Genomic DNA, 137,317 nt, shown 5'->3' with positions numbered 1-137,317 from the left:
ACCCTAACCCTAACCCTAACCCTAACCCTAACCCTAACCCTAACCCTAACCCTAACCCTAACCCTAACCCTAACCCTAACCCTAACCCTAACCCTAACCCTAACCCTAACCCTAACCCTAACCCTAACCCTAACCCTAACCCTAACCCTAACCCTAACCCTAACCCTAACCCTAACCCTAACCCTAACCCCTAACCCTAACCCTAACCCTAACCCTAACCCTAACCCTAACCCTAACCCTAACCCTAACCCTAACCCTAACCCTAACCCTAACCCTAACCCTAACCCTAACCCTAACCCTAACCCTAACCCTAACCCTAACCCTAACCCTAACCCTAACCCTAACCCTAACCCTAACCCTAACCCTAACCCTAACCCTAACCCTAACCCTAACCCTAACCCTAACCCTAACCCTAACCCTAACCCTAACCCTAACCCTAACCCTAACCCTAACCCTAACCCTAACCCTAACCCTAACCCTAACCCTAACCCTAACCCTAACCCTAACCCTAACCCTAACCCTAACCCTAACCCTAACCCTAACCCTAACCCTAACCCTAACCCTAACCCTAACCCTAACCCTAACCCTAACCCTAACCCTAACCCTAACCCTAACCCTAACCCTAACCCTAACCCTAACCCTAACCCTAACCCTAACCCTAACCCTAACCCTAACCCTAACCCTAACCCTAACCCTAACCCTAACCCTAACCCTAACCCTAACCCTAACCCTAACCCTAACCCTAACCCTAACCCTAACCCTAACCCTAACCCTAACCCTAACCCTAACCCTAACCCTAACCCTAACCCTAACCCTAACCCTAACCCTAACCCTAACCCTAACCCTAACCCTAACCCTAACCCTAACCCTAACCCTAACCCTAACCCTAACCCTAACCCTAACCCTAACCCTAACCCTAACCCTAACCCTAACCCTAACCCTAACCCTAACCCTAACCCTAACCCTAACCCTAACCCTAACCCTAACCCTAACCCTAACCCTAACCCTAACCCTAACCCTAACCCTAACCCTAACCCTAACCCTAACCCTAACCCTAACCCTAACCCTAACCCTAACCCTAACCCTAACCCTAACCCTAACCCTAACCCTAACCCTAACCCTAACCCTAACCCTAACCCTAACCCTAACCCTAACCCTAACCCTAACCCTAACCCTAACCCTAACCCTAACCCTAACCCTAACCCTAACCCTAACCCTAACCCTAACCCTAACCCTAACCCTAACCCTAACCCTAACCCTAACCCTAACCCTAACCCTAACCCTAACCCTAACCCTAACCCTAACCCTAACCCTAACCCTAACCCTAACCCTAACCCTAACCCTAACCCTAACCCTAACCCTAACCCTAACCCTAACCCTAACCCTAACCCTAACCCTAACCCTAACCCTAACCCTAACCCTAACCCTAACCCTAACCCTAACCCTAACCCTAACCCTAACCCTAACCCTAACCCTAACCCTAACCCTAACCCTAACCCTAACCCTAACCCTAACCCTAACCCTAACCCTAACCCTAACCCTAACCCTAACCCTAACCCTAACCCTAACCCTAACCCTAACCCTAACCCTAACCCTAACCCTAACCCTAACCCTAACCCTAACCCTAACCCTAACCCTAACCCTAACCCTAACCCTAACCCTAACCCTAACCCTAACCCTAACCCTAACCCTAACCCTAACCCTAACCCTAACCCTAACCCTAACCCTAACCCTAACCCTAACCCTAACCCTAACCCTAACCCTAACCCTAACCCTAACCCTAACCCTAACCCTAACCCTAACCCTAACCCTAACCCTAACCCTAACCCTAACCCTAACCCTAACCCTAACCCTAACCCTAACCCTAACCCTAACCCTAACCCTAACCCTAACCCTAACCCTAACCCTAACCCTAACCCTAACCCTAACCCTAACCCTAACCCTAACCCTAACCCTAACCCTAACCCTAACCCTAACCCTAACCCTAACCCTAACCCTAACCCTAACCCTAACCCTAACCCTAACCCTAACCCTAACCCTAACCCTAACCCTAACCCTAACCCTAACCCTAACCCTAACCCTAACCCTAACCCTAACCCTAACCCTAACCCTAACCCTAACCCTAACCCTAACCCTAACCCTAACCCTAACCCTAACCCTAACCCTAACCCTAACCCTAACCCTAACCCTAACCCTAACCCTAACCCTAACCCTAACCCTAACCCTAACCCTAACCCTAACCCTAACCCTAACCCTAACCCTAACCCTAACCCTAACCCTAACCCTAACCCTAACCCTAACCCTAACCCTAACCCTAACCCTAACCCTAACCCTAACCCTAACCCTAACCCTAACCCTAACCCTAACCCTAACCCTAACCCTAACCCTAACCCTAACCCTAACCCTAACCCTAACCCTAACCCTAACCCTAACCCTAACCCTAACCCTAACCCTAACCCTAACCCTAACCCTAACCCTAACCCTAACCCTAACCCTAACCCTAACCCTAACCCTAACCCTAACCCTAACCCTAACCCTAACCCTAACCCTAACCCTAACCCTAACCCTAACCCTAACCCTAACCCTAACCCTAACCCTAACCCTAACCCTAACCCTAACCCTAACCCTAACCCTAACCCTAACCCTAACCCTAACCCTAACCCTAACCCTAACCCTAACCCTAACCCTAACCCTAACCCTAACCCTAACCCTAACCCTAACCCTAACCCTAACCCTAACCCTAACCCTAACCCTAACCCTAACCCTAACCCTAACCCTAACCCTAACCCTAACCCTAACCCTAACCCTAACCCTAACCCTAACCCTAACCCTAACCCTAACCCTAACCCTAACCCTAACCCTAACCCTAACCCTAACCCTAACCCTAACCCTAACCCTAACCCTAACCCTAACCCTAACCCTAACCCTAACCCTAACCCTAACCCTAACCCTAACCCTAACCCTAACCCTAACCCTAACCCTAACCCTAACCCTAACCCTAACCCTAACCCTAACCCTAACCCTAACCCTAACCCTAACCCTAACCCTAACCCTAACCCTAACCCTAACCCTAACCCTAACCCTAACCCTAACCCTAACCCTAACCCTAACCCTAACCCTAACCCTAACCCTAACCCTAACCCTAACCCTAACCCTAACCCTAACCCTAACCCTAACCCTAACCCTAACCCTAACCCTAACCCTAACCCTAACCCTAACCCTAACCCTAACCCTAACCCTAACCCTAACCCTAACCCTAACCCTAACCCTAACCCTAACCCTAACCCTAACCCTAACCCTAACCCTAACCCTAACCCTAACCCTAACCCTAACCCTAACCCTAACCCTAACCCTAACCCTAACCCTAACCCTAACCCTAACCCTAACCCTAACCCTAACCCTAACCCTAACCCTAACCCTAACCCTAACCCTAACCCTAACCCTAACCCTAACCCTAACCCTAACCCTAACCCTAACCCTAACCCTAACCCTAACCCTAACCCTAACCCTAACCCTAACCCTAACCCTAACCCTAACCCTAACCCTAACCCTAACCCTAACCCTAACCCTAACCCTAACCCTAACCCTAACCCTAACCCTAACCCTAACCCTAACCCTAACCCTAACCCTAACCCTAACCCTAACCCTAACCCTAACCCTAACCCTAACCCTAACCCTAACCCTAACCCTAACCCTAACCCTAACCCTAACCCTAACCCTAACCCTAACCCTAACCCTAACCCTAACCCTAACCCTAACCCTAACCCTAACCCTAACCCTAACCCTAACCCTAACCCTAACCCTAACCCTAACCCTAACCCTAACCCTAACCCTAACCCTAACCCTAACCCTAACCCTAACCCTAACCCTAACCCTAACCCTAACCCTAACCCTAACCCTAACCCTAACCCTAACCCTAACCCTAACCCTAACCCTAACCCTAACCCTAACCCTAACCCTAACCCTAACCCTAACCCTAACCCTAACCCTAACCCTAACCCTAACCCTAACCCTAACCCTAACCCTAACCCTAACCCTAACCCTAACCCTAACCCTAACCCTAACCCTAACCCTAACCCTAACCCTAACCCTAACCCTAACCCTAACCCTAACCCTAACCCTAACCCTAACCCTAACCCTAACCCTAACCCTAACCCTAACCCTAACCCTAACCCTAACCCTAACCCTAACCCTAACCCTAACCCTAACCCTAACCCTAACCCTAACCCTAACCCTAACCCTAACCCTAACCCTAACCCTAACCCTAACCCTAACCCTAACCCTAACCCTAACCCTAACCCTAACCCTAACCCTAACCCTAACCCTAACCCTAACCCTAACCCTAACCCTAACCCTAACCCTAACCCTAACCCTAACCCTAACCCTAACCCTAACCCTAACCCTAACCCTAACCCTAACCCTAACCCTAACCCTAACCCTAACCCTAACCCTAACCCTAACCCTAACCCTAACCCTAACCCTAACCCTAACCCTAACCCTAACCCTAACCCTAACCCTAACCCTAACCCTAACCCTAACCCTAACCCTAACCCTAACCCTAACCCTAACCCTAACCCTAACCCTAACCCTAACCCTAACCCTAACCCTAACCCTAACCCTAACCCTAACCCTAACCCTAACCCTAACCCTAACCCTAACCCTAACCCTAACCCTAACCCTAACCCTAACCCTAACCCTAACCCTAACCCTAACCCTAACCCTAACCCTAACCCTAACCCTAACCCTAACCCTTTAACTAATACCAAAAAATTAACATTAATTGCTGATGCTGAACATATTAGTAAAATAGCAGGTATTAATTTACATGATGATGTATATATAGATAGGTATTTAAAAATAAGCAATTGTAGCTTAGAAAATGAAGAAATATCTATAAAAAATTTGCTATTAAATACTTATATTGAGAATACACGTGATGTTATTATGTCCAGAGATAATATAAATATTTTTAATAAATCATATACATTTTTAATGACTAATATGACAGTTTCGCAGCATTCTGGTGTGAACATTAGAAGGTTAAATACTTCTAACAGTATAGATAGATTTAGAATGTTTGATAATAGTACTACAACCAAATTTGGTGAATTTTATGATCTTCGTAGATCTGTTCTGTTAAATACTTATAATTCCACATATGGTGAAAATAATATTCCAATCAAATCTGGCATTGATTTTAAATCTTACACTGATAATAAATTTAAAAATGCAACATGTGGTTATTTCTTTGAATTTAATAGAATTTTATCTGATGTAATTAAGTCAGCATCAAGAAATGACGCCGCCTATATGACGGTATTTAGCGGAATTTTAAATAAATTAAAGAATACTTTTGTTGATAATGTTAGATATAATCAGCTATTTCCTGATTTTGTCACGCCAATATTTCATCTGAACAAAGAAATACCTAATAATACTTTACCTGATTCATTAAATGATTATATAAATAAATTTACAAATACTAATAATAATGATGATAAAATTTATAATAAAATAATAGCTTTACGTTTAAGAAAAAACAATGCTGTTGAAGTATTAGAAAAACAAAAATATAAAATCTTTGTACGATATAGTAGAGATAATAATAAAATGATAAAAGATAATTATGTTAAAGTATTCTCTGTTATTTTAAAATATTATAACAATAAAATAGATAGAGCTTTAAAATACTTAAATATTCAAGATTTTATAAATAATGCAAATAACGAAGCACAACTTTTTGCTGATCCTGACGAAAATCAAAAAATGTGCCAATTAATAAAAGATAATATATTATTAATAAATGATATATCTAAGTATATAGAAGATGAAAATGTTAAACTTACTGATATAAATTTCAAAATACAGTTAAATACTATTAATAAATATATGAATAATGAAATATTAGATTTAAATATGGATAATAAAATTCAATATACTAGTTATTTTATGAATATTGTTAAAACCATGTATTATAAATTAGTATATGATTATATAATTACTTCGCAAAATAATAATGAAGTTTTACCTCCTGGTCAGGTTTTTACTAATGTTTTAAGACTAATACGCGAAAATGACAGTTATGTATCTATTAGAAATGCAGCAGGAAATTTAAATAATAATGATTTAGCACCATTAAATCAATATATTTTTGAACAATCAACTAATTATAATAATACTTTTAAATATTATAAAACAGATGTAGCTACTAATTTAATAGACGCCAGTCATAACAGACAAACAAATAAAATATTTTCTGATGATTTAATTAATTATGTGACTACTAAAACAGATATAAATAAGGAAAATTTTAAAATAATAATTAATAGTTCTTCTCTTGGTGATGATTTATATAATAGATTATATCCATCTTATGTACATTATCATGCTTATCCTAATAATAATGTAAATTCAGCAGTTGAATTTACAGATGAAATATCAACTATTAGTGAATTCATTTATATGGTTTATATATTAAATAAACTATCACAAGAATATTTAAAATTAGATGATGGTCAGGACGCCGATAAAATAAAAAAATTAGAAGAATTAAATCTTAATGTTAAAATTATAGATGAAGAAATAGATCAAATAACAAAAGAATTAGATAAAAACATTAATATACTGTTCAGTAATAGCACAGTAAAAAGAGATATGGCTAGATATGCTCTTAATAATATAAATGAAGATGAAATGAAAATAGGAAGAATAATAAATATTAATAGCGCGGAATTAGATCAAAATACCATAAAGATGTTAAACTATATATATGATAATTCACAAAATAGCAAATATAGATTAACAAGTAATAGAGAAAATATGGTAAAAATACATAACTATTTTGATAATATACTACATATAGCGCCATCAAAAATAGATAGTGTAGGTATTAATTTATATCTGTTAGATGGAATGTGTTTCTCTACTGAAAACCTTAGATCTAGAGTTAATTCAAGTATATTTGAAACCATGTTAAGAAATAAAAGATTATTTAATATGCCTTTCATTAGTGTTAATACATTTAAGGAATATAATAACTTACCTAAAGCAGAGCATAATGCTATCTTTGATGTAATTTATCCATCAGAATATGTTGACTTATATGAAGAAAATAATAACAGAAATAATAATATAACACATACTATTAGAACTACAACTCATTCGCTAAAATTTGGATTGGTTAATGAAGAAACTAGTATCTTGGAAAGTTTATATTATCTAATAGGTAATATGTGTAGCGCCGCTACAAATCCTATGATAAAAAATGAAGTATCAATGAATAATCTGAATGAAAAATGGCTAAATGAGATGTTATCTAGCTTTATTATATCACATCAAAAATTACAAACAATAGATAAAAAATTGCAACTATTTAATATTATGTTCAATTCTCAAAATGAAAAAATAAACTTTGAATTTGATCCAACAACAACAAGTTCTTTAAATGAAACAGCTTATATACTTAGGACAAATTTATATATCGGCGAAGAAAATAATCAGCAAAAATTATCTTATGCTAAGTTAAATAGTAATCAAGGACGTAAATATATCGAGAATATCTCAAATAATTTACAATTAAATATAAATAAATTAGATGATATACTGATAAGCTTTATAGAAGATAAATCAAATGAAGAATTTATAAATAAAGGATTTGAATATAACATCGAAAATAAAAATAAAATAATATCTATTGGTTTACCAACAGTTTTAGATAATACTTTTCCGCAGCCAAAATATAACAAAGAATATTGTAATCCATTTAACAACGAAATTGAAATGGACGTTATTGATACCAAATGCTTTAATAATTATTACCTGGCTTTAACTGCTCCGATTTTAACAAGAAAAATTATAAACGCTGAAGAAATAGAGAAAAACTTTAAAAGCTTTTGCGCACCATCAATAGAAACAAAAAACTTTATAATAAATTATAACGAAATGTTAAAATATAAAGAATATTCTGATATAACAAATACATCATCATCTAGTGATCTAGAGCTCCTATGGAAAAAAAATGTATTGGTGCCTTTAATATTATATTTCACTCAAGAGAAAAAAATAAATCTGTTTAATAAAACAGAGTTTATTAATAAATTAACTGATTCATTTAAAAAATATATAAGAAATGCAGATTACATAGATAAAGATTCTATTAAATCTTTTGTGTATAATATACTAAGGAGTTATAACATTTCATACAGAGTGAAATTAAATGAATTATATAGTAATTCTATATACGGAACAGGTATAGTGCCGCTAACAAGACTAAATTACATAGATAACAGCTTAAATTATATATTAGATGAAAATAAAGAAAACAGAAGTATATACTTAAATGATGATATATTTAATAATTTCAGAAAAATATCTTCTAATTATATGAATTTAAATGATTATTCTCCTGTTTCTATGATATCTACTTTAAATATAAACTACTTATCTCCTATGTTCCCCGCCGAATTTGATAATATAAATAAGCTGATGTCCTCAATTAACATCAAAAATAAAAACAAAACTAATTTTGTGAATTCTTCTCTGATAAGTAAAATATACACAAATAAAAAGAAAACAGATGTACTAAATTCAGACAATAAAAAGAATCTATTATCAGATAATATAGTTGCTGTAGTAGTGCAAAATTCTCTATACCCGCCAATTAAACCAGAAACAGGATTAATGCTTAGCGTGCCTCTAATACATACTCTTAATAGATCTAATACAATGTATAATATAATAACTAGTATGTTATATAAGTTTTCTAAAAATTTGTCAAAAAATTATCCCACTATAGAATCAAATAATAGTTTTGATCAGCTAAAAAATAAAGAAGATATAGATAAAAATGATAAAATACAAAAAGTGTTCAAAGAAAAATATGGAGTAATAAGTAAAATATTAAAAGATCCATTATGTCATGTTAACTATAGTGAATTTTTATATGATTTCCAAAAAACAATAAATGGGTTCTATAACTCAGAAATGGAAAATAAATTTCTGATAACTATTTTTAATAAAATATATCCCAGAATTTGGAAACATATTACTAGTAAAGGTAACCAAAAAGAAGAAATATCAGATTTTACACTAATATTAGAAAAGGATTTATTCAACGATGATGGTTCTTATTTGCCTGATAAGTATGACACTTTAGAACTGTTAAAAAAATTTGATAACAAAAACAATATTAGAGATAGTATGAATCGCATGGGAATAAATGCAAAAAATGGTTTACATAATTATGTAAAAAATAAATACAAAATAGTAAAATATTATAATGATACTTTTCAATATGTTGGTTTAGGAAATAAAAAGAAAAGAATAAAATTTTCAGAAACATTTTTCCATGAAGCTGCTACTAGACAATATTCTATGTTTAATTCACCATATTTTAGATTTTTAATAATAATATCTTATTTAACAATATTCATTAAATCTCTGATATTAAACGTATTTAAAATAGAAAAAAATATATCTATCAACCCAAATAAAAACAAAAAAGACAGTTTCTTAACTTATGCAAAGGAATTTGAAAACTTCATATAATTAGTTTAGTTATATATTAATTATAAATATAATATTTTTTTTTGTTAAATTTAATTTGCGCCAAATTTAAATTAGCATAGAAAAAAATAAATTAAATTAAGTTACTTTATATAGAGTGCATTAAATAAAATATTTTTTTTCTGTTAAATTTAATTTGCGCCAAATTTAAATTAGCATAGAAAAAAATAAATTAAATTAAGTTACTTTATATAGAGTGCATTAAATAAAATATTTTTTCTGTTAAATTTAATTTGCGCCAAATTTAAATTAGCATAAATATATAATATTATTTTGTTATTATGTATGTGCATTAATTTGAAATTAAAAAATACTAAAAAACTAACAGTTTTATATATTTGTATCAGTTTAACTGAAATAAAATATAAACAAAATGAGCAAATACAATGAAAGCAATTCTTATAAAAAAATAATTAAAGAGATTAAAAAAGAAGAAATAAATTGTGTAATAAATTCTTACACACAATATTATAACATAAAAAATTATAATTCGTGTAATACAGATGGATTTAATATTGATTATATTAAAAAATTATTAGTTGATAAAAAGGTAGAATCAGAAAAAGTCTTTTACTATTGTTTTGAAATATATGGAAATTCATTTTCAATTTTCAATCAGATTTTTATTTGCGAGGATGAAGAAATGTCAGGAAAAGTAAAAAATATAATAAGTGAATTAAATGATGTATTTATAAGTAAAAATAATTTCTCTGAATCACCATTCTATTTATGTGAGCAAAAACTTACATTTAAAGAAATAAAAAATCAGATTATTGAAACCATGTTTAGTCAATATATAAATATATTAAAAGATAAAGTGTTTGTTTATACCAGAATATTTTACTTTCTGCATAATAATTTAGACGATCCAGTTGAAGATTATGATATATTTCAAAACTTTGACCATATAGCTAATATAAATTCTAATAAAATTAAATCTTTGTTGTCTTATATAGCAAGTAATAATGAATACGGATCTATATTTAATAGACTGTTTTATATTAATTTACCAAGCAAATTAAATAAAACATGCCAAATTCATTTTGAAATAGATGATACTGATAAAAAAATAAATCTTTGGCAGAAATTTTGCAGAATTAACTGTATTATAGAATATATAAAAACCCTATTTAACGAAAAATTAAAAAAATATAAAAACTGTATTTATGACTTAAATGCGATTATTTATATGCCTACAAGTTTATATGATAATTCATGGACATTACATAAAACCATATGTACATTATTAGTTGAATTTGTTAACCCTTTAGATGACAAAGAAATATTAAATAACATAAGTGATGAAATAATATCATCTGTTATTTATAATAATGAAGAAAATGAAATTGACAAATTAGCTAAAAATCTAATTAAGTTCATTAAAAGCACTGATAAAAATCATCAATATAATCTTATATTTAATAGCAATTATTTATTATTTATGTGTATATTAAAAAAAATAAAATATATCAAAAATGCAATTAATCCAAATAGCAAGGAAATTCCTAAGGATATTCTTTTAACGTATTCGCTTGTTAACACAAAAGAATATAAAATAAATGAAATTAAAAATATTTTTGAGGAAAATAAAATAATAACAAACAAACATGAAATAAAAAATTTAGAAGAATTTATTAGAACAGATGTAGATGAAATTTCCTTTAAGGCTGATATATTTGATGTAATAGTTAATAATAACAAAAAAGAAAGTAATATGTGGCCTATACGCGGCAAAATAAATCATGTATATACCGGATTATATTCTAAAAATATAATAGACAAAGAAGATGGTTATTCTATACTTATTCTAGAATATTTGTTTTTATCTGGTAAATCACAAAATAGTGTAGCTGATAAAAATAATATAATATCAACTGTCTTTAGTGAAATAAACAAAGAAAATAAAACTGGATTTCAATGTGATTTTATTAATGTGCTACATAATAACCTTAATCAAACTGCTATAATAATAATATTAATAAATGATAAATATATAAATCTAGTAGAAAAAAAAATAGATTATTATATTAACAGCCATGAAAATAAATTTAACGTGATAAAAAGAATATGTATTAAAACAAGTTCTGATAAAACAGATAAAATTAACACACAAATGGTCGCTACATATCTTAACAATATGTCTAATTATTTTACCTATGGTGACAAAATTAAGTATAATATCAGCAACAATGATATTTTTATTGAAGAAGTCTATCCTGTTCATCGTAAATCAGATAAAATTTCTATATTTGATTTAATGCTAAGAGTACATTATGCAAAAGGTTTGTTGAATAATGCTCTTATACCATCACTGTGTATATGTGCTATAAATCGTATAGAATACTTAACAGGTCCGAAATGTAAAAACTTTGATTTTATTACGAATGATAGTAACATCGTTATATCGAGTGTAGTGATACCAGGGTATAAAACAAAAAATATAATTAATTATACTAAAAATATATGGAAGCCTATTATATTGTATAAAGAAACAGATGAAGACCATAGAAAATTCTGGACAATATTTTTAGAGTCTATACTTAAATATAACCAAGAATATTCAAATCTTATGCCGTCTAATCAAGAAATGCTATATGGATCTCCAGTTCTTAGCGTTGAATTCAGATCTTACTCACCAAAAGTAAATCCAAGTTATGAGTCAACAGAAGAAACAACACCTTTATGCTTATTAGAAATGTTAATTATAATAGATAATAACATGGTTGAACTAAAAGGTAATAAATTAGAAAACGAGAAATTTATAGAAAATACTGTAAAAATATACATGGAAAGTCTAAAAAGAACAATTATAACACTGTCAAACCAAGAAAAAAAACACGATCAAAATAAAACAGATATAAATAATCTTCTGGTATATAAATACATAAAAATACCAAGACTATTAAGAAATAATTATAATATAATGAGATATAATTACAACAATCCTGGATATATTTGTTACTATAATATGATTAGTTTCATAACAAGAATGATATTCTTTAAATTGAAAAACGAAAGTATGGAGTACATAATATCAAACTATGGAGAAATAATAGGCAAAAATATAATAAAAACCTATTTAACCAAAAATGTAAATCAATTGAATAATAATATATTAAATCATATATCAATAAAAATAAATGAAATGTTATCTTATAAAAAAGATAATTAAACAGTAAATATAATAAATATATTAAACAAAAAAAAATATTAACATTTAAATACTAATATTTTTTTTATATTAAGTTAACTTAATTTGCGCCAAATTTAAATTAGCATAGAAAAAAATAAATTAAATTAAGTTACTTTATATAGAGTGCATTAAATAAAATATTTTTTTTCTGTTAAATTTAATTTGCGCCAAATTTAAATTAGCATAGAAAAAAATAAATTAAATTAAGTTACTTTATATAGAGTGCATTAAATAAAATATTTTTTTTCTGTTAAATTTAATTTGCGCCAAATTTAAATTAGCATAGAAAAAAATAAATTAAATTAAGTTACTTTATATAGAGTGCATTAAATAAAATATTTTTTTTCTGTTAAATTTAATTTGGCTCTATTTAGAATATAATTTTTTTGAAATTATTATATGTTAAAAAATATAAGACTATATTGTTAGTGCTAATTTAAAAATTTAGCTTAAAATAATGTCTGATATTATATCCTTTTCACATATTACTATACATAAATGTAATTGGTGTAACAATAGTCATAATGATAATAAATGTGAATTTACTGATATTATCAGTTATAAAAATGAAAATAAAAAAAATTGTTGTACTATTCATAAAAATAGGATAAAAAAAATTAGCGAAAATTTTAATATAGATATGTCTTTTATTAAAGGTATTGTTAAAATTGAAGCCCTTTACAATAAAGCTTGCTTTTATATAATAACAAATAAAAATACTGTGATAAAAAAAAAATATTGTATGGAATCCAGATATAATTGTAATGCAGGTAAATATATTAATAAAGAATTCTATTATAAAATATCAATTTATGATAATAACATTATAGAAAAAAATATAAATGATTCAAATAAACATTATATATTATATGATAAATCTAGTAAAGATATATTATGTATTGACTATAACGCAAAAATCGATAAATACGATCCGTATATTAAAGAATATAAAGATAATATGAATTATAAATTATTTTCAATAGAAGATACTTTAATGAAGATATTAAAAATAGAAAGATATTATAAAGAAAAATATATTAAAGGAAGTAATGGTTTAGAAAATAATCATATAATAAAAGATATATTCTTATGCGAAATTAAAGAAATACTTGAAAGAAAAAATGTTATAGATAGTTATATTAATATACTATTTAAGAATCTGACAAAAGTTTATTGTTAATATCGTAAATAAATATTATATTATTTTGATTATTTTTTTCTGGTTTTTTATTTATTTGATGTTTATCAATTTGAATAATGATATTTTAAAATTAATTAAGTTTAGTCTTTACGCTTAAACTTTGCTGTTAAATTTCTTAACAAGATTATCAATAAATATTATTGATTATTAAAAATGTTTCCTACAAACAAGTTAAACAAAATTGAACTTGTAAGAAAGGCACCTGGTGAATTTAATAGTTCATCAGGAAGTAGTTTAATTAGAACAGTACCTACTAAGTTTAATAGCTCATCAGGAAGTGCATTAATTAGAACAGTACCTGGCGATTTTCATAATTCATCGCAACAAGAATTAATAAAAAAGGATCCCTTTGAATCATCGAAGGAATTAGATAAATTTAATTCTGATAAGAAAAGTGTAAAAATGCCCCCAGTTTCGCATGGAAAAATAAATATAGGACCACGTTATAAAATGGGAGTTCAACCCTTAAGTAAAAATCCGATACCAACCGGAAACGAAGGAGAGTATTATAATTTTATGACGATAACTGGAACGGGAACAAATTTGTTATCTGATTACTCTATTTCAGTAAAAAAAGAATTGTATTGCGCAAAAGAATACGCTGAAAGAGTGGAAAATCAAATTAAGTCTATAAATAATACTATAGATTGTATATTTAACTTTTTAAGATCGTATTATTTGGAATCGGAAAATAAAGAAAATGGTACATTTGAAAAATTAAAAGTACCATTGATGCCATTTATTGATCTCAATTCTTTTGAATCAAAGGATTTCGAACATAAGACAAGAGCAATAGCAATAAATCTGAGAAGAGAACAAGATAATAAGAATGATAACTATTTAAATTCTGTAAATAAAAATATGTACTCAATAAACATAAAACTTAATCACATATTAAATTCTAGTATAGAAGCTAGTGTAAAAGATAAAAAATCATTTGAGTTAGGTGTATATAAGGTTTTTATGGAAAATCTACTTTATTTATTAGAAAAAGAACTGGATGATTTCAATGAATATAACTTAGCAGACATATGCGAAAGAAATAATAATATCAGAGAATATAAAATATTTCTAATGAAATTCATTAGATTAGTAAAAGAAAAGAAAGAACATTATACCATAGTAAAAAAAGATGGATCCAAAATGATATTATCTTTGTCTGGCTTTGGTCTATTTTTAAATTTAGGTCTTGAAATGCGTTCGGAAAGTATAATTTCTAATATAAGTAGATCTATAATGTTCAAAGTAACAGATGATCTTATGAGAGAAAATAACATATTACCTATTGATGCAGGAGTATATGAATCTCCAGGGTTTTTAGTTATGGGGTATTACACTAAAAAAGAAGAAAGGCTGTAAATATTATTCTAATCTTTATGTTAATCAGTATTTAGTAAAAACAAACAAAAATAAACAAAATATAATCTGTATATATTTAGTATTATGTAACAATTGTAAATTTGTATATATTAAATATATATAAGTTTATTTATATTATTAAAATTTATATTTAATTATATATTTTTAGTAATATAAATAAACTTATATATATTTTTTCATATAATTATGTTATTTCGTATTCTAATTTGCACCAAATTTAAATTAGCATAGAAAAAAATAAATTAAATTAAGTTACTTTTTTAGGCGGCGCTATTAAAATATTTTTTCTGTTAAATTATGCATCAAAAGAAAAATATATAATATTATATTATAAATAAAAATGCTGAGCAGTACTAAAACATATATTTTGTATATAAATATCACAAATATCTTTTATAAATTTTTTTAGTTTATCGTTTTTGCTTCTATCTAAACATAAAATAGATAGAAGTATATTATATAATGTTATTTTATAATTATCATTAAGATAATAATTGATATTTTTCAAAAAACCAATAAAAACAATAATTTTATAATAATAATAGGACAAGTACTATCGCTTTTTTTGTTTTTCGCATTTTTTTTTTTTCTCAACTCCGATTTTAAATAAAAAAAACAAGATTAAAAAAACAACGTTTATTTGCTTTAGCATTGGTTTTATTTTCAAAAAAAATAAGTGTGTGTATGTGTTTGTACATGAATATTTTTTTTATATTACAATTTGAAATTATATTACAATTTGTTGTTTACTACTATACTTTTTATTACTACAATTATTCTATGGATAAACAGAAATCGGAAACGATATAAACGTATTCTTCAGTTCCGTACTCATTGAATTCGAAATGTTCCTCCAAAAAATTTTCTTCTATATCCTTTAGCTTATTATCATCATCGGGCTTAGAAATATAAACATCCTGTTTTTTTGTCAAAGTTATAAACTTCAAACTTTTTTCGTCGGGGTCTTCGCGATACTCTTCGATAATTGCGCCTGGTGAAAATGAAACCACGTGACTAGAATATAACCTAATATTGATTAAATCTTTATCCGTCGAAAGATTATCTATATCAAGAAACGTAGGTTTGCAATGAATTCGATTTTCTGGAAAATATAAAACACGAACCATTTTTTTTTTTTACTGAATCTATATGACATAAGGAAAACAATTTATAATGAAATTTGAACCTTTTGATAATACGATCTAGACGTCATGCACTTGGAATTTAAAATGAAGAGATAAACATTTTTTACGTAAACACACCAAACTGTTGCAATTTGTACAGAGAATTTTCACATGACCGTTATTCCTATGGTGACACATTTTGCAAAAAACATCATAATACGTTTTAACTTTTTTTTCGTCATCCTCAACACACGGAATTCGCATTACTTTCAAGAAACAAAATTTGCAATATTCTCTAATCAATTGCCGTTCTAAAAATGTTTTTTGGCATTCGCTACACCTTGTCCATTCCTCCATATTTCCAATCTTATAAAAGATTTTGATCCCAGATGCAACGCTAATAGAAATTTGAAATCCGATCCTTTTCATCGTACGATCTATTCAACATGCTCCAAAACCACTGCACTAGTGTGCCATTTTTTCGCTTTTATTTTTTCACCGCACTTTTATCACTCGCACTTTTACGACACTAACTTATACACAAATATGAAAACTATTTCCTCTCTATACGGTATACTGCGCTTTTCTTGTTTTTTATCACACTAAATTTTGCCGTTTTTTACTTTTTTTCATACACCCCTTTGGAACCGTATTACTTTAATACACCGGTTGGGACAGCGAGACCGTCGACATAAACACTAATATCGATTTTATTTTTACTTATTCCCTACCGCCTTAGTATACTACACCTCACAAAAACCGCATTCCAATGCACTAACATGGACTTTTTATTAGGTCATAGAATTTCTACGATTTCGGTATATTGAACCTATCATCAACCATTGAACAATCTTTGGATATAGTAGAAGTTGTTCCCAATCATAAACATTGTGAACTAAAAGAACATTTTAAAATTTTTATTTATACAACAACCCTTGTATTTGTTTTATATTGTATTATTACTGTCATTATTTTTTATACAAAAAAATGAAATAAATTATTACAATGTTATTATTTTTTACAAATCCATTATTGAATAGCTTGACGTTTTTGTTCTAAATAATTACATCCTTGATTAAGTAAATTTCCAGCCATATCTGACTTTAAGGCTGTTTTAGCCATATTACCCAAAGAACTAAATATTCCTTTTCCGCGTTTACGATGTTTCTTTGAATGTTTTCGTTTTCCACTACCTCTATTTTTAAAAACATGTTTTTTATGTTTTTTTGGATGTTTTCTTTGATGTGCTTTTACACTCACCATTTTTAATCTTTAACTATAATGTAATTTTTATTTGTTAATTAATTAAAATATATTTATATAATTAAATGTTTTTATAAAATGATATTATTTAACTCATTTTTGAATTACATTTTTAACATAACCCATCTTTATTTTATATCCATATTGTTTTATCATTTTTTAGCGTATTAATAATAAAATGGTACGTATTCTTCATTTGTCAAAGAGCGAGTTGCGAAAACCAAGACTTGTCAACGTCAGAAAAATACCGTCTATGGAAGAATACCTTGTTATATCTCCGCATCATGTTGTATTATTCGATGTTAATCAGTTTCCTTATCCAAGAAATGCACACGTTAAAAATTATCCGCTTTTGAAAAATATCCGAGGAGATGTATATATTATTCAAAACGATGACGAAGGAAATACCGTCCATATAGATAAAGATATTATTCAACGTCTGCCGGATATATTACAAAAAGACGAACAACAACGTAAAGCAATGGATCGTAATATCTTAAACGACGTATTAGACGTATTACACAACAAATAAAAAACGTACACTCCTTGGTGGGGAATCGAACCCCAGTCTCTCGATAGACAGTCGAGTATACTAACCCCTATACTACCAAGGACCTAATATTTTTAGAGTTTAATTTTATGTAATAAAAAATGTCAAAGTACATAATAAAGTCATTTTTTATTCTAAAATAAAAATTACAAAAAATAATAATTATCTTCCATTTCTGTTGAATCTCATAACCGGATTCAACACTATTTGGAGCTCTCGAACACCTGGCACGTAATCCGGATCGCGCAAGTCTCCATCCGATTCGGATTCTTCTGATTCAGATTCTTCTGATTCTGATTCTTCTGATTCTTCTGATTCTTGGTCTTCTTCTTCTTCTTCTACTTCCATTATAAAATCTAATTCGTCATCGGTGTTGACCTCGATGACGTCGTCAATGTTGATAGGGGAACTGATACTATTCACCTAAAAAATATATCTCATTACACACAAATAATAACAATACAAGTCTACAGAACTAACGATATATTATACCTGGATTGGTAAATGTACTGGAATTGACCTCAACCGAGACAGTAATTCATTTACACAAGCGCGATGTTCTACGGGAACTTCCACCTCTCCATCTTGCAATTTTAGAGTTGTTGTTGTTGAAGAAACACTCATGGCTTGATTAAAAATGATTAAAAATTTGAGCAGGGGTTCTGGATGTCGTGTAGCGTCGAACGCTGTACTGACCAGAATGAACCGAAACACAACTTATATACCAACGATAATCCTTTTCAGGGGGAAAATAATTCTACCAATCACAAGCCTTCTTTCCTTTTCAATCAACCAATCACAAGTCTCCTTTCCATTTCAATCAATCACAATTATAATCTCTCACGTCAATCAAGTCTTTACGTCATCATTTACCTTAAGTATGTATTTATGATTAGATTAAAGTGGTCATATACTTATCATCATACGACGTATTAATAAACAATAAATAAAAAATTTCAAAAAATATTCTCTTTGGTGGGGATTCGAACCCCAGTCTCCCGATAGACAGTCGGGAATATTAACCACTATACCACCAAAGATATATTATTATTAGTTTAATTAAGTATTTTAATTATGTGAACAAAAAAATTTTGAAATTTTGTAAATTTATTTTTTTTAATAAACAATGATACAATATAAAAAATCATCTTCTGTGTCTATTCAACCTCATTACAGGGTTCAAAACAATCTGAAAATCGTTCACATGAGGTACGTAATCCGGATCATGATTATCATGATCACTCTCCGATTCCGATTCTTCTGAGTTCGAGTCTTCCGTTTCTATTAAAAAATCGGACTCTTCCGAATCAGTATTCACTAAAATGACATCTTCCTCTTGGAAGGTGGAATTAATCAATGGCACCTAAAAAGCATATTTCTTTATCTATTTATACACCATATATATTTATTTCTTATATATATTTAATATAGGATATATAGTAGATAATTATACCTGCACAGGCAAATAAACCGGTGCCGAACGCAACCGGTTGAGCAACTCGGTTATACTAACCGAGGGTCGTTCTTCCATTGGCATCTCAACTTCGCCATCTTCGATTTTTACAGTTGTGGTTGTAGAACTAACAGCCATGTTAAAAAAAATTTGAGTAGGGGTTCCGGATCTCGTGTGGCGTAGATCGCTGTACTGACCAGAATGAACTGAAACACAACTTATATACTACGCGTAATCCCGATCAGGGGAAAATAAAATCAACCAATCATGTTGCGACTTTCGTTTTACACCAACCAATCATAACGTCTAATATCAATCAGGGGAACCAATCCTGTTGTCTAATTCAACCAATCCGGTTGCGACTTTTGGATTACGATTACGGATTACGGATTACGGTTTATATAAAAAATTACTTAATTATTTGGTAATGGTTCATATATTTATCATCAAATGTTCATATTTCAAACTGTTGATTTTTTTTCTAATACTTTAAGTTAACCCCCCGTGAAAAATTATTTTTATTGTAACTGTCATATAAAAAGGAATGTTTCAGTACTAACTGTCTAGTAAGTTTATTTATCTTAATATCATGGCCCTTCGAAGACCAACAATAAACGAATTTGACTCTCTTTCCTTAACAGAAATAGGAGCAAAATTCAAATACAACATTGAAGCTACAATCCACTGGTGCAGAACTTATGGTTTACTCGCCGAAAGTATGCGTTGTAGTGTATGTAACGTGGCCTGCACACAGCAAGTGAAGAATGGATCAATCGATCAGTTCATTTGGAGATGTCAAGTTAAGCGGTGCAAAAGAACCTTCAGCATAAGAAAAGGCAGCTTTTTTGAGAAATCCCACCTACAACTTTGGCAAATATTAGGATTAACTTACGTTTGGGGTAGAAGTGCAGGTAAGAGTCGGGGATTATCAATTAGCGATATAAGGCAAGAGCTTAACATAGGAAGCGATGACACCATTGTTGATTGGAATCAATTTTGCAGAGATATTTGTTTCTCATATTTTATCAATAACCCTGATCCAATAGGTGGTCCAGGGTGCATTGTTGAAATAGATGAATCTGTTTTCTGTCGAAGGAAGTATCACGTTGGTAAAGTAATCCCACAGCAGTGGATATTTGGCGGATATGAACCTGCTACTAAAAAAGGCTTTTTAATTCCCGTCCAAAATCGCGACTCTGCAACATTGATTCCAATCATAAATCAATGGATACTTCCTGGCTCTATTGTCTGGAGTGATATGTGGGCAGCTTATAATGATTTGCAAGCTCCTGCATATTTACATGGCACTGTCAACCACACTCGAAACTTTGTAGAACCTCTGACTGGCGTGACAACAAATCATGTAGAAGCTATGTGGTGTCGAGCGAAAGCAAAAATCAAATCAATGATGAGACCAACTAACCGTGAAATGATAGCTAACTATTTGTCTGAATTTATGTGGATGCAGAGATTCCCCGAACATCGGTTTTTTCATTTTTGGGATCAGGTTGTGGCAGCGTATCCTGTTTGACTTCCTCGAAAGCTTACTGTGTGCATTAAACGTTACTAGCATTATAATTCATGCCGAGGACTGGGTAAATCAAAAAAACGGCTATTTTCATAGCCACTTACATTCACTAAAAACATTTTTGCAAAGAACATAAGGAATTCTATTTTTATTATTCGAAGGAAGTTTGTCTTTTCAATTACTCTTTCTTTATTATTAAAGATTTAATATTATCTGAGAATTGTCATAAAATCTCTTATAAATTTAAAATTCATAAAAAGGAATCATGTTTCGCAAGAGTAACACGCTTTATAGCTAGTTTTTCTGTCCGATTACACATAAGAAACGAAGCAAATGAGCTTGTACTAGAAAGTTTCTTATTTTAAGAGTACATTTTTTCAACTCTAATACTAAAAAGTAGTAAAAGTTGCTTAATTATCGAAAGTGAGAAAAAGTACATAAAATGAACTTTGAAAACATGTTATCACGTTTTATTGTCAGCTAAAATAGCTTGAATTCCATCACTGTCATATAATCCTAAGGTTTGTCCCTGAACAGAACACAAATTAGGAGATGTTCCTCGAACCTTAATAAAATAAGTTTCTTATCGAAAAGTAACTAAATACTAATAGTTTCTTAAGATTTAAGTACTACTTTCTTATTTAAAAAAAAAAAAAAAGTGTATACTCGAGGGAACTTAGCCGTTCATATTAAACCTAAAAAAATTTTTTTTTGTTGTAAAAACCGGGCTGGCATTTTTTGCTTTTGAAAATAAAACCAACCGTAGAATTAGTTTTTTCAAGATGGCGAATATTAGAGATTTGTCGTATATTTTTGTACTTTCAACTTCAGATTAGAGCACTTTCCATTGATTTTGAGACCCATGTTTTTATACGATTCTTAATCAGCATAAAATTCTTTATCAGAATAAATCATAAAAATAGGGGGGGGGGGGGAGAAAGTCGAGTAGCGCCACTTTTTTGTTGCTGTTTATTGCTGTTTATTTCACATTTTTAAAAAACCGCTTTTTTTTTTAATTTTTTTTTTTTAATTTATTTTTTTTATAATTAATTTTAATAATAAAAGATGAAAATTTAATTTGTATTTCTCTTTTTTCAATTAATACTTTATTTGATTTTCACCAATTAAACATAAATATAATTAAATTGATTTATTACCCAATCATCGAAAAAGTTTTTTGTTATCATTTCCTTAATAATATAACAAAATATTGTTAAAAATAGATAATTGCTAGATTAATTTATTGAATCATCTTATGAAATTTTCTATAAGCGAAGACTATGTAAAGCTATATAGCTGCTATTAAATAATATTTCAATTTGATTATAACTAAAGTTTACAAAAATCCAACATGAAATAGTGTCATAAAACAACTGCGACAAGCTGCATCATGACAGTAGTTCAAGTATGAAAAGTTATCGAAAAGCAGGTAAATTGTTTGTCAGTTTGCTTTCTTTCTTTCTTTCTTCTGTCTACTTATCTGTTACAATTTTTTTTTTAGGTTTATCATATGACGCATTAATGCAATATAAAAGATGATAGATTACATTTTTTAAAATTTGTTAAACACATGTTTAATTGTAAATTAACTTTTTGATTGAAACGAATTTGTACTAAATTCCTTAGTTATTTATAATAAATTTATTAAATTAAATGCTTTTATTATTTTTGAGACAATATTCTTATTTAAAGAAACATGTAACAAGTGGATACCAAATAATTAACAACTCATGTATAATTTTCGTTCGCTTTACATTAATTCGATTAAATAGAATTTATGTTAAAAAAATATAGTACAATTTCCTCTTTACTTTTTCGTCAATTTACAGCATGTTGACGCGTTTTTATTTTGTGTCAGTAACTAAAAACGCAATATGTTGAACTAATTAATGTAGAGACAAATGGCTGTGTATTACCCAGATATGACTTATGTTAAGTGTAAATTACTAAAATAATGTTAAATAATTGTAACTTATTTAACCTCCTCTTTCCTTTTTATTTTATTCTAACATATGGTCTTTTTTTTTTTAATTTGAAGGGGTTTTTCTAAAAAGTTATTAGTTAAGGTTTCGCAACTTTAAGTTAAGGAAGACAGCCACTATAAATAATAGATCGACCATAACCCGTATTACGGGTTGCTTATTGCTAGTATTTAGTATTAGTACCTATATTGGTTTCCAATGAATCATATTCTGAATTTTAACGTCCACCACAGGAATCTCTACCTCTCCGTCTCTCAAAAATACCGTAGTGGAGGTCGAACTCACAGCCATAACTCAAAAAAAATTCCAACAGGGATTCAGGAACTGGTGCGGCGTCGATCGCTATACTGACTCGAATGCGCTCAAACACATCTCTTATACTAGCGATAATCCGAAACGGGGGTATATGATGACAACCAATCATATTACGACTTTCACTTCAACATCAACCAATCAGAATTTGTGTCATAATCCTATTTACGGGGGAAGTCATAATATCTTATGTCATAATCTCTTATGTCATAATCTCTTATGTCATAATACCTTACCATAATCCTATTTCATACTTTTTTTATAACTTCTTTTTTTTAAGTGTCCTATTCCTTATCATCAGATATGCATGTTTAATGCTACAAGAGCCTCCAATCTTATCAACATGATGTGCAGTGACGTTGAGTCCATGGTACAGGATGAAACATACCCTGACGCATGGTGCTTCAAGTCAGATCGATACAAAACATCTCTTCTCAACGGAACAAAAGTGATCATTGTTGATGAACCTTTAATGCACGAGTTGGTAAAAATTCGTGATGGACTTTGTGCCAGTTATCTGTCCTTTCTCTGATTCTACCAAGCAACCACTCTTCGGAACAGTAAGGAAAGTCTAAGATTTCACATTCCGCATTTTCAAACGGAATGTCGAAATTTTTCTCGAAGGCAGAAGTGTATACTGCGGCAAGCGACTTTAAACGGATCTGTCCCACACGTATCAGAGTCTCAATTGCAATAGAGATGTGTGGGATTGGAGAGGAAAACTTGACAGAGTTTGCAACAGTAAGCGAGTTTTCCGTAGTTCTCTTACACACTGTTGCTTATGTCTATAAACTAGTTTATAATTGAATTTTTTTTTATCATTACGACATTCATGAAGAACAAACCATCCACAACTGAGAAGTTTTATGTTGCTCACTTTGCCAATCGAGCTGCTGCTTCGATCAGTTTGAGAGTGGGTGAGAAGTTCAACATCTACAGAAAAACCGAGAACCACACAACAAAAGATCTGAGAGCTTGGATTACACAAACTTCCAAGCACATTGAAGAGGAGTTCTCGGTTAAGTATGAGGATGATGAACTTGCTTGGTTAAGTATGAGGATGATGAACTTGCTTAGTATCTTGAGGCAAACGTTAATGCCCAATTCAAGTTCCTGAAGAAGTGGAAGGTATAGTTCATAACTATTCTTTAACTGAACACCATTTAAACGTCAATTTAAAAACGTTAGTATGTTTTAGAAACAGATTTGGTGATGAAGAGAAATGCCATCGTTGAAGAAACTGTTCCAGAGGCTGACCCAACAGGCAACACATTATTTAAAGTTTTAATTCAGATGTACTAACTTTTTTATTTAATTAACATTGAGACATTTACCTTCAGCTTAATCTGCTTTTATTTCAGATATTGACTTTTTAATAAGTGGAAGTCGAAGTATTAATAAGTCAGAATAGTAAGAAGAGTACGCAGGTAAAGCATTTAAAATCCTAATTTTTTGTTTACATTCGCTTTTCATTTATTAAATTTTCTATTTTTCTCTCGCCCAACTATGTTTATCTAAAACTTATTTCAGTTTTAACAAATAAGTCTGATACTAATTTAGTAATAAGTAAGCTTCACAAGCAAGTCAACAGGTAATGTATATAAGTAAAAAAACGTTTGGAATTTGAATGCAATTTTAAGTAATGCATATTATTAACTGTTTCTTTCTGGCTAATAGTTTTTTCAGAAGTGAAACCCCAAGCGAAGCAAGTCAGTGTGAGCAGAGAAGTGTCAACAGTCGGTAAGTTAAAGTGTGGTATGTTTAGAATGGAAAAACAATATTTATTAGGTTAGAAGCTTCTTAAACTAAACATGTTTTTATTACTTAGATGAGTTAATTATACCAAATGAAACTGATTGGTATAAACCAAGGGGTTAAAAATACAAAAGAACTACGTTCCTGGCCATTGCTCTTACCGCCCATAGCATGATCATTTCTGAATCCATTATCAAAAGAGAATGGAAAACAGCAAAAGCTGAAACAGGTCTCCACAAATTTTATGCCAATGTTCCTTGGCAAGAACTACGTTGCATACTGCGTGATATGGCAGCCAAATACTAAAACGAAGTCTGCCACGATAGTCTAAGAGAATATATGGCCTACGCGCAAACATTATGGAACATTTGCAACAGTGCTTGAAGAAATAAATTACCAAAGTTAAATAATAGCGTTTTTAATCCATTTGTGATTCCTAATATCTAAAACATTTGAAATCCCTATTTGCAATCCCTAATACATTTGAAATTTAAACACATATACGAAAAGGTAATAAAAATCCACCTTATTAACCTAAATAAGACTCAAAACTTCCAATAAAATTTAAAATAACAACAGACCCGACTTAACCCCATGACCCTAAGGGTTAGGTTTAGGGTAAGGGTTAACCCAAACCCCATCGTTTGATTCAAAATCCCTAATAAACAATCATTACACCACAATAACACTTTTATAATCCTTATTTTACTATTTTATGTTGATAAATGAAGAAACAGAATAATTATTCAGAAATATTCGTTTTAGAATAAAAATACATAACAAAATTAAAAATTTGCGGGGGGTTAACTTGAGGTATTAGATATAAAAATAAAGTTTTAAATCCATACATTTTGCTAATAAACAATCTTAACTATTTTAAAAGTTACGTTATTAAAAAGTCACTGACAGATATTTTCAACTTATTTAATAAAAAAAAAAACCTTATAAGATATTCTAGACAACTAATTTCGAGTCCTTTCGACGTTATAAATAAAATGCAAATGAATACTCATGTTCTTTTATTCAAAGTCTTCATTCTAACAAAATGAAAACCAGGCCGTGAATTCTTTGAAATGATTACTTTTATACAAAAAATCATTTATTAAAATTCTAACTCTAGCGTTTAAAAAATAAATGCACATGTATTAACTATTGTTGGTCCTTTTCCCACATTACAACTTATCCTTTATATTGTGCCTCATCACGTAACACCCCAGATATCAAAGTAACCTGTAGGAAAATCAAATTACTGATATCTAGCAATTTTAATTGATATTGATAATATAAGTCCGTCCGGAATATCGAACATATCGGTTGTTCATAATGGTGTTAACGATGTGTCCCACAGTGTTAACATTGTAAGACTTAACATGCTACTGTTAGGGTTAGGGTAAGTGTCTCAATTGCAAATCGCGTACATTTCTTATAGACTTTCGGGCATTTTTTTTTCCGAACTTTTATTCGAGCTTATATTTTCGGGTTATTTGTATTCGGCTTTATTTGCTCGGGTCTTTTCTCAGTAAATTTTCATTTTACATAATTTCAGGTTTAAAATTTTTCCTAAATATTTTCATTACTTTACTGACAAAATTTGAACTATAGAAAATGCGAGAAAAAGCAACGTCAGCGAAGTATAAAAGAACGATCAACTAGATTTTGAAATGTTAAAAAAGAAACTTATAGAACGAAAAATCATCATCAACAGAATGAAGATCTAATAAAGATTTTATATTATCATCTAGAAATGAAGATATAGCGGCACTACTACGTTCCCCCCCCCCGCCCCCATTTTTTTTTAATCATTGATTATGATAGAAATATTATACTGATTCAGAAAAATGTAAAAATATAGACCTGAAAATCAACGGAAAGTGCTCTAATTCGAAGTCAAAGTTGTAAAAAATCTCACTAAAAACCCTTATATTCGTCATTTTGAAAATAATAAGTTAATGATCTTTTTGCTGAGAAAAGCAATACATTAGTAGCATGGTTTTTATGTTAAAAAAGTCGTAAAAGTATGTTTATCTATTTTTTGAGGCAATGAAAATAGCCGTTTATTAATATATTAGAGAATAAACTTTATTGCAAGTAATGTACTTTTGTAATAAATTTTAAAAAAGAGTTCAACAGTTTTTTCTTCCTAAAAGAAGAACTTTTGAAACTTATTTCATTGTTGTTTTCTCACATGTAAAATTTAGAAAATGTAACCTTCAAACTGTTCTTTTTAATAAAAAAAAACCAGCGTACGATACAATGATAATTATTCATCAATTTGTCTAAATTCTCAAATTCCATTTTCAACCTTTGTTTGAAATTTTTCATTAATTTTATTTCGTTATAACACTTTCGTTATAATACTTTAAAATAATAGTGAAAAGGCTGATGGAAACCATGTCTGTTCATTGCGCAATGTAACGCTAATTAATTTTCGTTAAAAATGAAAGCGTTTTGAAAAAAAATGGCGAATATTAGGGTTTTTAGTGAAATTTTTTTAAACTTTGATTTCGAATTAGAGCACTTTCCGTTCCAAAAACCGTTCCAAAAATGGTCCCAACCTCAATTTTGAAGACCGAAAAAACGACCGATGGGGCATTAATCTGCAATGTCTCAGATATCACAAGATGAAAAAATTAAAATCTAATTTCTATAGCCAAAGGAGTAAAACACATTTAAAGTTTATAGCAATTTGCGCAACTCATCGCACTTGGAGCCCCGTCGTAAATCTATTTTGTTTTTTTTTTTCACCTTAGGGTTATGGAGTTTTTAAAAAATATCAAAAACTCTTCAAAAATATGTGTTGGCTATAACCTAACTAAAAATCAGCTCTTTAACACTTGTGGTTTGTGTACAGGGACCTAAAGTATAGGGTATGGCACTAAAAGCCTCTTTAAAAAGAGACAACGGATGCTTAACGTTTTTATTCTAACCTTATTATCGACTATGGAAGTTTCAAAATTTAATAGAATGAAGCCTTGGCATTTATCTTTCAGGCAAAAGAAATAAAAGCAAGATATCTTTTATCTGTGCAAATATATAGCTATTAAAGTAGGAATCTCGCCTTTGAAAAAACAGCCAAAATATAGCAGCTTTTTGTGGTTTTTATGCTTTTTAAAGATTCAAAGTTACATCAAATAACTAATTTAGTAACAACATCATGTCACTAGTGGATATGGGATTCTATGGTTCTTAGACTTCACATTTGTGTGTGCTTTGTCTGCAAAAAGAGTGCTATTTTTGTCCAAGTTTGCATAAAATATGGGGAAGAAAAGACAGTTAGAGGCATTTTTTCTAATTATTCTGAATTTAAAACACATAAAAACCTCTTTATATTTTAGTTGTTAAACCCACAGGTTTGCTTAGTTGTTTTTGTTTAAAATGAGTGAACAAATATTTGATATAATAAAAACTTTTTTTCATATTGTTAAAATTACTTCACAATCGTTAATTCAAAATTAATTGGAATTTATAAAATAGTTTCAAAGTTAATTCTAGAATCAAGTTTTTTTTTATTTAAATCAAATATGTCTAATCTTGTTGTGGTTTTTTTCTTGTATTGAAGTATCTCCTAAAATCTTTCATTGCTTTGGCCAAGTTTTTTTCGACTATTTAAAAATGTGTAAACAAATGTTTCTTATATCTGGAAAAAGCATCAAAGTAATTACATTTAAGCAGTCAACAGTCTAAACAACTAAAAAGATTTTTTATCAACACAAGCTTGTACTGAATTTTTTTTTCAAAGATCAATTTTTTAAGCACTGAAAAGCTATATAAAAGAAAAACTCATCAAGATTGTCGGCAATCTGTATGCTTCTTTTGTTTTTCAAAATGTGACAGGCGTTTTTCTGATTTCAACAAAAAAAGAATACTAGGTATTTTTTCTGGAAACTCCATTGATTTTAAGGATGATAGAGTTCCATTGGGGATATGCAATTCCTGCAGAGCAATGGTACAAAAACATGGCAAAGGAGATAGAAACTTGCCTCTTCCCAAGCTTCATGACTTTAACAAGTGATTATTAGACCACAGACCAGAGGGTTTGATTCTTGTAATTGTTTAATTTGCCAGGTTGGCCTACTAAAAGGACATTCTACAAAGCTCACTTTTTCAACCGATCAAGATTTGAAAGAATCATCAAGTAGCTTTGATAAACTATGCTCAAACTGTCTCAGTGCAGTCAAAAGAGGAATAACACATAATTGTTCACAAGCCACCATGTTTGAAAATTTAAAAAAAACGGTAGCAACTGAATCCAGAACTTCTGAAAAAATTGCGTCCTCTGCAGTAACTGAAAATGTATCTTCTCCACAGGCCACTATGTTGTTTTCTCGCAGCGAACACAACGTTTCAGCTCTACGTTTTCTCTTCTCCTTAAAATTCTCTCTTTACAAAAAGTTTTCCTTCAATTTATACTATACAAAGAATCTCAAATATGCTCATAAAATAAACCGCTTAAACTATATTTACAACATATCAAATAAACTACGTCAATCAAATCCGCCGTAAATAGTTTCTTCACGCAATTCAATTACACTCCTCCTTGATCCTTCGGGATCACATTTAATTCAAAGCAACTCTTGCTTTGCGGAACATCACAACAATTGTTTCTTTTGCGGATCCAAATCTCAAATACCGCTTCTGGCAATCCAACTACAACGCCAGTCGCACCCTCTCGTCAGGCTACTCTGCCAAACACGAGAAACGTTTTAGATCAGCAAAAGAGACATCCATTTGTTCCTCATCTCTCATCTTCTGCTTCGTACACAAATCATGCCACGTAGGCATCCGAAGGAAAAACTCGATAAATAAACATCTTCGATTCTCTTCACATCCTTCTTATCTTCTACTCACAAACAATCGAAGACTAAGTATTACTTCGCAACAAAACTGGAAAGAGCACTGTCAACTCAACGCGTTGCTTCTCTGCAACAACTTTGGTTCGCTGCGACCAAATTGCGGCATCGGATATACCATCGTATTTTTCAAAGATGTTCTAATTATTCGAAGATGGCTCCATCATGTGCCCGGTTAGCTTGTTGTTTTCTCGCAGCGAACACAACGTTTCAGCTCTACATTTTCTCTTCTCCTTAAAATTCTCTCTTTACAAAAAGTTTTCCTTCAATTTATACTATACAAAGAATCTCAAATATGCTCATAAAATAAACCGCTTAAACTATATTTACAACATATCAAATAAACTACGTCAATCAAATCCGCCGTAAATAGTTTCTTCACGCAATTCAATTACACACTATTAGGTTGAGCATAGAAAGAGGTAGAGCTTTAACAATCACTCCAGGTCCCTCCAGAGCTCAGTGCATATCAAGAACTTCTCTAAATACTTTGGACATGATTCAAGTTCAAATCAATACTGGTCTTTCAAATAAAAAGATGCAAGAACTGGCTGTAACATTAAACAAGACTACAAATTCAAAAACTGTTGAAACAAAATTTAGGGAAAATTTTACATTGGCTGGTCGAAAAGTTGAAAGTTTATTCAAACTTTCCAAAATCTCACTTACAAGGCCATCAACAAAAACTGATTATTTGGCAAAGGTTGTTTACTGCAAGAGTTTAGGGGATTTTTATAACACAATTCTCAGAGTTAGAGGAACCACTTCACCGCCTCTCATCAAACTAGGTATTGATGGTGGAGGAACTTTCCTCAAGTTCAGCTTGATTGTTATCTCCAATGGTGGATGTCAAACTGCCAAAACAAGTTCAGCCTTAAATGACAAAAGCTTACTGACTATAGAACATGGGAAAGTAAGAATTGCCAAGCGTCAGCTACTTGTTGCTGTTTCTGAAAATGTTTCAGAAACTTTTGAAACTTATGTCAAAAAAATTTTAAGTTTATTTGGGAAAATTGATGCGCCTTTCTTTATTGCATGTGACATGAAGTTAGCCAATATCATCTGTGGCATTCAGTCTCACTCAAGCAAGCACCCTTGCTGTTGGTGTGATATTAAATCTAGTGACCTCAAAGAACAGGGAACTCCAAGAAACTTCAAATCCATTAGGATGCAATACAAAGCATTCATTGAGAAAGAGAATGGAAAAATGTGTGTAAAGGATTTTCATAATGTTGTTCATAACCAATTGTTTGACCAAGAAGATCTCAAACAAGTTATTGAGTTTATTCCCCCAATGGAACTTCACCGTCTCCTTGGAATTGTTACAAATTTTTGCTAAAGATATGGCCTAAAGGCAAAGATTGGCCATTACTTCTCAAATTGAAATTACAACCTTATCATGGTGGAGAGTTTGTTGGGAATGATTGTCATCAGCTTTTGAAGAATACGGATGTTTTGCGAAAAATTATTGAAAGAGAAAAGGCAGACCATATGCTTCGTTTTCTGAAAACATTCCAACATTTTAAGAGTGCTGTTAGCTCCTGTTTTGGAAGGACATTAAATACTGAATATGTTCAACATATCAAAGACTTTAAGAACACATATCTTCAACTCCCAGTTTCAGTCACCCCAAAAGCCCATGCAGTGTTCTACCATGTTCCTGAATTTATTTCTTTAAAGGATTGGGCATTTTTAGTGAGCAATCAACAGAAGCCTTACATTCAATCTTCAGTGCTCAATGGGCTAGGTACAAAAGAAACCCTGATCACCCTCGTTAGGAAGGCCAGTTACTGAAATGTATCATTGACTATAAGAGCAAGCATCTTTGAATTAGATTTTTTAAATAACTTTTTTTTTAAGCAGTTAAACAGTGATTTCTAGAATTTCGTTCTTGTTTAAAATTTTTGTTTATATTTTACACTGTGTCAATTTATTTATATTTTCATAAAATATCGTAAGTTTACAACAAATTAATCAGAAGTATATATCTTATTTTGCAAGCACTAAATAAAAAAATCTCAACAGCAATTTGAAGAAAAAGTAATAAACATCACAACACCACCATAATTATTTTTTAAAGGAAATCATTTCATGTCTGTATGTGTTTTTACAATGGGAGATAAAGTTTAAATGGGATTTTCATATGTTTGATATCTTGTTAAAACCTATTTCAGTAAAGATATATTTCTTTTTTAAATTAAAAAAAGTTGCCATTATTGTGTGTATTTCCAATATTTGTTCACTCATTTTAAACAAAAACAACTAAGCAAACCTGTGGGTTTAACAACTAAAATATAAAGAGGTTTTTATGTGTTTTAAATTCAGAATAATTAGAAAAAATGCCTCTAACTGTCTTTTCTTCCCCATATTTTATGCAAACTTGGACAAAAATAGCACTCTTTTTGCAGACAAAGCACACACAAATGTGAAGTCTAAGAACCATAGAATCCCATATCCACTAGTGACATGATGTTGTTACTAAATTAGTTATTTGATGTAACTTTGAATCTTTAAAAAGCATAAAAACCACAAAAAGCTGCTATATTTTGGCTGTTTTTTCAAAGGCGAGATTCCTACTTTAATAGCTATATATTTGCACAGATAAAAGATATCTTGCTTTTATTTCTTTTGCCTGAAAGATAAATGCCAAGGCTTCATTCTATTAAATTTTGAAACTTCCATAGTCGATAATAAGGTTAGAATAAAAACGTTAAGCATCCGTTGTCTCTTTTTAAAGAGGCTTTTAGTGCCATACCCTATACTTTAGGTCCCTGTACACAAACCACAAGTGTTAAAGAGCTGATTTTTAGTTAGGTTATAGCCAACACATATTTTTGAAGAGTTTTTGATATTTTTTAAAAACTCCATAACCCTAAGGTGAAAAAAAAAAACAAAATAGATTTACGACGGGGCTCCAAGTGCGATGAGTTGCGCAAATTGCTATAAACTTTAAATGTGTTTTACTCCTTTGGCTATAGAAATTAGATTTTAATTTTTTCATCTTGTGATATCTGAGACATTGCAGATTAATGCCCCATCGGTCGTTTTTTCGGTCTTCAAAATTGAGGTTGGGACCATTTTTGGATAGGTGTGCGTAATACGGGTTATGGTCGGTCTGTTACTTAATTTATAGTGGCTGTTTTCCACAATTTTTAAGTTGCAACACCTTAACTAATACCCTTTTAAGATATTAGTTAAGGTTTTGCCCTTTAAATTGTAAAGATTAAACCATCTGTAAAAAGAAAATAAAAAATTTGCGGAGGTAAAATAATTTACCAATTACTTAAAATTATTTTCGTAATTTACATGAGATGAGTCATATCAGAGTCGGGGAAAACCATTTTCCTCTACATTACTTAATTCAACATATTTCGTTTTTAGTTACTAACACAAAATAATAACGCATCAACATGCTTTAAATTGACGGAAAAATAAATCGGAAATATTGTTATATTTTTATATCATGTAGTTTATTTAATCACATTAACGTAAAACGAACGTAATTTATACTTGATTTATTAATTATTTAATAGCTACTTGTTACATGTTTCTTTAACAAAGGAAATTGACTTTAAAACGTTAAATACACATTACTTAACAAATTTATAAAAAATAACTAAGCCATTGAGTACAAATACGTTTTACACAAAAAAAAAGTTAATTTACAATCAAACATGTGTATAACAAATTTAAAAATATGTAAACTTTCATCTTTTATATTGCATTAATGCGTCATACGATAAGCCTAAATAAAAAATTGTAAAATATAAGTAGACATAGAATGAAGAGAGAGGGAGAGAAAGAAAAGAAAAAACCAAACAAACTGAAAGACAATATACCTGAGTTTCGGTAACCTGTTGTTGTACTTAAGCTACTGTCATGCAGCTTCTCGGTTTTGTTTTATGACGTTATTTCATCTTGGCTCTTAGTAGAATTTAGTTTAATTTAAAAGACATTACAATAGATTTAAAATACTAACTAAAAAACAAAATAACTAATGCTTAAAATAGCCTAACAATAAATCGATAAAAAAAGATAAAATCAAATTGAGATATAAATAAATTGCATTTATATAGCAAAACATATTGACTTGGTTTATAGAAAATTTTAAAAGCAGAGAGTTCAATAAATTAAACTATCAATGAATTATTTTTAACAAAATATTGTTATATTATGAAGAATGTTACATTATAAAGAATGTGATTTTATGATATCATGTTATGCTGATTGAGTAATGGTTCAAGTTACCTATATCTAAGTTTAATTAGTAAGTTTAATTGGTAAAAATAAAATTTTAATTAAAAAAGACAAAAACAAACCATATAAACAAAATATTTTATTAAAGAAAATTAATAAAAAATTACAATAATAAAAAAAAAGTGAAAAAAGCGGCAACAAAAAGGTTATAAATATCTTCACTGATAGAAGACATATACAAACTTTTGGTTGCTGCTTTTTCTTCGGTGTCTCCCAAAACCCTGGTATGGATGAGCCCTCCATTTAAAGGACGGCTCATCTATACCGCCATTGGTACACCACTTATTAAAGGACCTCTCCGAGAGAGGCCCTGGGTGTTGGGAGCGATATCTTTTGTACACTGTGACCATTTTCTATAATCGCATGTGGATTACGTTTTAAAAATGAACTTAACTTTATTTTTATAGAGCATTGCAATAAATTATAAATAAAATATCAAAAAGCAATGAAAGTTATCAAAAATTAATATCAAATTTGAAAATAGGTCAATCATAAATGAATTAAATTCAAAAGATAGCTGACTATTTTCTATAGACGCAGTTCACATTTTTTAACAAAACTATCCAAAAAAAAATGTTTTTCTCACATTTTTAGTACTCGATTGGACCTCCTTTGCGCTCAATTACTTGATAAATTCGTTTTGGCATACTTCCCACCAAGTTTTCCAGCACTTTTGGCTCCATATCTTCCCAGCATTCTGATACCACTTCCTTTAGCTCTGTCACAGAGTTATATTGCTTCTCGTCAGCATAGTTACGTCTTACAATGATTCTCCAGATGTTTTCAACAGGATTCAAATCTGGACTGCGAGCAGGCCACCACATTTGCTCGATTTTTTTAGCTTCAAACCAAGCTTTAGTCTCGTTACTTGTGTGAATGCTGGCGTTATCTTGTTGAAAAACAAACTTTTTGCGTCGATATTTGTTTTGAAATGGAATCAAACATAATTTTAGCACATCAATGTATTCAGAACTTTTCATTTTGCAAGATGTAAATGCTAAATTTAACTTTCCTGTTGCACAAAACCCAAGCCAAACCATCAAAGATCCACCACCAAAATTCCTTGTCGAAAAATATTTGGGTTCTCTCCTCAAATCACGCCAGTAGCCACTAAAACCATCAGGCCCATCAAGATTAAACTTTTTCTCGTCCGAAAAAATCACCTGGTATTGAAAACAAAAATATTCAGCTATTTAGACATCTCACGTATTCATGAGAATTTAATCTAAAATTTCTTACTTGTTCCCAATCGCGTGCCATGTTTTCGCGGGCGAATTCCATCCGTTTCTGTTTGTGAACAGGCTTCAAATTTGGTGCTTTATTCATTTTTGATCTTACAATGTGTTGGCTGTCTTTGAGAACTTTCCTAATCGTCTCCTTGCAAACATTTAAACTCAAATCTGACTTAATTGTTTTCAAAATTTTTGAGGAATTTGATGCGAGTCGAACAATCCTGCGTTTTTTACGGTCTGAAACCTTAGATTTCTTTGGTTTCCTCTTGATTGTTGCTTAATCTGTTGGATTTTTCAAGAAATTACGCATAACGTGATCTGATCTCTTCAATCTTCTAGCAATTTCTCGATTTGGAACTTTTTCTCGATGATAAGCCAATATTTGACCTTTCTCAATATTGGTAAGGACCTTTCGTTTCGCCATTTGGTTAAGTTCAACTTAATTTCGACTCACAAAATAAAAAATACTACAGAATATAAGAAATTTGCGACAAAACTCGTAAAAACTTTAGTGCGTCTATAGAAAATTGCCACGTGAATATTAAATATTTAATTATTTTAATACAATCAAGATAGTTAATAATTAAATGCATACTGGATCATTGTTTTCTTACATATACTTATTCAAAAGTACCATTAGAACAATTTTATTACCACTGTAGCACTGTAAATCCGCTAAATTTTACATGCGTCTATAGAAAATGGTCACAGTGTATTGCTCAAAAGTTAACGGATCTAAAATTACAAATAGAAGGATATAATAAAAATTTAAAATATTTGCAATTTTATTTAATCAAAATATAAAGCATATCCTCACCATTTTCACAGGATGAAGAGGATGCTAAAAATGTTTAAAAAATAAAAAAATAAAAAAATAAAAAAGAGTTAAACTGGTAAAAAATTTAATCTTAATAAAAATGAGTAAAATGCGAAGTTGAAAGATGTCATATTTGAATTTATCTTAATAATATTAATAAATTAAATAATTCTTTCACCTATAACAAATATTTCTCCAGAAAAAATACTTAAAATTTAAAACACAGTCCTACCAGTTGTACTTCTACCAGACACTAAAGATAAAAAATATACCTCAAAATAATTGATAAAATTATATTGACATTAATATATTATAATATTTTTTACCTAATTCTTTCATTTCCTCCATAAAGTTGTCTAAAGTAAGAAAAAAGACAACTGAAGCTAAAACAAACAAAAACTAAACCAAAATTGACTATAAACTAAACCAAAAGTATAAACTAAAATAAACTTTAAATCTTAGTATCTGTACCTCAGAAGACAAAGGTTGATTGTTCAGTAATGGTTTTTCACTTTTTTGAATTTTTTACTTTTAATTTTTTTCAAAAATATATTTAATGTGCCTCAAGAAAAATTAAATAAAACACGAAAAAATAACAAATTTAACCATCAAGAATAAGCCAATAAAGACTAATTATTTTACTATTTTTTCTCTCCTGGACAATTTCTACAGTGTTAAAACTGACCTTGGACTTTTGAGGTACAGATATAAGGCGCTACTGCAGTTTCTCCCCCCCCCCCCCTTTTTTTTTATTTTTGATTATGATAGAGAACTTTATGCTGATTCAGAAAATTCTCTCTTTACAAAAAGTTTTCCTTCAATTTATACTATACAAAGAATCTCAAATATGCTCATAAAATAAACCGCTTAAACTATATTTACAACATATCAAATAAACTACGTCAATCAAATCCGCCGTAAATAGTTTCTTCACGCAATTCAATTACACACTATTAGGTTGAGCATAGAAAGAGGTAGAGCTTTAACAATCACTCCAGGTCCCTCCAGAGCTCAGTGCATATCAAGAACTTCTCTAAATACTTTGGACATGATTCAAGTTCAAATCAATACTGGTCTTTCAAATAAAAAGATGCAAGAACTGGCTGTAACATTAAACAAGACTACAAATTCAAAAACTGTTGAAACAAAATTTAGGGAAAATTTTACATTGGCTGGTCGAAAAGTTGAAAGTTTATTCAAACTTTCCAAAATCTCACTTACAAGGCCATCAACAAAAACTGATTATTTGGCAAAGGTTGTTTACTGCAAGAGTTTAGGGGATTTTTATAACACAATTCTCAGAGTTAGAGGAACCACTTCACCGCCTCTCATCAAACTAGGTATTGATGGTGGAGGAACTTTCCTCAAGTTCAGCTTGATTGTTATCTCCAATGGTGGATGTCAAACTGCCAAAACAAGTTCAGCCTTAAATGACAAAAGCTTACTGACTATAGAACATGGGAAAGTAAGAATTGCCAAGCGTCAGCTACTTGTTGCTGTTTCTGAAAATGTTTCAGAAACTTTTGAAACTTATGTCAAAAAAATTTTAAGTTTATTTGGGAAAATTGATGCGCCTTTCTTTATTGCATGTGACATGAAGTTAGCCAATATCATCTGTGGCATTCAGTCTCACTCAAGCAAGCACCCTTGCTGTTGGTGTGATATTAAATCTAGTGACCTCAAAGAACAGGGAACTCCAAGAAACTTCAAATCCATTAGGATGCAATACAAAGCATTCATTGAGAAAGAGAATGGAAAAATGTGTGTAAAGGATTTTCATAATGTTGTTCATAACCAATTGTTTGACCAAGAAGATCTCAAACAAGTTATTGAGTTTATTCCCCCAATGGAACTTCACCGTCTCCTTGGAATTGTTACAAATTTTTGCTAAAGATATGGCCTAAAGGCAAAGATTGGCCATTACTTCTCAAATTGAAATTACAACCTTATCATGGTGGAGAGTTTGTTGGGAATGATTGTCATCAGCTTTTGAAGAATACGGATGTTTTGCGAAAAATTATTGAAAGAGAAAAGGCAGACCATATGCTTCGTTTTCTGAAAACATTCCAACATTTTAAGAGTGCTGTTAGCTCCTGTTTTGGAAGGACATTAAATACTGAATATGTTCAACATATCAAAGACTTTAAGAACACATATCTTCAACTCCCAGTTTCAGTCACCCCAAAAGCCCATGCAGTGTTCTACCATGTTCCTGAATTTATTTCTTTAAAGGATTGGGCATTTTTAGTGAGCAATCAACAGAAGCCTTACATTCAATCTTCAGTGCTCAATGGGCTAGGTACAAAAGAAACCCTGATCACCCTCGTTAGGAAGGCCAGTTACTGAAATGTATCATTGACTATAAGAGCAAGCATCTTTGAATTAGATTTTTTAAATAACTTTTTTTTTAAGCAGTTAAACAGTGATTTCTAGAATTTCGTTCTTGTTTAAAATTTTTGTTTATATTTTACACTGTGTCAATTTATTTATATTTTCATAAAATATCGTAAGTTTACAACAAATTAATCAGAAGTATATATCTTATTTTGCAAGCACTAAATAAAAAAATCTCAACAGCAATTTGAAGAAAAAGTAATAAACATCACAACACCACCATAATTATTTTTTAAAGGAAATCATTTCATGTCTGTATGTGTTTTTACAATGGGAGATAAAGTTTAAATGGGATTTTCATATGTTTGATATCTTGTTAAAACCTATTTCAGTAAAGATATATTTCTTTTTTAAATTAAAAAAAGTTGCCATTATTGTGTGTATTTCCAATATTTGTTCACTCATTTTAAACAAAAACAACTAAGCAAACCTGTGGGTTTAACAACTAAAATATAAAGAGGTTTTTATGTGTTTTAAATTCAGAATAATTAGAAAAAATGCCTCTAACTGTCTTTTCTTCCCCATATTTTATGCAAACTTGGACAAAAATAGCACTCTTTTTGCAGACAAAGCACACACAAATGTGAAGTCTAAGAACCATAGAATCCCATATCCACTAGTGACATGATGTTGTTACTAAATTAGTTATTTGATGTAACTTTGAATCTTTAAAAAGCATAAAAACCACAAAAAGCTGCTATATTTTGGCTGTTTTTTCAAAGGCGAGATTCCTACTTTAATAGCTATATATTTGCACAGATAAAAGATATCTTGCTTTTATTTCTTTTGCCTGAAAGATAAATGCCAAGGCTTCATTCTATTAAATTTTGAAACTTCCATAGTCGATAATAAGGTTAGAATAAAAACGTTAAGCATCCGTTGTCTCTTTTTAAAGAGGCTTTTAGTGCCATACCCTATACTTTAGGTCCCTGTACACAAACCACAAGTGTTAAAGAGCTGATTTTTAGTTAGGTTATAGCCAACACATATTTTTGAAGAGTTTTTGATATTTTTTAAAAACTCCATAACCCTAAGGTGAAAAAAAAAAAACAAAATAGATTTACGACGGGGCTCCAAGTGCGATGAGTTGCGCAAATTGCTATAAACTTTAAATGTGTTTTACTCCTTTGGCTATAGAAATTAGATTTTAATTTTTTCATCTTGTGATATCTGAGACATTGCAGATTAATGCCCCATCGGTCGTTTTTTCGGTCTTCAAAATTGAGGTTGGGACCATTTTTGGATAGGTGTGCGTAATACGGGTTATGGTCGGTCTGTTACTTAATTTATAGTGGCTGTTTTCCACAATTTTTAAGTTGCAACACCTTAACTAATACCCTTTTAAGATATTAGTTAAGGTTTTGCCCTTTAAATTGTAAAGATTAAACCATCTGTAAAAAGAAAATAAAAAATTTGCGGAGGTAAAATAATTTACCAATTACTTAAAATTATTTTCGTAATTTACATGAGATGAGTCATATCAGAGTCGGGGAAAACCATTTTCCTCTACATTACTTAATTCAACATATTTCGTTTTTAGTTACTAACACAAAATAATAACGCATCAACATGCTTTAAATTGACGGAAAAATAAATCGGAAATATTGTTATATTTTTATATCATGTAGTTTATTTAATCACATTAACGTAAAACGAACGTAATTTATACTTGATTTATTAATTATTTAATAGCTACTTGTTACATGTTTCTTTAACAAAGGAAATTGACTTTAAAACGTTAAATACACATTACTTAACAAATTTATAAAAAATAACTAAGCCATTGAGTACAAATACGTTTTACACAAAAAAAAAGTTAATTTACAATCAAACATGTGTATAACAAATTTAAAAATATGTAAACTTTCATCTTTTATATTGCATTAATGCGTCATACGATAAGCCTAAATAAAAAATTGTAAAATATAAGTAGACATAGAATGAAGAGAGAGGGAGAGAAAGAAAAGAAAAAACCAAACAAACTGAAAGACAATATACCTGAGTTTCGGTAACCTGTTGTTGTACTTAAGCTACTGTCATGCAGCTTCTCGGTTTTGTTTTATGACGTTATTTCATCTTGGCTCTTAGTAGAATTTAGTTTAATTTAAAAGACATTACAATAGATTTAAAATACTAACTAAAAAACAAAATAACTAATGCTTAAAATAGCCTAACAATAAATCGATAAAAAAAGATAAAATCAAATTGAGATATAAATAAATTGCATTTATATAGCAAAACATATTGACTTGGTTTATAGAAAATTTTAAAAGCAGAGAGTTCAATAAATTAAACTATCAATGAATTATTTTTAACAAAATATTGTTATATTATGAAGAATGTTACATTATAAAGAATGTGATTTTATGATATCATGTTATGCTGATTGAGTAATGGTTCAAGTTACCTATATCTAAGTTTAATTAGTAAGTTTAATTGGTAAAAATAAAATTTTAATTAAAAAAGACAAAAACAAACCATATAAACAAAATATTTTATTAAAGAAAATTAATAAAAAATTACAATAATAAAAAAAAAGTGAAAAAAGCGGCAACAAAAAGGTTATAAATATCTTCACTGATAGAAGACATATACAAACTTTTGGTTGCTGCTTTTTCTTCGGTGTCTCCCAAAACCCTGGTATGGATGAGCCCTCCATTTAAAGGACGGCTCATCTATACCGCCATTGGTACACCACTTATTAAAGGACCTCTCCGAGAGAGGCCCTGGGTGTTGGGAGCGATATCTTTTGTACACTGTGACCATTTTCTATAATCGCATGTGGATTACGTTTTAAAAATGAACTTAACTTTATTTTTATAGAGCATTGCAATAAATTATAAATAAAATATCAAAAAGCAATGAAAGTTATCAAAAATTAATATCAAATTTGAAAATAGGTCAATCATAAATGAATTAAATTCAAAAGATAGCTGACTATTTTCTATAGACGCAGTTCACATTTTTTAACAAAACTATCCAAAAAAAAATGTTTTTCTCACATTTTTAGTACTCGATTGGACCTCCTTTGCGCTCAATTACTTGATAAATTCGTTTTGGCATACTTCCCACCAAGTTTTCCAGCACTTTTGGCTCCATATCTTCCCAGCATTCTGATACCACTTCCTTTAGCTCTGTCACAGAGTTATATTGCTTCTCGTCAGCATAGTTACGTCTTACAATGATTCTCCAGATGTTTTCAACAGGATTCAAATCTGGACTGCGAGCAGGCCACCACATTTGCTCGATTTTTTTAGCTTCAAACCAAGCTTTAGTCTCGTTACTTGTGTGAATGCTGGCGTTATCTTGTTGAAAAACAAACTTTTTGCGTCGATATTTGTTTTGAAATGGAATCAAACATAATTTTAGCACATCAATGTATTCAGAACTTTTCATTTTGCAAGATGTAAATGCTAAATTTAACTTTCCTGTTGCACAAAACCCAAGCCAAACCATCAAAGATCCACCACCAAAATTCCTTGTCGAAAAATATTTGGGTTCTCTCCTCAAATCACGCCAGTAGCCACTAAAACCATCAGGCCCATCAAGATTAAACTTTTTCTCGTCCGAAAAAATCACCTGGTATTGAAAACAAAAATATTCAGCTATTTAGACATCTCACGTATTCATGAGAATTTAATCTAAAATTTCTTACTTGTTCCCAATCGCGTGCCATGTTTTCGCGGGCGAATTCCATCCGTTTCTGTTTGTGAACAGGCTTCAAATTTGGTGCTTTATTCATTTTTGATCTTACAATGTGTTGGCTGTCTTTGAGAACTTTCCTAATCGTCTCCTTGCAAACATTTAAACTCAAATCTGACTTAATTGTTTTCAAAATTTTTGAGGAATTTGATGCGAGTCGAACAATCCTGCGTTTTTTACGGTCTGAAACCTTAGATTTCTTTGGTTTCCTCTTGATTGTTGCTTAATCTGTTGGATTTTTCAAGAAATTACGCATAACGTGATCTGATCTCTTCAATCTTCTAGCAATTTCTCGATTTGGAACTTTTTCTCGATGATAAGCCAATATTTGACCTTTCTCAATATTGGTAAGGACCTTTCGTTTCGCCATTTGGTTAAGTTCAACTTAATTTCGACTCACAAAATAAAAAATACTACAGAATATAAGAAATTTGCGACAAAACTCGTAAAAACTTTAGTGCGTCTATAGAAAATTGCCACGTGAATATTAAATATTTAATTATTTTAATACAATCAAGATAGTTAATAATTAAATGCATACTGGATCATTGTTTTCTTACATATACTTATTCAAAAGTACCATTAGAACAATTTTATTACCACTGTAGCACTGTAAATCCGCTAAATTTTACATGCGTCTATAGAAAATGGTCGCAGTGTATTGCTCAAAAGTTAACGGATCTAAAATTACAAATAGAAGGATATAATAAAAATTTAAAATATTTGCAATTTTATTTAATCAAAATATAAAGCATATCCTCACCATTTTCACAGGATGAAGAGGATGCTAAAAATGTTTAAAAAATAAAAAAATAAAAAAATAAAAAAGAGTTAAACTGGTAAAAAATTTAATCTTAATAAAAATGAGTAAAATGCGAAGTTGAAAGATGTCATATTTGAATTTATCTTAATAATATTAATAAATTAAATAATTCTTTCACCTATAACAAATATTTCTCCAGAAAAAATACTTAAAATTTAAAACACAGTCCTACCAGTTGTACTTCTACCAGACACTAAAGATAAAAAATATACCTCAAAATAATTGATAAAATTATATTGACATTAATATATTATAATATTTTTTACCTAATTCTTTCATTTCCTCCATAAAGTTGTCTAAAGTAAGAAAAAAGACAACTGAAGCTAAAACAAACAAAAACTAAACCAAAATTGACTATAAACTAAACCAAAAGTATAAACTAAAATAAACTTTAAATCTTAGTATCTGTACCTCAGAAGACAAAGGTTGATTGTTCAGTAATGGTTTTTCACTTTTTTGAATTTTTTACTTTTAATTTTTTTCAAAAATATATTTAATGTGCCTCAAGAAAAATTAAATAAAACACGAAAAAATAACAAATTTAACCATCAAGAATAAGCCAATAAAGACTAATTATTTTACTATTTTTTCTCTCCTGGACAATTTCTACAGTGTTAAAACTGACCTTGGACTTTTGAGGTACAGATATAAGGCGCTACTGCAGTTTCTCCCCCCCCCCCCCCTTTTTTTTTATTTTTGATTATGATAGAGAACTTTATGCTGATTCAGAAAAATATAAAAACATGGACCTGAAAATCAACGGAAAGTGCTCTATTTCGAAGTCAAAGTTGAAAAAAATCCCACTAAAAACCCTAATATTCGCCATTTTGAGAATATTAAGTTAATAATTTTTTAGCTGACAAAAGCAATACATTTATAGCATGGTTTTTACATTAAAAAAAGTCGTTAAAGTATGTTTATCTCGCGCAATTTTCGTGGCAATGAAAATAGCCGTTTTTTAATTTATTAGAGAATAAACTATATTGCAAGTAATGTACTTTTGTAATGAATTTTAAAAAAGAATTCAGCAGTTTTGTTTCCTAAAAGAAGAACTTTTGAAACTTAGTTCATAGTTGTTTTATCACATGTAAAATTTAGAAAATGTTATCTTTAAACCGTTTTTTTTAATAAAAAAAACCAGCGTACAATAAAATAATAATTATTCATCAGTTTGTCTACATTCCCACACTCTACGTTCAACTTTTATTTGAAATCTTCCATTAATTTCATTTCGTTTATTACACTTTCGTTATAACACTTTTAAATAGTAATGCGAAGGCTGATGGAAACCAGGTCTGTTTATTGCGCAATGTAACGGTAATTAACTTTCGTTAAAAATGAAAGCGTTTTGAAAAAAAATGGCGAATATTAGGGTTTTTAGTAGGATTTTTTTCAACTTTGACTTCGAAATAGAGCACTTTCCGTTGATTTTCAGGTCCATGTTTTTATATTTTTCTGAATCAGCATAAAGTTCTCTATCATAATCAAAAATAAAAAAAAGGGGGGGGGGAGAAACTGCAGTAGCGCCCAGATATAAATACTTCATTTACTTCACTATACTAATCATAAACATATAATTTATACTTAGTTTTTTTTCCAACTCTCCTAAAAGAAAAAATAATGCTTAAGTACTTGAAGTTTTAAAATTCCAGTTACAGTACAAATAAACAAATTCCTGTTAGCAAATATCTAATAGCAAAAAACACTGACTTAATTCTTCCTTGACTTCGGTATCTAAATAATCAAAGCACTTAAATGTATAGACGGTAAAATATCTACTTAACTTTTTAAAAATAAACTCATTTAACTAATGTAATTAATAGCATTATTAGCTCTTTCTTTATCAACTAAAGAAAATGAATCTTAATTAAACTTACTTGATATAATATAATAAAAAGCTTTCTTATTGAGAATTTTAAATTTCTTCTCTTTATTTCTGACAATTTTAAGTAGGACCTAAGTTCTTGGGCTTATCGTAAAAATTATAAAAACCTACTATTTTACTTTAAAGTCAACAACGTTTTTTTAAAAAACATTTTCGTTACTTTTTAAAAATATAAATCCTTTAACACTTACTATCTCTCTCCACATTGTTGCCAACTAAACAGAAATACAAACAATTGATAGTGAATTTTCACTATGTTTGTAGGTTAAGTAGATTAAATCGATCTTTGATCTATTCAATCGGCTCTAACTGTTTACAACCTTATCATTAAACTATATTTATTTTCTTCAACCTGGTGTAATTTAACATAGATATTTTTTAATTATAAAATATTTAAGATTATAAGATTTTAAAAATTTAACATAGATATTTTTTAATTATAAAATATTTAAGATTATAATATAAGATTTTAAAAACCTGAAATTTTAAACCTACTTCAAAAAAAAAAACACATTAAAAAGTTTTTTTTTTCCTTTTTAAAACTTACTTTCTTCAATTATGCTGTTGCCATCTAAACAGAAAAGCAAACAAATATTGAATTCGATTCTTTCTTAAACCTCTTTAATTACTTCAATATTAAAATAATTATTTAATCTTTCTGGATTGAATTAATTTACATAGATTTTCGTCTAAACCAATTTATTATTGTAAAGTTAATTTAAATCAACAAACACAAAATAACTGCTATTGTAACATTTCATTAAAACAAAAGGGAACAAAACTTACTTCTTAGTAATTCAGCGACTAAAAATAAACATATCTTTAAGAACTAACTACCTAACATGATACGAATCAGTAACATGACACACATCAAAATAAATACAAACCTTCATCGACGATTTGGGACATTCTATCAATTCGATATAAAAATAAAAAGAAATATGATAAGAAACAACTTTAATATAAAAATAGACATATTAAGATATAAAAAAAAAATGTAAACGATTTAAGTGATAAAAGAGTATGTAAAATCAAGATGACCGTGTTGTCATTACAATAACAATTTATAAAATTCTCTCCTTTCTTCTCAGCTTTTACAATTTATATATATTTTCCAAGTTAATTGTGTACAATGAATTTCTTTACAATGAATATATGACACACGCACAACGCTCCTTCTGATGCGCGATACAAAAATGCAATTTTTACGCTAATTACAACACAGAATGTAACCTATTTGAAAGATATGATAAGATGTAATAGAACAGATATAATAGAAACGTGCTTTTTTAAATAACTGGAAATTACAATCTCAAAATTCCAGAACAGAAGAAAAACTAACAGCGCACAAACAAAACCTGTCCTTCACTAAGCGTAACAAAACAACCAAGAGTAACTAAAAAGTAAAAGCGCATTTAACTTTAGCATTACATTATTACAAATTACATTACGATTAGCATATTCAATTAATTACATTGTGTTTAGCAATTTTAATCAATGCCTAAAATAACTCATCAATGCGTCTAACTCATTACGCAAATAATTAATTTATTTACTAATATGTGCAGTAAACATATCTGGACATGAGAGCCAATTTGTCTTAACTCCATTTTTTGTGAATGAGTAAAATACAAATTTGATATTTATGTCGTATATTCCGTCTGGGCCATATTGCTTTCTAATCGTTGTTTATTGAGGTTTAATAGGAAACCACAATCGATTAAGTCTTAAATCCCTTTTATGAGCCAAAAAATCTTAAAATAGTATTTTTACTGTACTATCACATTTACCTTCCAAAAATGTTTCAAATTGGCTTTAAAGGTTACGTAACGTAGCCTTTAAAGCCGATTTGAATCATTTTTGGAAGCTAAATGTGATAGAATAGTAAAAATAGTTTTTAACCTGACATACTTTCATGTCTGTTAACCAAGCTGACCGCACCCGGGTCTTTATAAGTCTGTTCAACAGACCATTTTTATATTGTGGCCTCTTTGTTTCAATAATTTTTGGTAAACGGTAATTTGCTACCATTTACTAAAAATTCCTTTTGTTACTCGAAATTTAATTCTCTTAATTATTTTGACACTAATAAAGGACCTCCCTTCCCCGTTTTTGCTTTAATGGTGGTCAGGAGAATAGTTATTTTCATTAAGAGAAATCAAGTTTTTGATGAAGACCATTTACCAAAATAATAAAATGTAAAACAATGATTTCCATGTAAAAGAGTTTTTCTTTTTAATATATATAAATATTTAGGATATATAAGAATTTAACATATATAAGAATTTTTTCTTTCCTCAAAAGTGTTTCAAATGCAAACTATAAGCTAATTAACTAGTTAAACACCTTATAAAATTTAAGTAACTCGATATTTGACAAATGCGCAAAACTACCATATTCATGTTTTTTAAAGGTTTTTAGTTGCGACCCCCGGTTTAAAAGGATCCCCCAAATTAGGTACAACAAATTATTAGAGATAAAATAGAGAAAACTTTAAAATAATTGAACTAATTGCATATATTTATATCATTTTAACTGACAAAAGTTTACAATAAAAAGAAATCAGCGTCAATCGTAAATCTTAAAGAAAAAAAAAAAAAAAAGGAATTATGATACCATAATTACACACAAAAAAAAAAACACCACATAAAAACTGAAAATCAATTTACCTATTTATAGTAACCTATTTTAAAATAACAGTTCATTTTAAACATGAAAATTTAACTATAAAATCTGTTTCGAAGTAAAAAAGATTAACAATTCTAAAAAAAAAAAAAAAAAAAATCAAATTAAGATATAATTTGCATTTTTGGCATAATGATGCCTTGCCTTTTAGTAAATGAACAAAAGCAGTAAGTTCCAATAATGAAACTACCTATTATTCATTTTTAACAATAGACACCAACGTGAAGGTAAGCCAAGTAGTCTATCAACACAAAACAGCACAACAATAACACATAACAATAGAATATTTACACCCTTGATCCTAAAATCCAGCGAAAATAACACACCAAATTAAAATATGAAAAGCAAATTTAGAAAACCAATTTAAAGTTAACTATATATTTATCTTTTTACTCAACATATAACTACATAAAAGTATATTTGTTTTTACGTTCAATATTAGTTATTCAATTACTTCAAATTTAGGACATTAAAACACCCTAGATTTTAAGATCAAGGTTGCATACTCTCTCATACACATTACGCTAAACATTAACAGACATTATTATGTGTTTCCAGAATAATTAAAAAAGGCTAGACAACACCTAGCTCTAAAGCAGTAACACCGCCTGGCACTAAATGCTGCCAAGTCACACCTCTGCTATAAGTACACCGCTTGGCTGGCAAGATTATCAATCTTGCTCAACATAATGCCAAGTCACACCACTTTGAAAACATGGAAACAACATAATTTAAACATATATACGACTATAAACAAATATGGTGGTATATAACACATATAAACACATTTTATAACAATATTAAATGACAGGATATATTTATGAAAAACTATGAAAAAAAATATTAAAATAATAAATAAAGTTATACATACAAAATATGCTCACAACCTACAAACAGTAAATTTTCGAAATGAAAATCTAAAGACTATAAATTAAGAACATTAGAAAATATAACATTATTTGTGTAACACTTTTCACCTACCATACCTTGAATGAGATGTTTATCAATTTTGAAAAACAAACTATTAAATGCTCTAGTTCTTGAACATGCAACATATAGTTGATCATGAGAGAAACACGGTTTTTTGAGATATACCCCAACTCTATCAAATGTTTGACCTTGACTTTTGTTAATTGTCATTGAATAAGCCAATCTGACAGGAAACTGACGACGTTTTAGAACAAAAGGTAAATTAGAATCTGATGGAGCCAATTGAATTCGAGGAACAAAAACCCGTTTACCACCAGAAACACCTGTCAAAACCTCTGCATCAATATAATTATTTTGAAGAGCACAAACTTTCATTTGACTGCCATTGCATAACCCAGCTTTGAGATCTAAGTTTCTAAGTAGGAAATTACACAACCAATTTTTAATTTTAAACAATCAGGTGGCATACCTGAAGGTGTTAAGCGGTTCAAAAACTCAACAGGAAAGTTATTTCTTTCATTAAGGTCATCAGTGTCAATTTGATCAGCACTTAAATAAATATTGACCTCACCCGGCAGACATTCAAGCACTTCTTCATTGATTGATAATGAATAAACATTAGTTGAAGTTAAAATCACGCGTTTAGAATAATCATTTTGATCAACATCTCCAAAAATCTTTTCAACAGTTATTCATTTTCTCTAATAATTCACTGATTTGGTATTTCAATGCATCGTTTAAAAGGATCCTCTTCTTTGACAGGTATTGTTCCATCCCCAAGTTTTAGTAGCCATTGGGAAAACTCACCTTCCCCATCTTGTACTCTCATATTTTCAGTTAATGCAAACTTCTGCGCCCATTGCCAATAAAAAGAACATTTTATACACAATTCACTATTTCAGGTGGTTGTCCTCTTTTCACAACAGGCAGAATTTGCCTAATGTCACCACCAAAAAGAATAGTTTTTCTTCCGAACGGAAAATTGTTGTTGCAAATATCTTTTAACAACCAACCAATTGCATTTATTTGTTTACATGTTCATATAAGACATTATACTGCTTGCTACTCAGTTTGTTTTGGTTGTTTCTGATGAAAGCAAGGCGTTTGCCTTCAATTTTAACAAACGCATCAATAGCATATTGCTGAATGAACTATTGGGTAGAGGATGACCTCTTGGGTAAATAACAACTTCCCTGGAAGCAGGTGGTGCACCATCTTCACCAACAAATACAACTGCAACTTCATTATGTGAAGGGAGATTATAGCGACTTATAGCGATTATAGCAATTTATGCTGAAACATCATGATTCAAAAATATTTATAGCAAAATGTAGTAAACAGCGCTAAAGACAAAAAATCAAATTGAGATAAAACAATTTTTATATATGGCAAAATAATTTGTATTGGCTTTTAGTGAATGATTAAAAGCAGTGACTTTTAATAAAAAATACCTATTTACCATTTTTAACAATAGACACCAACATAAAGATAAGCCAAATGTCTATTAACTCAAAAGATAACTAAAAAACATCACAGCAACAACACACAACAATAGCACACACCATAAGTCAATATAATATGTATATAATATAATTTAAGTAAGATAACATTCAAATATAACAAAACGTAAGTAACAACATTACACAAAATGTTATTAAAATACATTATTATGTATTTTTAGAATAATCTTTAATAATAAAGGCTTGAAAACAGCTAGACCTAAAGCAGTAACAGTTTGACACTAAACATCATCGTGTAACCCTCTGTTAAAAGTACATCACTTGTCTGGCAAAGTTGACAAATCTTGATGTACACGTTTACCAAGTCAAAGCACTTTGAAAACACATATGTACCAACTATTAACACAACAAATGTGTTTAAATAAGTATATAAGGTTAAATATATACCTTATATATATATATATATTTAAACACATTTTTAAAACAATTATTTAACACATATTAACACATACACAAACAATAAAAAAACACTTTACATTATAATAAAAACACATTGATAAAACAACTATACAGCACTTATTACTACATACACATACATATCAAAAAAGCATATATGCAAACAATAAACGTGTGCAAACAAAAATTTGAAAAATGATTTGAGAAAATTTAAAAAGATTCAAAGTAAACAAAATATATATTTACAAACGATACTCTTTACCTTCCTTTTTTTTTTCATAAGAGCTTTAATCTTCATAACAAAATTTAACCTTTACATACAATAACATGTGACATGCAATGTCAGTGTTGGCACAAAATTTTAACTTATTTTTCTAAATTTTCTAAAAAAGAACAAAAGTAGTTAATAGCATCACACATATCTCAAAGTAGTAATAACCATTTTATGGAAATAGCATTAGTATAACTTTAAATAACATCCATACCCTTATTTTCCTTCTAAAAAATAAAATAATAAAAATAAAACTGCTAAAAGAAAAACTAAAACAAACAAAAAATAAACGATTTAAAAAATTAAAATCTTTTCTACTTTAAATCCTTTCTACTTTATCTAATAAAAATGTATATATAACTATTTCATATACTTACTTCAATTATAATTCGATCTTAACGATCATAATTTATCTTAATATGATTCTTTATGTAATATATCTAAACAAATAATTAAATTCCAAGAGGAAAAAAGTTTTAACTCGCTTCATGGATATTTCTCCAATGGCCGCGTGCATTTTGAGCAAGCGTTCTTTCAAAGCCTAGTAACTAATGACGAAACGACGTTGAGCATTAAACATTAAACGTTTCTGTACTATTTATATTAAGATGAGCGAAAACAAATTATTATATCTTATACGTAAAGATAAAAAAACGCTCGTAAAGTTATTATGTCTTTCAATTATTTTGAAGAAAAGAAAAAAAAAAAAGGAGGATTGAACAGCATTTATATTTTAGTATTGGACAAGTGTCCATATAAGTATCCAGCTGATTCTTGAACTGAAAATCCGAGTCAATGGCCTTCTTTAAGCTATCATAATCATACCTGATTAAAATTCAATTCTAATATCTGTTAGTTTGATTGGCTGGTGTTGTAAATATTTATGTTTGTTTTGTGAATATTTTTTTTTCTTTGTGAATATTTATGTTTGCTTACACTTGTTTCTAAGTTTTAAAATTGTTTAGGCATCTTTTCTCCAGAAGCTATGGAGAATTACAAGTCATTAGAGGCTTGGAAGTACTTTCAAGAAGGTTGGGTAAAAAATGTTGCTCACATGAAAGTAAGTCAACATATCATGATCTTAAAATGTGATGTTCGACCTTCATATAGAATCACATCTCCTAATCATAAGTTTTGGATAGCTATTGATTTACTTGGTAATGTAGTGACTGCTCACTATAATTGTAAGGCTGGGTAAGTATCTGTTGAGCATTTGAGTATGATAACTTAACACCTAAAAACTCTTGTTTTGTGAACTTTTTTTTTAATTTTTCAAATGCGATGGTATTGTTCAAACATGTTTTTATTTTATTTACATCTATAGTTAATTTTTTTTTACAGCCTTAGTGAAACATACTCACATGTAGCTGCAATGTTATAAAAAATTGTTGTTCGCATTGGAATGATATTGTCCACACCAACTGATTTACCATGTCAATCGAATCAAACATTTATTAAAAATATTGTTGGTTCTCCAGTTTCATCTATCAGTTTATATTCTGATGCTGCTAAAGAAAAACTAAAGAGAAAAAGAATAAGTAAAATGCCTGTTTCTCCAACCAATATTGAAAAAAATGAGATTTGCAAAGTGTACAGCCCAAAACAGCTGCTCTTCATTTGTTCAAAAATTATAAAGATTAATTTATTCACCTAGAATCTACTTTTGTGGCAAATTTGCTACTATCTCTTAGAAATTTTTTCATCGAAAACTATAAATCTCTAGATAAAGAGCAGTTAAGTTCCTATTATGATGAGAAAAGAAAAGTTTTAAAAATCAATTCTAATGACATTGTCTATGTTGAAGAAGCAACTCGAAATTAATCATTGTATGATTCTTGGTATCAGGTACGAGTAGGCCGATTAACTGGTTCTACTTTGTATCAAGTTTATTTTGCTTGAGTTGATACACCACCTAAATCATTAGTTTTTATTTGTTCTGAAAAGAATGTAATTATAAAAAGTCCTCCAATAGTTTGGGGACGAGAAAATGAGATAAATGCATTGACTTTTTCGCACAAATTTATTCAGACTACAATAAATCTCATAATTCAGTGCCACTTTCTAAGATTTTTGTCCATCAAAATTTGAAAGTTGAAAAATTAGGACTTTGTATAGACTATGAAAAACCATGGTATGCAGCATCTCCTGATGTGCTTCTGTTTATTGCACTAGTTGTAGGCATTGTGCTTTGGAAATTAAATGTCCTTATATTTTAAAAGATAAATCTTTGAAAGAAGAAATATTGAAAGATGTTTTTTATGTTGGTGTAAATGTAGATGGGAGATATTTTTTAAAAAAACAGCACAAATATTTTTTCCAGGTTCAGCTTGAAATGAGAGTTACTGGAGTTAGTTATTGTGATTTTATGGTGTGGACATCCAGTGAGTTTATAGTTTTACGTAATGAACCAAACAGCAGTTTTATCGAATCTGTGTTTCATGTGATAGTTTTTGGAATATGCTTATTTTCAGGGAATTAGTAACAAGAGAATTTAAATCAGGAATGAAGTTGCCTCAATACCAAATGAAACTATCAATTAAAATGACAGTGTGTTTTTTATTTGTAAATCTAAAAGGTCAGAAAATGGCGATAAAATCGTAGGCTGTGATTCATGTGGTAACTAGTTTCATCTTAAATGTATATCTTTAAAATTAGTGCCAAGATTGAATATATGGTATTGCAATAGCTGTAATTACAAGAAAAAGTTTGCAAACAAAAATATTTCATAAATATTTATATATAAATATTTTTTATAGTTTTAGCAAGCAAAAAAACTTTTTCACTATTTCATTTTTTAAATATTTTTTTAGAAACTAATGCAATAATGGAGCAGTGCGAATGCTGAGAAATGAAATGAAAAAAGCATCATTTTGCTGAAATAAAGATTATCAAACTTTTGTATAACGGCTATTTTCATAGCCACAAGTTTTTAAAAACATAAAGGCATATGATGCAATATCGAAAAAACTATTACAGATTAGCTTTAATTATCTGGATTAATTAACTTTGAGATTGCGGGGAATATCCAGTAAAAGAGTTTTATTATCTGATTGATAAAAAGAAGTTGACTGCGGATCTGGGTACCGCTTCGTGTTTTTTTTTGTTTTAAACAGTATTTTACGTTAAAACAAGACTTTACCGTATTTAATGTTCAATTCTCCGCATGTTTTTTATTTTTTCAAACTGATTTTTATCTATTTTTGACAAACTAAATGTTAAGTGTGAGATGTAAAATGAGAGTAAAATCTTCTCTAAAACATAAAGCTTCGTAAAACTGTAAAATCAGTGTAATCTTGAAGTTCACCTTTACTGAAATTGTACGAACCGATTAATTTACTGAAAAATTGTGTTTATAGATTATTAAATTTTTGACCCTATAAACCGTACGGAAACATTTACAAAGACTTTTTATACTTTTTTGGGGAAGTCAAACACCACACTCAATTCCTAAAAATATTTAAAGCAATATTAAGACTTTATTGAAATCAGATTGCTTATTGGTATGACCAATATTTTACCATACCTAGAAATATAAAGCTGCAAATTTGAACAATCTGATTTGCAGTTTTACATTAAATAATAAATTTATTTTTATACTTTTATTTACTTTTTATACTATTCCCACCCACTCTTGTATTAAGGACTCAAGACTATGGAAAGCGTTTTGGATATGCGGAAAAACTAAAAGTTGAAAGAAATATCCGGAATTCCGGCAATATCCGGAAAAAGATAATCCCTAACAACACACCGTTTGCCCTACCCTCCTCTCTTCATCCTTCACGTCGGCCTTACTTATTTAATGTAAACAATTCTCTACGTCAAATAATGCCTTTATTGAGATATGGGGCTATGAAAACAGCCGTGTTAAGAAAAGTTAGGATGAAACATCTTTATTGAACACAATTTCTGAAGCAGAGATTTGTGCTTTACCTTTGTAAAGGCTGGATTAATTAACAAAGAGCAACTTCCAACAGCAAAATCGCTTTATAAAGTAAAGCCTATATCTGATAAAATTTGATCACCTGGCACATGAAACTTGCTAGATGTAAACTCTGATTTTCGAGTTATTTGATTATCTGAAGCTCTCCCACCATAACATTTTGAAATAAAGTTAATTGCTCTAAGAGGTGTGCATGAGATAAGACATTTAATCTTATATATTTTTTATATTGGCTGTAAAATTGAGCACTTGCCACAAGAGATGATGGTGATTCCACAAAAATCTCAAAAACAATAATTGATGTTAGTCTTGGGAATTTTTTCTTGAAAATAGGAGGCATTGTTTCATATATATTATCTCGATCTTGCATTTTTATTAAAAATTTCAATTTTACATACCTAATGTCAATCCATTTCCAAAAGTTATCCAATGCAGTACTTTTTTTAAAGCCAAACATAAATGATAACATGTCAAAGTTAATGTTGTGTCTTAACTTTACTTAGCAGAAAGCAATTTGATCTGCCGAATCCAATTTTTTAATCAAATTTTCTTGAGCTCCTTTGCATAGGAAACAAAACAGCTTTTCTAATACTGGAAGACTAACTCCAGTAAGCATATTGCACTTATCAGGATTGGCTCGAATTTTATTTATTCCTAAACTGCAGTTGCTATCTTCTATCAACAACCACTTCACATAAATAAATCTCTTTCTAATGGAAGCTTATTTATTTCAGTGTATAATTGTTGTTTTTCCGAAGTTGTCACATGTCTTCCAATATCAATTTCAGATTTCTCAATTAAAGGTTTTCCGAATTCAAATGACTTTTAGTTTAACTTTGCTAAATATCGATGTTTCCAGCAACACCCTTTTATTTAAAATAAAAAAAAAATACATATAGTATTTTGTATACTTATATTTAATATTTAAATAATTTTTAAATAAGCAATACCTTCTACATAACTCTTACTAGTATCTTGGGCTGGAACATCTTCATTAAATAAAGGAACACTGAATTCTGAAAAATATTTAAAATATTTTTACAACTTTTGCAAATAAAAGATAATAGCAAAAAGTAAACAAAATTAAAAATCAAAAAAGAAAAATTAATTTTAAGTTATACTAATACCTTGTTTATACTATACCTTGTTTATAATTTTAAGTTATACTAATACCTTGATCAATGCTGGAACATTGTTCTAAATTAAATTTGTTATGTTGAGATTTAAAAATGTCTGGAAAAATATATTTCAAAAATCTATAGGGTAGGGTGGGGCGAGATGCCCCCCCCCCCCCCTTAACAAACTTTAGCGTATATAATAAATGCTTTTACATTTTCAAGTAGTTTTTCTTTCTAATATCAAAGTTTACTTATAAAAGATGACATTGGTGAGATAAAATAACCACTTTATTACTCGTGATATTTTAAATTTAAAAACACTAATAATTGTGCAAGGAGACATCTTGCCCCAGCCGTGGGGCAAGATGCTCTAAGGAGTGCATCTTGCCTCAAACCTTTAAAACAGTTGTTAAAAATAACTATCGGTTAAAATAAAAGCTATTAATAGTTTTTTGTAAAAACTCTTTGTATTTTATTAAAATAACTGAAATACAAACACTTTAATTATTCTAAGCAATTGTCTTGAAGATAAATAGCTTCTTTTTAATTTATATCACTAAAATAAATGTTCAAATAACATATACATGATTATGATTCACAGTAGTAGCATAAGTCTGAATCTTCTGGACCACATGAAAAGTGGTACCAAGATGTGCATTTAGTACATTGTGTCTAATTATCGTATGGACAAAAGCATATGGTGCATAGAGTTGTATCAGTGATAAAACGTTAAGAGTTAGAAACCATATCTTTCTTCCTTTTCATTTGTTTCTTTATTCCATTAGGTCTTTCTGCTTTCTGCTTTTCAGACTTCTTTACCTTTTTTGTCTTCAAGTTTATTGATTTCATTTTTTACTTAATCACCTTAAGTGCAGCTTTTTTTTTACGCAAAATGACTGCTTGTTGCTTTTCTTTTACATTGCTTTCATGCGCTTCTAGTCGCTTCTTGAAAGGTGAAGAAGTAGGTTTTCAGCTGACTCTGTCTTTCTATGTCGTTGTCTTAATATAGGAATTTTGGGACGTGGAGAAATCTTTTCCAAAATTTTTTAGGGAGACTTAAGGCCAATTGGCAAAACTGCATCATCAACAGCCTTCAATTTTGCAGCAGTAAATGTTGTGCTTGTGACATTTGGCAACTGTTTAGGTGCAACAAAAGGCATATTAGACAATTCACTAGATTGCTGACAGATTTCCAATGGCTCAGCTTCAATAGTGAGCAAAGCTGCATTAAAGGCTTCATCGTTAAAAATAAGGTCATTTATTGGGTATAAACCAGAACATCTAAACCCATAGATTGCTTTATCAATGTTTGCAGTAAAGTTTTAGGCAGTTGCAAAAATACCTGCCATGTCAAAAAATGAAATTCTACGCCCCTGATGTGATAACATCCAGTTGCTTGCTGCTGTATTGTAGCCAACTTTCAATAGTTTAAAAAATGTACGATCTAAAGGTTGCATCTTGTGTGTACAATGAGGTGGAAGAGTTATGAGATGGATCCCATTGTCACGACAAAAGTTAATGGCCTCAAGTGTTTTGTGACTGTGATGACCATCAAGTACAATTAATTGATCATTAGTTTTAGATGCATGAGTTACAGCAGCAAAATGTATTAATCATTCAATGAATAAAGATGAATCAGTCCATCCACTAGAGCTAACTCTAATAATTGAGCCTGAACGTGCACCAACAGCCAGCCTATCAGTCATTCGCTTACGGGGAATTATAAGTAATGGTGGGACATAAGTGCCACTTACACTCATTGCACACACAACTGTCACAGTAGCACCTCTCTCTCCACTAGTCATTTTTGAAACTTGTCGTTTGTCTTTCATTGCATTTATTTTTCCTGGGTTAAGGACATTTGTGATTCCAGTTTCATCCATATTCCAGAGCTGTTTGGCTGAAAACTTATATTCTTGAAAAACTTATATTCTTATATGACTTGAATCCTCGCAGCCAATCCACTCCAGCCATTTTTTGACTCTTTATTAAAAGGATTATCAATTCCCATTTGTTTAGCAAAATCATAAGCCAGGCGACGCACATCTATTGTTGCCAAGCCTAATAACGCTCTTTCCATAATCTGAACTTGTGTAACAATCTTTAATTCAAATTCTTTACTAAAAACAGGAGATTTTCCACACAGAGACAAACCACCAGCTATTTTTACTTTTCCATCTCGATGACGCTGTAATATTTTTTTGTTAATACTAAATTCTGATGCAATATTCTTTAGACTGCAGCCCAACTTCGTTGCATAAAATGCTGACTTTATTCTATCATTTGTTGCTCCTCTCTGTGTTATTCGCACATAATTTCTCACCATTATTTATAATATTTAAATATGCATCTAAAGAAATATTAAAACCTTAAAATTTTAATAATATGAACATACAAACACATACACAGTATTATATAATTATTAAATACATTATTACTTTATACATTACATAACATCCATAAATTAACCCTCTTTGAGTTAAATAAGAACTTACTAAAGTTACATGTACATACAAAATTACTCAAAATTATTAATGATAACACGATGTTGCAATTATTAATAATATGATGTTGCAAGCTAAATACAGCTCCTATTAGTAAAAATTGTATTACACGCATGTAATAATACATGAAGTTGTATTACATTCAATTCCTGATAAGTAATTGAATGTAATACAACTTCATTCAGCTGAATGCAAATGCATATTTGTAAAATTTTTACAAATATGCATTGAATTGCAGCAACTGCATGTGATACAGCTTCATTTTACTTAGCATATATATTATAACATTTATATTATATATAAAATTATTTTAAAAAGCTATTTATAAATATGCATAAAAGTTGTCAACACATAAACCAACATATAAACATTGTCAATAACTAAATTATGAAACGCTATTATGTTCGAAACACATTTTAAAAATGGTAGAAATTCCGTAAAACTACGACACAAGAAGCCCTTTGAGAGCATCTTACCCCACGTAACCGATGACATCTTGCCTCATCTGTAGTGAGTGCAAGTTTAATACAAATAAAATTAAATTAATTGGTCAGTTATAAACCTTTTTTACTATATATTATTGTGGGATAAATTCTCTATAAAACAACACGTTTCTTACCTTAATCGCATAAGTACTGCCAATAAACATTCGAATTTAGAAGCAACTTACAAACAAAATACTCCAAAAAAGTTATAAACCGATTTAAACATCAACTAACAGCGATATTAAAAACATTTTTTATTCCACGATACTGTTTTAACTTTATCAATGGTATAATAGAGGAATAAAACATTATTATTCCATGAAAGCAAAAAAGAGTTCTAACCCACGGCTCATCTTGCCCCACCCTACCCTACAACAATCCAAAATGTAAAAAAGAAAAAAAAAATTAAATAAAAATTACTTTATACCATGACTATAACTGGAAGATTCTTCTAAAACATTTTTGTAACATACAGGAGCAATGACATCAGATTGTTGCAAACACCCTACAGTATTAACTTGAATATCATTTTCCTTTAAATATAAAATAAACTTCTTTATTTTATGAAAATTTATTGGATTAGTTTTAAAACATTTACAACCTCTACTATAAATGACAATCAATATCATTATTGGTTATATACAACAATTTAAATCATAAATAACAAAATTAAATAATTCATTTTTTCACTTAACTTCATTTATTATCCTCTTTTTTTCAACGACAAAATCAACTTCGTCACTTAATGATTGAGAAAATAGTTTTAACTTTTTGCATGCAGAAACACGCATTTCTGAAAAAAAATTTAAAAGTTCAACAATGTCAAAGTAATTTAAAAAAGGGACAACAAAGCAGACAATAATATTAACTTTTTCTATTTATCCTCCTATTGACTCGGTTAATTATGTTATTATTGACATTTTTTTAAAGAAGAAAAATTGAAGGAGCTGAGTCGGGATGTTTCTCAAAGAGTTCTCTTTTACCTAAAGTTTTTAAAAAAGTAGTATTTATTGAAATTTAAACATAAACATTCGAAGATTTAGGAGACCACAGTTTCCTCGACGATGTGCTATCTGCAGTTAAAAGAAAATGGTTAAATGCGGTTTATCGCATTTAACCATCTTTTTCTAACCGTTTTTATTCTTAGGAATACGATAAAACTGAAGTTCTTTATCTTTTTTACAATTAGTTGTGCAACCTACAACACAACAACTCCTTAGCATCTTTTTGTCATAAAAAACAGTTAAAACGCTATTTGATATTTGTGTTTGTTTTCCCTCCATTCAAGATGGTTATATTATTTCGGAATTCGACGTGACGTCACGCCGACTAGATGGATATCATTATGATGCAGTTATTTTTTTATTAACATCTAAGATTATTGGTAACCCTTATTATAATATATGTAATTTATATATGTTAAGATCATCTGACATTAGAACTACATATACATCATAATAATGTTATGCAATTCTCATCATTTAGTTATTTTAAAGTTACACCAGAGTTAAGGCAGCTCATAGCAAACTAAACTTTTCTTGCGCAAATTGAGCTGAACTATTTTTTAAAAAGTTTGGTCAACCCATTTTAGTTTGGTGAATACCGATAGTTTAGGGCTGAACTTACGCAAAAACTTACGAAAGTTTTTTTGAAATGCAACTTGGCAAGTTTAGTTTATACGGACTTTTACAGTTTTTAACTTATACCAAACTAACGACAGACTGACGCAAAAATAATGTTTTGTGAATATTCATCCAGAACTTTTACGAAACGTTCTTAGAACGTACCCGAACGTTTTGTGTTAGCTGGGAACACGGAAGTGTAAAATAGGTAGTAGTCTCACAAACTACTAGTTTGAGATGCCTCTAATACATCTGAGTTCAGATGTCTATAAGGTGTTAAAGTAGTAGCCGTCTTTTTTTAGATTGCTAATTTGAGGTGTTTGAAGACATCTAATATGCAGATGTCTCACAGATAATTGATATGAAATGTCTCAAACATATCTGAATTCAGACGTCTAAAAGAGGTCAATATTGTGATTTCTTTTAGATGGCATTTAGAAACCAGTCTGAGACGTTGTTAAGATGTCATTAGGCTGGCAAAAAAATATAAATTTATGTAAGTACGTTATATTAAGTTATATTTAAGAAAAAAATGTTATGTCAAACAAAAAAATAGATTTTTATTTGAAACTTATACACTAATCAAAATACAAACATAAAATATAAGACTTGATTGTCATCAGTTTCCTAGTGTTTAAATGACCGTTCGATAATTCCACCGCCAATTTTAAACGCCAAAACTGGCTTCAAAAAATTTGACGTATACGCTTCCAGTTATATTTTGAGATCAGCGAGCCAGGATATATTTCAACAATGTGTAAAAATTTTTCAAAAAACAAGGCATTGCACCCTACACCACCAAATTCTCTGAAATTTGGCACAAAAGTGTAAAGATGTAAGTTAGGAAAAGCTGTGATTTTTTTAAAAAAATCTCTAAACTTAAAGTTTGTAAGATTTTGACTGAAAAATGAGGGAGAGATAGTGCCGGAATTTTGTCCGTTTACCACAACCCTTATAAAGTGCTTGTAGTAACTTTGCAAAGCTCAAATTTGGTAACAAAGAAGTTTGAATCCTGTTTTATCTGAAAATTATAGATTTGTTTCTCTTAAAACAACAAAATATAGTTTATTTCAAGATCTACAAAACGCACTTACTAATGACACTAAAAAAGAGGATTCACAACTATAGCTCTAGAAAAAATCTGACTGAAATAAAAAGCTTTTGGTTTTAATTTTCTTAAAGATTAGATCATTCCATACCAATCACTTCCATACCAAGAGCAGAGCCACGATACACATAAATACAGGTAAAGATAAAGATACCGATACAGATAAATTCAACAAAGTGCTAGAAGAAAGATTGTCTTTTTCAATACTAATAAAAGAAGCCACTGGCAAAGTTGTATCATCTGATTATAGTTCACAGTTCTATTTATAATCTTCTGATTTTTAACAGAAGTTGATTTAGAATGACTTTGGTTTACTGAACACACGGTTTAATGTGCTTCAACTTTTCACTCAGAATTAAATTATAGTCATAACAACAGAGCTTTGATACACCTACATACATAAAGTTTTTACTTGACATATTTTTAAGAAGGTTTAACTCTGTGTGTTCTTCAAGTAGATTTGGAACTATATTAATCAAAAATACTTTGTTATGGTGGGCGACAAGTAAATGGATTTTGCAGAAATTCTTGTAGTAGTCGTATAAATAAATTTTTCAGTAGAAAAAACTGAACTTTCATTAAATTTATAAGCAGTTTTTTTATTATTGACAATAAAAGAAAGACAGAATGTTCTTTTAAAATTCGTTGTTTTCTGGAGCGTTTTTACCTTGTTTTGTAATTTCGAAAAACTGCTATACCACTTGAATCTATAACGTTTTAAGGTATAAGACCCCTCGAAACTTTTTAACTAAAATAACTCTTTTAAGAAAAAACCAACTTCATTCTGGGAAAGAACTAGGTAACAACATTTAAAAAAATAAAAAATAATTTTATTAGTTTCATGGTTACCAATTAAAATAGTCAACATTCCAAAATGTTTGTGCCACCCCAGCCATACTATATCAGTTACTGAAAGCATTTAGGGTGTGAAATTTTGGCAAAAGGTTAATAACATGTTTATCTACAAACTTTACTAAAACTATTTTAAAAAAATTAATATTTTAGTTACACTGAAATTTTTAAAATGGTGCATTAAAAAAAAAAAATTTTTAAGGTCAAGCTTGTATAAATAAAAAACTTTTTACAACATTGCAAAACTTTTAGTTCCAATTGTAAAACTAGATCCAACAAATATTTGCTGAAAGTTTCATGCAAATTGAACATACCATTAATGAAATAGGATGGTCGGGAGGTCAAAAACTGACATATTGAGAAAAACGCATTTAAATATAACATTCATAATTGCACCTAAAATTTTCAATGAAAATGTCAGTTTAAAAACAGTTACTTATAAGAACATGAACCAGGATCATATAGACTACTTTCTTGGTCATTATCTGCATCTTCTCTTTTTTTTTTTTTTTTTGCATCCACGAATTACTTTTCGTTGCTTTTTTGATGTTGTTTGATTTTGATACTCAACAAAAATTAGACGCTTTTTGTTCATGATTGAACAACCTTGAAAAGTATATATTCCTGGAATCACATTCAACTTTTCAAATAAAAGAACACTTGCATTTCTTCTAATATTAAATTTGAAACACCGTCATAAACTCTGAACTCCAACTGTGTTAAAGAAACATACTTTGTTTTGGGTATGCGCTGCCATATCATCCCATTAAAACTTTCATTTTGGTTTTGGGTACTACCATGAAGGCATTTTTTAAAAAGTTCTTCTTGAGATAGATTGAAATAAATAGGTTTTAAATGGCTGACAACTGAGAGTAAAAGGCCTGTGCCTTGTTTGTAGGCAGCGGTTTTATTAGCTTTGTCCTGATTATAACGACACCAGCTATTGATACCATCAGGGCAATAATCATGCCAATTATTTTCAGCTGCAGATACATATTACAACGTTGCAAATATGGCCTTTTTCATACCTTCTAAATCATTTACATTTTACAACAGCAATTCCATAGTAGTTTTGTAGACGGTTAATTATAGTATTTGTTAAATTTGTTAGATCGAACGACTAAACATTCTTTGTGCACCAATCATTTACATACCAAGTGCAGAGCCACGATACAGATAAATACAGATAAAGATAAAGATACAGATAAATTCAACAAAGTGCTAGAACAAAGATTGTCTTTTTCAATACTAATAAAAGAAGCTACTGACAAAATTGTATCATTTAGCAAATTTCTGGTTTATCTATTTCCATGAAATCTTCCTGATTTTTTACTTTTAGTACTTTGTTTTACTCTGCATGACTTACTCATCGTTTAGAACGTTTATTAGATAAAAAAAAATGTAATGAAAAAGCTCGAAATTCTTATTAAAAACCCGTTACTTATTCGGGTTTCTAAGCAGACCAAACCTACCCAGTCAAAGGAAATATTAAATATCTCAAGAACTAACTTAAATCTTTAAAAATGGTTTCCAAATTCGTGTTCAGCAATAAATTTCGTGCCAAAATTACATAAAAAAAAATTTTTTTTAAAGATTTTTGAGGGGTCTTATACCTTAACTAGTCCGTAAAACTCGAAACTTCATTAATCAAATCTTTCGTATTCAAAACATAATATTTAATTACCTTTTTCAATCGGTAGAGGAAATCTACATTAAAAATTAATAACTCCCTGAAAGGAACAAAAAGGATAAACTAATGTCATTATCAAATGATCCCGCATTAAGGTATAAATTTAAATCATCGCATAAGAATTTAATTCTTTGTGAAACTAATTTGTTGTAAGACAAATGATAAGTACTTTCTAAAACCGAGACTTTAAAAACTGCAGCACACTGTTTTTGAATTCCAAATATGTTCGCTAATGCATGTAGATAACGGCCGTCATTAATTTAAAGTATCTCTAGTTATCGTTAAAAATTGCAGCTCTCAAGGTTTGTTCTTTTTTTATCCTCCCCATTTGTAAGATGTTACCTGTAATTTATTTCATGAAGATAATTTAAAGATATTAAAAGAAAAACTAATCCAGTAACTTTACTTAAAACTGAAGAGTAGCACGGCAGCGGAATTTTTTTAAAGTGATTGTTACAGTCATCATAACCGGCTCAACATTTCCCCCAGTGTACATTACTTTAAATTAAAGAATCACACGGAATCTCTATTGTAAACTAATATACCCTGATTAAATATACGTTTAATTTTAACTGCAGGTGTGATTCTACCCAGCTAACAATTAACGTTCAAGAAACGTTGTCATGACGTTAGACGTTCACTGCAAACGTTATGCGAACGTTATTTTTACAGCTCTTGAACGTTCATATCAAACGTTCAATAACAAACAGCGGGCGTTGACCTTACGTTTATATATACATATATATGTATATATTAGAGGTATATATATATATATATATATATATATATATATATATATATATATATATATATATATATATATATACTTCTAAGAGCGCTATTAGGTCTACATGGTAAAAAAACCGCGTTAAGGGCGACACTGTGTTTTAGCTAAAATATTCATTAAATTTTAATTTTGGCCTATTTACGTCTTTGATTATAGCTTTTATGTAAACTTGATATAAAAAAAAAGTTTTAATAATATTTTCTAAAAACTTCGTGTAGCCCTTAATTTTTCTGATTTTTTTATGTAGACCTTAATAAAAAATATCTTTAAAAGCTATACTAGGACTACACGTATATAAAAGTTCATTTTAATGCGTCCCATGTTTCCGACTGCAAAACAACTTCCTTTATAAAATTAATTAATAAGAATTAATGAAACCGCATTTTTTTGATTTTGTTTGTTTGTTTGTTTGGTTATCAAAAGAATTACTAAATAAAAAAAAAATAGATAAATAAATACACGGAATTGTCTGATTATGTTCATGTTGTCTCTTGGTCGATATTTTTTGCAAAAAAAAAAAAAGTAAAAAAATGTTATACGACTCATTATTTATAAACCTTTATAACTTTTATACACTTTGTTTATACTGTTTGGAATAAATTAATTTTTTTTTTAAAGTTTGAAAACAGTTCTGCAAACAGTAAATGGACGTCAATAAACACGAAGCCGTAAGTAGCTTATTTTTTTCTTAAATTGCTTGAATGTTCATCATACGAGAAAAAAATTGTCTCGAAAGTATTTCTGAAAGTTATATCTTTACTCGATTAAAATTGAATATCTTTATAATATCTTAATCAGCTTTATTTATTTATTTATTTATTTAGGCAACATGTAAAAAGTAAAAAGTAAAAAAAAAATTTTTGATGTTAGGAAAGGATAGCATTTAAGATGATCATTGAAATAAATGATGATGAAAAGAAGAAGAGAAAGAAAAAAATTAAAACAATAAATAGTTAATAGCTTTCAAAATTTGAATACGTGCTCACTTTACCCTAGTTGTGGAATTAAACGGTGGTGTAGATTATGGCTGTTAGTGCTGTAGTCTCTTCGAAACCCCACTGTGACACAATTATGGGCCTGAGGACATATATTTATTACAAAGCACAGATGTTTTTCTTTTTCCCCATCTCATCCCCTACAATTTATTATTAGCATAAAATTTAGTGTAAAAAAAAATTTTTGTGTATATTATTTCGTAAGTGTTGTCTAGTCTTCTTTGTTAGCAGTAATACAGTGAAGGAAGTTTTTGTTTGGAAAATGCGTATATATTTAAAATAACAACAACTTATCCTGAAGTTCGCGTGGCATAGTGGATGGTTCTAATACTGATCAAACCGCGTTTAAGGTTCGAATTAAATCTTAAACGCGGTTTGATCAGTATTAGAACCATAGAAACCATTTTGTAAACCTGCGTTATACAAAAATGTTTCTTTAGGGTTATTTAAATTTTAAATTCTTTTAACCGCGCTCATCAAACTTTAGTACGTGTTAACATTGTAAAAAGACAAGCATATATAAAACAATCCGGTGTTTTGTTGTGTATGTTTGTCAACTATGCATAGCAATTAAACTTATTTATCTCCGTGAGTCTAGACATCTCCCCAAAAACATTTTTACTATTTCTAATCTTAAAACTTATTTTATTTCTTCCGAGAGGCAGCTACTCCTCAGTCTCAACTAGTATATGCAAATACAAAGGAAATAGAATTTCTGATATTATGAAATGATGTTTAAGAAAATCATAGGATAATGACGATAAGAGGTAAAAGAGAAAGAAAACAGTTTACTGCAATAATTAAAAAATGTTTAAACACAATTTGGGATGTTTTTAAAAATGAGCAAATAGCTTATGTTGCAGTCAGTTTTAGTTTTCTTTTAAATGTTGTTTAAATTCTGGCATGTTTGAAAAAATGTAAAAATTATCACCAACATGCAAAATTTTACTTTTAAATAGATAAAGTTCGCTTCTAATCTTAAATTTAAATTTAATAAAGAAATATTTTCACTCAAAGCACGATTTCCTAATTAGAAAATTATTTTACGGATAGATGTGTAAAGTTAAAAAAGTTGCACTAAGTTTTATAACTTAGGTCAATTAATGAATTATTATGATATTACATTTGAATTTTACTTTGTGTCACAAGTCATGAAAGATTACCAAGTAATGAAAAAAGGAGCCACTATCAAAAGATTAATAGAAAAAGTTTAAAGCGACCATGTAAAAAAACAATAGCATGTCAGCTTTCTTTTTTGAATCTTGATCAAAAATTTTTATTTTGTCATTTTGAAAAAAATTTAAGCCAATTTGCAAAACACTTTGTTTGTATAAGCCTACATAAATTTGAAATCGTTTGACTTAGAAATTAAAAATTAGAAGAACAAGTTTTTATTTGAGGAAAAAGGTACGTGGCACGAAAAAAAAAACTTGAATATGAAAATTAAGTTTTTTATGAGCCCGACTTTTAATATCTAACGAATTTTAAAATCCGCCACCAGATTTGTAGGCTTTTTGTAACAACTTTTATGCTTCAAAAACATCTTTCCCTATTACAAGAAAACGACCTCTCCGTTCAAATATTTAAAAAATTTCGGTTGCCGTGAAATAAAAAACAAAGTACTTTGAGAACTTTTATAATAAATTCAACAGCATTACAAGGAAAGAAATTAGCACGATGCGATAATCTTTGACGCGCTTTTGTTTGTTAGCAGTTCAAGTTAATACACATATTTTCCAATTCTGATTATTTGCTGCTGTAGCATTAATTAAAGCATCTGTTAGACAAAGGCAAAGTGTTAAAGCAAATCTAGGTGACTAAACTCAAATACAAGCAAGTAATTCATTTTTAGGATCCCTAATAGAATCAAAAATCGCAAGAAAGGAAAAATAACTATGATTATAAAATGTTAATATCTTTTAAACGTTCTTTCTTTTTATTTAAACTTTTCATTCGTTCATTTGTAAGTTTGGTTCGAGCTGTTTTATATGGAATTTCCTTCAAAAACTCTTCCAAAAACTCAAGCAACTCTTGTTTACCTAAAAAAAAAAAATAAGTTAGAGATCTTCTTTGCTAGCACATCCAAATGAAAAAACAGTTAGTGTTCTAAATCTTTTTTTTTTCATGATGTAGTTTGAAATATTGCCTTTTTATATCTCTTATTTGTTTGTTTTATATTTTTTATTAGTTAAGCAGAAATTAAGATTATCAATAATTATTTATAAATGTATATCTATAATTTATATAGAACTATGGTTTTAAAATATTTATTTGTTATTTTTTATGCTCATGATTATGTTTCAGATTGTAAAACATAATCAAAAGCATAGTTCTTAGCGTAAAAGATTTCATAGTTTTTAAAAATGGAGATTACTTGGCATTTTGTTGTCATCAATGCAACTTTGAAATTTGTCCAGCAGTATTTTTTCATCTCTTTGCACCCAAACATGAACTCTCTTTCTAAAAAATAAAATGAAAAAAATGATAATAATAATTAGAGCATATTTGTGCAAAATAAAAAAGAAATATTTTTCAAAAAAAAGATACACACACATATATATATGTATTTATACTCTACACCACTATCATGTTTACATAATACTTGTGTAGAGTATATATATAACTATTAGGAGAAGTTTAGTCATGTTAAATCTGGTTTATTTGTTATGACTTTTTTAAAATGTTTAATATATTTTAATTTTTTCATTTATTCTGTATGTTTTAATTTTGTTTTTTTTATTTTAGCAAATAAAAATGTGATGAATAACACTGGAGCGCCATGTGTCTTGAGGTATTTCTCTTTTATTTCAGTCATTTGTTTTTTTGTTTTGTTTTGTTTGTTTAATCTTTAAAAAGCTTTAAAATATTTGTTTTTTTTCTAAGCCAATAATTGTTGGCTGCCAAATTTTATGGAAACATTATTTATTATAAATATGATTCTCTAGTTTACAGATAATTTTATTTATATCTCAGAAACATTGAAACAGTTAACCATTTCAAAAAAACTAATTAAAAATTATATTTGTTACTAAATAATTAGATACCTGCCAAATCTTTTTGTGGTTCTTCCACTTTTTGTCTCTTTTTGTTTCTTTTCACAATTTCTAAGAGAACAAATGATACAAGTTACAAAAAACCATACTTTTCAACAATACTAAAATCTGACAGTCAAATTAAGAACAGTGTTTAAAATTTTGAATGTAGATCATTCAGTTACACTGAAGTTATTTTTGACCTTTTACATGATTTCAAAAGGTAGCTAAAATTTAAATAAGAATGCGAAACTTTTGAAACAAAGTACTTTTATTTATTAAATGCTGAATTAAATGAAAAAGTTTTAGCCAAAATATAAGATAAAATTTATGGGATATTATGGAAACTAAAGTAAAAACAGTAAATTTAGAAACATTAGAACAGCTCTTAAATGTTTAAATTTCTGCATAAGTTTGGACTTTTTGTGCAAATTTATGCAAAAAGACTTTTTCTTATATTATTAGGAAAACATAAAATACTTTACCACAAATTTAACAAAAACTGTAACTTCCTTTTTGACTTTCAGCTGATGAATCTGCATAAGCTTTATCTATGTCATTTTTAGGTTCAACATCAGCTTTGTTAGATACAAGATTAATAGTTTGAGGGAAACTTGAGCTCTCATTAAGTGTCTTGGAACAACTTCCATCTTTTTAAGAAAATAAAATCAAAAAGATATAAGTTAAAATTTTTTTTTTTTTCTAGTTTTTTCTAAGAGCTGAGCTTAAGTGCTCTTTTTCCTACATGAAACATCTGATAAATTCTCAAATTATAATAAAAAGTTAAACCTACTTGAGTCAAAATTAAGAAGATGTCTTCCAACTTTAGTTATCTCCATCAAGGCAAGTGGTACTTGGTAGGTGTTTTCATTTATTTCTTTTGAATGGCCCATATGCTTAAAAAATACTGCTCTATCCTTTTCAGGTAAATCAAGGGCAGAAAATAATGTACTCACTCTATGTCGATTTGTAGTGGCTTTCAAGTTTTCTGGTTTTTTTAGATTTAATTTTTGAATGACACTATGAACAGCATTCCAACCAGATGTATGTCCTTCAGAATTTCTTGTACATGCAAATAAAAACTTATTTCCTTCTGGTATATTTACCTCTCTTCTTATATCGCTATTAGCTATAATTTTTAATGCTGGAAGGGTATCTGGAGGAATAAGAACAGGAACTAGATGATTGTTTCCTTTTCCAGACATAAAAGTTATTTTTAAAGTTTCAACTAGCTTTTGATCAATCTCATCTAGATCAAGCAAGCGTTGTTTGTCTATCCATGTGTTTTCAATAGCTTGTTGGTATTCATCAAGATGAAGCCTGGCTGGTTCACCACCTTATATGTAAAATGCAAATATAAAATTTAAAGTTTGTTTTATATAACTACTTTTATAAAAAAAAAAAAAAAAAAAAATTTTAATTTTTTCTACTTGGATTATCCTTTTATTTGTTTTTCTAATATATATCACATTTTGTATATATAAACACTAAATATAATATTAAGACATTTGAATAAGGACAATAATGATAATAATAGAAGTAATAATGATGATAATAATAATAGTAATGATAATAATAATAATAATAATAATAAAAATAATAGTAGTAATAATAATAATAATAATGATAATAATAATAATAATAATAACAAAAATAATAATAATAGTAATACTAATAATAATAATAATAATAATAATAATAATAATAATAATAATAATAATAATAATAATAATAATAATAATAATAATAATAATAATAATAATAATAATAATAATAATAATAATAATAATAATAATAATAATAATAATAATAATGATAATGATAATAATAATAATAATAGTAATAATAGTAATAATAAAGATAATAATAATAGTAGTAATAATAAATAGTAATATTAAAAATAATATTATTAAATAAAATATATAAAGTTATAATGATATTATTGAATAAAATAAATTAAAAGATAAATAATAATAATAATTATTATTATTACTATTACTGTTATTATTATTATAAAAGAAAAAAAAAAAAAAGATATTTATTGACACTTAGCCTTTATATTTTTACCATATATTTATAATAATGATCTACCATTTCATATGTTTATTCTACTAGGTTTGTTTAGTTTACCAATATAATTAATTATTTGTATTATTTAAATCTGTTAATATTCTATACGAAGAACAATTTTACTTTAATCAAAGAAAAATCTCAAATACTGTTTTATGAGGATTCTTGTTTTATTTTTTTTTTATTTTTTATTTTTTTAGCAGAAACTATTGATTTATTAATCATGTGTTATAATTCTTGACCTTGTTATATCACTTAAAAAGTAGGCATAGATTTTAAAAAAAGATCTTGTATACAATTAACATAAAAAATGAAGTAAACAGACTTTAAAGCCACAAAGTTTGTGAGAACAACAAGCTTTTATGTCAATCTCATAAATATTAGTTGAAAACCTTTATGTTTTACAAAATATCTTTTATAGTAAAAAACCACAAGGTTATCTTGCTAAATTAACACTATTTAAAATTACATTAACATCAGTTACAAGCTCTAATTTTTTTTTTCTTAAGCTTAGATAAAATTGTATTTGTAATTATAAAAAACTAAGATTATGCAAGTTATATGGAAGTAGTTCATCCTGAAATGATATGATGTTAATAGCTGATATTATTTTAGAATTTGTTAAATAGTATAAAAACAATAGTTGTAATTCCATACCTCTTCTAGCATTTAGCAATGTAAGTCTTGCACATGCGCAATCCCGAAGCTCAACAAAACATTCAGAGTCAAACCATTGGTAGGAATCTTTTGCTAAATCTGCCATTTTTGTAATTACAAAATTGCAAAAAGCAATCACATCTTCTTCAACTGGAAGTTCAGATGGTTTACGGGATTTTACGTTTTTGTTTTTATTTAGTTGGTAAGTGGCATCTCCAAAGATAAAGTCCTCCCACATTTCTAAAACACTAACAAACTTGTCAGTTTCACTAGCATCATTGTCATTTGCTTCTGATAAATATAATGCTTTAAGAACTTTTGCAGCACGTTTTATTAAATAAAATAAATTTTGTTTTAAACCAGCTTTGATGCCTGAATCTGCCTTTTTTGTAAAAATATCTATTGCTTCTCTTAAGGCAAAGAAGTTAGAGCGCAAAAACATACTACTAGAATCTTTACTTTGTGTTGGTAAGTTTTTGAAGTGTAAAAATAGGTTGTAAAGATGTGCCAATTGTCTCATGGCGTTTCTGACAGAGCTTCTTGCTTCCATAACTTTATCAAGTTTCCTCTTTTCTTTATCATAAAAGACTGAACCAATTTTAAGAATTGTTATGTCTTTTAGGCAAATCTGACCAATTTTATCTGTTCGAAAATGTGATAAAATGTTTTTTTTTAATTCATCACTTAATCTTGCTTCTTCAGGTAATCTTAGAAGCCCCACTGGAACAGGAAGAACTTTTTGACATGAGTGTTTTTGACACGACTTCACATGATTGTGCCAGAATCGTTTTGAAACAAACACAAGGTATTGACTGCAATAACTAACTTCTTTATATTTTTGAGCCTCTCGTTCTCTTTCATATTTTGGTTCCGCTTTTCCAGCTTCAGCTACATTGACTTCCAAAATCCCTTTTCTTTTAAACATTCCAAAAGCTTCATCTCTTTCTTTCTTTGATTTAATTGATGATGCAACTTCAACTTCTGGATGACTTTTGTGCATAAGCTTTATGTGTCTTGTTAAATATGATGTAAACTTTTTACAAAAAATGCAAAATCGATGTGGCTTCTTTTTTCTTACATTCTAAAGTTTAGAATTTTAAATTTCAATTTCTGAAAATTTTGGGATTTAACTTTATTCAGATTGATTTATAAATTGTGTAAAAAAAATGTATTTTTCAAAGGTACCTTAACTTTTTTAGGCATTTCTTCATCAGGCAATGTTGGTTGGCTGTTTTGACCTACCTAGAATATTTAACAATAGTATGAAGTAAGAGATGTTTTCTTTTTTAATAGTTTTTCTTGATTTTATTTCATATAATGCTAAGAAAGATTTATTATGTTTAGTATAAAATCAGTGTTTTTCTTAGTTTTTAAAATGTTAAGTATTTAAAATATTTTTTATTAAAAAGTCAACTTAATTTTTACCTGAGATTTGTCTGTCACATCATCTATCATAAAAGTGCTTGAAGCTATTTTGGCATTTTTAATATCGGATATCTGCAAAGAAATGTGATTAAGATATTTGCTACATTAATCAAAAATAAATCAAACAGCAATAAACTTAACTTGATTTTGATCACTTTAAACATGGAAAAGTTATTCATAATCAAATAACATTTAAAAAATTAAATTAAATAACACATTTTGTGTATTTCAAAAAACATTTTGTGTATTTAAAATTGTTTTCAGCTTAACAAATAAAATAATAAATTTACCTCTAAAACTAAGTTGTAGTTAAGAGCTTCAAAATCAATGTCATCCTAAAAAATCATTAGCATTTTGTTTAAATTAAATCATATCATAAATGCGAAGTGGTAGTAAATTAAAGTTAAAACTTCACATACCTCACTGGAATCTGATCTTGATGTGCTTTCATTTTCTAGAGTATCAATTCTTTCTTCATCACAGGACTTTAAATTAAATTTTTAAAAATCTATATCATTTGTTGCACATAAAATATTTCCATTAAAGTTTGAAATGCTGAATATTTTTGCTCTCAAATGATCAATTAGTTTTAATCAATCTTCAAATATTAAAAAGCATGAATTTGTTTACAAAAGCAGTATACCTGTGGAGTTTGGGGTAAAGACTCTTTTTCACTTTGATGTTCTTGGGTGATTGATGAAAAAATCTATTGTAAACAAAATAAAAAGATGTTTCTTTTTTCTTTTTCTTTTTTTTGATAATTGATAAAGTCACTAGCCAAAACCAATGATGAAAAAAGTATAATAACAATTGAAAAAGAAATAGAATTAACAGAATCAAAGTAGAAATCTAGTCAAATATCTTTTGAATTTTCATTATGAGTTTGAGTTTGCTTATAAATACTAGGTTTTAAAAAATATTACTCCCTATATTTAAAATATCCTTACTTTATTAAGAATATTTTTAGGGTTAGAGTACATCAGATGAACCTTTAAGATTAAATACAAGAAGTAATATAATTAAAATAATGAATCTGTTATAAGTATGTTGCAAAACATGTGAAGGAAGTTTTTTTTTTTTGCCAAAAAAAGTTTGCTTTTAAATAATAATATCATGTATGTTTGTTATATATTCATTTAGTCTTTTTTTAGAAATATTTACTTGAATATTGTCTTTTTCATCACAATCTGTAGCTGCCAATTTTGTGACTTTATTAAACTGTGCATCACTTCTGACTTCTTTGTCTTTATCTAACTGTGCACTTTTCTCAACTGGTCCTATGCCATTTTTCGGTCTTTGTAATTTTTCAATCTAAATGTTTGTTGTTTTTTTTTTCAATAAAAAAAAAATGATCAATTTTCTCATATAAAATAAACACTTTTTGATTATACTTTTTTAGTAACAAGAGTGAATATAACATGAATATAAAAAAATTTCAAAAATATCTTGTTTTTTTAAATTGACTTTGAGATAACAAGAAAATAATGCTTCAAAATCAAAAATTAACTTTAGAACTAAAAAAATCAGTAAATTGTTCTCAAAAATAAATCTTTCTCACTTAAGTTATTATTCATCCTTGTGAAGAAAAAAAAAAGTGTAATTTATGATAGCCCTAAAAACAGAACGGCTCTAACAATGTGAAAATGATTTTAGAGGTAGGGTGCAGCAAACTTTGTTTATTACAAAACAATTTATTTGGGTATTATTAAATAGTTGTGCACACAGTTATTATCTTATAAAGTGTGGATAAAATTTTTAAAAGGTTTTTTTACCTTTGATATTCTTTTTTGCTCTGTCTTCATTTGAAATTCCTGAGTTAAAAAAAGGTTTTTTAGTAACATTTTAAGTAAATCACTAGGGAATGCAAATAATTGGCAAAATATAAAAATAAGTAGTTAAAACTTGAGAAGAAAATAAAAAAAACCTCAGCATGCCACTTTAGATTATCAACTCCATAAAAGTAGAGAATTTCATCACCAACACAAATGTCTTTCAAAGCAAATAAACATAAATGAGGAACATCACAATGCAAAATCTTTTTCATGTATGCATTTGCAAAGTATTTTGAGTCATTAACATAGCGTCCTAAGTATTCATTGTATGGAGTTGCATCAATGCTAAATAAAAATTTTTGTTTTAAAAGAATATCAATATAAATAAAGAAAACATTATAAAATTTAGATGAATTTTAGAATAAAATTTAGTTTAGTACCAGTATTCAATATTTTTGTGTAAAAAGTCATAAACATAACTGCCAGCATTTGTTTCTTCGTATAACTTTTCTTTATTTTCCAGTGTGCTTTTTGCAACGAAATCCCCCCTATATTCTACTATGAATTCTCCTTTTTTTAAGCTTTTGCATGCAAACACTCCAAAACCTATACAAGTAAAACCATATTTGATATCTGTTATGTAATATTTCATTCTGATATTTTTTTTACATTAGAAAGTTTGTAGAAATATATTTTCTGACAAGTTTTCTGACCTTTTGTTTGGTTAATAAATTCTCTTTTTAAATAACTTGGATCTTCCTTTAATGAAATGTAGTGCTTTGCTTCCTTAATTGGAGAAAGACGTTTTCTCTAAAATTATAATTTTTAATCACTGAGTTTCTCCTAAAAAATTGGCTTGCTATTTACAATATAAAAACATAGGACAGTCAAAATGTTGTTTTTTTTTCCCTCTGGATTTATATGAATAAAATTCTGCAGCAAAAGTAAATTTTAATATAAAGTTTATTATAATTATTATAATATATATTTTAATTATTATAAATATTATAATGATAATTACTAAAGTCTAAGTTATATAAATGCTCTTTGTTGTTATCATTGTTGAGTTAGTAACCTAATGGGTTTGTTACCTGACTTTTATTTACTATCTTCTCTTCATGATATGGCTGAATGCTACTTGATACCTATAATTGTATTTTTGAAATAGTTAGGAAGAAAGTTGTGTGCTATTGAAGGGTTATTTTCAGAACTACTTCTTTAAAAGTGAATTACTTAAAAGTCTGTAGAAGTTGCAAGTTTTCTTGTTTGCATGTTTTATTTAAAAAAAAACAAACCTGCAATGTTGATGTATTTATGTCACATGCTTGAATTGGTGCACCCTAATTTAATATAAGTATTTATAATGAACTGTGTTAAATAACATTTGGAATATTGTACTACTCTTGTTACTCTCACATTGCATGAAATAAATTTTCAGAAGTTTTATTTTTAGCCTAGTATAAAGGTGGGCGTGGTAGTCAATTTTTAATGAATAGGTATGTGAGGATGCATATTAAAAAAACAACTTTTGAATTAAATAAATTACAAGTTTGCAATAAAAATGTTTGTTATTGCTGTAGCTAAAACATGAAAGGTCACCTACCATGACAGATGTTATTATACTTGACACTGTTTCTCTCCACTAAAAAAATGTTGTTAATGAGCTTGTTATATATATCTTTAGTATATTTTTATATCTAAATTTCAAAGTGAAAGTGAAATTAAAGCTTTTCTTTTTTTATTACCTTAGATATGGTTGGTCTAGCCGTTGGATTGTCTTGCCATGTAGTCTCGATCAGGTTAGTAACTATAACCACATTAATTGTATTTTCCGTATATAAACCGGTAATGTGGCTTATGTTTGGTCGTTTTCCAGATTTGATTGCATCAAGCAAAAGTATATCTTTAAACAATGGTATAACACCATGCCATGCTGTGGAAAAACTGCTAAAAAGCTCGAATGCAGTTATTGCAAGAGCGTACATATCGGATTTTTTGTTTGGAGATTCCACCTCACAATTACACAGTTCAGGACTTGTGTAGGCAAGGGTCATTCCTTGATTGTTGGGCTTCGTCTTATTACATGTAACTGTTGCTTTTATATCAACAAAGTCATCAAAGTCGCTGACTTTTAAAGTTACATTGTACTGATGCCCTGTCACTAAAATGTTTGAAAGCTTGATATCTCTATGAACTATATTGTGTTCGTGCAAACATTCAATTGACATTTGTAAAAGAAAATCTAATCTTTGTTGAAATAAAAAAATTTTCTCTTCATTTAGGAGATCAATGAGCTGAGACAGATTATTGACTTCCATTTGTTCAATATTAGTGGCGCATAATTCAAAAAACAAAGCGGTTGGCCTTACAGAATAACCTAGAAAGTTTACAACATTTTTATGTTGTAGTTTTTTTAATTTTGTTGCAATTAGCATTGTTTTTCTTTGAGAAAATTGGGTTTTAATCAACTTCACGGCCGTTTGTTTGTTTCCTAAGCTATACTTGAAGACTGAAGCTGATGTTCCTTCACCTATTTTGGAAACCAAGTTTATAGGCATATCAAATACTTCATAGTTTTTTATGCAGTCCGTTTCAGCAACATCTTTTACAAGCTGTAATATAAATCAGTAATAATAACGTTTAAAGTTTAATTATGCTAAATTTATAAATTAGTGACGTAACAACTTATGATGAGATAGTAGTGAATGCTGCGCTGAATTTTTGAAAATATTAGTGATCCAAAACCTTTATTATCTTAGATTTTCTTGTCAGGTATTACCAGATTTATTATTACTCGGTTGATTATTAATCAGTTAAGTAATGTTAAAAATTTGATAAGTAATGAAATTTAATAATATCTGATTATCCAAGAAATTTTATCTATATAATAATACTATATTAAAAAGTAAATTTGCTTACCGTAGAACTCATTTTCAATAGTCCTCAGAACTTCGGAAAACAGTTAAAAATATTTCTAAATATAAAGTTTTAAGTTAATGTTGCTTTTGATGTGGCATGTATAATTTTAAAGTAGAAAAAACATTAATTTCTCTACTTCTTAATGTAAAACCATGTTAAGCAGATGTTTAGTTGTTTATTATACTTTATTTTAATTTTGTTCACTGTACTAATAAACCAAGAGAGCGTGTTTATGACAGTAATGATAAATAAAATTTTTTGTTAGTTTTATTTATTTTTGTAAGTAATCCAGTCAACTACGTTAAATTACAGGTGAATAAAAAATTTTACATCTCTTTAAAAAATTTTCCAAAGTTTGAAACTTATAAGAAATTCAAATTATATGCCATGAAATTCGGTTTCCAAATTTGCACATTACAGTAGCTAATGTAGAAATTAGGCAAAATTTATAATGAGATCCATAAACATTTTTTAAAAACTCAACAAGTGTTTTTTTTAACGCTCAAGCTTCAATGTTTAACTGAAATCCACGTCTATTTTTTATTATAAACACTTGTTTTTGAAAACATTTCCAATTATTTGAAAGATGATAGTAAATATAGAATAAACATAACTTAAAAATGGGTTTCATTTATAACCAGGTAATCTCAACTTGGGTTACCTTTATTACTGTTCTAAGATTCTTGATATTAGGTTACAGTAATTTTGAAATACTCTATAAAAAATCAAGAAACAATTCGCGAGGTTAGAATTATTTTGTTCCATTTCCCGTTTTAAAAGTTGGGAGAAAATGAGTTGTTAATTTTAGTTAGCAATAATAACTTTTAAAACACGCTTTATTTTACACATTTTTTTCTAAATAATTTGCTTAAACAAATTATTTAAAGCATAAGTTGTTGTTGTTTTTTTTTAAATTACAGCTAAAACTTTAACCATTTTTTACTTTAAAAAAAAATCAAAAACTTTCTCCCAACGTTTAAACATGGAGATAGAGCAAAATTATTATAACCTCGCGAATTTTCTAACACAAAACTTTTATAAATAAGAAATACCTTTCTATCTCTTACTCTTCACACTCTTCTTCGGTCACATATGCCTTTTGATATCTCCTAAAGGCTATTTAAACGTTTTCAAGGAGTCAATTTCACGTTTTTAAAATGAGAATTAAAGTAAATCGGAAACATTTTGAAAAGAATGAAGTCAAATTCCAGTGATGGATAGAAACCAACTTCTAAGGTTACCGACTTATTAAGCAGATGAATTATTAAATTAACGACTTTTAAACTTCATAACAACTTTTTAACAGTAAAAGGTTACTCGAAAGGTATTAGAGTCTTTGTTTGCTTTTCTTTTGTTAACCCGTTCTTAATTTATTTACTTCTACTTAATTGTTCTTAAATCCAATTTCCACTTTCACTCTTAATTAGGTTAAAAATCTGATTTCACTTCCTCAAACTGTTATGCAAAATATCATTAGTTAAATTTAAGTTTTCTGGTTCGGAAACTAAGTGTTACTAACAACTGCCTCATTTTTAATATCGCAAATATTATTCCTTTGTGAGCTTTTTTAAAAGTGTTGTTAATCTTCAATAGTATCTTTGAGAAGTCATTCGATATCTCAATTTAAAATTCTTTCTTGAACTTTACTAGTTAGTTTACTGTTACGAGAATCAACAGTTTAGAAAATCTGGAAGCAAGTACTAAAAGATGATAATTTACCCACAACATTTTCACTACTCAAAAATATATAATACTGCATTCATTTCTTATAGATGACTTTAAGTCTGCGAAGTTCTTTACCTTTTAGTAAAATTGCGGAACAGCCATAAATTAACTCTTCTTGTCATTCATAATTATGAGGCAGACTTTTACTTCAGTTTCTGAAATAAAAGCGTTTTATATTTTTAAATTACGAATAATTGCATCTTTTTTAGTTCGTTGTAAATTATCTAGTCACAATTATGAAAGAACAAATAGAAAAACGCACACAATATTTCAATTGTTTAACAGTTGGTTTATTTATAATCGTAACACTTTGCAACTTGTAATCTAATCGTTGGTTACAGGAGTGTAACAATTTATCTCGCTGCGCATGTTTACGAGTGAACGCCGACTACTAAAACTCATAAATTATTGTCAAAAAACTATTCTTCTTTAAACCCTTATATATTCGTCGAATTGATTGGTCTTCGTTAATTCTACCGAAAATCGAAATAGGTTTTTTTCCATAATTTGTAACAAGTTATTAGGTTTCATCAATAGTAACTCGTTCTTTCGAGAAATGTTTCTTATTAATCACAAGAATTACAGATGACGAATGAAATTTTTTAGCGTTTCTCTCCTTGTAAAAAAACTGCTGCTAAAGTTGAACTCGGCACTGATATTGGGTCACACTTTGAAACTATATTTTTAAACAAATGCAAATAAAAATCAAATAGCACGAGAAGTTTGGAAACCCATGGAAAATACTGAAGGTTATATTCACTGTTTTAAGTTTGGCAAATTAGCAAATTCGAGTTCACGTTGAGCACACGAACACTGAGAACAAACTATTTTTGCAAAGATTTTTAGTTCATTACAAAAGCTGTAAAAAGTTTCATTTTAGTAATTAAATTTATCTTTAATTTAATTTTTTAATATGAACTAGAAATATAAAAGTTCTTGGAATCTTTTCCATTTTATATTTTTAGTTTTAAAAAAAGATTGAAGGTATTGATATTCTATAGAAGGTATTGATATTCTACTGTAGGAGCGCGACACGAAAAGACATAGCTGCTTGTACAGTAGCAAATAAAATCCTGGAATTGATAGTTAGCTTTTTCTATACATAAATAAAAAAAATCCGAAAGAGGAAATTAGCTTCCCGTAAAAATAAAAATTTAATAAATCTGGAAATCTGTATGTGCGGAAGCCGCTGTAATCAATTCTGATGGAATATTAATAAAAATTTAGCATAGTTAAATGTATAAAAGCATTCACTTAAACTATTACGGCTACAAACAAAACAAAACTTAAGTTTTTTGTTGTGAAAAGTAAAACTTAAATATAAAAAACTCATTTATCATAAAAATGTGACCTATGGAAAATACTGAAGGTTACATTCACTGTTTTAAGTTTGGCAAATTAGCAAATTCAAATTCACGTTGAGTACACGAACACTGAGAACAAACTATTTTTGCAAAAATTTTTAGTTCATTATAAAAGCTGTAAAAAGTTTCATTTTAGTAATTAAATTTATTTGTAATTTAATTTTTTAATATAAATTAGGAATATAAAAGTTCTTGGGATGTTTTCCATTTTATATTTTTAGTTTTAAAAAAGTTATGTTTACTCGACTTAGATGTTTTTTTTATGACAGCGCTAAAAAAGTTGACACAAGCGCCTTATTAGTATTGTTGTACCTATTTTTGTTTAAGTTGTTCCTATTGTTAGTATTACTGTTTCTAAAATTTATTAATATTAATTTGTTATTATTATTATTTTTATTATTATTATTATTATTATTATTATTATTATTATTATTATTATTATTATTATTATTATTATTATTATTATTAATATTATTATTATTATTATTATTATTATTATTATTATTATTATTATTATTATTATTATTATTATTATTATTATTATTATTGTTATTATTATTATTATTATTATTATTATTATTATTATCATTATTATTATTATTATTATTAATATTATTATTATTATTGTTATTACATTTATTATCAGCGTTATAACATAGCATAATACTCAGGACAAAACACACTACTCATAACAAAACAACATTAATTTGTTAATGACGTTTTAGTGATTTAATTTACCTAAGAGTTTTGTTAAGTGTATTGTAAACTCTGGAAAACTTAAATTTTTTAGCTATAAGAAATATGGAAGCATTAAATTAAATTTTTTTCCTTCTTTTTTTGAAGCTTAGCATGATTTTGAGTCCATTTTAGGGAGTATATTACAGATACCGTTATTTTTTTCTCTTAATGTCTTTTCGAAAGATAATAGAATATATTGAAGTTAGCATTCATGGGCGCCGGCAGGCAAGGGCAAGAGGGGGCAGTTGCCCCCTCCTGGAAAAACAAAATAACAAACTTAATATTCATAAAATTTCTTTTAACTGTTAACTTTAACTCATTTATAGTTTACTCATTTTAATGTAAACTACTACCGTTTAAAATCAAATATTACTATCAAATGCAATGACTTCCACGATGGCGGAAGCTTTTTTATAAAGGCATATTTTATGTTTTAAAAAAAAGATATTTGAATGAAAGTTTAAAAAAATATATGATAGAAAAAGATCATAGAAAAATAAAAAAGGAATAAATAGAAAAAACAATAGATAAAGGAGAAGTATAGAAAACAAAAAAAAGAGAGGAAATAATAATAATAATAAAAAGAAATCGAATTACAATAACAAAGTTCTTACACAAACAAATAAACTTCGAACTAACGAAGAAAGATGTCAATGTGTCAGTTTCATTTACTTTTTTATGCTGTTGTTTTTTTGTTTGTTGGCAAAATGTTTCTTGTTTGTATTGTATTTCTATTTATTTATTTTTTCCAATTTATTGTGCTATATTCATTTTAATAATACTATTACCTTGTGTTTTTTGCTTGCTAAATGTTGATTATTATAATTATATATATTTAATTTGATTAACTTGCATTAACCTGCGTATTTTAATTTTTGTTTTGTTTTTTGGAATATGTCTAATTTGTATGTAATAAATCATTTAATGTTTTTTAACTAGTCATTATATTAATATAAAATTTAGCATTATTAGGTATAATTTAGCATTATTAGCAATCTGAGCGTTTGTCTGGCCTTTGCATGATGAGCGTGCATTGTGAAAAAATACGCTCCAGAAAATCTGAATTTATGGAACAAATTGTAAATAAGTTTGGAAGTGAACGCAGACGACTACAATTTCTATTTACTGAATAACAATGATTTAATTCTTGTGTTTTTATTTTTATATTTTCTTTAATTTTTTGTTGTCACTGGTCTTATAAAATGACTTGACAAATTGATACATTTATGTAGTTTTTGAAATATCACTGTTAAATTTTGTTTTGCCCCCCCCCCCCCCTTGTAAAAAATCCTGCCGGCGCCCATGTTAGCATTCATAAGTAACATATTCCAGGTAGCTGTTTCCCAATTCTTTTTACCTTGAACTTGACATTGTAACTATGGATTTTAATTAAACTTCTCTATTACGGAGATGTTTAATAACTACGTGATTTTCCATATATTCATAATTATTATTTTTCGTGTGAACTCTATATTTCGCGTGAACTCTATTTTCGTGTGAACTCTATGTTTCGCCATTCAGCTTATCATTTACACTCTCATTTTTTTGATTGTCTTAAAACACGGGGGCAGGTAGGGAGAGAATGAAAGCATTAATTAAATAATAATACTCATAGAAGTTGGAGCGCGACACGAAAAAGCATAGTTGCTTATACAGAAGCAAATAAAATCCTGGAATTGATAGTTAGCTTTTTCTATACATAAGTAAAAACTTCTGTAAGAGGAAATTAGCTTCCCGTAAAAATAAAAATTTAATAAACCTGGAAATCTGTATGTGCGGAAGCCGCTGTAATCAATTCTGATGGAATATTGATAAAAATTTAGCATAGCTAAATGTATAAAAGTATTCATTTAAACTATTACGGCTACAAACAAAACAAAACTTAGTTTTTTTTTATTGTGAAAAGTAAAACTTAAATATAAAAAACTCATCATAAAAATGCTACGTTTTTGGGTTTGTTTATTTGAAAGCGCAATTTATCTAAATCTATTTAAGAACTCATGAGAGAGAGAGAGAGAGAGAGAGAGAGAGAGAGAGAGAGAGAGAGAGAGAGAGTTAAAGTTGTTATGTTCAACTGAACGCCTTGTTTTCACATTTGATATTACATTTTTATCCACAGCAAAATTTCAAGCTTGACATTCTGCTTTACTTTTTAAATTTTTCTTGATAAAAATTAAATGATAGCTTTATTGTTTTTTCTTTATTAGAATAGATTTTTTTTATAATGCAGCTGCTACTACATTATAATTCAAATCTATTCAAAATGTATTCAACTAAAAAACTGAAATACTATCCCTTATGAAATAGTTTCTGAAATTAGGTTTTCCATGTTTCACTAAATTGTCTAAAACTCTTTCTTTCTCTAGAATATTTTTTACCGAGGTATAATTATATCTAGTAACATTTATGTATTGAATACTAATTGCAACAGTTGCGCCTTAAGTATTGCAAATTTCTGAAACAGGTTTGATAACATCTTCATGATTAAGTTTAAAATTATTTTTTCGCATTAAAGAATATTTTAGTGTAATTCTCGACACTTGTTTTTGAAAATTATAAATTGTCCTTTCTTATTGGAAATTATAGATTTTTTAACTTGATTTATAAGAAAAGTTTTCGTTTGAAATTTGCCGTGATTTTGTTTCGTTATAGACTTTCTACATTTGGAGTCTAAAAACACTTTCCTTGATTTGTACCAATTTAAATTAAATAATATTTACAAACGGATATTATTTATAAAAAAAGACGCCATTTATAACTTGACATTCTCTATATAGTTCACCGAAATCACACTATTTTTTGTATATAATAATAAATTAACGAAATTGCCTTTTCTTTGTCATCTGTAATTGCATTACTGAAATTCAGTATCATCTGTAATTGCATCATTGTACATCAGTGCCCAGATTACTACTAAAGAAATAAACTATACTCTTCTAAAAAAATACAGATTAATAATGAAAGTTAGAACATAAATATCTTATCGGAACAAATGATTACAAAAGTGTTTCAATAAAACTTCAAAAGATAATTTCATTCTTATGAAGTTTTTTTTTTTGAAATCTCATTATGATTAAGTTTCCTTCCTTTACAATAACAACGATGATTTTTAGAACACCATTAAAAAATAGAACAGTTAAATAAATCCCATCATCATTATAAATATAATTAATAGTAAAAAATTTTCAAAAATTTAAATTGTGAGCATATTTCTAATACTGAGTATGAATACATTTCGGATCCACCATTTATCTAATGAGATTAGCCTTAGCTCTGATTCAGTTTTCCACATAAAACCTAGCATATAAAAATGTCTTTGTTTTCGATGAGTTTTTCATGTAGTTTTGTTTCGTTTGTTAATATGCGTGATTCTTTAAATTTAGATTGATTTTATCATTTCTTATTTAAAGTCAGCTAAGAAATTATTTCGAATATCGCTGTAGGATATTACAAACTCATTTCGTGTAGCCCTTATCTGCAACTTGAAACGCTCAAAATATATATGCAATTTAAGGACGAGTCGCTTTAAAATTTTATTTATATTGTGTGACGTTAATCTCCAATTTCAATTGCTCAAAAGTGTATATGCTTTTGAAGACAACACCGTGTAAAAATTTACAAAATTCGTGTAGACCTTATATTTTTAAGTACTCGAAAGTATATATATGCAGTTTAAGGCGACAAGCTGTAAAATATTGTTAGTTCCGTGTAGATCTAATCTCCAATTTTAAACATTTTTTTTATTGTATTATATTCGGATTGTATATCTTTATTTCATTAGTAATTATAATGTATAATATATGGTATATTTACTTACATCTAATTTAATCCATAAAATATGCTTGTTTATATATATAGTATATTTATTATATATTTCTATATTAGATTTTTCATTGAGTTTTCCTTATATTTATTTATCATTTATTATATTTGTATTTATTATACTTTATTTATTATACATTATTTAGGGTGGCCATCTGCGAGTATTGTGAGGTGGGACTTTTTATAATTTACTTATGGGTATATTTCAGGGAATGGGGATGGGGTTTTGGTATTTCGCATAGGTTACGAGGTTCGGGTTAAAAATGTGTGGGGATATGGGGAAGCCTCTTGGTTCTGTGTAGCACTCTGACTTATTCTTGTTAACACGCCTACTTTTCTTTACGTGCAAACTTTTGTTTTAACTCTAATAATAACAGTCCTTTTTCTTTAATATACCGTAATCGTTATTGAAATCTCTGCACTTGAAAATTATATAAATACTTATTCTTCTAAACTCCTTTTATAAAATCAAACCTCCGGTCTACTTATATTCCGAAGAACCTAAAACTTTGTACCAACTCTTCTCTTCGTAATTCTTGAAGTTGAGTCTTGTATCCCCTCCTTACGTATCTCTTAACTAACTCCTGACTGACTACTGACTGACTCTCATTTACCGACTAAACCCAACTAATTCTTCTCTGATTCCTACTGCAACTCATTCTTCTGTTTTGTATCTCCCTTTTTATATTGGTTCCAATGCTTCGGGCGTTGGCGTCTTTTCATTTTTTATTCGTTATTGTGTAAATTATTAATTAATGGCTTTAGGTGGTTTTATTTTTATTAACGACATCTTGTTTTACTTAGAATTAGCTACCTCACAGTATTTAGCCAGGACAGTCTTGTATTTTTACAAAATGTCCCGTGTCCTTTATTTGACCACATTTGTCCCGTATTTTTAAATTAATTAGTACAAATTTCACTTTTGAATTTTTAATGAAAATTTTAACTTTTTTTTTAAAATCAATTTGCAAATAATGATGTCGTCAAACATTTCTATTTGAAAAACTAAATTTGTCATTTTATTAAATCAAAATATTGTTTTATAAATTAAACTTCTTTTGTCTTACTAAAATAATGTTTTCATCAAATAAATTAGTCAAGGAACAGTTTTGATGTTGTATCAAAGTAGCAAATGTAAAAATCGACTTGATATTAGACAATTGATTCATTGACAACAATTAATTACAAGTCTAAATTAAAATGCTTACATTTTCATAATCTAATTAAGGAAAATGTTTCCTTCCTTAATAATGTTATTTCAAAAGAAAAATATATAAAGTAAAAGTAAATTTATTTTTAAAACTTAATTTATTTGAAAAAATATCTCACAGTTATTATTGAATTTCTCAGCCATTAAATTAAATTTTAAATTAGACAAAAAAAATTTTTTTTGCAGCACAATAACGTTGTACTTGAGATTGCATTCTCAATTTTTTTTACTTAAACGCACTTTTGTCATTCATTAAGAAATAAATTTTATCTGAAAATGTTGAGGAACTTTTAAAAAATAACTACAAAATTTAAAATATTTTGAAAAACAAATTAAAAACTTCTTTTTGCTTCAATATATTTACAATAAAATTTTTTTAGCTAATGTCCCGTATTTTTAGCAAAACTCCCGTATTTTTTGCCAATTTTCCCGTTTTTTTGAAAAAAATCGAAGGCCACCCTAACTTTATATATTGTTTATTGTATTTTATTTATACTTTATCTTTTATTTCTTTCGAATAATTACTTGAAAATATATAAGTTGTTCAATTGATTTCGTGTAGACCTAATCTGCAATATTAGATACTCGAAAGTATATATGCAGTTTAAGGCGACACGCTGTAAAATGTATAAAATTCGTGTAGACCTTATCTCCATTTTTAAGTACTCGAAAGTATATATGCAGTTTAAGGCGACAAGCTGTAAATTATTTGTTAGTTCCGTGTAGACCTAATCTTCAATTTTAAACTTTTTTTTTTTAAATTGTTTTATGTTCGTAATATACATTTTTATTTGATTTGTGTCTATAATATATAGCATATAGTATAATTATTTGCATCTAATTTAATTCACAAAATAATTTGTTTTTATATGGCATATTTTTTACATATTTCTATGTTATATTATTTTTCTTTGAGTTTTCATCATATTTTTTTATCATTTACTATATTTATCATTTGTTATACTTTATTTATTATACTTTATTTATTATGCTTTATTTATTGTTTATTGTATTTTATTTATACTTTTTCTTTTATTTCTTTCAAATAATTACTTGAAAGTATGTAAGTTGTTCAAATGATTTCGTGTAGACCTAATCTGCAATATTAGATACTCGAAAGTATATATGCAGTTTAAGGCGACACGCTATAAAATATTGTTAGTTCCGTGTAGACCTTATCTCCAATTTTGAACATTTTTTTTTAATTGTTTTATATTCGTAATATATATATTTATTTGATTTGTATTGACGATATACATCATGTATTCATTATGATTTGCATACATATATCGTATTTTATAAATTTATACTTCTTACCATTTTGCATATTGTGCATTTATTGTTACATAGTATATTCAATATATTTATTCTATATTTATTATTTATTCCTATTGTAATTTATCTATTATTCATCATGTTTTATTTATATATATTACTTTTCATTCATCAAAAATTTCGACTATCTAATCGAATGTATATTAGTAGCCTAATCTCAAATTTGAAGTATTCGAAATTATATGCAGTTTAAGGCGACATCATTGCAAAATAATATCGATATCGCAGCTTTATATTCTTATTGAAGTACAATAGAACAAATATGTAACATTGGATGAAGTTATTGCATTATTTTGTTGAGAAATAACAGGTTGGTGTTAAGTTAAACACAGTTTTTAAGTATACAAGGAAGTGTCCATTGTAAGCATCATTTCTTGTTAAGCGCGGTAAAAATGTATAGAAACAATGATGATGTGGATAGATTTATATAGAAACCTTGATAATTATTGAATTGGTATAACTAATATTGTTTACATTGATATAACATAATATTGCTTAAAAAAACTAATTTAAAAAAGATTTTCATTACTTAAAAATCCACGCATTACTTTTAAATTATGAAATGACGTAACTTTGATTCCGTGCCAAATTGAATTTTTTTTGGCGTAAGAAAATGTATATCTTGTTTATTTCGATACACACTCGTATTCAAGACAAAACAAAATATTTTTTAAATAAGTATTCTAAAAGTCTTTATTAAACAGTTTTTATTTTTTTGATATAGACTTAAATAACATAAATAATTGTTATAAATATTCGTGTAGGCCTAATCTTCACTTTTAAGGATTTGTACGATATACATGCTTAACAATAAAACGCTGGTTTTTAGCGAAATTTTAAATCAAAAACAAAAATATTAAATGGAAACTCTATAAATGATCAAAGAAAACCACGCAGATTGTGAAAAAAGTATCAGCTAAAAAAAATTAGTCAGAAAAATTATGCTTGAATTAAGGTCTACACGAAATATGTCGCCCTTAGTTATATGTAGACCTAATATAGCAAACTTTCACATTTCGTGTAGACGTAAACTGCTCTTATATATATATATATATATATATATATATATATATATATATATATATATATATATAACACTAGATGCACCTTAAGGCGACAGTATATACTTTACTACTTTAAGGTGAATCTTCAAAAATTTCTAAAATTATGTTACGTGAACAATCGCAAGAACTTCGCTAGGCATTACACAAGCATTATTTTAAATTGGTTTCATACTTTTCTTTTCCTCGGAAAATATAATTGAAATATATAATTTTGCCGTCGCCTTAACGTTTTTGTATATCTTTTAGTTGCCTTTAGGAAAAAATATTCCTAATATGGTGACAATATTTAGTCACCTTAAGTAACTTTTTTAGAGCACATGTATTTCAATTTAATTGATTCAAATTACGATTAAGCGAATCAACTTACGATATTACGAATTACGAATCAACTACGGTAATAAAAGCTCAAACTATCCAGGATTGAATATATTGCCCATAGGTAAACCATGTGCTTTTTTTAAACAAATTAAAAAGTTTAGTATAAAGCAACATTTATGGATTTAGTTGTCTGTTAAATAAGTTTTGACATCTATTTGACTTTTGCAAATCTGAAGCATATTATGGTTTGAAGAAAACATCTTAAAACCTCCTAAGAAAGTTAGGCTAGTCAATGATGTTTTGAATTTAGAAAAACATATTCATACTGGGTGCACTTAAACCTTCATTTTTGATGGCCTTGCAGTTAAATGTAACAAAGAGGCTGAGATGAACAAAACTTGCATCACTGTCTAACTTACCTTGGACTCAAATAAACACTGACAGTTAATAAATTCGTTCTTTTTTTAGTTAGTTAGGGGAGATGGGGGCGCATTGATCGCCGTAGCAGTGTTTTGAAAATTGCGCAGAACCTGAAAGAGATGTAAAAACTTATTAACTACGAAACATATGTAGAACTATCTGGCTTTTGGAATATATAAATATTTTGATTTAAAAAAATGATAAACATGAATAATTTTAACTTTTAAACAACCCTCTCAAAAGATCAATGTTCCCCAAACAATGGGGTACTATGATCTCCGACTTGGGGCACATTGATCTTATATGCGTAATATTATCTAAACGTTTAACACTTCTATAACTAAATCTTGTAAATAATTTAGTCAAAGGGTAATATTGTATAACATATAATACATCTAAATTTTTTAATTATTTTTTAAATATAGCAGTTAAACCCACTAGTCTAATTTTTAATTAAAAAATGTATAAATCACAGCAGCTATAAGCTACCCGCTTTATATACGTTCAAAACTTTACAACAACTTGAAATTTATAAGAACTGAAATATAAAGACTGAAATAAGAATACAACTTTTAAGTTTACAAAACTTGTTAAAAGTACAATATTTTGATTAAGAATATTTCATCATTTGTGAAAGTCAAGTTGTGAAGCAGCTTTTGGTTTACATTGTTTTTTATTCCTAAGCAAGTAATTCTTAGTTTCTTTCTTATCTTTTGTGGAGACTTTTTGTTGATTTTTGGTTTGCTTCAAAATTTTCTTTTCTTTTGACAAACGAATTTCATTTCTGACAGGAGTATCAGTCAAGATCCTTGTTTTTAACTGCCTACTTTTAACTTTTTTTTTTCTGGCAGATGCTTTTGGGTAAGGTTTTAAAACCTCAGGTGAGATTATAGAAGCAACACTTGTTGACACTTTGTTTAAAATACTTGTTTCAATATTTACTATAGTTATTTCAGACTCTATGTGATTAACATGTGCTGGTATCATTTCAGATTCCATGTTGTTGACAGGAGTGATAGTAACTGTATCTGGAGCAGCTCTATCTGTAACTGATGATGGTAAATATTCGTCATCTTTGAAAATTTCAGAATTGAATGGCTCAATGCCAGCTACTCTAAATCCTGTCTGTATATTAGATGGTGAGAAAGCTTTTGTATACGGTTCTCGAACTTTTGAAATAATATCATAAATGGTCATTGGTCTTGGGTTCGAAACCATCCAATTATCACATGCAGAATTGTAAAACCTTTTCAATGGTCCAAAAACAGTTCTATCTAATGGCTGCAATTTATGGCTGCAATGGGGAGGAAAACTTATCATTGTAATTCCGTGTTGAATTGCAAGCTCCAAGCCTTTAACAGAAATATGACTTTCATGACTGTCGAGAAGTAACAAAACTGGAGAACAGTTTGAATATTTAACAGATAAATTCCAGAGAACAGTTTGAATATTTAACAAAATGTTTAATCCATTCTATGAAAATTTCTGAGTTCATCCAACCAGAAGGATTTGCAAATCCCACACATCCAGGAGGTCCTTCCTTAATCATGTAATCATGAAACTTTACCCTAGGAAAAATAAATAATGGAGGAATGGAATTTCCAACAGCATTAGAGGCACAACATGCAGTTACCAATGTTCCTCGTTCTGCAGATGTGATTCTTCCAACTTGTTTGCTTCCTCTACCAGCTAAAACCTTTACCGGCTTTTGAACGGTTGTTAAACAAGTTTCATCAACATTATATATACAGTTAGGATTATATTTATATCGATTTCTTACCGTTTTAAGATTTTGAAAAAACTCTCTTACAGTGTGTTTGTTAAAAGCTGTTGATCGAGCGAAGCTCGTTGCTTCAGGTGTTCGTAGAGACAACTCTGGTTGTCTTTTCATAAAACCTTGCAACCAATCAATGCCTGCAATTTTATTTTTGATCCATGATGATGAGCATATCTTATTGTTTTTTAAAGCAAATTCATATGCCAATAATCGCGTTGACCTAGTTGAAAGGCCATAGTTCATTTTTGATGCAATTAGTAAATAACTTGATAAACTTTTTTCATCTTCTGCTGTAAAAACTTGTCTATTGTTGTAGTTAGGCTTGAAAGCTTCATTTGGATTAAGCCTCTTTTTACGACAATATCTTTTTAAAATCATTCTATCTATTTTAAACTGACGTGCTACAACATTCAGTTGAGTTCCTTCTAAAACTTTATTAACAGCTACTTTCATTGTTTCACTTGGTATAGCAACTTTATTTGTTTTTTTAATTCTATTTCTAACCATTTTAAGATCTGTAAAAAAATATATCAATAAAAACATGTTTTTAATAAATGCTAATATTTAACATAATAATATTATGTTAAATATTTTTTAATTATTATGTTAAATATTATTCTTTTGATATTATAAAATAATAGTATTATTATAACTAGCTTATAACATAAGTAGATTTAAAAAATGAAATGCTAAAAGCTATTGTTTGTTTATATATAGTTTTTTTTTAAATTATAAATACAATATCATTCGTTTAACTGTATTGCTTATAAACAAAAACATGGGGCACTTCGTCTTCTATGGGGCACTTTGATCCTCCGATCAATGGGCCCCGCATAGTCAAAGATCAATGTACCCCAATAGGTATAGGTAACATATTGATAGCAATATCTACTGTATAAATTGCAGCCAAATAAAAATTATATATTATATTATACACCTAACACTTACAAATTTAAAATAAAATTGTTGTTAACCCATACAGACATCTAAATAAAAATATATTTGAATTATAGTACGATTTAAAAAAATCACTTTTTATGACGAAAAACAATATTTTCTTTATTTTTTTTGACGCTGATAACCTTATGGAAAAATATTACGAATAATCAATTAGGGAAGCATAGTGGTTAATTAAATTGCAACCTCACTTCTATTAAGGCAAAAATGAACGAGTAAAAGCCAAAAGATCATACTGCCCCGGCGATCAATGCGCCCCCATCTCCCCTACATTTAATATTTCAAATGCAAGTACAAAATATTAAACCTTTTAATAACAAAGGCAACAAACCTTTGGCTAACTGACATGATTGTTTTTGTGATCCTAATTCACCAGGTTCATCACTGTTCTCAGATATTTGATTATTTTCAACTAATAAGAAAACTTAATATATTATAGGAAAACCTAATATATTATAAGAAAACTTAATATATTATAGGAAAACAACCAAAAAAATAACAAAAAAACAATTAATACTTTTTTCAGGTTTGCATGACTTATCATTAACATCATCGATACATTCCTATTGATTTGCTACAAGAAAAAAATAACATCATGTTTTAGAAATACTAAACTGCTTTTAAATTAGTATTTCAAAAAAAATCCCTTATAAGTGCAGCATGTTTTTTCCTAAAATTGGCTTTAAGTGCTTAGATTATAAAATAAAAATATTTCTGGAAGTATACATAATTCTAAAAAAATTCAATAAAGCATAATAAACATCTTACAGTGTTTGTGAAAGCTTTCACTATTAGTTTTACAATTCCCTAATAAATAAATTTTTTTAAATGCTATTTTCAATCAAACACAACACTTTTTTTAAACTAATTTTAAAACCAAATAACATAATCATTTTAAAGATGAAACTATGGAAAGATAAGGTTGACCCTCAAACAAGCTAGGCCTAATGAGCAATAAGTTCTTGTTGGCTCGTAAAACCTTCTAAGCGTACTTTTAATGAGAAATTTTGAATGTAAATTTATGGACTTTGAATGAAATTTTATGAAAAAGTTAAAACATGATGCAAAACTTCTGAAAATTGACTAATCAGAATGCATCTTTTGCATTAAAAAGAATTTTTTTTTCACTCAAATTAGTTTATTTGCTCTATGAAAAATTTGTGATCTAGACATGCAAGGATTTTCTAAGTAAGTTGACTTTTTATCAAAATCAGAAAAATAGTAGAAAAACAGTAAGAATAGTAGAAAAACAGTAAAAATAGTCATGTTTTCTTACCTTTAAGTGTTCTTTTTGGATACACTTTTCTCTCTGTCACAACTTCTATAAGATAAATAGGAACAAAACTTTTTAAAGGCTGTTTAGAGCAGTTAAAGTAAGGGAGCAAGCAAATACAAACAAATAGCAGGCTGAATTTTCAGGAATTTCTTTTCTTAATATTAAAACATTTTCAAGAGAGCTGGTGAGATTACTCTTTCTTAATTATGGTAAAAATAATTTCTATGTACTATAAAGAAGATTATTCAAGCAAATTAACATCTGAGCAAATTCTGTTACAATCTAAGAAACTGCAATAAGCTTTAATTAGATGCACATAATATATATAGTATGCTTTTGATATTGATTACAAACAAAGGAAAATGCTGACCTTTCACTGGTATTAAAAGTTCTTCTACAATACATTTATTGTTTATTTCTCCTAAAGTAGAGGAGCTAGAGCTTGATGATTTAATATGGTCAACTTTGCCTCCCTCATGAGTATTCATTAACATTTGGCCTGTTGTTTTTATTTGTAACGAACCAGGGGCAGCCTGGTAAACATTCTGATTAATTCTCTCTGAATGCCCAAAGTGGTTAAAGATTAAGGTTTTTTTTTCTTTTTAGATAATTCCAATTTTGCCAAAATTGTTGCAATACGATGGCGATTCTGAGTCGCATTGATGGCACCTTTTTTATCTAAGCGTATTAGTATCTCATTAATACAATGCCAGCCACTTGCGTGGCTCAAGCTGTTTGGGTACTTGCAAAAATGTATTGATTTTTATCAGGAATTCCTGCATTTCTTCTTACCTCTTTATTTGTTAGGTAGTGCATTGCTTTGATGCATTCTGGTGGAAAAAGAACAGGAACAAGGTGATCACCTCCTTTCCCTGTTTGATATGTAATAAACATTTGTTCTGAGTTGAATTCAACTGGTAGGTCTTGTTTATCAACCTATTCTCCTTTCAATGCTTCATTCCATTGATATAACTGGAGTCGAACTGGTTCACCACCACGCCTACCTTTAAATATAGTCAGACATGTGGCAGTAGCTGACCTGATGGTAGTAAATGAATTCAATGGATGTTCATAACCGTCTATTGAATTCATAATTTTATTATATTCCTCAATTAGTAACTGAACATCTCCCTCATTTGGCAGATTTATTGGCTTAGGCAGGTTAGTATTTTTACAATAATTCAGATTGTAGTAGGCATCACCAAACAAATCATTTTCATACAACTTTAATACCTTTAAGAAATCAACCACTCTTTGAGATCTCAAATCCTCATTTTTTACCAAAAAATGACCAATTAAAAATTTTGCAGTTAATTTTAGTAAATTTAATATGCTGATCTTTAAGCCATTTTTTTGTGATTTTTCAGAAATATGGTCTGAATCTTCATTTGGTTTTTCTGATATAGAATTGATTGCTTGTCCTACTAGTGTGATTACTTCTCTACAATACATATCACCTGCATTATTTAAAATATCAGTTAATTTAACCTCTGTCTGTTTGTTAAAGATACTTCTAAAAGAAATGTATAATCTTGCTGTTAGTCGCATACCTGCACGCACTAATCTTCTGGTCTCTGATACTTTATATTTCTTCCTTTTAAGTGCACTATAAGATCTAGCACCAATCAATAAAATTATTTTATCAGATTTAATGTAATTCCCAATATCATCTAGCTGCAATGTACTGAGAAGATTTATGAAATCACTTGGATAATTCTCGATATGTTCACTTAAAGATATAGAAACCATTGGCAGCATAAGATTTGATGCTTGACACACAAGTTGGTGCCGAGCTTTATATTTTCTTGAATAGAAACTAGACCATCCAATTTGAGTATTCAAATACCTGATATTCGAATTTATTTGCGTGTTTTTTTACTATTTGGTATTTGAATATTTTCTCCAATATTCGAATAATTTCCAAAATGTAAAGGCAGAGTAAGCTTTTAAAAAAGTACTGCTAATTTCTCTTTTTGCAAACGAAAAAAATATTTGTCTTTTTGCAAACGGAAAAAATTCTTAGAATTTTTATATAACCTTTAAGTGGAAAAATTGCATTTTTTTATGGTTTTTATTTTGTGTAACATTATTTTTGTTTGCTTTTAGAAAACAGTCGTTTATTTAGATTGCTTAAAAATATAAATACATATTTGTTCCAAAAAAAAAAATCTTAATAATAATCTTAATAATAATTATTTTTAATATTTTGTGAATAAATAAATATAATATAGAATTAAATAAATATAATATGATATACAATTTGTGGTTGCATAACTTGAAGTGGTAAGTTAAAAATTTAACAGTAGGAGGGTGCAGTATAAAAATTAATCTTTTTACAATCCATTATGATTCAAGTTAAAAAAATTTGGGTTTCTTTGATTTTTGCTATACAATAATGAAGTATCATATTTACATAAAGAGAAAAAAGAAAATTTATCTTATTTCTCAACAATTAATAAACTGAAAAAGGAATAAAGATATTTTTAAGTAAGCAAGCATAATAAGTCTAAAAACAGGTTTGCCACTCCAATTTCAAATGTTTTTCCTTAAGCTAACCTGAATAAAGAATGTTTTCCCCTGAATAAAGAATGTTTTCAAGTTTATCTCTTGACACTCCCTGAACTTCTCTATAATCTTTCCAGGTTATCCCAAAAATTTTATTTGTACCTTGTTGTAAAACTTTTAGCTCGTTAGTATAAAACATATTATTTATACTAACAAGCTAAAATTTTCACAACAACAGTTATATCTTGCAAATTCATTGTTATCTGTCTTTACAAGTCATTCTTTAAAAAAACATAAAATATGGTACAAAAATGGAAAAATCATATTTTCTGTAAACAAAGTTTCCAGATTTTCCCTGGGATTTTTGCTACCTCTAGGTTTGCTAGGTATTCTAGGTTGAATAAAAACCCTTTATAAAGCACCACCTTTATACTGCATTTGTAACAATCCATTAATAACAAGCAAACTTAACAATAAAGAATCAATAGATTATAGCTAATCTTTTTGGCATTAACTAATAATTCTTACCAAATACTGCTTGAAAACTTCCAGTTGACAAAAGCCTTAGTGCCTTTAGTACTTTTGCTTCTGAAAAAATTGGGTCGCTTCTCAATATGATTGATGACAAATCATTGTGTAACGTGTTGACAATATCTCTGATACTATTTTTTGGTAAACAAAGTTTTGAAGAAATTCCACATCAGAGCAATTGCTTAAAGCAACACACTGAGTCTCATGCCAAATTTGATCTTGACCATGTGCAGCTAGAATAATTGGATTATTCATTTTGACTAAACTTGCATTAAGCTGTTAAAACAACAATATGAGCTATGATTGTAATACTCAAAAAGACATACACCTTTTTAAAATATTTGCGAAGAAAAACATATATTTAGTAATAAAAATATTATATCTTTACAAGATGTTGTACAGGAACTGATATATTTTTGTACAGGGACTTGTATAATACAAATCCCCACATAATATAACATCTTATAAATATGTTATACTATTATATATGTATGTATGTATGTATGTATGTATGTATGTATGTATGTATGTATGTATGTATGTATGTATGTATGTATGTATGTATGTATGTATGTATGTATGTATGTATGTATGTATGTATGTATGTATGTATGTATGTATGTATGTATGTATGTATGTATGTATGTATGTATGTATGTATGTATGTATATATATATATATATATATATACATATATATATACACACACACACACACACACACACACACAAACACACACACACACACACATATATATATATATACATATATATATATATATATATATATATATATATATATATATATATATATATATATATATATATATATATATATATATATATATATATATATATATAATATTATAACATCTTTATAAGATTTTATGTGTTTTAATATGAAGATGTTAAATTATTTCTTATTAATAATATGACGATATATCATCTAATATAAGATGCTATATCATTATATATAAGATATAAAGCTTTATATATACAATAATATAGCATCATAATAAGATCTTATATCATTATGATGCAGTTATTTTTTATTAGTATCTATGACTATTGTTAAACCTTGTTATAAATATATGTAGTTTATGTATGTTAAGATCCCAAATAACATATCAATCTGAGAATAGAACTACGGCGCTTTACAATTGCTTATGATTCAGAAAAATATAAAAACATAGACCTGTAAATCAACGGAAAGGGCTCTAATTCGAAGTCAAAGGTTTAAAAAATCCCACTATAAACCCTAATATTCGCCATTTCGAGAATAAAAAGTTTATGATCTTTTAGCTCAAAAAAGCAATACATGGTTTTTACGTTAAGCAAGTCGTTAAAGTATGTTATCTTGCGCAGATTTTTGTGACTATAAAAATAGCCGTTTTTTGATTTATTAGAGGATAAACTATAAAGCAAGAAATGTACTTTTGTAATAAATTTTACAAAAGAGTTCAACAGCTTTTTTTCCTAAAAGAAGAACTTTTGAACCTTAGTTCATAATCGTTTTATCACACTTAGAATTTATAAAATATAACCCTCAAACCGTTTTCCAAATAAGAAAAAACCAGCGTAAAATGCGATAATAGTTATTCATCAATTTGTCTACATTCTCACATTCTTCTTTCAACCTTTATTTGAAATTTTCCATTAATTTGATTTTTTTAATGCTCTTTTGTTATAATACTTTAAAATAATAATGCTGAGGCTGATGGAAACCAGCCCTTCTTATTGCGCGATGTAACGGTAATTAATTTTTGTTAAAAATGAAAGCATTTTGAAAATTTTTTTGAAAAAATGGCGAATATTAGGGATTTTAGTGGGAATTTTTAAATCTTTGACATCGAATTAGAGCCCTTTCCGTTGATTTTCAAGTCTATGTTTCTATATTTTTCTGAATAAGTATGAAATTTTTCATCATAATCAATAATAAAAAATGGGGGGGGGGGGGGGGGGTGCGAAAGTGCAGTAGCACCTAGAACTACATATGCATCATAATAATGTAATGCCATTCTCATTATTTAGCGATTTTAAAGCTACGCCAAAGTTAGAGAAGCTCATAGCAAACTTAACTTTTCTTGCGTAACTCAAGGACGTATTACCCTTCAACGCATTGTTATAGATCAAAGGTGCCGCCAATTAGCCAAAAACTATGCGTGTTACAGTCTATTTTCTAAATTCATAATACTGATATTCCGATTTTTACCTGTCAAATTTGTTTCACAAAACCTCCCTGAGTAAACCTATTATAACCATGCGTTTACTGAAACTTATGGTTATAAAAGACAAAAAAATTAATCAAGAATAGCTCACAAATCTGAAAAAGGTTGATTTGAATTATGAACTTAATAAAAATTTAACTGTGTTTAAACTTTGATGTCTAAAACTAGGCTTTTGCATAAAGGCTATGTATGGTTTACTAGAATGGATAGAGTAAACTGAAACAAATTTTCTTTGTTAAATTGAAATTGCTATGATATAGTTTAGAAGTTGATTAAGAGATTTTTAGTGTTCTTTTTACCCCACTCTCAGATTATGCTTCCCACTTTAAGCACTCATATCAGAGAGTATTTCTTATTTTAGTCGAAAATGTGGAGCTTTTTTGCCTAGCTTTTTTTTTCTCTTGAATTTGCGCTATTTTTTCGCGAACGACCTAATTACGAAGTTTCTTTTTTTCTAAATGTATTTTAACTAAAAGCATCTTAAAATTAATAAAAAACTGTTCGTTTCAGGATTTGGAAAGATATATGAAGTATGAACTTTTAATGAGCATTTTAGTAAAAACAATTTTCAAACAGTCTTAATTCTAATAATGATTTTATATTTTTTATTTTTATTATTGTTACTAATAGTAACAAAAATAATAAAAATGATAAGATCATACTTTAGTTGCATAATCTTGAGCCTTCCACAAGTGATGTACAACCTTATTTTTAACCTTTTCTAGATATATCAAAAGAAGTAACCTTATATTCCTATCTATTATCTCATTACTGGATAAATAATGAGTCTTCATGAGGAAAATTAAAAACACTTATGTAGAAAGTGTGGCTGAATAATAAAACAGTATAGTCACTATCAATTAAAACCTGTTTTTATCTTTGGACAAGAAACTCAGACAATCAAAAGTTCATCCTAAATATTTATGCAAATTATGTTATATGGTCTTATGAAGGTTAGACTTAAAATCAAAAAAAGGCTTAAAGGCAAAAAAAAGGCATTTTTTCGAAACACACAGAAATCTGTTATGTATGTAACAAACTCACAAGAGTTGGAAGAAATAAAAAAGTACATGTGATAAGTATTCATCAACAATTAAAAGCATTTGCATCAAAACATGGTTTTGACTGTTACAATGAAAATAAAAAAAAATATTTTGTAATAGTTAAAATCAACAGTTATCGCCAATTAAATATCATGTAGAGACTAATTATTTTAAATCTTGAAGTGCCATTATCAATTAATATTAACAAATCTCTTCCAGACCAACTAAATCTTCAATCTGATAAGATTATATTTTCCAACATTTCATGCAAAAACATCTGTAAAGCAAATAAGGACTTCCACTATCTTTTTTTCTAATCAGAAGTAAATTTTCTGATTTTAAAAATTTCCGAAGCACATCAAATGAGGATGTTGGAATAATTGAAACGAAAGAAGGCAATACAGTTTAAAACTTTAAAGTTATTGGACATAAAATTGTTCATTAATATGATCAGAAGTATGTTTTGATTTTAGTGCCATCTACCGTACTAACTTGTGTGTAATGGAATCCAGGTTGAAGAGTAACCAAAGTCAATCATCTATTACCTTTAACTAGCCATTTTTTAACTGTGCACATTTTCTTACACCATTATATACAATAAATGTAATAAAGACAACTTGCATTCTTCTATATGGAAGTTCAAAAGTACATTAGAACAATTTATAGTTTTGAATATTTTTTAAAATTAAGAATTTTTAAAAAATTTTCATAATCTGGTAGTATTTTCAAATATAAAATAGCTCCAGTTTAGAAATTAAGTTCCACAACATGCGAGTATAAACACACCTTTAGTGCTAATGTAACATTTCTTTTCAAGTTTTTTAAAATTCTATTTTCTAAGATATTTATTGTGACATTTTGGGCAGGTAAATTTAGTTACTAACCGCTCTGATGTTTTTTTCAGCTTTTTTTGTTTCTTCTGCAATCAACTACTCAGTAGAAATTGGTTATGGTATGAGCTCTAATTGGTTATGGTATGACCTCTTTAACAGCCAGCTTATAGGCAGCAATTTCACATGTTAGAATGCGTTTCTTATCATCGTAGCCCGTAATGCCATCAAGGAATGCATTGTAGGTCAAAGTTTTAGCTTGCTGAGGATAGAACATTCGAACTGATTGGAGAAATCTTAGTCTGTACTTCAGTTGCCGGGCAATAATATTGCATCAGTTTAGCTGTAGCATCGCTGTACGCAGCACGCTGACATTCTGGATAATTAGTGGATTCCGACTTGTCTGAATAATCTGTGAATCAAAAAATTAAGTTAGGCCTACTATCAATAATTAAAATTTTTTATTTTGATGTGCCATGTTGATTTGATACCGTAGTACTGTCAACATTTACATAAATGTTACTAATTGCAAGTTATACAACCAAATTAGAAAAACACTATATAGGCCTAATGGAATGCAGTGTTTTATTTAACTGTTAGCAGATCTTTCATCGATCAGATATTTCCAACTCTGATCAATGAATCCACGATAGTGCTTAAAGTATATGTCATGATGGGATACAGTGTTGAACCAGCTCTTCCATCTGGTTACAACAGGAACCGGAGGGAGGGAAACCGTATCAATATCTACATGTGTCTGTTCAGCTATATACGTGAAGAACAGTGAACAAATATAGATTTGAAGCACGCCACTAATTGGTCAACTTTTTTAATTCTTTGCCTCCAGGCTTCACCAACAAGACTAAGAGTGTGAGCATTACGCGACAAATGAACATAGTGGGGGAGTATCCCTTGGAGATTTTTCATAGTTTTCGTTAAGTAACTGGCATTGTCTTTAACAAATGCACTGACTTTATTGAAGTTAACGTTTAACTTGTTCAGGGTCAACTCGTTTACGAAAAAATGGTAATTACTAACCGAAATGACAGATGAGTCACATCAGATGACGTCAAGCAATTACCACTAACAACAAGTAAGTAAGAGAATAGAGCAAGTTAATTAAAAAAAAAAAAAAAATCACGATAAATCTGACAAAAACACCGATTTCTCAGAAAATATGGAAAACACGGCAAATGACGAAAAACACGGAATACACGGCTTCCGTGTTTTCGTGTTATTCGCCTGTCCCTAATTATTCATTAAGAAATGGTAAAAATAGCTGTTTTCTTCATGATTGATGAGCAAATCATTTGAGCAATTGAAAAATTTCGCAAGTATTAATAGGTTAATAACTATAAATTAAAAAATATATATAATTATGAAAAAGGATTTTTCCGGATAACAACAAAACTATAACTTTGTTGTTACGAGAAAAAAGGAATTTTGTTGTTATTAGTTTAAAAAAATAAAAAAATTGTTATTATTCCTAACTCAGAAAAAAAGAAAACTTTTCTCTTTAAGGAGACGTTTTATTGAAACTTTTTTTCTTTTTATTACGGCAAAACGTAAGAGTTTAAGCTGGTTGAAAAACCCGGAGTGAAAGCTGGAAAAAGTTCAAAGTGATTAGCTACAATTATTTGTAGCAGAATAAATTAATGATATATGTAAACATAAATTAATGATAGACACTTTTTTGTAAAAATCTGAAGACTGGTTCACTGCGCTAGATGAAGTAGTGTGAAAAAAAATGCTTCAAATAATGCTGAGAGGAATTTATTGCAGTCAGAATAGAGAATTAACAGATAAAGTAGGTGTTATTACAAAAGGTTTATTAGTCTTTATAATATTATTAAGCAACTTCGACCATAAATACCAAAAAATACTTTTCAACATTAAATTAATTTGTTTATTTAATAGAAATGTTTTTTAGATTTTTATTGAAAATAATTTTATCTTTACAAACCTTTTCAAATAAAATTTCATCAATATTTACACTTATTGGTAGTTTTTTAAACTACAAAATATTTGTCTGTTCCATTTGTTAAACATTGTCTGATTGTAGAAATGTTATTAAATAATTTAGAGTTACTCTATTGGAATAATAATATTCGAAATATGTTGCCACCAAATCCCTAACATTATAGATCTTACTGAGGAAGAAATGAATACGGGCAATAATGAATTCATTAAAGCATATGAACTATGATGAATATATTTTGGCATCTGAGCCATAATGAAAATATTTCAGCATATGGGCTTTTGAGAACATATTATAGCATATGAATTATAGCTATACAAGTAACTAAAGTTTTATAAGAACTACAACTGTAGTGCAGATTCCCTTCTTTTGCATCAAAAAATGTAATAGATCTTTTGCTATTCAATAAAAAGTGTGATCAGTTGTTGTCTTTTATTTTGTAATTGAACTCTTAGCACCCGCAACTACTAGGAAAAGCGGATTCTGGCGCATTGATACTTTTCCATACTTAAGGAATTCAAGATGGCGTCGTTTTTTTAGATGTGTAATCGTGTTCTGAGTTATATTTAATGAATTTCAAGATGGCGTTGTGTTTTTTCCGTGATAAAATTATTCTTTGTAGTGTGTGATTATGTGTTTGCATTCAGCGATTAATATTTTCGACTTGATTGAAATGTGATTGTTTTTCTGCGATTAATATTTTCTATATTCATCGATCAACCTTTTTGCTTCAGAGTCGTGTATGGGTTCATCAGAGCTGAAGAGTTTATCATAGTCCATAAAATTAAAACAAGGTTCAATGCCTATCGTAATGTCGTCTTGTAAGATGTATCTTTTGTCATCATCAGAGCCGAAGAGTTTATCATAGTCCATAAAATTAAAACAAGTTTTTAGTTTGTAGTGTCCGAGGGCTAGCGTGTGAATGCCGTCTTGTAAGATGTGTCTTTTGTCATCGTTAGCGCTGAGTGCGACTTTGTTGATTTCTTCGGTGTAGATATCATGATGATGAGATCGTATGACGTTCATGGTTGTAAGCTTTTCTTTGTTATTTATTAAGCAGTCTTTATAGTCTTGATGAGTGATGTGTTTTTCAACGACTTTCTTTTTTACTCCTTTGCATTTTTTGTGTTCTTTTTCATTAAAGACCTCATAGGAGTAGAGTTTGGGTCTAAGTCATACAAACTCTTTAATTTAATTGCCAGCAGCCTCGTCCTTGAACATTCCAATAATTTTTTTATTTAAGCCTACTTTGAATCCAGCGTTTTGAATGGCGGGATGATCTTTAGGAAATTCACTCGTGTCAAATTTGTTTTCTACATCACCAGCAATGTCTTGATAAAAATCATCCGTTTTGATTTCGTAAATGAGAGAGTCAGTGTCAGTCATGAGTAATTTAGCGCGATCTCCGTATTTAGGCTTCATGTAGTCATAGTGGTGTATAAACATGAGTGTTTTGCTTAAATCAAGGATACACATTCCCAAGTAAACAGGCTTGTCGTAAAAGAGTTTTATTTTCTTCATGTGAACTGCGATTAGGTTTTCATCAAAAATGGTATTTTTCTCATAATTAGGTTTTTTGGATAATTGTAAGACTTCTTTTCTCGTGGTGACAAGCCTAACATCAACATGCTTTCGAATATTCTCCATGGTTTTTCCAAAGACGGAGTTGTTCATGAGTTTAAAAAATTCTTTTTCAAAGTCGTTTTTAGCTTCTGTTCTTAATTGGGTGTTGAGATCAATGTATGATTTCATGACAGGTTCTTCTTCAAAGGTGATACCACGATGAATTTTGGTGGTGACAAGTCCCAACCGTTCATATAGTTTTAGGTTTTCATGGTGAATGACATATTTCTCCTTGTTGTTTAAATTGGGAACAAGCTTGTCTACTTTTCCAATGGTTAGTCTTTCAGGAGCTAAAGGATAGTCGTTGTGTAAATCGTGAAGCTCTTTAGGATAGGTTAAATCGACTCCGAGAATGCAAGGTATGGATTTCCAATTGGAGAGTTCATCCTCAGCCATCCATCTGAATCCTCTAACAGGAAGAGGTTTGCACATAGCCCATCCATATAAATTGTTAGCGTCTAAATACTGAATGAATGTAGATGGTTTTGAAGGATCATAATCACCCATGTATTTGTTATTAGCAGTTCCAAGTCGATTGGAGATCATGCTGATTCTACCACGTATACCTTTTTCTATCATAGTGAGCATATCAATATCAGTTAACAATTTCAAGTTAATTTTAGTTTTCTTTAACATAGCATCCCAAGCCAAACCGGGGGAGGTATAATACCAAGGAGGGTCAAGACCGTAATAGGTACAACACACGTCTCTGAAATTTTCAAAGACATCTGCAAGCATCAGTACATCAGAGACGTTATGCAGCTCGTGATAATCTCTAAAGATTCTGCATTGAAACACGTCATAAACCTTTTGCGCATGTGCATAATCTTCAGAGCTTATTTCCTCATCATTCAGTTTAGAGTAAAAGGCTTCGATAGGAGGCAATTGCGCTTCGGAAAACTTTTCAATCGAGTTCACCCATTCGTAAGGATAAACTCCTTTTCTTCGCAATAATTCAAACTGCTTTCCAGAATAATATTGAGCGACGTTTCTACATTGATCATCAGTCAGATTTTTAGCCAAACTATCTAAACTACCAGCCATGAATCTGAAGCTGTCAATAAACCTCAATTCTTTCCATACTTCCTTACGTCTGCCTTTCTTATTAGTAAATTCTCTCACTTTGATTTTTTTAGAGAAGCGAATATATTTTTCTTCATTGGTGGGTATACAATTGAGTCTTCCACCTAATTTCTTGATGAACAAATGGCTGTCATAGCCAGATAAATTATGGAAAATGACTGGTATGAATTTTGGAATTTTATAACTTGAACTACATTTCTTATGAGCAGCTCCACGATACTTTCCGGTCAAAGGGCAATGGTCTGAGACTTTATCACTACCAAAGTCTTTTTCGCAAATGTGACATAGGGTTGCATCCTCAAAATTCTTTTTATCCTCATCCGTTTCCACTTTCTTTTTTACTATATCAATCTTGTCGAAAATCTTTATAAGATCAGCTTCAAGACTGGTTATAAATTTTTGAGCTACGTCATCCTCATCGCTTTCTGCTATGTATGTAAAAGGTTTTTCTTTATAAAGACTTTCGTCAATGCATTTGATGTAATAGCAGAAGGAGCTTGGAACGTGCTTTTGGTGTTGTTTGGTGATGACTCTTTCAAATTCGGTGTGCAAGTGTTGATAGGTTTGGTGAAACTTTCAAAGTCTGCATATACAACATACGGAACTCTCATGGATCTCTTGTAGTTTTTAAACTGAACGGTTGTTCCTTCTTTAGGAAGTTCAATTCTTACTGATGTGTTATCATAACAATAAGGTTGATGCTGTTGAAGCTTTTCTTCCTGGTCATAACCTTGCGAGCAATTTCGGCAAAAATATCTCTTGTGTTGATGTTTCGATGCTGAGGAACCAGCAAACCGACTCAAACTTTTAATGAGACAGTAATGGTTATTGTCTTCGTTTGAAATATAAATCAAGTCAACACAGTGCTTTCGATCTATAAATTTAGATATTTGCAAAGGGTAAGGTGTTTCATTTTCATACCCAAAGACGTTCACGCTGATGTCAGGATTATTTTTCTCAAACTTTTCGACTTGAGACACCTTCACAGGAAATTCTATTCCTTTCCAATGGAGCTCTTCTGATTTTAGAATCAATTCTTCATCAATTCTTCCGTTGTCTCTATTTTTCATATTCAAAGCTCGAGTGACTGCCCATTTAAAGCATTGATTGTCCTTGTTTTCCATGTTGATAACCGCCTTTTTATTTTTTAAGAGAGGAGACAGCTCCATGTAGGAAGAACCGCTGAGAGGTTCGTAATCAGTAAAGTTAATGTCTATTCTTAAAATCTTTGATAGGGTACAATTAGATCCCAACGCATTGTATTTGGTGTTACTTTCCAAGACTTTTTCTTCCATTTCACCCATGAGCGTTCTTACATCTGTAGCCGCTAGAATAATCTCTGATCTTGATGAAAAGGTTGCTTCCCTAGTCACTTCTTCACCAGTGATGATGCTTACAGATTTCATTTCACACGCTAAAACAATTTTTACCTTTGTGTTTCTTTCTCCTTCCATGGTTTGAATGGCTGACTCTCTCACCAAATTAAAAAAGGATGCAATGTCTTGGTATCGAGAAGAAGGTGTGTAAGAAAATTGTCTCACAGCATGCTCTGCTGAATGTTCAGTCAACTTGAATTTTCTTTTATAAGGCTTTGACACGGGCTGTTTATACACTGTTCTTAATACAAGTGATTTGATAGACTTTATCTTTTCATTGATTTGTTCCACTGATTCGCTTACATTCTTCTTGACTACTTCAGGAACGTAGGGTTCTATCCATTCTTTAATATCATTAAACTTATTTGCAACATATGACGTCACACTTTTTGCAACTGCCGTCAGACTTGAAAAAAATGAAGGTCTCTGTGGAATGACTGGTTTTGGTGTCATGACAGGTGATGAATCTGAAACAGGCTCATCAAGGATGTGTTTTTGCAAATGAATTGGTTTCGGAGCAATAGGAGGTTTTACAACAGCAGGTCTTGGTGGAATGATTGCTGGTTTCGGAGCAGGCAACGGTCTTGCCTCAGTCGTTCGTCTACGAGAAGGAGCAGGCTGCAAAGCCATTATAAGTTCCTCCTTTTTCATTTTATAATACCCTTTTATTTTTTGCCCTTTAGCAATTTCTTTTAATTCTTTCACCGTTTTGTTTTCCATTTTTAATAACGTAAGATTTTTATTTATATCATTTTCAAATTTTTAAATTCAATATTGAATTTAAAAACTTCTCACGCTAAAAATCTCATATTTGTATCCATCCACTACTTTTCCATTTCGTCTCGCAAAGTACTGCCAGCCATGTCCAGTCTTTTTCTTCGATTCATAAGCAGACTTGTATTCTACCACCTCACCAGTATCAACATGAGTTATTCTCAAACCTAAAGGATTATTTCTAATTAAACCAAGTCTCGCATATTTAGGATCAAGAGGTTTCTTTTCTTTTTTCTCATTTTTTCTAGGTCTTCCAACAGGTCTCATATCTTTCGAGTTTTCCAAAAATGCATCTTTACTAATCAAGTTGTTTTCAACCGCAAGCATCATGAGCGACATTTTATTGTCAGACGTTTTGGAAACACCATTTTCTTTCAGTAATTTTTTCAAAAGCTTTCTTGTGTAAGGCATCTTTTATTATGCTAAGATTTTATTTAAATCAAATTCGATTTTTTTCATTTCTGACATCTGAAGAATCTTTAAGTTTTCATACACAATGTCTTTGGAACCGAGTGAATGATTTAAAATTGCGCTTTTCAGCTTTCCGGAAATCTTTTTTTTCTCCTCGAAATCGCAATCCAAACCAAGCACATACTTGTCAATCATTCTTAGCTTTTCTTCTTTAGCCAAACTTTTCCAAGTACTGAGATGTTCTTTGATTTTCTTTTCCATTCGTGAATATTCTGTCTCACCACTCCATACAAGTCGGTAAAGCTTGTCTCTCTCTTCATCACTGTACTCTTTTGGAATATTAAAATCTCCGTTTTCAGTGACGTAAACAGATTCGCAAAACACACCTGTTTTTCCAAATGCAAGAAGCTCAAGATGTCTTTTTTTATTTGCGTCAGTCTCTTTTATACTACATTTTAGAAAAAACGGAAAAAACTGTTTCATTTTATTCTTCTTGTAACTGATTTAGATCCTTTTTCGGTCTACCCACAGGTCGCTCTTCCTTCACGTCTTTAATCCATTCGTTTTTATCAATCAAGTTGTTTTCAACCGCAAGCATCATTAACGACATTTTATTGTTTGACGTTTTAGAAATTCCGTTTTCTTTCAGTAATTTTTTCAAATGCTTTTTCGTATATCTCATTTTTTATTAAAAAAATATTATTTTGAAGGACATCAATAAACAATATTCATTCTGCTTCCATCTGATTTAAGTCTAAGCAATTTATCGGAAATGAGGACAGCAAATGCTTGAGTGTTTGCAGGAACGTTTGCGTTAAATGTAGCTTTTATTTGCACATCTATCACTGAAGTTTTTAACCTCTCGGCCTGCTTGCTTACATCAAAAACAAAAAGAGGACAAATGTATCTATAATTTAAGGCAGACAAATTGGGCTGAGCTATAATTTCGTTTGTCCCATAAAGTCTATTGTCAAACTTAGAGGCGTCTCTATAAGCTCTTGAGTATTTGTTGTTATTAAAGTCTAAATTGTAATCAACAGCAGGATACCTTTCACTGTTTAAGGTGACATACATGTTTTTCAAGTCGCAGTGATCAAAGACTGAAGGATTTAATTCTTGATTTCCAGATTTATTGGTTTGGAATCCAACAATGACATACCTAGGTCTTTCACTAGCAGATCTTGCGCTTAACCTCCAACTAAAGTTGTTTGATACAGGAACAGCGATGATATCGCATTGTCTAGATCTGAACGAAAATGGTACATCTACTTTTGATTCAATGATTTTGTAAAGATTGTTACTACTCGCGACAGAGGGTGTGACATGAGGCATAAACAAAGAGTATTTAGTCAAATCCACTTTTCCTGCAGCTGTTGCAGCTGTTCTAAAAATAGCATCAATATCGCTCTTTCTCACAAGAGTAAGTGTATGCTTAAATCCATAGAGCACTTTATCGTAATCGTCGCAAAATCCAAAAATGTGCTTTAAAGGAATGCAGAACGAAAACGTTCCTTTTTCTTCAGTTTGTGTAATGATGTAATTTTGTCTTTGCTTAAATTCAGTGTTGTTGACAGGATCTGCTAAAGCTGTTATGTCTCTTTGCCACAGCTGGTTCATACCCTCTGAAATTTGTTGGTTCATACCCTCTGAAATTTTGAAACTTGGATACCTCAAATATCCAGTGGAACTCCACTGGATATTTGAGGTATCCAAGCATGGTGGTAGCTTGCCCTGGCTCGTAAATGGTTTCTACCTCTTGATTCGACAGCTGATAAGAAATCTGACTGAACATATGCATGATACCTTTGTTTGCAAGAGCAACGACGTCTGTATCAGCGTAGGAAGTTCCATCCGCTTTTAAAAGTCTTCCTTCAACCAAAATGTAAGCCTCAGATGGAAGCGTGAACAAATCTTGCTGCTCAATATTGATTCTTATTTCTCCATCCACGTTTAGATTCTTATTCACTGGTTCGTATTCATGAAACTCAAATCTCTCAATTTCTTCATCAACAACAATCTCTTCTGTAAAATTTAAAACATCGGAATTTGCCATTTTTATATATCAAAGAAAAAAATTTTTTTGGATCCTCATGCAATCAAAAGCCCATTTCCTTTTACCAGGTCTTGTATTCTAATCGCTTTGTTCTTCGACAATCCTGATCCAAACATAGAATATTCATCTATAATCGGTGCTGCTCTGTTAACAATGCTTGAAATAATTTCTTTGCTTTTAAGGCTGAGATCATTCTTTGCAGCTTCATGTGGTTTTGGAGTTCCAGTCTTGGAATACAATTTCTCAATGGTCTTTTTACCTTTATCAATAGCCACATCTCTAGCAGTGGAAATGGCTGTAGAAGCTAGCTCTTTTCCTGCAGATTTAGTAGCCATGATTGCTTCCCAGTTCAGTTTTTGCAATTTTATTAGCCAAAGTAGATGCTGCTCTTGAAGCGCTTGAAGCTGCTGCTCTTCTCAAGAAATTCTTAAGCGTGTCAATTATCCCACTTCCACCCACAATATGCTTCTTAACATATCTATTTCTATAAACGATCATTTTTTATTTCCATAGATTTTTTTTATTTCATATCGATATACGCGATCATAGCCTAGTACTCGTCTTTATTAATCCTATTCTGTCTCAACAGCTCATCGCAAATGGAAACAGCCACATTTCTTGACTCTGTATTCCCAGCATGCCATGCAGCGATACTCAAGTTGAGCTTTTCCACAAGAGCATTTGGATCGCTTGGAAGAATAATGACACCATGACCTTTTTTACCCTTTTTATTCATCATTAATTTTTCCCAAATAGGCTTTATAATCGTGACGTATTTTTCAGCTCTAGAAGCTTTTGGTCTGTTTGGATTTACATCAGATTCCATTGCTTGAGTGTTAATAAGTATATCTTCATAATTTTTAAGGTCGTCATCAGTGTACTTGGTTTTATCAGGTTTCGACCTTGAAATTAGTTCCCAAAGTCCTATTGTTCCATTATACTTTTCTCCACCAATAATGACGTCGTTTTCATCGATGGTTACTTCTTCTTTACCGATATGCAATTTTCCACCTTCTGCATGAATTCCAAAAACTCTATCGCATAATTCTTTTTTCGATGCATATTTCGCCATGTAGTAACTCGCAATACCTCCTAAATTCATTCTTTTAATTGACGACGGCTCGCTTTCTGGATAAGTCAAAGCCAGTGGAGTGTTTTCAACCTCTCTGTATGCGATGCTCTTTAGTTCGTTTTGCATCTTTTCATTGCTTTCAATCAGAGGCTTGTAAAGCTTGCTCAAATCAGTCTGAAGATTAGCATCATAAATATTTTCATTCAAACTATCTTGATAGATTCTTTTTCTTCTTTCAACAAATTCTTTCACAATTTCATCCCTCTTGTTCGGGTCTAGTATTTTAAAAAAGGACATTTTTTAAAACACAAGAAAAAAACTTAAACACAGACTTATCTGTGTTTTTAAATTAGTTTTTTTAGATTCTTTGAATCCGTTGAAAAATATTAGTTTTTCTTAAACATATTATTAAACGCTTTTATCGCGTCTTCTCTTCCTTTTTGGATCAACGACTCTTTGGTTATCTCGTCAATGTTGATTTTTATTTTAGTTCTTATTTCTTTCATCAAGCTCTTAAACTTTTGAAGCTCGTCTAAAATCAATTCATACTCTGAATCGCTCACAACGTTGTCTACTAAAGCCTTTGAAATGTGACTGTTGATGGTGTTCAATTTCGACTCTGCCAACACTTTGATCTTTTCATGCTTCTCCGCTTTTAATGCTAGTTTTTTGTTGACTTGCCCTCCTACAATGGATAAAAACCCCATTCCAATAGCTACACCTTCACACGCAATCGCAACAGGGCCAGCAGCGATGGTGCTCAAAGTTCCAATTCCAACAACTCCAAGTGCAACACCACCTGCTTGCAACGTAGTGTCTACAAAAGAAATGATTCTGAAAGCGCGATGGTACTTTTTGCTCATATGTACTCTCTTTTTCCTCTCGTTGTCTATCTCTATTTGGATTTCACTTATTTTCTGAAGACGGTAATTGTGTCCTTCATCTGCAGGAGTTGTTGGAAGAACTGGGTAAATTTTAGATTTAGCATCGTAATTGTATTCCATTTTTTATTAAACGAAAAAAAATATTTTTTTTCACTCATTAATGAAATTGACAAAGTATAAACTTTCCCCTTTTTTAATAATGACATCTGACTTGCTGTTATTGTAAATTTCCATAATCACATTATCCACCGACTCTGATATTATGATGCTGTGATTGAAATAATCCAGTTTTGATTTTAGGCTTTCCCTCAAATTCACTAAAGCTAATCCGCTTTTAAGTTTTATTCCAAACATAAAAGTTATTTTCTGATGACTCAGTTTATTTAGTGTAATGTCTTTTTGAGCAAATATTTCATATCTAGTTCCTACTTTTGAGGGAGGATGCTTCAAATACTTGTCGAAAAAAAGAAATGATTTATTACACGTCTTTCGATCATAATGAAAAAATTTTTTATATTCAGTTTCCATTTTATTACAAAAAAATTATTTTTTTATACATCATTTTATTCCGTACATGTAAAGAATAAAATGACTATTGCATGCGTCCAATAATTATCACTGTTGGCCCTCTTTCAAGTATTTCATATCGTTTTTGTTTTTTAAGAGTTTATTTTTCTTCTAATGTAATTTCAACTACAGATGGTCTCCTTATAATAAGTTTAACTTTAATTTTTCCACCAGGTTCAGTGGGTTCTGTTATAATTATTTCTGACGGAGGTCTTTCAATTCTTCGACGTCGTTCAATAATATCGTGTTCTTGGTTTCTTTCTCTCTCATCGCGGATTCTGTTTGCTTCCGTTTCATAATTTTCTCGTCGGTTAAAACAAACTACTCTATTTCGTAGGTCGTCCAAAGCCAATTCATTGTAATGTAAATCTTCAGGATCAATATCTTCATTGTTTTCATATTATGATAAAATAATTCCTTCTATAATACTCATCTTCAGTTTATATATCAATAGAAATTTATTTAAGTCATTTCAAAAAATTTTTTTCATCCGTACATTAGGCGTAATAATAGACTTGTCCGAGAAGAAGGTAAAAGCTTCCGGATTGACCGACTTGAGCATCACCAGAGTTGAGCGTGACAACGAGTCTTCTACCAGCTGCGACAGTAGGCATAGAATCTGCTTCTCCAAAATTTCTGTAAAAAGAAATGGTGGTGGTCGAGCCGATGGATGAAGTGGATTGATACAAAAGTCCAGTCGATTTGTTGTTAAACGATGTCACATTTGATCCGTTCCATGAGGACAAGTAAAAATCTTCCAGTCCGAATGAGGAAAAGAAGCATGTACTGTCTGCGTCATAACCAGGAAAGTAGGTGTAATTGTTGGTGTTGTAAGGCGTCCAAGGAGTGAGAACGGTTCCGTTTCCAGGAGGTAAATTTCCGTCGTACATTCGGACTCTGGATTCCCACCAGTTTCCAGAAGCGCCAATGATGTGCATCCTGATGTATTTCAACGACAAACCATTTCCTTTTCCGTTGGTGTTCAGCAAAACGTATTCGCTGCCGTAAGTGGTGTTCAAATATCGAAACGTTCTGCAGTACAGCTTGTAAAGAGGGATGGTCGCAGGAATAGAATCAAGTGTGGAAATGAACGGTTGAATCCAATACGTGATGGCAGTAGCATTTCTGTTCACCAGTTGAATGGAGATGTCGTTTCTGAAAGGCATATCCAACGTTAAATATCCTCCTAAGGAAGTGGTGCTAAACATGTTGCAACCTTGCAGAGAATTGGTGTAAAAAGCTCCTCCCAAAGGAGAAAAAAGCAAATCAGTGGCGAGACCGGTATTGTCCACACCGATTCCTTCTCTTGTTTCTGCATAATTCCCAACATTGATCTCTCCGTCTGTGAAGATTCGAATGAAAACTTGTCCTGGAATATTCGTACCAGAGGAGCTGTATAAAGCCAGCCACGATCTTCTCAGCACACCGGATTTTCCGGAAAACACAAACACAGGAGAAGTTGTTAACGCTGCTACCGTCTGAGACTTGAATCTCAAACTGGTGAAACTTGAGCTTGGAACGACACTGGTCAAACTCGATTTTTGCAACAGCAAGTCAACATAGTTTTTTGTCGCTCCATCTTGTGCGTTGGTTGGATCAAGCACGTTGATTAATTTGTGCGAGTTCAAATCCAAGTCTGTTGTACCCACAGTCGTTCCACCTGACGCATACGTGTCTACGTAATTTTTCGTAGCTGAATCTGAAGCTGATGTAGGTTCAGCTAAATTAGTCAGTTTATGAGCAGTCATGTTAATGTCTACGTAAGAAATAGTGTTGTAAGCAACTTTGGTGTCTACATACCCTTTTGCTGCAGCGTCTTTTAAATTGGTTGGATCAGTTACATTAATCAACTTGTGAGAGTTCATGTCGATGATTCCTGTAATTGTACTGGATCCGTCTGTTTTAACACATAGACTCGAGCTGACGTCGACGTAATTTTTTGTAGCAGCGTCGTGAAGATTGGTCGGTTCGTTCAAATTGATCCTCTTGTGAAAATTTAAATCCAAATCTGTAGTTCCCACTACAGTGCCAGTACCACCTGACGCATGTGTATCCACGTAATTTTTAGTAGCAGCATCGTGTGCGTTGGTCGGTTCACCCAAATTGATGATTTTATGAGAGTTGAAATCCATGTCTGCAGTGATGGTGCTGTTTCCATCTGTTCTGACATAGAGATCACCTGTTACAGCTGATGATGAGGAAGGATCATAAAAATACCTTCCCAATTCAGTTCTTCCAAATTTGTCAATCATTTTATATAGACACGACTTTTTTTTTACCAAAGTGTGTTGACAACGCTTTGAAAGTCATCCCCTTCCTGTAATTTTTTCAAGACGTAAAGACACAAATGGCCACAATAAGAAGTGTTACCATATTGCACTCTTTCACTGTTATAATAAACCGGACTTTTTAAATAATCAATGAGCTCTACAAGAGGAGGTTGAGCATAAGAGTCAAAGCTGTATTTTTTATCCCCATCTTTATACCAACAGATCCAATAAAATCCATCTGTACTAGAATCTCCCGTGTTGACAATACCACATTCTTTTTTTCTTGTATTTTTTGGCAATTCATCCCTCACAAACACACCTCTAAAGTTTTTAATTTTGAGCTTTTTCACAGCATCTATTAATTGAAAGTTGGTAAGAGGTTTGTTCGGTAGTACAATTCCTTCAACGTTGATCATTTTTTAAAATTCAGAAAATTTTAAAAAAATTAGATTTTTCCACAGATTTCACAAGTGATTTACATTTCATCTTCCGATTCTTTCACCTCTAAATCCAAGTCTTCAAGCATCATACTGTTATAATGTAAAGGTATATTTTTCACGATGACTGCTTCTACCAGTTTAATTTGAATAGACATAATAGAAGCACCGATATACACCCCTTCAATTCTAAGTCCTCCAATAGCATAACATCGTTGTCTTAAAAAATCATGTGCAGAAGATTTGACTAAATTTCTATTACTACGTTCTCCTTTGATCCCATTTTGTATATCAATATCTGTTTTCTTTCTATGAAATACAGAAGTAATGAGTATTTTGTCTTTCTCATTTTTATCTATAAACATTTTAGCATAAACCACAGGAGCTAATTCAGAATGATCAGGTTTATATTTTAAAATACTCAATTCTTCTGAATTAATTTGCTTTTTTCTTCCTCCCTTTTTAAGTTTGGCTGACAATTTATCCACTTCACTTCTAATGAACAAAGTAATCTTTTCCATTGTGCTAATAAACTTTTCTTCTTGTTCTGTCTTTCCCTTTTTAGCATCAAAGCAAACAAAGGACATGGAATAGCCAGTCAATTTTTGTGCTGCTGGATCTTTATTCTCGCATACACCATATGAAAATAATATAGGTGTTCGTAATACAAGTGGACCATCTCCAGTTGAATAAGAATATTTTAATGGCAATTTTTGATAGGCTACTGGTTTGGTTGCTGTGTAAATTTCTCCAACTGATAATTTACTCTCATCAAAACTTTCAATTGTAATAAAACTCATTTCTTTTCTATATACAAGAATTTTATTTAACTCAAAATCAAAAATTTTTTTTCACTGTATTTTTAGATCTGTGGAAATTCTTCGAATTTGCAACACCTAATCCGAATTTAGCTTTGGCTTTGATGATGGGTTCAATGATTTTTCGCTCGCTTACTCTCTCTGAGTAGGGTTTTGTATAGAATCCATTTCTTCAAGCATCATTCGATCTGCTAAATTTCTGTTTTGCTTGTCGTTAAAATACTTGTAAGCTAAATCGTGGTGATATGCTGCATTGTCTACTCTATCCACCGGTTTGCTCCACTCTTGATACATGTCTGTGGAAGTGAGTCTTTTGTCTAAATTGGTACCAGGTCCAGCAAAGTTCATACCTGGAACGTGCATTTCTCCTGGAAACTTTGCCCATGGAAGCTCTATTTTGTTTGAGAGTTTGTTGATCGATTCCACCAAGTCTCCTCCGCTAAGCGCATGCGCAGAAATAAATTTGTTCTTTTTTATCCCGCACATGACGCAAGTTCCTTTAAGCATATTTCTATTGCTTTTGCTTATAGCATGGTGCAAGTTGTCCGTTTCTGTTATTCTTTTGCATTTGACGCAATACATTTTTTTTATATTCAACATAATAAAAAATGGAAGTGATTGATTTGTCATGGAATGTAAATAAAAGCAAAAGGAAAAACAACAAACTTTTGCCTAGAAGTATACGTGGAATCATTATTGGAAAATCAGGTTGTGGTAAAAAGACGCTGCTACTCAATTTACTTTTAAGACCTGGCTGGCTAGACTATAATCATTTACAAGTGTTTGGAAAATCTCTTTTTCAGCCGGAATATAAAATATTAAAAAACTCATTCGAGAAGAAATTACCGAAAGAGGTTATTCTTGATTTGTTTAACATTCAAAGCAAAATTGAACAATTAAACGTGAGTCCTGAATGTGTTATTGATGAAATTTCAAAAAAATGGAATAACACAGAGGATATGGAATGTCAATTTTTCGAAACAGCAGACGATGTGCCAGAACCAGAAGATCTTGATTCATCCAAAAACAATTTAATGATCTTTGATGATTTACAATTGACCAAACAAAACAAGTGTGAAAAATATTATATCCGAGGAAGACATTCTAACGTCGACTGCTTTTACCTCGCTCAAAATTATTTTATGCTGCCTAGACAAACCATCCGAGAAAACGCTAATTTCATTTGCTTGTTTCCTCAAGACTCGAAAAACATTAACCACATTTACCAAGATCATGTTTCAAGCGATATGAAAATAGAAGAGTTTAAAATGTTTTGTAAATATTGTTGGTCGCAACCTCATGGATTTGCAGTCATTGATTTATCCTCAAAAAAGGATTGTGGAAAATATCGAAGCGGATTTGACAATTTTTATTTTCCCAACTCTATATAAAAAGATGAGCGGATTTTATCTCCTTGCAAAAGCAAAAAAAGAAACTCCAACCGTAAGAAACAGCGTCATCCAAACCGAGTTTGACAACCCCATCGAATTCGAACCTAATAAAAAGTATGAAATGGCTCTTGTTGGTTTTGACACTGTTCACAGTTATACCAACATCAATTCGACAAATAATGTTTTCAGATACAGTCCCAACGCCGGTTCAAACAGCTACAGCATTTACATCGAAGAAGGAGCGTATGAAATTAGCGAGATTAATGATTATCTTCAGAATGAAATGAAAAAACAAGTTGGAAACTTGTATAGAGTGGATGGTGTTGTTATCGGTGCAAACCTAACCACTTTAAGATCTGCACTGAAATTTGGAAAACCTGGATCTACAACAAAATATTGGGTGGATTTTAACGTGAATAACAGTTTAGCCACTGTTCTTGGATTTAATAAAGCAGAATATACTTATTTAGAGAAAAAAGAAGATCCGACAGATCCAAATAAAGTAACAAGTTATATTGACTATTACGAGTCTGAAGCACTTTCGAGAATAGACGATGTGACCATCATCAGAATCACAAACGATGTTATCGGAGCATCTTATGATAACGGAAAAAGAACATCTGACATTTACTCTTTTCATCCTGACTCTCCTCCAGGCTACAAAATTAGCGAAAAACCTTTTCACTTGATATGGTGGGTAGAATTTCAAGAATGGAAACAAGAATTGTAGATCAAAACGGTAACTTGATCGACTTTAGAGGTGAAGACATTATCCTTAGATTTCACGTTAGAGAAAGAATAACCTCTGTGCTTCAAGACCTTTTTACGAGCAGCGCAGTTCAACGATAATTTTTTTCTTTTATTTAAAAAATGAGCAACTACCAAAAAGTAAAAATAAACATTTCACAAAGTCAATCTGACAAAATAAAAAAAGCCATTCAAGAAAAGACTGATGTCAATATAAGACTATCCCATTCAGATTTAGAAGGTGAACATGTTCTAGCAGTAACAAAATCTCAACTCAATAGAATCACAAAAGCATACACTAACGGAACTGGAGTCACACTCAAACTGAGCAGAAAACAATTATCATACAACTTAACCATTGAAGGTGGATTCATCGGAGCTCTTTTACCGTTATTAGGTATGATAGGCAGCACTCTTGCCACAAAAGTAGTCCCTGCTCTAGCTACTGGATTGTTAGCAGGTGTAGGTTCTTCTGCTGGCTCTGCTATGGTTGATAAAATTGCAGGAAGAGGAATCGTTTACTTGAAAAAGAATGGAAATGGAATGAAAATGACTGCTGCAGGATCAGGAATCTTTTTAAGACCTTGGGTAAAACCTACTATTGGTGAAGGACTCTTTGTTAAAAATGGAAAAGGCTATCAATCTATTTGAGCTGGATTATTACTCGGTCCAAACTCACCTTTCTCAAGCATTCCCTTTTTAAATTTAATCTTGTAAATTGTATAAAGACTATTTTATATATTTTTCACTGATATATAAAATCATAAAAAATACACTTTTACCGTTCCAATCTCTCCTATCGATGAGATCATTAACGTCTCTCCTACAAACACATCCAACACGCTTGAAAAAGAAACTATTTTTGAAACTCGATACAACTGATCAGACCGACGCACCAAATTCACCTTCAATTCATCTTCAGTTTCTTCTCCAAACTTAAAACTCTCAGTAAATACACCGCATGTCTCCATTGAAAATATCAACACCCCTTTCTCTAAACACACTCTAAATTCAGAGGCCGGCTTTATCATCTTACACATATCTCTAAACCTCAAAGCCGAAATTCTTCTCTTTGACTGAAAAGAATAGCGCTCACTCAAATTCACGGTTTGAACGCTTTCTATCGCCACCTTAATATTATACACAAACTGGTCTAAAGATCTCACGGCGATTTCCAAACTTCCCGCATTCAAAATCGTCAATGTCAACTCACAACTACTTTTCACCGTTTTAAACACCTTGCTTATATAGCTTTCAATTCCGACATACAACGGTTCCTCAAACGTAAATATGTACTCGTCAAACCGATCTGCTAAAAGATCCACTTCAAACATTAAATTTATCGTTGTTTTGCTTTTTACACAAATTCCTTGTTTACTTATCTTCAAACACACCATCCTCATATTATTGAACAAAAGATCAAACAACGCTTTCATCTCATCTGCATGCTTTGTTCTCGCTAAAAACATTTTTTAATTCCATAAGAAATTTATTTAACTTAATTTTATAAATCTTAATCAACAAGACGACATTACGATAGGCATTGAACCTTGTTTTAATTTTATGGACTATGATAAACTCTTCAGCTCTGATGAACCCATACACGACTCTGAAGCAAAAAGGTTGATCGATGAATATAGAAAATATTAATCGCAGAAAAACAATCACATTTCAATCAAGTCGAAAATATTAATCGCTGAATGCAAACACATAATCACACACTACAAAGAATAATTTTATCACGGAAAAAACACAACGCCATCTTGAAATTCATTAAATATAACTCAGAACACGATTACACATCTAAAAAAACGACGCCATCTTGAATTCCTTAAGTATGGAAAAGTATCAATGCGCCAGAATCCGCTTTTCCTAGTAGTCCCGCATTTTAAATTTCAGCTCTATTTAACAACTTTTCCTTTTTGAAGGGCAAAATTAACGGCGATTGCACCGGTGGCAACAACCTGGTGGGTTGAAACCGCCAAGCATTGAAATTTTAATTTAAAGAGGACGCATTGACGCAGAGCATTCATTAATATTTGCTAGAAGAAATTGAGTCTTGCAGGTATTGAAAAATTTATATCATCTTCAGTACTAGAAGCTGCTCTAAGTGTTGCAATTTTACCTGCAGTTCTCTTAATCAACCAATGTTAATATTCAGTAAAAGTACTTAAAATGCCAATAGAGCTTGCAGGATGCTTTATCTTGAACAATGAAGTTGCCTTTGGAATGCTTAACATAAATGATGCTTTACATAAAGATAAATCATCGTAGTTTATATTTGTGCAATTACAACATTGATTTGATCGTCATTGCAATTCCTTGATTTTTTGTTTGCGATTGGGTCTATCTTTCTTTGTTAACTGAGATAGAGATTCGATGCGTAATTAAATGTAAGGACTAGATGAGTAATTACATTTAATCAAAAAATAACTGTGAAACATATATTATAATCACTATGAATGTATGATAACTACAATACTAGGAATATAAAATATCACTTATAATATATAATGTGAGGGCGGCGTTTTTAATAAATAATGTACGTTTAAAAGTTTTTTTTATATTATGATGGGTTAAAGTTATATTTACCGCCCTCAGTGTATTCTATTACACAATACATCCCATTAACCGTTTTATTAGTGTGTAATGGTAAGCATTCTTTACTAAATTACGTTTATAGTAAGTGAGTATTATAATACAAATAATACTCACTTACTATACTTGTTGTGTTCAATACTGCTTTTAACAAATACTCCTCTTTTTGTTCTTCTTTTTTAACGAATACCTCACCTTTTTTATTATTTATTTTTAACATCAAAACTTCCGTTTACTTTTATAAGATCAATTTTTCTTCTGATTTTTGTTTGATTGTTTAATTCTTCTATTATCAAAAGTTCTTTCTTTTTCTCTATTGTTCACTTAAAAAACTTTTGGTTTATCCAAATATTCTTCAATCACAAATAATCTCTCTCTCTTAAAAATTCTTCCTAAAAACTTTCTCAATAAGTTTTTTTTTTTCTGTGTAAAACTTCATCTTACTCTCCAAAGCTCCTTCTTCTACTTCTCCTTGTTCCACCTCCAAGCTTTAGTTGTTTTGTTTTTTTGGAGCTTTTATAGTTTTTGCTTGTTTTTGGTTGCAAAATCTATTCATCATTTATTTATATGGCAGGTTGTTTTTAAATTTTCTTCCTCCATTCATCGTGAGCCTTTGTGCTAAAATCTTTTCCCAGTTGCTTTTAATTTTTCTTTTTGTTTTATTATTTACTTACATGACAAGTTGATGATTCATCGTCTGTTAGTCTTTTCCCAGTGGTTGTTTTTAACTTAATTCTCCTCCCTCACAAAAATAATAAAATTATATATTCTTAATGAATACAATTTGAAAAGACCTGTGTTTTATAACATTTTTACAAACGCGAACAAATTAACAATAGTATTGTTATTGGCTCAAAATGTCCTTGCAGTACTATTAGATTTTTATGTTAATGATTTTATCGCTTTGTACGAGAAGTTTAGAGAAATCTATGCAAGTCATTGTAGTTCATTCTCTAATGTAAAAAATAAAGTAAAAAGTATGCAGTTAATTATGCAAAGTTTTTGTCAAAAACTTTTTAGTTTATCAAATGTTTACATTCAGCAATAACCTAAATACGATGAAGGCATTAGAAAAAATTTTTAAAAAAGAAGTAAATCGAGTAATTAAAAAAAAACTTTTACATTATTTTTAGTAAACAAAAAAAAAAAAAAAATTTAAAGTAATAAGAGAAGCAATGATCGAGAACAAGTAAAAGACTATCTTGTTGTTCCCCAAGCAACTAAACAGTTTAAGGTCTGAATTAAATGATAAAAATAAAGAATCTGAGATTGATCGTAGCAGCAGTTCGTCTTTCAAAGCACTCCGTACTTTAATTTTTCTAAACAAATACGGCGCTACTACACTTTCTCCTCCATCCCCCACCCCCCTTAACTTTATGATTGTTTCTGATAGAGAGTTTTATGGTTAATTATAGATGCGATAGTTCTTTCGAGGGTAACCAGACCCACAATTAAGTTATAAAACATGTTATTCACCGCCTTAAAATGACTTAACGGCTCCTTAAGGGTCCCTTAGTGGTTAAGGGTGTTATAAGGTGGTAGTATGGTTAAAAATATAAAAATTTTTCATTTTTTGAAAATAACTTTTCATGGAACTTTCATTCATGCTGAAAATGATAGAATTATTTATTTTCCAATATAATTTATATAAAGCCTTTTTCATTTAAAAAAAAGTACTATGAAGTATTGCTCCTTAGCAACGGCATAGCAACAAGGTAACCATCATGTCTTGATTCTTATTGAACTGCCTAAAGCAAGTATTTTCTATCGTAAGTTTTTCAAAAATACTAAGTAATATTTGGCTTCTTTTTTGAGTTAAAAATTACAAAACCAGCATTTATATATGCTGATATCACTTTATTTTTTTTCATGTTTGTAAAGTGACTTAAAAGCAAATGTTATCTGTTTCAGTTATTGATCTTGAATATAGAGTATAATCATTTATTATTGTTTTTTAAATTATTTAATTTAGATTAAAATAGATATATTATTTCTAATTGTTTAATGTGAAAAGTAATGCTTTGAGGAGAAGAAAAATTGGTGCCTCCAGAGTGTTTAAAAAAAGAAATAACACTTCTAGAAAATCAAGTTAACCAATTTTTTCCCAAAATGAAAATACTTTTGTGAGTAAAGAATTGCCATAAGTTGAGAGAAATGCTTTAAGCATTTAACCTAATTTTACAACACCAACCACCAATGTTATTGCCAATTAAGAAGCTAGTCCACAGCCTCAATGTAATAATGAGTCTAGCTATGTTTTAGTTGATCTTGATAATATTGTACAAATTCTTATCTTAGTTGGAACATGACCTGACTATGAGAGCAAGCCTATCAACATGTGTATAGATCATAAAAATAAAAAAGGTTTAAGGTTTTTGTTGCTGTTAAGTTGGATTGAGTGTTAATTGAGTACAAAGTTCTATACTAGTAAAAAAGTTTCATGTAAAGTTTCTGAAAAATTTTTTTATATAAATCTACATCAGTAATTGCAATGCCTGAAATTGGAAAAGGACAGCGCATTAGAAAAACTGTATGGTTTTTTAAACTTACTACCTCCACTTTAAAAGCCACATTTAATGATGTTTAAAACAAAATATATCTGTCATACAAATATATTGCAACACAATCGATGATCAATGGTTGTGTTGCAATATATTTGTGTAGAGTTTCAAGTAAAAGATGATACTGGAATTTCAGATATTACTGTTTCTCGTGATACATGGCAGAAACAAGGACATAACTCTTTAAATGGTATAGTAACTGTTATTGTAGTTGATACAAGAAACTTCAATGAAGGATTAGCTGGTATGCTAAACATTTATTAAGAGCTTGGTATTAATCCTGGTAAAAACTGTATTACATTTTGCAATCAAAGAGGTCAAAAAAATTAAAAATTTATCATAAAAATCCACTGATGAAGTAAAGCAATGTCGGAAACAAATTATGATAAAACGAAAAAGCTATAGTGATCAAGATGAAGAAAGAGAAGGGATAGCTTATGGCTCTTAAAGTATTTAGAGTTTTATTTTATTTCAATCTCCCAGTTGATATAGCTATTTAAATTAAAAAGGTAAACTTGGTAATCAAAGTTTTTGCTTTTAAAAATACTTTTTTTTAATTCAAAATTTTTCTATTTTTCTTCACAAGGAAATCAACTTCTGTAAGGTACTTAAAAAGTTAAATAAAACTCATGAAAAACTTAGTTTGCCACTGCTAATACATTAGACAGTGATTAGAAATCTTTAGAAAAAAAAGAGAGCTTATTTGATATTTTAATTTGTTTTTTTAAATGTTTATTGAATTAAATTGCTGATTTCTTAGAATTGCATAGTATTAGCACGCTGCGATAAATAACTTGAGAACTATATGTTATGATGCTTTAAAATTTTGTACAGTTATAATAACATATATGATTAACTCACTGAAGCAATCTGTTTTTTTAACATTGTTTTTTTGCATAGTTATGGGCTCCAAAAACGGGCTGTTTTAGGGTAAATTTTGACCCATTAGTTGTATATGCTGTATCTCCTTGGTGCTTTAAGCTAACTTTATAATTTTGCTGCCATGAGTTCTTTGATATTTTATAAGTAAACAGTAAAAGTTTGAGTTTTATAGCATCTACCACTGTCTCAATATTTATAGCAGCGCTTTTTGAACTTTTTAGGTCTTGGGACCCAAAAAATGGGTCCAAATGTGAAATTTTATTTTTTTTTTTAAATGTTTTATGAGTTTTTTAATATTATCTGAAAAAATCAATATTTTTTGGTTAAAATAAACGATTTTAGAGTTTTGACCATATTACCACCTAAAGGGCGAATTTTCTCAAAGAACTTATTTATCAAACCTTAAAAACATTAGCTTACATTTTTTTTCTGCACTAAGTTAACATATTTTTGATGATTTTTTAAAATTAGGGGGTGTTTAGGGCAGATCCTAATAAGGGGTGGGTTAGGGCTAAATTCGGGCTGGTCCGAAATCGGCTCAAATTTTCTGGAATTTCAAAACTCGGAAAAAAAGGAATTAAAAGATCAAATTTGCACCATTCAGAAAGCACGATTTATGAAAATGGTTTGTAATTGAATTTCGCGGAAGAAACTGCATAAAGCATATATTGACGTTTTTTGTCGAGAAGAGTTTTTTTTTATAACAAAAAAAGTAGAATTGAAACGTTGTGTTCGCAAAGAAGAATCCAAGTGTCATTTTTCATCTCTTCATTTCCTTGCTGTTATACTTCTGTTTAAGTTAAAGTTTAAGTGAAAACAAAATTCTGACGTCTCCACTCTCAAATGTACGTTATTGACTATTAAACTTCTTTAATGTGGTTTTATTCATACATAAATATATGTTATCAGTTTCTAAATTTCATCGTCAAAGTATATTTCATTTAATAATATCATTTTCATTTAATTCTAGTCTGATTGCATAAGAACATCTCTTAATTTATTTGATGTGAGTTATTTTTCTGCTGTTTATTGTGATGAGATGATTTATTTGTTTTTTTATGATTGTGTCTTGTTGCAACATTTTTTTTTTAAGGTTCCCAGTTTTCAACTATTCAGTCAATTATAAGTTTTTATTTAGTTTACATGGATGAAGCGTGAAGGAGGGTTGACTGTCTATGAGCACATTTCACCGGTGCTTAACAAAATGCTGGCGCATGATTTATAGCAGATCAAAAGGTCTGGAACACATTGTAAGCAGAAGTTTTTTGAGAGTCTGAAAAATCAGCTCAAAAGTGAATGTAATCTACATCTACTGTGAAAAATTGTACAAGTATGAATCCGTCTGACTGTGAGTCAACAGTTTGACTCGTGGTGTTTGACTTGAGACAATAAAATAAAGTAAAACTATTAACACCTTTTTATATGCATGTAATGTTTATATTATCAATACGACTGTATCAAGTTATATCAATATACATGTGAATCCATATAATTAGACGTAACTATAGGAATTGATTATACAGCTATTCACAAAAGTTTAAACGATTGCAGAATTTTTATCAAGTATGTTTGATTTTTGTTTAATAAAAAAAAAACGGTAAAATGATACGAATTAATTTTTTTTATTTATTAAAGGAAAAGTAATAAGCTTTAAAATGAACATGAACATATTATAAAAATTTTAATATTTAGTTAGAAAAAAATAGTTAAGAATAAGAAGCGGAAAAGTTTAAACGAATTTCAACATTCGAATAAAAAATGAAAAAAAAGAAGAAAAATTAATATTTACAGTGTCCTCCTTTACTTTTATAGCAAAGATAAACTCGCTTATGCATTAATTCAACTAATTTTATGCACATCACGAGAGGTACCTTCACCCAATACTCATTCAAAAGTTGCTTCAAATGCTGAGTTGATTGAATTTCATGGTATGTCAGTTGATTGTCGATCCAGGACCAAATATTTTCAATTGTGTTGAGATCTGGTGATCTAGGGCAACAAGGCATTACATTGAACTTTTTTTTGAAAAGTTATTCTTTGATTGAATGAGCTGTGTGAGCTGAAGCCCCGTCTTGTTGTAAGATAAGTTGCTTGTTTCTGCCATACAAGTGTCTGATTGATGGAACTAAACACGTTTACAATGTGTTCTTGTAGGTGTATTGATTAATTCGGCTTTCGTACAGCTCACAGAAGCATATACCTTTGTGTGAAAAACATCCCCGATGCCAACCGAACTTCCACCGCTTTTTCGACGATGTTTCAAAAACCTCTCTGAATATTTCTCAGTAAATATTTTGACATAGATTATTCCCTTGCGGTTTACGGCTTAAAAATTAGCTTCATCACTCCAAACAACTTTTGCCCACTGTTCTACAGACCAGTCCACCCTTTCTTTGGACCACACTCGTCGTTTACGTTTATCCGTGATTGAAAGAATAGGTTTTCTAGCAGCTATGTACGTTCCAATACCTTTGTCCAACAATGTTCGTCTAACGAGTTCTCTGCAAACTTTTATTTTTTGACTCGTTGAAGATTTCTGCTAGCTTTTTGTAGCTGAGTCTGGGGTTTTCTCTGCTCATTCTGAATTTACCACTTTTCTCACGGTTGCTGAGTTTGGATTGTCTCCCAGTACGCGGAATGTCGGAGACGTCCTTGATAAGTTCCCAGGTTTTGATGGTTTTTCGAACGCAAGATTCGCAAGAAGTATTTTGCCTGTTTGAACGTTTGTGTAATTTTTTTGTCCTCACCATACAAATAACTTGCCACTTGATCTTACTAGAAATTGATTTTCAACCCATTTGCATGCAATTGAAATTAATTTGAAATTTACAATATTTCAATTTGATTTTTAATGAATTAAAAGCTGCGTGATGATGTTGTGATGAATTTTTTGATTGTAAACCACTCATTTTAACTTCATTTAAAAATAAAAAAAAATTTTCGCAGCGGATAAGCCAGTTAGTTAGCAAATAATTGATCCTAAGTAAAATCGTTTAAACTTTTGTGGCACTACTTAGTTTGTATTACCTACCTTTTAATAAAATTTCTGAGCAAACAGTGAAGAGTCGAAACCTGCTTTTTTTATTTTTAATAGGACTATTAGTATTTTATAGATTTATTTGTTTTTATTGTTTTTCAAAAGAAACTTATTTTCTTTTCTACATTTAGATATTAATTCTAATTTTTTTTTTAATAAACATTCTTGGTTTTGCATGTGTCAAATTTTTCTTTTAGGTATGGTATACATCTTTTGCAAATATCATTATATGCAGGTGCTGTTTTAAGAATGGACCAGTTCAGTATATAATCATTAATTTTTTAATCTCTTGATTCCCGTATGTATTTTGAGAGCATAGTGTCTTTTAATTACTTTTGTTTTTCAAAGAATTGTGGGGTGTTCTTTTGTTTCTTATTTATATTAAATTTTTTTAAACAACAGTTGTAAATGGAAAATATTAAGTAAAGTTAAAGATTATAATGGCAACATCTTATGATGATTTCAAGTTGTGTTTAGATAGAACAAAACGAAGAAAATTTAATTTAAAGTTTCAATAATAGTTACCGAGCTATGTATGAAAAATGAGAACTGTGCTAGTATTTCCATGTTAGATAGAACTGTGGATGATAAAAGTTTTTGTAAATCAAGAAAAAAAATTTGATCAAAATGCAAATGCTCATGAAAAGCAAAATAAACCTATAACTTTTTTTAATAGGTTAAGTTCTCAAAGCGAGTTTTCAGAAAAGATTTCTGATAGTATTGATAATAAATCTAGTGTTGATCTTTATTATAGTAGGGACGATTGGAAAATTAATGAAAATGATGACAAGAAAATGACTCAAGAACTCTTTTAAGTATTCAGCAAATTGTAAATATATGTACGTCTATTCCAGTCGTTGTTTATAATTTAGTAATAAATTATATTCTCCATATTGTTGCAGGAGAATATTATTACTTTGGGTTGCAGTATTGGCTGCGTTATATTTGAAAATTAAAGCAGCCTGATTCTGTAGTTGACCTTTTGCATATTCATATTAATATTGATGGTATACCTCTGTTTAATAGGAATTCAATTTCTCTTAGGGCAATTCTTGGTTCACTGAAAGGGTGTCCATTAAGTGGAAAAAACCTACACCTCTTGATGAATATCTGAATGATTTTGTTTCAGAAATGAAGAGTTTAAAGCAAATGGTTTTCTAATTAATTATAAAACTTACAAAGTGAAGATTAATGCTGTAATATGTGATGCACCAGCAAGGGCTTTTAATAAATGCATTAGGCCTCACTCTGGTTATAACTCATGTGAGAGATGCATGCAGCGTGGAAAATGGTGTAACAAAGTAACACTGCCCAATTTAGAAGCATCACCAATTACAGACCTAACCTTTACTGAGCGTCTTTATTCTGACCATCATGTAAGTACTTCGCCATAAAAACATTTATGTTGAGGTATGGCTAAAGAATTTCTTTGGAATATATGCACCTTGTGTGTTTAGGTGTGATGCGCAGGCTTTATTTCAGTGGATTCATGGACCACGTGGGAATTATAAGCTATCTCAGTGACAGTTATCTATGATATCTAAGAACTTAGCATTTATACTTAAACACATCCTCAGAGAGTTTTCAAGAAAACCACGATCTCTTTCAGAATATAAAAAATCGAAAGCTATTGAATTAAGACAATATTTATTGTACACTGGGCCTGTTGTCTTAAAAACTATTTTAAAAGACACCATATGTTCAAGCTTCCTTGATTTGTCTGTTGCCATAACGATATTGCTGAGCCCAAATTTATTGTCAAAAGTATTGCCATTGCTGAACAACTCTTAAAATACCTTGTGGTTACATTTTCTAAGTTGTATAGGGAAAATCAAGTTGTTTTTAATATTTACTCTTTATTACAATGTCTTTGAAAAATGTTGCATTAGCAAACGTAATTGGCTGTAAAATAGTATATACATAATTCAATCATTTACTAATTTAATTCAACTTGATACTTTTTTCAGTATTGTATCCAATATTGGTGGAAGCTAATTAAATGATGCCATTAAAAGAATGATGAAACTCATTCTCGCTAATAACCCTAATAAGTAGTCTGTGGTATGTTATGCTATTCAAATGATAATCTTCAGACGTGTGTAATTTAAAAAATGATTTTTCTGTAAGTTTTGTCTTGTGAAATTTTTATTATAAAGTTTGTGTATTAATACACAAACTTTGTTAAAAATTTCATACCAGCAACTACTGGTATGGAAATTGTGTGTGTGTGTATATATATATATATATATATATATATATATATATATATATATATATATATATATATATATATATATATATATATATATATATATATATATATATAATATATAACTCTATAAATAGATGCATAGATACTCTTCATCTTTAGAGGAATTTAAGACTAGAAATTTTTTTTGGCAAAATTTGACTTTATCAATTCTTTTTTACTTCCATTCATAAATGATTGACGATTCTTGTAATATTTTTTTTAACTAGTTTTCTTCTTTTTATAATTAACAAGCCTTTCTTTGACAGGTGAGTTAGTAAGAATCATAGATGAACGCTTTTTCCTACCTTTTTTTGACGCTAACCTTGGACCTGCTTTAGGCAGAGGCCTAGTACTCTCAGGTAGTATAATTGAATTTTTTAAAACTAATGGAGTGATTGGGTCCTGATTAGAGGTTTTATTTGATACAATTGGATCTTCTGCTGCTATGTCAACCTGATTATCTGGTATCTGAATAGATTCTTTAAACCTTTTATTTGCTGGTTCTGGTTGCATTGAATAAGGTTCACAGTTTTTTTTATTTAAATCAAGCTGTAAACAAGGTGGGTCAGGGCGATCAGTTACATAATTAGGACAATAATCAATTTCAGTAAAAATATAAGGATTTAATAGGTAAATGCCTGTTGCAGCAAAACCACTTAAAATACTGTGGGGATATACAGTCTTCGGAAATGCAATGTTTACTATTTTTGGAATATCATATATTGTAACGGTTTTTCCAGGATTTATTACCAACCATGAAGTCATAGCAGTATTTATATAGTTTTTGAGGGGACTGTAAACTGCCCTGTCCAAGGGCTGCAACTTATGCGTGCAGTGCGGTGGAAAGATAAGCATTACTATTCCATTTTTTTTTGCCACATCTAAACCTTCAATACTAAGATGGGTTTCATGATTGTCAAGCAACAATAAACAAGGTTTTTTTTAGTGCATTTTGTGTTGCCTACAAAATGTTGTAGATATTTAACAAAGTTTTCTTCTTTCATCCAACCACTTGCATTGGCATCTCCTGCACTTCCTGTCGATGCTCCTATTAGGAAATAATTTTTGAAGTTTTTACGAGGAAAAATAAAAAAAGGTGGAATGCTATTTCCAATAGCATTTATTGTGCATGCTAATGTTACCAGAGTTCCTCTTTCAGCTGACGTGATGGCTCCTTATTGTTTCAATCCTTTTTTGGCAACAAATTTTTTTGGTCTTTGTTCAGTAGTTACAGCAGTTTCGTCCATGTTCCAAATGCCATTTGGTGAGAACAAGTAGTTTTGGATACAGTGCTGCAAATTGCTAAAAAATAATGCAACATTTTGCTTATTGAAATTTGTTGCTCGACTTAAACTTGTAGCTTCAGATTGCCTTATGGAAATATTTGGGTGGCGCTTTATAAATCCTTTAAACCAATCCTTACCGGCTTGTTCCTTTACAATCCAAGAATTGGAAACTTTTAAATCATTTTTAACTGCAAGCTGGAAAGCAAGCTTTTTTACTTCGGTAGGAGTTAAACCAAAATAAATTTCTGCTGCTCGCAACAGGTACATGACAAGTTCTTTTTCTACTTTGTCTGGCAATATCTGTTGACTTTTGTATCCTATAATGTTCATGCAGGTGGAGTTTTGATTTTTGTCAATTAGATCTGTTATAGAACCATGTGATGGGTTAGAAATAATAATTTTTTTACAGTAACGTGTTAATGTTTTGTAATTAATGCCATGGTTTTTTGCTGCTAATCTAATAGAAATGTTATTAAGCTTTACATCTTTAATAGCACACAAAATGACATCTCCAAAAGTATAACCTCTATTAGTTTTTCTTATAAAATTTCGTACCATGTTTTTTACTAAGCAAAGAAAAATATTTGCAAATAATGTCTGCAGAAGACATTTTATATATATATATATATATATATATATATATATATATATATATATATATATATATATATATATATATATATATATATATATATATATATATATATATATATATATATATATATATATATATAAACAATGTACAAACAAAACAACAAACAGTTGAACTTCTGTATTCCTTTTTCTAGGAAATTTTAAAGTTATATACATTGAAATAAAAATTATTTAGATTATAGATTTTTAGCTAAACAAATATAACACATTGACTTTAGATTTTTAAATAATATCTTAAACATTAAAATATTCCTCAATAATACTGACAAGTAAACATGGAATATCTAAAAGCGGCGTTTAGTTTGCAGCACACGGAGTCGAGGCAATTGTGACAACCAACCCCATATATTTTGTGACAAGCAACCTCTTCTATGTAAGTTACAAGGCACCTGTAAATTTACCTAAAAGCGTGTGAATTTCATGAGAATTTTTTGTGGATTAAGTTAGTCAAATGAATAAAAAACTTTAAAAATGTACATTCAAAGTACACATAAATAATTTTCGTTTGGTAAAAAAAAATTTCTAAGTGAGCAAAATTTAACTTTTGCATATCAAAAACCTATAAAAACAAATAACTTCTTTTCTACACACTAAAAAAAGCTGAAAATTACAGTGAAAATGTTTTTTTATATAGCATTTTGATTTTATGATTTTAAATTTCAAAATCTTATCTACATTTCCTGTAATAAACATTGTGACAACCAACCCCGCGTGACAACCAACCCTGCTCTCCTCTCTCTCTCTGTCTCTGTCTCTGTCTCTGTCTCTCTCTCTCTCTCTCTCTCTCTCTCTCTCTATATATATATATATATATATATATATATATATATATATATATATATATATATATATATATATATATATATATATATATATATATATATATATAAATATTTGAATATATATAAAATATATTATATAAAATATTTTTGTTTTTTGTATATTTGAAGATTACCGACAGAGTACCGCAAGTTTTGTAGCTTGCAAATATGGTGCAGCAAGTTGTGTAGCTTGCAAAACATTTTTGATAGACGGCTCTGGCTTACCTTCACGTGGTGTCTATTGTTAAAAATGATTTATTTAGTTTCATTATTGGAATTTTAAATAATATCATTTACTAAAAGCCAAGACATAAATTTATTATATTTTGTATTTTAGAAATTTTTAAATTTATTCTATCTTTAGCTTATTTTTAGGGTGGATACTCCAACTTGCATCTTGTAATGTGGTAAGATTTGTAAGGTAATGCCTCTCTTTATAAATAAACACAATTTAAAAACATTTTCAAGCTTAAATAAAAATTGGAGTGGGGAGTTAGGCGTGGCACATGCCCCTTCCCTAACTAACATAGTAAAATAATCTTGAATACTTATTTTTCTTTTTCCATAAACTCTATTTAAAACCTTTATTCATATATACTTAAAAATTTTTTTTTAGGTTGGATAAGACTTGGCGGGGGGGGGGGGGGAGCGGGGGGCGAGGCGTTAGGCGTGGCACATGCCCCGCCCCTAATGTCAATTTATACACCACTTGTATATGATGTAAAGTAAGAAAATATAATTTAAACTTTTTAACACAAAATTCAATATGTGTTTTTTAGGTTTAAATATGTTTAAGAATGTAACATTTCATTACGAGGGTGTTAAAACATAACAAAGACGTCCACCCTTTAATCTAAAAATAACCACTAATATTTGGAAATGGAATGGAAGCAAATTAGATTAACTTTTTGTATATAAAGATATTTTATCAGAAAAACACTCTTTCGTGTGAAAAACTTGTATTTTTTAAGGTTACGATGGTGTTCCGGTTCCCCCCTCTGGCCCTCTATACACCCCTTCTATCTATAGATTTATGTGAACTTGTAGCCTACTCTTACATATAACTTTTGGTACCAAGGTTTAGGCATTTGGATAAGATTCGACAAAGTTATAACAATTTCAGTGAAAAAAAAAATTTTTTGGTACCAATTTCTTTAATAAATCTATATATCGAAAATTTGGTAGTAAAAACGTCAAAACTTTTTTTTAAATTGTTCGTTTTAAATAGTTTTTTCACCTTTAAAATACTGTATTGAAGGGTTTTCTAATGATATATAACATTTTAGTATATGCTCAGTTTTAAAAAATCAGTCCACGTACCTAATATATATATATATATATATATATATATATATATATATATATATATATATATATATATATATATATATATATATATATATATATATATAATATATTTTGCGTTAAGGATATTACAAAAAACACATTGCAAATAGTAATTCACTAATAAAACGCAATGACCTAAATAATATAAAGAAAAGACAAGAGAAAAACATCAGAAAAAACTAGTCACATAGCAAAAGTAGAACTTTACAAAAATTTATAAGTAACACTTATAAAACAGACATTTAAGAGAGATAAGATATAGCTCAAATAGCTATAATAACATTATAATAGCTATACATACATACATATACATGCATATATGTATGTATATTCACATATACATACATATATGCACATGTAAAAAAAAATAGAACTTATAATATGTACATAAACATAAAGAAAAAAGTTATAGAGGTAAAGAATAAAGTTAAGCGTAACTTTTTAGGTAAAAATGATGGAGTGAAGAACAGATTCTTGGATATAAGGATAAAATCTGTTTTTAGGGTGTACGGAAGGGTGTTCTAAGAAAGGATACCCTGATATGTTATGGAATTTATTCATGTTTAGTTGTCTGTTGTATATATATATATATATATATATATATATATATATATATATATATATATATATATATATATTTTGTGTTAAGGATATTACAAAAAACACATTGCAAATAGTAATTCACTAATAAAACGCAATGACCTAAATAATATAAAGAAAAGACAAGAGAAAAACATCAGAAAAAACTAGTCACATAGCAAAAGTAGAACTTTACAAAAATTTATAAGTAACACTTATAAAACAGACATTTAAGAGAGATAAGATATAGCTCAAATAGCTATTATAACATTATAATAGCTATACATACATACATATACATGCATATATGTATGTATATTCACATATACATACATATATATACATACATATATATATATATATATATATATATATATATATATATATATATATATATATATATATATATATATATATATATATATAAACTTTTGAAAATAAAAAAGATATTCTTTTGATAAATTTTTTTTAAAATCTTGTTTGTTAGAGTTTTATTTGTCAGCATATTGAAGTGCTTTACATAAAAAATAATAAAGTTTTGAATTTTTTTTTCTATAATCATTTAACTATAAAAAAATATATAGATATGTTAAAATTTTCAATATTTGTATTATTATCTTATATGTTTTTAGCTTTAATATGTAGTTTAAGCAAGTTAAGGACTTACATGGACATCAGCTTACAATGGTTTAATTATGTTCATGTATTACAGTTATCTGTTCCTTGTTATTGTATTTTTTTAAAAATAAATTTGTCAGTAACATCAGACAAATATTGTAAAAAATGAGTTGTTAACAATATTTTTTGTTTACAGGATCTTTAAATCACATTTACATTGTAGATAAAAGGTTTGTTGCAATAATTTTAATTTGCCAGCTTTTTTTGTAGTAACACAGTTTTAGTATGAACTAATTGGTTATTTACACAATGATCTTTATATGGCTTGTTTATATCCTTATAATTTGCTATTTTAGACACATGGTATGCAATATCACGCTGTAAGTTTAAGTTGTAAAATTAAAAATTAGATTTTGATTTGCATTTCTTTTGATTGGGATTTATTTAGGTTAGGTACAACTAAGTTTATGTATGCTTTGTTTATATTCGTTTAGAATTTACTATTTAGACATGAGGGATGTGGTATCAAATTGAAATTTTCATATTGTTATTTGCATCTCTTTTGGTGAGCTTATTTATTTTTGTTTTAATTTATTGTTATTTAAGTTGGAGACCTTTTTTTTTATTTTGTTCCTAACTGGTTTTGAAGTATGTGGAAATTATAGAACCTTTCAGTTATCAGATAAGATTATCTTTTGTTACACATTTTTATTAAAGATATTATTTAGTTGTTGCATTGAACTTTATCTTTAGAAAATGGTATCGGAAATAAATAAAATAAAAAAATTTCTATTATCAGATTATAAATCAGGAAATAGCAATAGCAATATTTCTTAAAGGTACTTTCTAAAATTTTATTTTCGTTTTATACTATTTATATAATTTAGGTTCCATATTTTCTTTATTGTATTTTATGTTATATTTACCTTTAGGAATTGACAACACATTGCTGGAATTGAAGCGTGAAACATGTACTAAGAACAGCAGCATTAAAACCTAAAACCTAGTTTGTTAACAATTGGTTTAGTTTAAACATCTATTGTGTATATGTGTGTGTGTGTTTTATACAGATGTTTTATAACTTCAAATATAATGATTATTAAAAATATATTTAAAGACTATTTTGATTGTAATTAAAAGTTTGTGTACTGAATTACATTATTACAAATATTTGATTAGTTTTGAATATCCAGTTAAAGAGTTTTTGAAGTTTGCTAACAAATTGAGCACTATATTTCTCCCAACCATGTTAGTTTGTATAATTAGTACTGCTTGTATCAGATGGGTGGTAATTATTACATTTATAATGGTAAGAACCAATGTGTATTAAGAATATCATAACAAAACAATCCATATATTAAAAAATGTAAGGATTATTTTATTATCAAATTACAATACTATGTGACTTAGTTCATCTTTAATTATAATGGAATGATTTTAACTGATTATTCCCTACAATAACATTATTTTAACTGAATAAAAACAGCGGATAATTTGATGCACTGACGTAATAACTCCTTTATTTAAAAGGATTGTTTTATCGAAAAAATATCAACGAACTTTAATCCGTTAAAACTTTAATCCGTTAAATTAACGGAAAAGCCGTTGGTGCAATAGCGACGGATTGATCTGTTACCCAATTCGTTGTATACAACGGATTTTTTTTAGAGTGTTAGTAAGAATCGAAGACACTTTCCGGGATTGCATATATTTGTAACATTTTAAAATTCATCCATTCGTACGTGGCAGAGACGTTACTAATGTATGAGCCTTTGACTATGGGACACAAGTTCATTTGAATTTGTTTTAATGTTAATGTTATTTTTGTACATAAATTGTAACGACCTCATTTTAAAACAAGAATAAAAGAATATTCTTTGATACCGAAAAAAAAATAATTGTTTGGTAGAATATTTTTGTTAAGTTTAAAAAAACCAGTTCATTTTCTTCAAACTCCTCAACGTCATCGTGCATTATTCTCTCACAACTGTCAAAAACACTTTCATAGAAGTCC

The 137,317-nt window shown here is 29.6% G+C and overlaps 4 protein-coding genes, 5 long non-coding RNA genes and 3 pseudogenes across 15 annotated transcripts; 3 read left to right on the top strand and 9 right to left on the bottom strand.

Moving 5' to 3' along the window:
• Window positions 1-17,852: 17,852 nt before the first annotated feature.
• LOC149881518 (uncharacterized) lies at window positions 17,853-20,798 on the bottom strand. The gene is made up of 3 exons (XM_090069395.1): window positions 19,729-20,798; window positions 18,768-19,638; window positions 17,853-18,698 (listed from the first exon to the last, which is right to left on the bottom strand). The coding sequence occupies exons 2-3, from the start codon at window positions 18,897-18,899 to the stop codon at window positions 18,438-18,440; spliced, it is 393 nt and encodes a 130-aa protein (XP_089925521.1). The 5' UTR covers window positions 18,900-19,638; window positions 19,729-20,798; the 3' UTR covers window positions 17,853-18,437.
• On the top strand, window positions 20,318-21,259 carry LOC149881517 (uncharacterized). Its single transcript, XM_090068002.1, has one exon. The coding sequence runs from the start codon at window positions 20,318-20,320 to the stop codon at window positions 21,257-21,259; it is 942 nt and encodes a 313-aa protein (XP_089924128.1).
• Window positions 21,260-36,379: 15,120 nt separating this feature from the next.
• Window positions 36,380-36,952, bottom strand: LOC149881516 (uncharacterized). The gene is made up of 3 exons (XR_016445395.1): window positions 36,788-36,952; window positions 36,694-36,714; window positions 36,380-36,485 (listed from the first exon to the last, which is right to left on the bottom strand). It is a non-coding gene; the product is annotated as an uncharacterized LOC149881516 (long non-coding RNA).
• Window positions 36,953-43,238: 6,286 nt separating this feature from the next.
• LOC149881515 (uncharacterized) lies at window positions 43,239-43,811 on the bottom strand. The gene is made up of 3 exons (XR_016445905.1): window positions 43,647-43,811; window positions 43,553-43,573; window positions 43,239-43,344 (listed from the first exon to the last, which is right to left on the bottom strand). It is a non-coding gene; the product is annotated as an uncharacterized LOC149881515 (long non-coding RNA).
• Window positions 43,812-45,032: 1,221 nt separating this feature from the next.
• LOC149881514 (uncharacterized) lies at window positions 45,033-46,358 on the bottom strand. 2 transcript variants are annotated; one of them, XR_016445907.1, is made up of 4 exons: window positions 46,052-46,358; window positions 45,813-45,836; window positions 45,457-45,480; window positions 45,033-45,227 (listed from the first exon to the last, which is right to left on the bottom strand). It is a non-coding gene; the product is annotated as an uncharacterized LOC149881514 (long non-coding RNA). The 2 variants fall into 2 exon arrangements; XR_016445906.1 differs by lacking the exon at window positions 46,052-46,358 and having other exon boundaries at window positions 45,813-45,991.
• A 5,694-nt stretch (window positions 46,359-52,052) lies between these two features.
• LOC145186463 (uncharacterized) lies at window positions 52,053-53,398 on the top strand (annotated as a pseudogene).
• A 1,543-nt stretch (window positions 53,399-54,941) lies between these two features.
• Window positions 54,942-60,397, bottom strand: LOC149881513 (uncharacterized; annotated as a pseudogene).
• Window positions 60,398-65,324: 4,927 nt separating this feature from the next.
• LOC149881512 (uncharacterized) lies at window positions 65,325-77,592 on the top strand. 2 transcript variants are annotated; one of them, XR_016445575.1, is made up of 13 exons: window positions 65,325-65,695; window positions 65,792-65,841; window positions 66,044-66,489; window positions 66,552-68,265; window positions 68,914-68,959; window positions 70,202-70,244; window positions 70,454-70,543; window positions 71,937-72,006; window positions 72,344-72,395; window positions 73,127-73,194; window positions 76,578-76,620; window positions 76,875-76,923; window positions 77,407-77,592. It is a non-coding gene; the product is annotated as an uncharacterized LOC149881512 (long non-coding RNA). The 2 variants fall into 2 exon arrangements; XR_016445574.1 differs by lacking the exons at window positions 65,325-65,695; window positions 65,792-65,841; window positions 66,044-66,489; ... (2 more) ...; window positions 71,937-72,006; window positions 72,344-72,395 and adding an exon at window positions 69,844-70,057 and having other exon boundaries at window positions 70,202-70,543.
• On the bottom strand, window positions 68,068-79,285 carry LOC149881511 (uncharacterized). 5 transcript variants are annotated; one of them, XR_016445570.1, is made up of 22 exons: window positions 79,096-79,285; window positions 78,044-78,098; window positions 76,870-77,736; window positions 76,728-76,766; window positions 76,420-76,464; window positions 76,216-76,269; window positions 75,838-75,934; window positions 75,565-75,730; window positions 75,277-75,469; window positions 75,125-75,163; window positions 74,514-74,663; window positions 73,996-74,058; window positions 73,772-73,837; window positions 73,643-73,687; window positions 73,353-73,424; window positions 73,113-73,169; window positions 71,928-73,008; window positions 69,994-70,536; window positions 69,686-69,850; window positions 69,213-69,272; window positions 68,543-68,628; window positions 68,068-68,207 (listed from the first exon to the last, which is right to left on the bottom strand). XR_016445570.1 is itself a non-coding variant. In XM_090068635.1 (19 exons), exons 1-18 carry the CDS (start codon window positions 78,053-78,055, stop codon window positions 69,693-69,695), a joined length of 3,747 nt encoding a protein of 1,248 aa, XP_089924761.1. In that variant the 5' UTR covers window positions 78,056-78,811; the 3' UTR covers window positions 69,213-69,272; window positions 69,686-69,692. The 5 variants fall into 5 exon arrangements, 1 of the variants encoding a protein (XP_089924761.1); XR_016445571.1 differs by lacking the exons at window positions 73,643-73,687; window positions 79,096-79,285 and having other exon boundaries at window positions 78,044-78,812; XR_016445572.1 differs by lacking the exons at window positions 74,514-74,663; window positions 79,096-79,285 and having other exon boundaries at window positions 78,044-78,812.
• A 13,815-nt stretch (window positions 79,286-93,100) lies between these two features.
• Window positions 93,101-93,562, bottom strand: LOC149881510 (uncharacterized). Its single transcript, XR_016445838.1, has 3 exons — window positions 93,542-93,562; window positions 93,291-93,347; window positions 93,101-93,185 (listed from the first exon to the last, which is right to left on the bottom strand). It is a non-coding gene; the product is annotated as an uncharacterized LOC149881510 (long non-coding RNA).
• A 789-nt stretch (window positions 93,563-94,351) lies between these two features.
• Window positions 94,352-107,896, bottom strand: LOC149881509 (uncharacterized; annotated as a pseudogene).
• A 1,248-nt stretch (window positions 107,897-109,144) lies between these two features.
• Window positions 109,145-110,071, bottom strand: LOC149881508 (uncharacterized). The gene has a single exon (XM_090068001.1). It carries the CDS (start codon window positions 110,069-110,071, stop codon window positions 109,145-109,147), a length of 927 nt encoding a protein of 308 aa, XP_089924127.1.
• Window positions 110,072-137,317: the final 27,246 nt, after the last annotated feature.

This window comes from Hydra viridissima, unplaced genomic scaffold (genome assembly GCF_058129835.1).
Source record: "Hydra viridissima isolate aposymbiotic clone 2 unplaced genomic scaffold, HvirCarnegie_v1 scaffold_12, whole genome shotgun sequence".
Classification (NCBI taxonomy): Eukaryota; Metazoa; Cnidaria; class Hydrozoa; order Anthoathecata; family Hydridae; genus Hydra; species Hydra viridissima.
Note: the sequence above shows the minus strand (reverse complement) of the source record. Positions and strands in the feature narration are given on the sequence as shown.

Coding starts and splice junctions, on each gene's coding strand:
- LOC149881518 (XM_090069395.1), bottom strand. CDS start 18,899: ATGAGTGTTTCTTCAACAACAACAACTCTAAAATTGCAAGATGGAGAG. Junction 18,699..18,767: donor CAGTACATTTACCAATCCAG/GTATAATATATC, acceptor TATATTTTTTAG/GTGAATAGTATCAGTTCCCC.
- LOC149881508 (XM_090068001.1), bottom strand. CDS start 110,071: ATGAACCAACAAATTTCAGAGGGTATGAACCAGCTGTGGCAAAGAGAC.
- LOC149881517 (XM_090068002.1), top strand. CDS start 20,318: ATGGCCCTTCGAAGACCAACAATAAACGAATTTGACTCTCTTTCCTTA.
- LOC149881511 (XM_090068635.1), bottom strand. Junction 73,425..73,642: donor ACTACAACTTAGTTTTAGAG/GTAAATTTATTA, acceptor ATTTCTTTGCAG/ATATCCGATATTAAAAATGC. Junction 69,851..69,993: donor TCTTCTTAATTTTGACTCAA/GTAGGTTTAACT, acceptor TTTCTTAAAAAG/ATGGAAGTTGTTCCAAGACA.